Source organism: Scyliorhinus torazame, chromosome 3 (genome assembly GCF_047496885.1).
Source record: "Scyliorhinus torazame isolate Kashiwa2021f chromosome 3, sScyTor2.1, whole genome shotgun sequence".
Taxonomy (NCBI): domain Eukaryota; kingdom Metazoa; phylum Chordata; class Chondrichthyes; order Carcharhiniformes; family Scyliorhinidae; genus Scyliorhinus; species Scyliorhinus torazame.
The window spans coordinates 314438371-314582549 of NC_092709.1; the positions used below are offsets into that span (position 1 = coordinate 314438371).

Genomic DNA, 144179 nt, shown 5'->3' on the forward strand with positions numbered 1-144179 from the left:
TGTAAATATTGCACACACATTCTCAGATGCACTCAGTCCACACCAATATTTATTACCATGTAGGCACATATCCTTGTGAAAAGGGAGGATGTCATGATATCCATATTAACATATCATGGTGCAATCACACACACACTGATGGACAGGTAGATGGACCAACCAGCACACACACAACATCACAGCCAATCACCAGTGAGAGCACACGCACTCTAAAACAGGGAACACCACAGTTCCCGCTCACTCTAACAGGAGATAGCTCAGAGCACAGAGCTCACAGCGGGCCACTCAGACATACACCATGTGCTGAGTGCCTCACTAAGATAGTGCTAGGGCTGGGTCCACAGGTTAGCTGGTGAAGTACGAACCACAGCCAGAAGTTAATAGTTATTATTGTACAGAATAATAAAATAGAGTTATACCATCTATGCAATCGTGTTGGTTCGTTTGTGTATCGGAACACCCAACACGACACTAAGCAAAGGGGTGAGTAGGCAAGATGGAGATTTGAGGTTGCTATCAGGTCAGCCATGATCTTATTAAAGGGTGGAGCATGCTCGAAAGGCCAAATGGCCTACTCCTGCTCTTTGCTCGTATGGCCTTGGCCTCAAGGCTACATTTGCCAATTTGATTTTTCCAATCTATGAAGATTGAAGTCACCGAGTAGTTGTACGTTTATTAACAGCCCCCTTTATTTCTTGATTTATACTCTAATCCTACAGTGTCTTCACGGTGGAAGACACCAGTGGGATGCCAGAGCTCCAGGAGAATCGGGGGGCAGAGGTGAGTGCAGTGACCATTACTAAGGAGAAGGTTCTGGGGAAACTGAAAGGTCTGAAGGTGAATAAATCACCTGGACCTGATGGACTGCCCCAGGGTTCTAAAAAAGATAGCTGAGGAGATTGTGGAGGCATTGGTGATGATCCTTCAGGAATCACTGGAGGCAGGAAGGGTCCCAGAGGACTGGAAAGTAGCGAATGTAACACTGCTGTTTAAGAAGGGAGGGAGGCAGAAGAAATTATAGGCCAGTCAGCCTGACTTTGGTCATTGGTAAGATTTTAGTGTTCATTATTACAGATGAGATCGCAGAGTACTTGGAAGTGCATGATAAAATAGGACTGAGTCAGCACGGCTTTGTCAAGGGGAGGTCATGTCTGACAAATCTGTTAGAGTTCTTTGAGGAAGTAACAAGGAAGTTAGACAAAAGAGAACCAGTGGACGTGATTTATTTAGATTTCCAGAAGGCCTTTGACAAGGTGCCACATAGGAGACTGCGTCCATGGTATTAAGGGTAAGATCCTGGCATGGATAGAGGATTGGCTGACTGGCAGAAGGCAGAGAGTGGGGATAAAGGGGTCTTTTTCAGGATGGCAGCCAGTGACTAGTGGTGTGCCTCAGGGGTCTGTGCTGGGACCACAACTTTTCGCAATATATATTAATGATCTGGAAGAAGGAACTGAAGGCACTGTTGCTAAGTTTGCAGATGATACGAAGATCTGTAGAGGGACAGGCGAGCTGCAGAAGGACTTGGACATGCTTGTTAAGTAATGGGTTAAGAGACATTGCAATTAGTTGTCTCATTTATGTTAAGTATCCATTAATTGACACTAATATGTAAAGGGGCTTCAGGTGGCCTCTGTCAAGTGATGTATAGTGAGAGATTTGTGCAAAGGCTGTTGGAAGGAAATAAATGTGTTTGTGAAAAAGGAACAAAACTTTAGACTCTTCATATCACAGCAACTAAACGTTTAACAATTAGTAGCAGAGGATGGTTGCTGTGTAAATGTGATGGGTTGAAAGATACAATTTTTCCAGATCAAACCAAGGAGTGAGTGAGAAACAAAAAAGGGATATATGGCTGAACCGAGGATAAAGATGGCTGGATATGACTATCCTCCCTTATTTTCTGAAAGGGAATCGTACGACCAATGGAGAAGTGCAGTAGTTATGTGGACTAAGGTAACTGCTTTGGGAAAGAGAAAACAAGGTATGGCATTGGCTCTTTCTCTACCATATGGCAGTAAAATCCGAAACAAAGTGCTTTCTGAGCTGGAATTGGAAGAGTTAGGCTCAGAAGAAGGTCTGGAGACTTTATTACATTATATGGATAAGATTTATAAGAAAGATGACTTGTTACGTGCGTATGAAGCATGGTCGTATTTTGATAAGTTCCGGAAAATGGAGGATATCTCAATGGAAGACTATATAATGGAATTTGGCAGACTATATAAAAGGCTACAGAAACACAACCTGGAATTTCCACAGTCTGTGTTGGCCTTTAAATTACTTGACTGTGCGAGAGTGAGCAACATGGATAGGCTTCTGGTTTTGACAGGAGCTCAGTTTACTGATAAGGATACCTTATTTGAACAGATGACAAAAGCTTTACAAACGTTTCTGGGGAAACATTCGATTCCGATGGCTCTGATGACCCAAATAGGTCAGCCTGCAATAAGGCAGAATATGGAAGATACACTACTAACAGGATGGCGAAATCGTATGGCTACAAACAGGGCTCAAGACTTTAGAAGGCGACCGAGACAAGGAAACTATGAAGACAGAAACCCAGTTAGAACCTACAATAGGAAGGTGAACCCTAGAAATGCACGGGGCATGATAAATCGATGTTTTTGATGTGACTCTCAATACCATTATGCTTTCAACTGTCCAACTCGTGATGATAGAGTGTTTGAAGCGACACATGACACGGAAGAGTCAGAAGAGGAAAAAGATAGTGACCAGAAAGAAGGCATTGTCCGATTGATAAGCAGTTTTACGCCGGTAATGAGGGTGTTGGTTGCAGAATCCTTCAACTGTGCTGTATTGGACAATGGCTGCACATCTACTGTGTGTGGAATTGACTGGTTAAAATATTACCTGGACTCTTTGAATGCTGAAAATCGTAACAATGTTAAGGAATTTGATAGTTCCACATGTTTCAGGTTTGGGGATGATAATACTCTGAAGTCGCTGAAAAGAGTGGTGATCCCTTGCAATATTGCCGGAGTGAATCATTTCATTAGCGTGGATGTTGTATCAAGTGAGATACCTTTGCTTCTGGGCAGACCGTCGATGAAGAAAGTACACATGAAACTGGATATGGAACAGGATAAGGCAACAGTTTTTGGAAAGACGGTAGACTTACAATTTACACAGTCGGGACACTATTGTATTCCATTACTGACAAATAATATTTCAAGTAGAGTGGTTAAGGATGTGTTAATGGCAGTTGAAAATGGGACTTTAGCTGATAAAAAGCTTGTGGTATTAAAATTGCATAGGCAATTTGCACATCCGTCTCCTTGGAGGCTGAACAATTTATTAAAGGATGCAGGGGTAAGGGATGACGACTATACTAAACTGATAGAACAGGTTAGTGACCGCTGTGAAGTTTGTAGGAAGTACAGAAGGACACCAGCACGACTGATAGTAACCCTACCTTTGGCCAGGGATTTTAACGACCTTGTGGCCATGGACCTTAAGATCTGGGATAAAGCAAATAATATATTTATTTTGCATTTTGTAGATTTAGCAACCAGATTTAGTCAATCAGCGATTGTACGAAGTAAAGAAAAGAGTAATTCTGGATCAAATCGTGGAAAGATGGATAGGGACAGTAATGGGTCCACCGGCAAAATTCCTTACGGATAATGGGGGAGAATTCGCTAATGATGAGTTTAGGGAAATGTGTGAAAACATAAATATCAGAGTTATGAATACAGCTGCAGAAAGCCCATTTAGTAATGGTGTCTGTGAAAGAAATCATGCTGTCATCGATGACATGCTTCGGAAAATTTTGGCAGATCGACCAAATTGCAGGCTAAATTCAGCTTTAGCATGGGCAGTACATGCAAAGAATTCATTGCAGATGGTTGGGGGCTATAGTCCTTATCAATTAGTGTTTGGTACAAATCCTAAAATTCCGTCCATTTTGGATGACCAGCCTCCAGCTTGGGAGGGGACTACAATTAGCTCTGGTTTTGCTGAACATTTAAATGCATTACATAGCAGTAGAAAAGCTTTTTTGGAAGCAGAAGTCTCTGAAAGAATTCGCAGAGCTTTAAGACATAATGTACGGCCATCAGATGCCGTTTTTCAGCAAGGAGGCATGGTATACTATAAGAGAGACTATTCTAATGAATGGAAAGGCCCAGGGAAGATCATAGGCATAGATGGCAAAACAATTATTTTGCAACATGGTAATCAAACTGTTAGGGTACATTCATCAAGGATAATGGGTACAGATTACAAATTTTCAAATTTAGACAGAGTAGACAGACATGACGAGGAACCACAGTCACCTGGTACACATGTGTTACAGAACTATGAGGACCAATTAACTGATATAGACAGGGTTTCTGTGGAGGAACACAACACTTCTGATGAATTAGGACAGGCCATTTTTCCGAAAGGGCAACTGCCAAACGTTGGTAAAAAAGTGGCATACTTGCCTGAAGGGTCTAGTCAATGGAAGGATGCAACTGTTATTAGTAGAGCAGGGAAGGCCACTGGAAAGTATAAACATTGGTTAAATATACAGCATTCAGGGGAAGAAGCCAAGACAATGGATTGGGAAAACGAAGTTCAAAAATGGAGGGCACAGAAACGCAGTGCCAGTTCAGATAGTTACATCGGATAGTGAACAGCTCCGCAGGAAAAGGCTGAGAACTATTGAAAGGACATCCCACAGCAGAAGGGAAAGATCAAGCAGTAACAGTACAGAACGAGATACCGGGCGGGAGAGGGGACGTAGTTTATCAAGATCTCGGGACATGAGTAAGACTACAAATACTAATAGGAGTAGAAGCCCACATGCACGTGAAATTTTGGTGCTTCAAATAAATTAGATGAAAAAGTTATCAAATAAGCTAAACAGCAAGAATTGCATAGTTGGAGTGAATTTGGGGTATACACGGAAGTACCGGATAGGGGACAAAGAGCTCTATCCCACAGATGGATTTGCACAGAAAAAGTTCTTCCGGATGGAACTTATAAGGCAAAGGCCAGGCTTGTGGCAAGGGGATTTGAACAAAACTTAGAAGATCAGGATTTAAGGGTAGATTCACCTACAGCAGAAAAGGTTATTTTAAAGATCTTGGCTCTATTAGCCACAAAGGCATGGGAATGCATATCTATAGATATAAAAGCTGCCTTTTTGCAGGGTCATCAGCTCCAAAGAGACATTTTCCTCCGTCCTCCTAAAGAAGCAGCTAATACAGAAGGGGTACTCTGGAAGTTGAACAAATGTGTATATGGATTAAATGATGCATCTAGAGTCTGGTATTTTTCGGTAAGGTCAGTTTTGTTAAAGTTAGGCTGTTGCCAGTTGAAAGCAGATCCTGCAATGTTTTACTGGCACTATAAAGGAAATCTTTCTGGCATTTTTATGATGCATGTCGATGATTTTTTGTGGGGTGGGACTAGTGATTTTGAAGCTATTGTAATCTCTGGTTTGAGGAAAGAATTCAGGGTTGGAAGTTAGGCTTCTGGTGCATTTAAATATATTGGACTGGAAATTGGGCAGACTAAGTTAGGGGCAACTTTACGCCAGCAATCTTATTTGGAAAGCATCAGCCCAATAGCAATTAGTCGTGGCCGAGTTTCACAAAAAGAAGCAATAGTTTCAAAGATGGAAAAAGAGCAACTGCGAAGTTTAATTGGGCAACTGAACTGGTTAGGTAGACAGACTAGACCGGACGTGAATTTTGATGTCTTAGAGTTGAGTACAAAAATGAATGATCCCAAAGTGGAAGACATAATAAGAGCAAATAAAACGTTGGCCAAACTAAAAATGCAGGAGTGTGTTTTGAAGTTCCCAGTTTTAGGTGACCTTAGGCACTTGAAACTCGTAGTTTATAGTGATGCGTCCTACGCAAATTTATGTGATGGGGTTTCAAGCGCAGGAGGTTTTATAATTTTCCTTTTGGGGAACAATGGTAAATGTTGCCCGTTTGTGTGGGAAACAAAGAAAATAAGGAGAGTGGTAAAAAGCACTTTGGCTGCTGAGACTTTAAGCCTTGTAGAGGCGGTGGATATGGCCTTTTATACAAGTATGATATTGACAGAAATTTTGGGATTTGGGTAATATACCTATTGACTGTCACATTGACAATAAATCCCTGTGAGAAAATGTGCTCTCTACAAAAAGTGTCAATGAAAAGAGGTTACAGATAGACATTGCAAGTTTGAAGCAGATGTTGGACAGAGGGGAAATAACAAAAATTAAATGGGTCGACAGGAGCTATCAACTGTCAGACTGTTTTACGAAAAGAGGGGCGGGTTCACAGAAACTTTTGGATATTGTTAATGAAGGGCGCTTGTTTCTGTGACTGTTTTTATTTCTTTCTCGTCCCCCCATAAAAGGTGGGGAAATCATGTGTGTGTTTTTGAGTTTCTTGAAATTTCGTTTTCACCTAATTATTATTTTTTCTCCAAGGTAGGGGAGACTGTTAAGTAATGGGTTAAGAGACATTGCAATTGGTTGTCTCATTTATGTTAAGTATCCATTAATTGACACTGATATGTAAAGGGGCTTCAGGTGGCCTCTCTCAGGTGATGTATAGTGAGAGATTTGTGCAAAGGCTGTTGGAAGGAAATAAATGTGTGTTTGTGAAAAAGGAACAGAACTTTAGACTCTTCATATCACAGCAACTAAAACGCCTAACAATGCTAGGAGAGTGGGCAAAGAAGTGGCAGATGGAATACAATGTTGCAAAGTGTGAGGCTATGCACTTTGGAAGGAGAAATTGAGGCATAGACTATTTTCTAAATGGGGAGATGCTTAGGAAATCAGAAGCACAAAGGGACTTGAGAGTCCTTGTTCACGATTCTCTTAAGGTTAACGTGCAGGTTCAGTCGGCAGTTAGGAAGGTAAATGCAATAGTAGCATTCATGTCAAGAGGGCTAGAATACAAGACCAGGGATGTACTTCTGAGGCTATATAAGGCTCTGGTCAGCCCCCATTGGCAGTATTGGGAGCTGTTTTGGGCTCCATATCTAAGGAAGTATGTGCTGGCCTTGGAAAAAGTCCAGAGGAGGTTCACAAGAATGATCCCTGAAATGAAGAACTTGTCGTATGAGGAACGATTGAGGACTCTGGGTCTGTACTCGTTGGAGTTTAGAAGGATGAGGGGGGGGATTTTATTGAAATTTACAGGATACTGCGATACCTGGATAGAGTGGACGTGGAGAGGATGTTTCCACTTGTAGGAAAAACTGGAAGCAGAGAACATAATCTCAGACTGAAGGGACAATCCTTTAAAACAGAGAATAGGAGGAATCTCTTCAGCCAGAGGGTGGTGAATCTGTTGAACTCTTTGCCGCAGAAGGCGGTGGAGGCCAAATCACTGAGTGTCTTTAAGACAGAGATAGATAGGTTCTTGATCAATACGGGGATCAGGGGTTATGGGGAGAAGGCAGGAGAATGGGAATGAGAAAAATATCAGCCATGTTTGAATGGCGGAGCAGACTCGATGGGCCGAGTGGCTTAATTCTGCTCCTATGTCTTATGGTCTTATGGTGTAGCTGCTGTGAGGAGACCTAGAGTCTATTTCTGCTAGTGACTTCTGTGAATTGCTATTTCCTATTGCCACTCAAATTAATTTTACATCTTTTTTAAAAAATGTATTTTATTACAAACATGTATCAAAACAGGTTACAGCGAACAAACACCCTGGGAAACATGCTTCCCTACAATCAACTATACAGTCTGTACAGATTTTTCCTCTTTTTCACCCCCTCCCTCCTCCCCTGCGACCAACAGCCCCTCAAACACGGTCACAAACATACCCCACCTTTCCTCAACCCCCCCAGAAAGCGCCTTAACTCATACTTTATCTTCCCTAATCGCAGAGAGTCGTACAGGTCACCCAACCAAGCCACTACCCCCAGTGGCGATGCCGACCGCCACTCCGGCAAAATCCGCCGCCGTGCAGTCAGAGAGGTGAAGGCCAAGACATCGGCCTTCCTCCTCTCCATAAGCTCTGGCTTCTCTGAAATATCGCCACCAAAGGGTCCGGATTTACCTCTTCCTCCACTATCCTGGCTAAGACTGCGAACACTCCCGCCCAGAATCTTCCCAATTTTTCGCAACCCCAAAACATGTGCGCGTGATTCGCTGGCCCCCGCCCACACCTCTCACACTCATCTGCTACCCCCTGAAAGAACCCACACATTCTCACCTGATTCATATGCACCCTGTGCACCACCTTAAACTGAATCAGGCTCATCCTTGCACAAGAAGAGGTCTCGTTTACTCTACGCAGTGCCTCACTCCATGCTCCCCAATTAATTTTACATCTTGATAATTTCCCACTACTGTACTAATTTCATCCTTTGTTAATACAGCTGTTCCATTTCCTTTTTGATGCCTTTCTGTCTGAAATGTCAAGTAACCCTGAATATTCAATTCCGAGCCTTGGTCACCTGGCAACCATGTCGCTGTAATGTCTGTCAGATCATACCCACTTGTCTCCATTTGTGAATCAATATATCGATCTTATTAAGAAGCCTGAATGCATTGAGATAAAGTCTTTAATTTGATCTTTCCCCCCCCCCCCCCATTATTCCCTACTCTGGCCCAATTTGCTGTTGGCAACAATATAGAAAAATCAAGGGACAAAAGGAGGAAGGAACTTAATATAATTGATGAGCAATCAATTACTCTCGAGACAAGGTGAGTCATAACTAATAGGCTTTAATCTGCTAGAACTGTTCCCCAGCAGCTTCGATACAGAAAGTGAAGGCTGCTGGGACGGCATCAGTTCTTATACTCCGCCTCTCAGGGCGGAGCTATGTACATCAGCCAATGGTAGACTCCTGGGTCTAGCCAATGGTCATCCACCTCTCAGGTACCGCAATACCTGGTATTACCACATTCACCCCCTGTTAAAAAAGAGCCCGGCGGGGTGATGTCCAGCGTCAATGTCACCTTTCGCATGGTAGGACCAGGTATGGAGGTGCCGTGATGTCAAGGGTAATAGCAAAGTGTTCATGGTGCAGCAATCAGTCGATCGGGTGGCCTGGTCGTCCTTCCGGAGCGTCTGGGCTTCGGCGGTGATCCTGATGGGGGTCCCAGCGGTTGCGACTCCGGGAACGTGGTGTGGTCCTCCCAAGCAGCTTTGTCACCCTTAGGCGGCGCTGTTGGGGTGAAAAGTGGGCAGGGGGGAGGGCGCTTGTAGGGGCATCGGTGCTTGTTCGGGCCTAGGCAGGGGCAGCGGGAGTACTGACCCTCAGGTCAGGTGTTGCGGGGAGGGTGGGGGTGGGGGCAATGGTGCGGGTGTGCGTGGGGCTCCGGCGGGCGCCAGGTCCCGAAGGGAGACCGTGTCTTGGCGGCCATCAGGGAACGCTACATAGGTGTACTGGGGGTTGGCGTGAGGCAGGTGGACCCTCTCGACCAACGGGTCCGACTTGTACGCCCTCACATGTTTCCGAAGCAGGATGGGTCCGGGTGTCGCTAGCCAGGTTGGGAGCGAGGTCCCGGAGGAAGACTTCCTGGGGAAAACAAGGAGACGTTCATGAGGTGTCTGATTTGTGGTAGTATAGAGCAGCGACCGGATGGAGTGTAGGGCCACCGGGAGGACTTCCTGCCAGCAGGAGACTGAGAGATTCCTGGACCTTAGGGCCAGCAAGATGGTCTTCCAGACCGTTCCGTTCTCCCTCTCTACCTGCCCATTTCCCTGGGGTTGTAACTGGTCGTCCTGCTCGAGGCGATGCCTTTACTGAGCAGGAATTGACGCAGTTCATCACTCATAAAGGAGGACCCCCTATCACTGTGAATGTATGCGGGGAAACCGAACAGTGTAAAGATACCCTGGAGGGCCTTGATGACGGTGGTTGTGGTCATGTGTGGACAGGGGATGGCGAATGGGAACCGGGAGTACTCGTCAATCATGTTCAGGAAGTACGTGTTGCGGTCGGTGGAGGGGAGGGGGCCTTTGAAATCCATGCTGAGGTGTTCAAAGGGACGGGAAGCCTTTATCAGATGCGCCCTCTCTGGCCGGTAGAAGTGCGGTTTGCACTCCGCGCAGATTTGGCAGTCCCTGGTGACTGTCCTGACCTCCTCGATGGAGTAGGGCAGGTTGCGGGTCTTGATAAAATGAAAGAAACGAGTGACCCCCGGGTGGCAGAGGTCCTCGTGGAGGGATCGGAGGCGGTCCACTTGTGCGGTGGCACAAGTGCCGTGGGACAGGGCATCAGGAGGCTCGTTCAGCTTCCCGGAACGGTACAAGATCTCGTAATTGTAGGTGGAGAGTTCGATCCTCCACCGCAAGATCTTGTCGTTCTTAATCTTGCCCCGCTGTGCATTATCGAACATGAAGGCAACCGACCGTTGGTCCGTGAGGAGAGTGAATCTCCTGCCGGACAGGTAATGCCTCCAGTGTCGCACAGCTTCAATATGGCCTGGGCCTCTTTTTCGACCGAGGAGTGGCGAATTCCGGAAGCATGGAGAGTGTGAGAGAAGAAAGCCACAGCCCTGCCCGCCTGATTGAGGGTGGCCGCCAGAGCTACGTCGGACGCATCGCTCTCGACCTGGAAGGGGAGGGACTCGTCGATGGCGCACATCATGGTTTTAGCAATGTCTGCTTTGTTGCGGCTGAAGGCCTGGCGGGCCTCTGTCGACAGGGGGAAGGTTGTGGACTGGATCAGGGGTCGAGCCTTGTCTGCGTAATTGGGGACCCACTGTGCATAATAGCTGAAGAACCCGAGGCAGCGCTTTAGGGCCTTGGGGCAGTGAGGGAGGGGGAACTCCATGAGGGGGCGCATGCGCTCAGGGTCGGGGCCTATAACCCCACTTCGCACTACGTAGCCTAGAATGGCTAGACGGTCGGTGCTAAACACGCATTTATCCTTATTGTAAGTCAGATTAAGGATTTTCGTGGTCTGGAGAAATTTTCAGAGGTTGGTGTCGTGGTCCTGCTGGTCATGGCCGCAGATGGTGACGTTATCAAGATACGGGAACGTTGCGCGTAAGCCGTACCGGTCAACCATTCGGTCCATCTCTCGTTGGAAGACCGAGACCCCGTTCGTGACACCGAAGGGAACCCTTAAAAAGTGATAGAGCCGCCCGTCTGCTTCGAAGGCAATGTACTGGCGGTCACCATTACGGAGGGGTAGCTGGTGGTAGGCGGACTTGAGATCCACCGTGGAGAAAACCTTATATTGCGCAATCCTGTTTACCAGGTCGGCTATACGGGGGAGAGGGTACGCATCCAGCTGCGTAAACCTGTTGATGGTCTGGCTGTAGTCAATGACCATCCTATGTTTCTCCCCGGTCTTTACCACCACTACTTGAGCTCTCCAGGGACTGTTGCTCGCTTCGATGACCCCTTCACTCAGCAGCCTCTGGACCTCCGACCTGATAAAGGTCCGGTTCTGGGCACTGTACTGTCTGCTCCTGGTGGCGACGGGTTTGCAATCCGGGGTGAGGTTCGCAAACAGGGAAGGCAGGTCGACCTTAAGGGTCGCGAGGCCGCAGACAGTAAGGGGGGGTATAGGGCCGCCGAATTTAAAGGTCAGGCTTTGCAGATGGCATTGGAAGTCCAGCCCAAGGAGGGTGGCTGCGCAGAGGTGCGGCAGGACGTACAGACGGAAATTGTGGAATTCCCTGCCTTGGACAGTGAGGTTTGCTTGGCAGAACCCCTCTATCTCCACCGCGTGTGACCCGGAGGCCAGGGAGATCCTTTGGTTTACGGGATGGGTGACAAGAGAACAGCGCCTTACTGTTTCGGGGTGAACAAAGCTTTCCGTGCGCCCAGAGTCGATCAAGCACGACGTCTCGTGGCCGTTGGTGGAGATCGTCGTTGTAGCTTTCGCCAGCGTCCGGGGCCGACTCTGGTCCAGAGTCACCGAGGCCAGCTGCAGGAATGGAGAGTTCTGGTCGGGCAGCGTGTAGTCGGCTGTGCTGGGGGCCTGGGGCCCCATCCAAGATGGCGCAGCCATTGGTCGCACATGGATTCCGGGGATGAAGAAGATGGCGGCAGCGAGGGACAAAATGGCCAGCGTGGTGGCCGGGGGGCAAAATGGCCGTGCCCGCGGGTCGCACGTGGCCTGAGGATAGGGGGGTGGTGGTGAGTGCTGGGCGGCCGGGGCCTGAAAGAGGGGTTGCCGATAGTCGCTGGAGACCGCGGCCACGGCGCGGGCCTGGCAGACCCCGACACAGTGGCCCTTCTTGCCGCACCCTTTGCAGGTGGCGGTGCGGGCCGGGCAGCGCGGGCGGGGATGATTCGCCTGCCCGCAGGAGAAACAGCGTTGTCCGGCGGCGGTAGCGGGCCATCTCGCCGCACAGGCTTGCAGAGTCGGGAAAAGTCTGAGGGGCTGCCACAACGGGGTGCCACGCAGCCCAGGGGGCTGCCGCGCGTTCGGGGGCAAAGGCCAGCGTGTTTTTATAGGCAACGTCCATGGACCCCGCCAGGGCCCGTGCCTCAGTAAGTCCCAGAGTGTCCATTTCTAGGAGCCTTCAGTGGATATCGGGGGAGGTCATACCTGCCACAAAAGCAACCCTGATCAAAAGTTCCCCGAAACTGGCGGGCAGCCACAGTTTCGGCCCAGCACCAGCAGCGCCCGGTAGAAGTCTTCCAATGTTTCCTCGGGGCTTTGCCTCCTAGTCTACAGCAGGTGACGAGCATAGACCTGGTTCACAGGGCGGATATAATGTCCTTCTAGCAGCTCGATCGCGGCAGCATAATTCTCCGCCTCCTCGATCAGAGGGTCGATCCCAGGGCTGACCTTCGAGCGTAGGAGGTGCATCTTTTGTCCTTCCGTGGGGGTGCCGGGGGCCGTGTCGAGGTAGCCCTTAAAGCGCGCCAGCCAATGTTTGAAGATAGCAGCAGAGTTGTTCGTGTGGGGGCTGAGCTGAAGGCACTCCGGTTTGATACGGAGGTCCATCCTTTCAACGGAAGTGGTAGCGGATTAAATTGTTGCGCAATCAATTACTCTCGAGACAAGGTGAGGCATAACTAATAGGCTTTAATCTGCTAGAACTCTTCCCCAGCAGCTTCGATACAGAAAGTGAAGGCTGCTGGGATGGCATTGGTTCTTATACTCCACCTCTCAGGGCAGAGCTATGTACATCAGCCAATGGTAGACTCCTGGGTCTAGCCAATGGGCATCCACCTCTCAGGTACCGCAATATCTGGTATTACCACAATAATCACCAGAGAAAAAGTGACAGGTATACTCCTGAGTCTGACGGCTGACAAGGTCACTGGATCTGAGGCCCTGCATCCTAAGGTCTTAAAAGAAATAGCTGCTGCTGAAATTGAGGATGCATTGGTTGTAATTTCCCAAAATGCTGGATAAGTGGGAACCAATAAATGCTGTGTATTTAGTTTACCAAATGGCATTCAATCAGGTGCTCCGTCGGTTACATACAAGAAAAGAGCTTATGGAATTGGGGTGATAAATTAGAATGGATAGAGGACAGGCTAACTAGAAAGAAGCAGAGAGTTGAATAAATGGGTAATTTACAGGATGACAAACTGTAACCGATGGAGTGCCATAGGGATCAGTGCTGTGGCCCCAACTATTTATGGTCCATTTTGTAACTTTTCTAAAAAGACTGACTGTTTTGCAACCAAATTTGCTGATGATATGAAGATAGATAGGAAGGCAAGTTGTGAGGACAATACAAAGAGTCTGTAAAGGGATATAGAGAAGCTAAGTAAATGGGGGGAAATGGTAGATTTATTGTTATGTGGGAAAATGTGAGGTTTTCCATTTTGGCAGGAAGGACAGAAAGAAATAATTTAACTTGAGAGAGACTGCAGTATACCACAACACAGAGGGACCTGAGCCGTCATTACTAGGAAGATAGGGTATAAGCATAGGGAAGTTTCATTACAACTATACAGGGCTTTAACAAAGACCACATCTAGAATACTGTGCAGTTTTGCACGCCTCACTTAAGGACATACTTGGAATGGAAGCAGTTCAGAGAAACCTCACTAAACTGATTTCTGATAAGGGAAATAGCTTATGAAGAAAAGTTGAGCCAATAATAGATGAATGAGTCACCTCCAGTGAATACCTGCCCCAACTCACAATCACACCCTCCTGTCCTTGACCCTGCTACCTGCCCCAACTCACAATCGCACCCTCCTGTCCTTGACCCTGCTACCTGCCCCAACTCACAATCACACCCTCCTGTCCTTGACCCTGCTACCTGCCCCAACTCACAATCACACCCTCCTGTCCTTGACCCTGGACTAAATCAGAAGTACACTAACCTAAGGGGGTGTGACTGCTTGCTAGGATAAAGTGTCCAGGTACATTTTCCCTTGCTGATGCATTACTAAAATTCAGACTCCAGCTCATCACATTTGAGCTGAAATTCCTCAAACAGCAAATACTTAGTGCAGATGTAGTTATGAATCAGTTCCCACATGCTACAGCGGCAACACATTATCTGCGCTGCCATCTTTATTATATTTTACTTAACTAATTAGGTTTTCAAGTTTTAAAACATTCAATTGTCTATTTATAGTTAAGATATAACTTAATTTCTTAAATGTAGCTATATGCTTTATGTATTTACTGTAACATACCCCACAGACCCAACGTAGCCATGTTTGCTTATACTTTTAAATACATCAAGAAGCATTCACGCACTTACCAGATTCCTTTGTACTCTGGTGAAAACAGCATTCTGGTGAAACTGTTTCGATGTTGTTCTTCTTATTAATTCACTTACTGTTTTACTTACGCAAACTGAAATTTTTAATTTCTTGATTTTCAATTGAAACCAATGCCCTCGTTTAGAGAGAAAATATGGTAAATGCTCACCAAGCTTCGTGTATCTCCTTTACTGTGATGCTACATTTTGAGTAGGATTTTCTGGCCCGTCCCACTGGCGGGACCTTCCAGTCCCGTGGAAGTCAAAGCCCCTGTGGGGGTTCCCTGGTAATGGGGTGGACTTGGGTGGGACTAGAAGACCTTGCTGGCAGCCTATGACTTGCAACATCAGCCAAGGGAAACCCAACCTCAGTGACGGGGATGGTGGGGGGAGCGAAAATTAAGCCTTTGGGGCAGAATTCCCCAACAGGGACTAAGTCCCATGGCGGGGGCAGGAAGGTGGACTGTTTTCGTCTGCGGATGCCAGGGGGAAACCACGCCATATCTTCTGACCTCATCCTTGATAACTAGACTCCGGACAGACAGTGACCCAAGCCAGGAATCAAACCTGGGAACCCTGGCACTGCGAAGCAACAGTGCTACCATGTTGCCCTGCAGAGGGTGAATGCGTCCACGACGTGTGCAAGGCTCAGCCTTATTCAACTCAAAGTAGTTCACAGGGCGCCTATGACAGTGGCTAGGATGAGTAGATTCTTTGAGGGAGTAGAGGATAGGTGTGGACGGTGCGCGGGGAGGCCTGCGAACTATGTCCACATAGAACATAGAACATACAGTGCAGAAAGAGGCCATTCGGGCCCATCGAGTCTGCACCAACCCACTTAAGCCCTCACTTTCACCCTATCCCCGTAACCCAATAACCCCTCCTAACCTTCTTTTTTTGACCACTAAGGGCAATTTATCATGGCCAATCCACCTATCCTGCACGTCTTTGGACTGTGGGAGGAAACCGGAGCACCCGGAGGAAACCCATGCAGACACTGGGAGAACGTGCAGACTCCGCACAGACAGTGACCCAGCGGGGAATCGAACCAGGGACCCTGCCGCTGTGAAGCCGCAGTGCTATCCACTTGTGCTACCGTGCTGCCCCACATGTTCTGGGCATGTCCAAAACTGAAGGAGTTCTATAGGGATTTACGGATGTAATTGGGGGTGAAGGTGGTCCCGAGCCCAGAGGTAGCGATATTTGGAGTGTCAGAAGACCCAGGAGTCCAGGGGACACGAGAGACCGAGGTTTTGGCCTTTGCTTCCCTGATAGCACGGAGACGGATTTTCCTTGGGTGGAGGGATTCGGAGCCACCAGATTTGGGGGTGTGGGTGTGCAACCTGGCAGAATTCCTGAGGTTATAAAAGATTAAGTTTGTCTTGAGAGGGTCGGTCGATAGGTTCGCTCGGAGGTGGAAGCCATTCATTCATTGACTTTTTTCAGGAGGATTTAGGTGTCAGCAGAAGGGTGGGGGGATTCTGTGGGGTAAGGGGTTAAAATGAGGAAGGCAGGATGGGAGGAAGGGAAGGGGAGGGGTATTTGGGTTTTGCTATTTATTATGTTGTACAAGTTTGCTCTTATTTGTGTGTTGGTTGTTTATATAAATGCCTTAATAAAATATTTTTTTTTAAAAAGGAATGTTGAGCTGTATTACTGCCCTCTTTTCAGGCATAGCGATATCATACTGCCTGTTGTGTTATGTAATTTGGAATAACACAAGCTGCCATTTGATGCAGTTTTGAGTAAAAGATACTCCAGACTTTGAAGTGAATTCAATGTGTTTTATTGAGCTATTAGCACAGTTCTCAATGAGTTCGACTTTCTGCTAATCTAAATGTAGTAACTCAGTCTAACTAAACCAGCCTTGCTCTAAGCCAGGTGCTGGGGTGTGATGCTGAGGATACACCCTGTCTCACTCTGTAGATGTTGGTCTGGGGAACGAGGTGGGGTGTGAGTGCCTCATCCCTTTTATAGTTAGATACCACCCCTGAGTGTCCTGACTGCTCATTGGTCGTGTCCTATTCTATGTGTTCATTAGCTGCATGTTTGCATATCATGACACTGCCAAATACCCATCTGCACCTTTAGCTCATTTGCCTTATTAACTAGGCTCCTCTCATTTGACTTTATAACATTACTCAATGAGAAGCTCCTTTGTTGTCAATTTTCTACCCTTTTATTTCTTGACCTTTTCATTTGTGCTTACTAATTGTCTACCTGCTGCTTGTAGTTTTGTTTCAGTTCCCTCCAAATTAAAAAAAATACATATATTTTTATTGGTATTTTCAATTTTTACACAATTACACTTTATGTTTAATATTTATAGTACGTGTGGTTCTTATATACATCTTGGCATCATCAGTCTTGGTGTGCCTCCCCCCCCCCCCCCCTTTCCCAGGTCCCCCTTGGTATCCTCCCTTTTCGTTCAGGGTATACTGTTCCCTGTGTCATGTGAGGGTACCTTTAAGACATGGATGTTTAAGCAATGTACCTTTAAGAAAACAGTGATGTCAGAGAGTGGGTGGAGCTGAGGTCAAGTCAGCCATTTTGCAGTTTGGTTTTGCAGTTGGAAAAAGCAGGTTGTGTGTGTCTGTGTGTGTCCAGAGAGCTGCAGGAAGAAAACAAAGTGCTGGAGCTGAAGTCAACCAAGCTAATATATCTCTACCATGCTACAGAAAAAATATATATCCTTTAACCTCATGTGATACTGTTTAAAGGTGTTAAGTCTCTTGGAAGTTTGAAGGAACATTTTAAGGAATTATTCACTGTTGCAATATTTTCTGAGTTATCTTTGAAGTAAGGGGTGTTAAGAGATCCAATGTTTATTTAAGATGTTAAGTTGGGTTCATGGAATAAACAGTGTTTTGTGTTTAAAAACCCACGTGTCCATAATTGTAATTCCACACCGAGGGAAAAAGCTGTGTGCTAGGAAAAGCAAAAATCCATTAAAGGGAGAGGTTGGTTGAACTCCATGATACATTTTGGGGTTCTGAAAATGCCTCCCCCATAACAATTGGGGGCTCGAGGGGAATAAAAGTCTATCTATTGGATTGGCTTTTGTGAACTTAAAGACAGTGAAGGATTGTTGCTTTTCCGGTGTGGTATTTTAGTTTAAGTGGGGAGAGTATTGTAAACAATGGTTCTTTCAGAGGCTCAGAAGTTTTTGGGGGTGGGGAATGTCACACGTAGTACCTTTCAGACAGAAACAAAAAGCAGACTGTTAGATTTAGCAAGAACATTGCAGTTAACATTACCTGATAAAATGCGAAAAGATGAGATAATTATGTTGGTGGTTAAGCATTTGAAGTTGCCTGAGATAGAGTTTGACACATTGGAAATGGCAAAAATTCAGTTGCAAATTAAACAAATGGAACATGAGAAAGAATTAAAGCAGCTGGAATACGAGAGTGAGAGAGAGGAAAAGGAAAGAGAGAGAGAGGAAAGAGAAAGAGAGAGAGAGGAAAAAGAAAAGGAGAGAGAAGAAAGGAGAAAAGAAAGATTGGCCCTAGCAGAACAAAAAGAAAAAGAAAGTGAGGTACAGATCAGGGAAAAGGATAAAGAGAGGGAGTTTGAACTTCAGAAAATGGCCATGAAACATGAAAGTCAGTTAAAATTGTCAGACGTAAAGGGAAACGTACAGTTGGAGGATAGTGATGAGGATAGTGAGAAAGAGCGTCATTGTCGAAGGCTTGGTGGGAATCTATTTAAATATGTCCAAGTATTGCCAAGGTTTGACGAGAAGGAAGTGAAAGCCTTTTTCATTTCATTTGAGAAGGTAGCTAAACAAATGAAATGGCCACAGGATATGTGGGTATTACTGATTCAAACAAAGCTGGTAGGTAGGGCTAGTGAAGTGCTTGCATCACTACCGGAGGAGGAATCTGGGATGTATGAGGAGGTGAAAAAATCCATCTTAGGTACATATGAACTAGTGCCTGAAGCCTACAGAGAAAGGTTTAGAAATTTAAGGAAAGAATTTGGTCAAACATACATGGGAGTTTGAAAGGCTTAAACAGAGTAATTTTGATACGTGGATAAGGGCTTTGAAAATAGGCCAAACGTATGAAGCTCTCAGCGAAATTATACTTTTGGAGGAGTTTAAAAATTCAATTCCTGATGTAGTGAGAACTCATGTGGAAGAACAGAGGATTAAAACTGCGAGATTAGCAGCGGAAATGGCAGATGATTATGAATTAGTTCATAAATCAAAGCATGGTTTCTGACATCAGTTTCAGCCTGTGAGGGATAGAAACTGGGGACATGAGAAATACTCAAGTGGTAAAGGTAAAGGTGATCTGATGGGAGACAATAAAGAGAGTGTACCTCAGATTAAAAAATAAATCCAGGAGGGTGGAAAAGAAATGAAAAGTTTCAAATGTTTTCACTGTAATAAACTAGGCCATGTAAAATCACAGTGTTGGTGGTTGAAGTAAAGCACTGGGAAGGCTGATGTGGTAAAACAGTGGGGTTTGTTAGAGTGGTAAAGGAAAGCCCAAGGGAAGCGAAGGAGGTGCAAACGATTGTACAGCCTGTTCAAGAAGTAATTGTTAAGAAGGTGCCAGGTGTCTTTAAAGAATTTACTTGTGTGGGTAAAGTTTGCTCGTGTATCAGGAGGAGCAGGTAAAGAAGTCACAATTTTAAGAGATACAGGGGCTAGTCAATCTTTAATGGTAAGAGATGAGGAATTATGTAGTTTTGGAAGAATGTTGCCAGAAAAGGTGGTGATATGTGGAATTCAGGGTGAGAGGAGTAGCGTTCCATTATATAAGGTAAGGTTGGAAAGTCCAGTGAAGAGTGGTGAAGTGGTAGTAGGAGTAATAGATAAACTATCTTGTCCAGGAATACAGTTTATCTTGGGTAATGATATAGCTGGATCACAGGTGGGAGTGATGCGTACTGTGATTGATAAACCAGTGAAAAATCAGTCAACTGAAGTGTTTAAGGACGAATATCCTGGGATTTTTCCGGATTGTGTAGTTACAAGGTCGCAAAGTCACAGGTTAAGACAAGAGGAGAAATCAAAGTGTGAAGATGAAGTTGAAGTGCAATTATCAGAAACGATTTTTGATCAGATGGTTGAAAAAGAACAAGGTGGAGGATGAGGCGGATATTTTTAGCTCAGGAAAATTAGACGAGTTACAACAGAAAGATGTAGAAATAAAACGTATATATCAGAAAGCATATACGGAAGAGGAATCTGAGAGTATACCAGAGTGTTATTACCATAAAAATGATGTCTTGATGAGAAAATAGAGACCTGTACATATACAGGCGGATGAAAAGTGGGCAGAAGTTCATCAAGCAGTATTGCCGGTAGGGTATAGAAAGGAGGTGTTGAGAGTTGCACATGAGGTATCAGTGGGAGGTGATTTGGGAATAAGGAAAATTCAAGCTAAAATCCAGAAACATTTTTATTGGCCTGCACTACATAAAGATGTAGTTAAATTTTGTCAATCATGTCACACATGTCAAGTGATAGGGAAACCTCAAGCAGTGATAAAACCAGCGTCCTTAATACACATTCCAGCATTTGAGGAACCTTTTACAAGGGTCCTGATCAATTGTGTAGAACCGCTTCCTAAAACAAAAAGTGGGAATCAATATCTTTTGACTGTAATGGATGTGTCTACTAGGTTTCCAGAGGCCATTCCAGTACGTAATATTACAGCTAAAAGGATTGTGGCGGAGTTACTTAAATTCTTCACTAGATATGGACTACCCACAGAAATTCAATCGGATCAAGGAACAAATTTTACTTCAAAGTTATTCAAAGAAGTTATGGATAGCTTAGGAATAAAACAATTTAAATCAACTGCGTACCATCCAGAATCGCAGGGAGCGTTAGAAAGGTGGCATCAGACATTAAAGACAATGTTGAGGGCGTATTGTCAAGATTATCCAGAGGATTGGGATAAAGGAATCCCATTCATTCGTATTGTTTGCATTTAGGGATGCACCTAATGAGTCTACCAAATTTAGTCCTTTTGAACTAATTTTTGGTCATGAGGTAAGAGGACCACTTAAATTGATTAAGGAAAAATTGATGGGTGAGAAATTGGAAATTACACTATTGGATTACGTGTCAAATTTTAGGGAAATATTAAATAGAGCAGGTGAATTGGCTAGACAACATTTGAAAGTTGCACAAAATGTGATGAAATGGGTAGCGGACAAGAAATCCAAAGTTTTTGTAGTTTTGCCAGTGGGGATAAAATTTTAGTGTTGTTACCAGTGGCACGGGAGCCTGTAAAAGCTAGGTTTTGTGGACCGTATCAGATTGAAAGGAAATTAAGTGAGGTGAATTATGTGGTAAAAACACCAGATAGAAGGAAGACTCACCGAGTGTGTACTTTGAAAGGGAAGGAGAGAAAAAGGAGGTTTTAATGATTCTAACTCAAAGTGACAAACCAAATCCAGATGACTGTGAATTTGACATACCTCAAATTAAATTGGAAAATGAGGATGTTCTTAAAAATTGGGATGAATTGTTAAATTACCTTCCGGAGGAAAAACGAACTGACCTGAAAGAGTTATTGATATCACATGGACAAGTTTGTAGAGATAACTTGGGAAGTACTAAAATGGCTATACATGATGTAGATGTGGGAAATGCTGTTCCTATCAAACAACATCCATATAGACTTAATCCTTTGAAATTGGCACAGGTTAACAGAGAGATTGAGAGTATGCTGAAGAATGGCATAATTGAAGTGGGTTGCAGCCAATGGAGCATAGTGATGGTACCTAAACCAGACGGTACCCAATGATTGTGTGTGGACTATAGAAAGGTGAATGCAGTTACAAGAACGGACTCTTATCCTGTCCCACCATTGAAGGATTGCATGGAGAAAGTGAGACAATCTGCTTTTATTTCCAACTTCCAGACATGGAAAGAACTTTTAAACCATTCTAAGGCAGCACGGCAGCATTTTGGTTAGCACAATTGCTTCACAGCTCCAGGGTCCCAGGTTCGATTCCCGGCTTGGGTCACTGTCTGTGCGGAGTCTGCACGTTCTCCCCTTGTGTGCAGGGCTTTTCCTCCGGGTGCTCCGGTTTCCTCCCACAGTTCAAAGATGTGCGGGTTAGGTGGATTGGCCATGATTAATTGTCCTTAGTGTCCAAAATTGCCCTTAGTGTTGGGTGGGGTTACTGGGTAATGGGGATAGGGTGGAGGTGTGGGCTTGGGTAGGGTGCTCTTTCCAAGAGCCGGTGCAGACTCGATGGGCCAAATGGCCTCCTTCTGCACTGTAAATTCTATATGGAGTTCTTCGATCGACTTCAGGTGGCGGGTTTGGTGATGAACCTAGCCGAAAGTGAATTTGGAGAAGCCCTAATCACTTTCCTTGCAGAGTTTCCAATACCCTCAAGACGAAGGGAAATAATGCGATCTCCTAGCATAAATGAATTTGATCGAACCATTGTGCAAAGGTGTTGTGGCGTGATTACTCCACTGATGGACTTGCTAAAGAAACCTAAAAAATTTCAATGGACCGCGGACTTTCAACAGGCATTTGACTGCCTGAAAGCTGTGATCACCAATGCTCCTGTATTGGAGAATTGCAAGGGCCTCTGTGGTCAGATTGAACTAAAGCATCTGTTCTAAAGAGAAATGCCGAGGAGTAGAGGAATGGATGGATCATGCAGAGACTTTGTTCAAAGAGACTGTCAATCGAGAAGGTTTTCAGTTGGAGGACGAAGAACCAAGAAAAACGGACTATATTATTATACCTGTTTGCATGTGTTGTTTTTTTTTAATGAAAAGGTATATTTACTGTGTACATTTCTTCGTGGATGGTGCAAAAGTGAAAAATGAAACCATCTTGAAGTTGATGGTTAATTTTTTTTTTCTTGGGGGGAGGTGTTAAGACATGGATGTTTAAGCATTGTACCTTTAAGAAAGCAGTGATGTCAGAGAGTGGGTGGAGCTGAGGTCAGGTCAGCCATTTTGCAGTTTGGTTTTGCAGTTGGAAAAAGCAGGTTGTGTCTGTCTGTGTGTGTCCAGAGAGCTGCAGGAAGAAAGCAAGGTGCTGGAGCTGAAATCAATCAAGCTAATACATCTCTGCCATTCTACAGAAAATATATATATCCTTTAGCCTGATGGGATACTGTTTAAAGGTGTTAAGTCTCTTGGAAGTTTGAAGGAACATTTTAAGGAGTTATTTACTGTTGCAATATTTTCTGAGTTATCTTTGAAGTAAGGGGTGTTAAGAGATCCAATGTTTATTTAAGATGTTAATTTGAGTTCATGGAATAAACAGTGTTTTGTGTTTAAAAACCCACGTGTCCATAATTGTAATCCCACAATTAGGATTGTGGGATTAGCCGCGTGCTTCAAAAGCAACAAATCCATTAAAGGGAGAGGTTGGTTGAACTCCATGATACATTTTGGGGATCTGAAAACGCCTCGCCCATAACACCTGGCTCCTAATTTTCCCTTCCCCCCCCTCATTCCCTTTGTGCTTTGTGCTGAGTCTGCCTTGCGGGTTTTGGGGGTGGGGGCCTTCCGCCCTCCCCCTCCCTCCGTGCTGCTCCCCTCAGTTCCCCCGAGTTCCCTCCTCTCTTCCTTCGTGCGATTCCGGCATGCGATTAGGGAAGCAAAAGCTAGGACGTCGGCCCTCTTTCATTGGCTCTCCCTCTGTGTACCCGATCAGGCGCCGGAATGTGGCGACCAGGGGCTTTTCACAGTAACTTCATTGCAGTGTTAATGTAAGCCTACTTGTGACAATAAAGATTATTTATCATCAGTGTTAATAACTGAATGCCAGTTGGAGAGAGAGTGTACTCAGGGGAATTCCTGCAGACCCTGTTTGACTGGCTAGTAAAACTCAATTTGGAGGGTGATGCATTCTAACAGTAGTTTGGAGTTAACATAGTTCCACCTAAACAACTGCTTCCCGGAATATATAATTATGGACCAGACAGAAAACTATAGTTGATGAGCAGCTTGTAATCCTGCTCTGTGATGAATCCACAAATTGAAGGAAAATTCAAGCCCTAATTAGTACTTACTGAATTAAAGGAGCATGTGCAAAGCTAAAGGGAGCCACGAGTGTCTCATTTTGAGATACAGAGTTTTTATTCATAGCAGTTCCGAAATCGAACAACTCTTTGAACCTTGAGATAAATATCACATATCCTTGTGCTCCTTCAGCCTGTCTGGGAACTCTATGTCATCGATACTGAAGTCATTAAAGTCCTCATGGCAGGTTTTCTGAAGTCCCATGCAGCTCTTCGGTAACTGAAATACATATTTTCATTATAAATACTTACATTTGTAGAAAAGCCAAGCTATTTGAATAAGGCAAGCTGTGGATCGCTTGGTAACACGTATGCCTCGGAGTCAAAACGTGTTTGGTTCAGTGGCTTGAACACAAAGATTTAAATTCACACTTCACAGCGGTGCTTTTCAAACTTTTTTCCCCAGGATCCACTTTTGCCAACCCTTCACCACATATATCACGTTTGCTCACCTTTAATGTGGAAGGGGAGCCTGCTTGGTCCTCATGCACTCACTTGAATCAGGTTTAAAGGAGGAGAGGGCAATGCACATATCAGGTGCGGATTTCAGCCAATTCCTTTGTGTCGTCTTCATGTTTCTGAAAATGAAAAATCCAACGTCACACATGTAGGTCGCTTTGAAGGGCAATAGCAACAAATTTACTCAGCACTGGATACTCCTGGGAGATGCTACACCAGAATGCTGACTGCCTCATGGGCTTTTGGCATGTTTTTAATGTGGTAATACAGGTCAGGTACAGCTGCATAGTCTTTTAATTTGAAGTCAGCTCTAAGTTAATAACTGACTCTGGGGTCTCAACCTCAAAATAAATTTTTCACCCACCACTTCTTTCAAAATCTGAAACTTCGCCTCTCATTTGCCAGTATTTCCTTGCATATAACACACATGGGCTTTACATCCTTATTTGCATTGGTACAATTGACAAAGCCACACCTCAAAATCACCTTTATATTGCTTTGTTAAGTTTCTTCTTTGTACGCTGTTAAAACGAGGTCCTAGTGTTCTGTACAGAGCTAACACTAGCACGGTTCTGTCCTGCCCTGGACTCTCCTGTGCAGGTCTTCCCAGCAGATTCTGTGGTGAGATCCTGTCCATTAGATACACTGCCTATTGAGTCTCTGGCTGCCTCTTACTTTTAAGAAAATCATTCATCTTCACAGTTCACTTGCATTGTTTGCCAGTGGTTGGAAAATGAAAGCAACATTGCTCCGTGATTTGGCACCAAAAGCACATACATGGAGGGCACTTGACTTCAAGTGTGTGTGCAGGGCACATGACCTGCTCTCTGCTGCTACTTCTGGCCAGAAGACTCCATGCAGCCGAATTTATTTTCTTTTAAAAGCTGGTAGCGGCCGTTGGGTGCTTCTCCCACGAACAGGACCACTACGGGAACGGCGTGACCGATCACTCCACGACCCTGCCAACACCCATCCAAGGGCCACCTGTGGCTCACGACCCGCACTTTGAAAAACTCTGCTCTAGAGTATACTTAGGGAAGGATGCAGTCTCGGAGGTGCCATCTTTTGACTGAAATGTTAAGCCGTGGCCCTCTCTGCTCCCTCAGATAGATGTAAAATATTCAGTGGCATTATTTCAAAGAAAAGCAAGGGAGTTATCCCAGAATCCTAGTCAATATTATCCCTCAATCATTATCACCAGAAAACAAAAGTCAGATTATCTGATCATTATCACATTGCTGTTTGCAGAAGCTTGCTATGCACAAATTGGCTCCTCCACAGTGACTACACTTCTAAAGTGCATCTTTAGCTGTACAGCACCCTGGGGGGATCCTAAATTCATGAAAGGTGCTATATAAATGCTAGTTTCTCTTTTGGATCTCAATCAAAAATCTACTTGCTCAAAACTAAAATTCACTGTTCAGTTCTAAATCTGTACATAAAAACTGAATTCCTTGCTGTCACTGAAGAGTCTTGTGATGGGATAAAGCTGCCAACAAGCATTTAGAAACAAAGATATTGCACTCTCATACTGAGTGGGCTCTATTGTTGGGGTTTTTACAAGCAGTACTAGTTGACTAGAATGATATAGCACAAAAGGGAAGTCATCCGGCACATCTTGGCTGTGTTGACTCATTGAAAGAACTATTCAAATAGTTCCACTCATCTGCTCTTTCTCATAACTCTGAAATGTTTCTTCAAATATTTACTCAATTTCCCTTTGAAAATTATTATTGAATCTGCTTCCACAATCCTTTCAGGCAGCGTGTTCCAAATCACAATAACTCGTTGTACCACTCGTGTCACCTCTTATTCTTTTGCCAATGCTCTTCAATTTGTGTCCTCTGGTTACTGACCCTTCCACAGTAAGAACAGCTCTTCCACATTTCTCTCTGGGCTGAAAAATGGCAGATGGAGTTTAACCCTGATAAGTGCGAGGCGATCCATTTTGGGAGAAATAATTTGAATGCGGATTACAGGGTCAACGGCAGGGTTCCGAGGAATGTGGAGGAACAGAGAGATCTTGGGGTTCCCGTAGTGGTCCTGTTCGTGGGAGAAGATCTCTGAAGGTTGCCACTCAAATGGATAGAGCCATTCCCGTACCAGCCTCCCCGAACAGGCGCCGGAATGTGGCGACTAGGGGCTTTTCACAGTAACTTCATTTGAAGCCTACTTGTGACAATTTCATTTCATTTTCATGAAAAGTGTGTTAGAGTTTATTAACAGGGGGCTTGAGTTCAAGAGCCGTGGGGTTATGCTGCAACTGTACAGGACCCTGGTGAGACCACATTTGGAGTATTGTGTGCAGTTCTGGTCACCTCATTATATGAAGGATGTGGAAGCAATGGAAAGGGTGTAAAGGAGATTTACCAGGATGCTGCATGGTTTGCAGGATAGGTTTTACGAGGAAAGGTTGAGGGAGCTAGGGCTTTTCTCTTTGGAGCGGAGGATGAGAGGCAACTTAATAGAGGTTTATAAGATAATGAGGGGGATAGATAGAGTGGACGTTCAGAGACTATTTCCTCGGGTGGATGTAGCTGTTACGAGGGGCCATAACTATAAGATTCAGGGTGGGAGATATAGGAAGGATGTCCGAGGTAGGTTCTTTACTCAGAGAGTGGTTAGGGTGTGGAATGGACTGCCTGCTGTGATAGTGGAGTCGGACACTTTAGGAACTTTCAAGCGGTTATTGGATAGGCACATGGAGCACACCAGAATGACAGGGAGTGGGATAGCTTGATCTTGGGTTTTGGACAATGCTCGGCACAACATTGAGGACCGAAGGGCCTGTTCTGTGCTGTACTGTTCTATGTTCTATGTTAAAACATTTTGAACCCCTCTACCAAATCTCCTTCTAGCCTGCTGTGCTCCAAGGAGAGAAACACTTTAAGCACAGTCTTCCTCTATTTTCATATTTATTTTTCTAAATTTTAAAGAAGGTTATCTTTGCTAAATTAGCAGAGATGAATTTTGGATAAATGGTATCTCATGCCATCATTTCAAAATTGTTTGCGATGCATTAGATAAAGACAGTGTACATTGGTGGTTTATACAATTTGCAAGGGCATAGTGGTATTAGTTGTAACTTTGTTAGCACGCAAAATGGAAATGCAATACCACAAGATGCTTAATGAGAGGAGGAGGCAAGAACAAGTAGTCCATCACCATCTTCTCTGAATGCCATGTGAAGCATGGCCCTTTCATATTGCTTGCATTCATCTCACAGGAGAGTCAAATCATTGGGAGTTGCTCCTCTGACTTTAAATATCTCAACCCCATAAGGAATGGCCCATGAAATTCTTGAGAAGGCACACAGGAGTGTCAGATATAATAATAATACATTTTATTAGTGTCACAAGTAGGCTTGCATTAACACTGCAGTGATGTTACTGTGAAAATCCCCAACAGAGAAGTTTAAAGATGTGTGCCAGCTTCATTGATAAATTGGTCTCACCTTTCTTTCTATGTCCTGTCACAGCAGCACAGTTAATCTTTTTGGAATCAAGTTGTGTTTCCTTTTGTAACTTGTATATTACTTGTTTATTATTAGTTTATTTCAATACAATTACAATACTCCTCCACTCCCCTAAGTGTCTCTTCCCCAACCACGGATAGGCCGGGGTTTTATACAACCAGGGCCCTCTTTGTAAAGGGGAACCCCACCCTCTTAAAGGGGAAGACCTGCCAGTCTTGAAGTGGAAGTTCATATTCCAGGGAGGTCAAGGGAATTCATATAGTCCTGATCCCGGGACATCCATTGGGGTTATAACACTCCCCCCCCCCCCCCCCCCCCCCAACAAGTCCGGAGCAACATCCATATCCAGGGCCTTTCAACCATTTCATCTGTGGATGGTGTTCTGGCGGTGATCTCGCAGTGTCAGGAGGCGTATATCGGACCAGGGAGTGACGCTTACATGATGAACGTCTGGGCGGTGGCGGCAATGTCGGCGTAGCCGCAGGATCCGGCATGGACACCTCCAGCGATGGCAGAATGTCCATCTCGGTTTCCGAGTCGGAGTTAGAATCACAGAATACTACAGTGCAGAACAGGCCCTTCAGCCCATTGAGTATACACTAAGGCATGAAAGGCCCTGACCTGCCTCAACTAATCCCATTTGCCAGCACTTGACTCTTCGCCTTGAATGTTATGGCTTAATACGTCGACGTGGGGAATCTTTGTCCCGGAACGGTGCTCCAACACATCGTCATACGCTGCAAGCAGCAATGACCATCGCTGGATGCGGGTGGAAGCAATGGGGGGAAATCATCCGGATCCTCCTTGAAGAGCCTAGGAGGGGCTTATGGTCCATGAGAATGTGAAGCGATGCCAATAGACATGTTGATAAAATTTCTTGATCCCGAATACGACAGCAAAACCCTCCTTCTCGATCTGGGCATACCACTTCTCTGCGTTGGCCAACGTTTTTGAGGTGAAGGCGATGGGACATCAGATCCGTCAACCATTCCATGGACCAGCATGGCACTGATGCCGTACAGAGCTGCGTGGCAGGTCAACAGAATTGGCCGGGATGGGTCGAAGTGGGTTAGCAGTCATGACGAGGAGAGTTGTTGTTTCACCTCGACGAAAGCCATTTGCTACTCTCGGCCCCACTTTCAGTGTTGCCCCATCTTCAACAGACAGTGGAGGGGGCTAAAGTGTTGGTCAGGTTTGGTAGGAACTTGCCATAGTCGTTTACCATTCTCAGGAACAAACGGAGTTCCATTGGGTCATCTGGTACAGGAGCCTGCCCAATTGCTTGTACCATTTCTTCCACTGGGTGCAAGCCATGATGGTGTGCACGGTGGCTAAGGTATGTTACTTCAGTGGCATTGAATACACATTTGTCCCGGCGGAGGCGGATGCTGGCATCCTCAAAACTCTCCAGCACCTCGGCCAGGTTTTGTAGGTGCTCCTGGTTGGACGAGCCCGTGATCGGAACGCCGTCAAGTTAGACTGCCACGCAGGGCCGGCGTTGCAGGATGTTCTCCATTACTTGCTGGAATATCGCACATATGGAAAAAACACCAAAGGACTGGCAGGTGTACTCATATAGCCCCCTGTGGGTGTTCAGGGTTACAAAGCTTCTGGACCCGGGGACCAGGCCCAACTGGAGGTAAGTGTGACTCATGTCGAGTTTCATAAACGTGTACCCTCCTCGATCTGGGGAACCGAGTAACGGTTCAAACAAGACACATGGTTGACTGTCATTTTATCGTCCAAACAGAAGCAGATTATTGCATCCGGTTTCATCATAGGACGACCGGCGGCGCCCAGTCGGAGAACTGTATCGGGTGGATGATGCCCAAGTTCTCCATCTGGTCCAACTCCGCGTCCACCTTGGATCGTAAGGCGTACGGCACAGGTCAGACGCAGAAGTAGTGCGGTCGAGCCATGGGGTCCACACTTATTCGGCCACGGCTCCTTTTATGGTGCCCAAGCCATTCTGGAATACCGCTGGAAAACTCGTCAGAACTCCCTCAGGTCAATGTAGGTGCATGTGGCATACCCACCACCAATCTAACCGCAGGTGGTATAACCAAACACGTCCCAACAAGCTCTGACCACCACCAGAGGAAGGTTTGCAGACTGTTGACCATACTCGACCAGAACCATTGAAGTTCCTCCATATAAGTCGCCAGCCGTGCACTGGTGTCCTACGCGGTCAGTGATAGAAGGCCAGCCCGAATGCGGCCGAACGTACGGCGACTGACTACCAACACTGCTGCCCCAGTGTCGAGTTCCATGCAGGTTTAGTGTCCATTAATCCGCAGTGAGATCCGGGCGGGCGCTACCCTTGGTGCAATCATGCAGTGTAACTGCTGATAAGTGCCGTCCACATCTTCCATGTAGTAAGCCCTGTCACGTGGGGCGTGGTCGCGCCTAACGGGTGGCGGGCAGGTAGATCCTCATGGGACCTTCTGTGTCTCTGGTTTCTGACCACGCTGGCTGGTGGTCATATTCCTGTTCCTCCTGGTCTGGGGAGAACGTCCGGTGGCGTCCTCTGCCTCTATTACAGTGGTCCGTGTTCCTCTGGTAGGTGCCCGTTGTCGGCGGCCAGCTTCCTCAGGTCTAGTCGAGTGCAGTAGGTACTTGTGATTGTGTTCCAGACTGAGCAATGTCAGTCTCTGGAGTTCCTGGTCTCCTTGTGCGGGACTTTCTCTGGAGATAGCTCTCGCCACCATGTGTTGCAGGTCCAGGTGGGCCTCAACTAGTCATTTCCGTTGCGAGGTCACATCGCGGGGTCCACTCACCAAATGGTCCATGAGTGTCTCATTCAGTGTCACTCCAAATTCCCAAACTCAGCTAGTTTTCGGAGGCGGGCCAGAAAGGCACTCACCGACTCGGCTTGGGCCTGAGCAGCCATGTGGTACTGGAACCGGTGTACAATGAGCGGTGGTTTTGAGTCGAAATGTTTCCCCTCCAGGGTCACCAGGTGAGCAAACGACCAGGAATTTGGGGCATCCAGGTGAGTAAAGCTCTTTGTCACACTGTAGGTGGGGCCTCCACAAGTCGTCAGTAGTTCAGCCGTTTCTCATGCATCGCCAGTAATCATATTTGTTCAAAACAAATAGTCTATGTGTTCAACATATTGCCCCCAACCATCTGTACCTGCATCAAAAGGTTCCGGCGTTCCTATGAGTGGCATTTCGATGGTTAATAGTCGAGCCCGCCGAAGCCTAGGCGAGGTGGGCCAGATGCATAGAACCTATATCGACTGAATCCACTGAATCCTCATCGCCAGAATCCGCATCGCCGAAGTGCTGTCTCATCTGGTTCCACGTTTTAAAGTAGCTACCACCACTGGAATGGACGTGCATTTTGCCTGGGGGGTTGGGAGCGCCTCCGTGCCTAGGGGTTGGAGGGTCATTCCCTTCCAGGAGGACTCCTCCAGCCTCAACTATTCCGTGCGCGGTTACCTTACCCATCCCCTCGCTCTCTCGGCTGTGGCGGCCCAGTGGTAGTATTATTAGTTCGGAAGGGCCAGGCCGCCCATGTTTCTCCTCTGCAGTGTAGTTTTGAAGATTCTTGGATTCTCCCCCCACCCCTGACCAACACAAATGCCATAATCATTTTATCTATTCCTTGGAAAAAACCTTGGGGATGAAGATCGGTATGTATCTAAACAGGAACCTTGGCAGTATGTTCATCTTGACCGTCTGTACCCTCCCTGCCAGGGAGAGCGGGAGTGTATCCCATCTCTGTAGGTCCTTTTTGACTTCCTCCGCCAGATTCCATTTGTGGATCCGTGTCCAGTCATGGGCTATCTGGATCCCCAGGTAACGGAATTTGTTTTGGGCAAGGTTGAATGGTAGACCCTCCAGCTCCGTCCTTCCCTCATTCGGGTTCACTGGGATTATCTTGCTCTTGCCCAGTTTGGGTTTTTAGCCCGAGGAGGCCCTGAACTCTTCCAGAAGCTTCAAGATTATCTTCAAGCCATTCTGTGGGTCCGACATGTAGAGGAGCAGGTCATCCACATAGAGTGAATATCTGCGCTCTCTGCATCCTCGTCGATACCTTTCCAGCCTTTCGTGTCTCGCAGGGCGATCGCAAGGGGTTCGGCGGCATTGAATACACATTTTACATGCTGGAGGCATCCAGTGCAGGTGCACCCACAGTGCTGCCACCCACAGGGAGCGAGTTCTTGGACTTTGACACAGCGAATAGGAAGTGGAGAAAACAAAATTGCGCACGACAAGTGAGCAAAAGGATTTGGCAATGGAAAAAGAGCCTGTCAGGCCTGAGTTAATCCTTGGAAAAAGTCTGCGCTTGACTGAAGAGCTTGTGCACTCAGAGCTCACAGCTCTTACTATAAAGAGAAAGATGCTGGCTGAACTTCCTTCTTATGTGGATGCATGAGGACAACTTCCTGCAGATGCAACAAACCCCAGAGGCGGCTCCCATCCTCTAACGGAAGACTTTTTGTCATTGCAGAATGCCATGTATGTTGTAGTCTGTGGTGATACACCACTGTACTTCCCTAGCATTGTACATAGTTATATAATAGTTGTGTGTGTAACGTGGCCCTGTAATCCTGTGTATGGTACTGTGTATTGTACTGTAGCTCTGTAGAGGTTCGGTCACCTGTATGTAACCTGACCAGGCCACGGAGATCTCCGCCTTGGTCACTCCCCCGGGAGTTAAGTATAAGACCCAGCTACTGAGGCCGGACCCATTTTGTCTGGGGTCGTCTGTGTCGGGTAAGCTTCCTATGTAGTGTATTAAAGCCTTGGTTAAAGTCTCACATGTCTTTGTGGTTCTTGACGCTTAGCGCATCAATTTAATGCACTACAGTTATAATGGAGGCTGCTCTGAAACCCGACAAACTCTCGCTCGACCCCCACGCTCCACGCGCGGATCACCTTTTCAACTGCTGGCTCCGGTGTTTCGAGGCCTACCTGGAAGCATCCTCCGCCTTCGCTTAAACGGACGCTGACCGACTCAACCTCCGGTGCTCACGGCTCGACTACGGGCTTTTCGACCTCATCACGGGAACAACGACCTACACCGATGCCATCGTGAAGCTCAAAAGTCGGTATGCACGAACTGTTAATTCTATTTACGCCCGCCACCGCCTCGCCTCCCGGCACCAGCAGCCGGGTGAACCCCTATCCGTGTTCGTTCGGGACCTCCGTGCCCTCGCGCTCACCTGCAACGCGCCAGCAGTCTCCGCTGAGCAGAACACTGAGGCCCTGGCGCTCGATGCCTTTGTAGCCGGCATCGCTTCCATCCCAATTCGCCAACTCCTACTGGCACAAACTACCCTGACTCTGGACACGGCAGTCACTATGGCAGAGGCCCAACAGGCAGCCTATGACAATAATGCGTCCTACACGCCTGCCCAAACTTCCTATGCGCCTGCCCACGTTCCCTACGTGGCCGCTACCTCCCTGCCGCCCGCCCAGCAACAACCCCTGCAAGTCACGGCCCACCCAGCCACACCAGCAGTAAAAATAATGCCTGGGCCCCAGTGTTACTTTTGTGGCCAGGCAAAACACCCCAGGAAACGCTACCCTGCTAGAGATGCTACCTGTTCAGCCTGTGGCAAGAAAGGCCATTTTGCAAACGTCTGCCGCTCCACCGCTACCTCGGGGTCCAACACCGCGGCCTGCTACTCCTGGGTGCCGCCATCCTCCGTTCCCGGCTCGCTATTCGACATGTGCGACGCATGGGTGCCGCCATCTTTGATTATCCCCGGCCCGGCTTCCTTCACTTCCGGTCCGCCGCACGTCACTTCCGGTCCGCCGCCGATCGTCGCTTCCGGGTCCGCCCCGCCGCCGATCGTCACTTTCGGACCTGCGCAACCTTTCGGACCTTTCGAAATGCTGCAAACAACTGAGATGCAGCCAACGACAGCAACTTGGCCTCCAACAACAGCCTACGACGCCTGGGCGCCGCAACCTTCTTCCACAGGCCGCTCCCCGGATCCGGCACCCTTCTCCAACAGCTCCACCATCGCATCCATCGTCCTCGACCAGGACTGACCGCATCAGCTCGCCAGATCCACCATGGAGGTTCAGGTAAATTGTTTTACTGCTACCTGCCTCTTCAACAGCGACAGCACGGAGAGCTTCCTCCACCCGGACACCGTGCGCCGCTGCTCCCTCAAGGTACTACCCACGCGCAGGCATATTTCCATGGCCTCCAACTCCCAGTCGGCCGAGGTTTCGGGCTACTGCGTCGTCACCCTCTCAGTGAACGGCGCGGTGTTCCAGGATTTCAAATTCATGGTCCTCCCTCACCTCTGCGCCGCCGCGATCCTCGGCCTAGACTTCCAATGCCACCTGCGCAGCCTCACCTTGCATTTTAACGGCCCCCTCCCCCCCCCTCACGGTCTCCAACCCCCAGTTCTTCCATGATCCCCCCCCGCCCCCCCCCCCCCCCCCCCGGGTCCCACCTGTAGTCTCTCCACGCTCAGGATCCCCCCCCCCTTCACTTTTTGCTAATCTCACCCCTGACTGCAAGCCCGTGGCTACTAAAAGTCGGTGTTACAGTTTCGGGGACCGCTAATTCATTCAAGCGGAGATTAAGTGCCTTCTCTCGGAAAAGATCATTGCTCACAGCACCAGCCCCTGGCGAGCCCAAGTGGTGGTAGTCAAGTCTAGCGAGAAACACCGCATGGTCATTGACTACAGTCAGACCATCAACCGGTACACGCTGCTTGATGCGTATCCCCTCCCCCGCATATCTGACATGGTCAACCGGATTGCACAGTACCGGGTGTTCTCCACCATAGACTTGAAATCCGCCTACCACCAGCTCCCTATCCGCCCGGAGGACCGTAACTTCACGGCCTTCGAGGCGGACGGCCGCCTCTACCACTTTCTTAGGGTACCCTTTGGCGTCACCAATGGAGTCTCGGTCTTCCAACGGGAGATGGACCGAATGGTGGACCAGAACAGACTGCGGGCTACCTTCCCGTATCTGGACAACATCACCATCTGCGGCCACAACCAGCAGGACCATGACATCAACCTTACTAAATTCCTCCAAACTGCCAAACGCCTCAATCTCACGTACAACGAGGCAAAATGTGTTTTCGGCACCACCCGCCTCGCCATACTCGGCTACGTGGTGGAGGACGGTGTCCTCGGCCCCGATCCCGACCGTCTGCGCCCCCTTCTCGAACTCCCCATTCCCACCTGCCCCAAAGAACTGAGGCGATGCCTCGGGTTCTTTGCCGACTATGCCCAGTGGGTGCCCGAGTACGCTGACAAGGCCCGACCCCTCCTCCGTTCCCCCTCATTTCCCCTCTCGCCCGAGGCCTGCCAGGCCTTCCACCTCCTAAAAACCGCTATCGCCAAAGCCGCCATGCATGCGGTAGACGAGTCTGCACCATTCCAAGTCGAGAGCGATGCCTCCGACTTTGCCCTGGGTGCCACCCTCAACCAGGCGGGCAGGCCCATCGCCTTCTTTTCCCGCACACTCCATGGCCCCGAGATCCGCCACTCCTCTGTTGAGAAGGAGGCACAGGCCATAGTGGAAGCCGTCCGGCACTGGAGGCACTACCTGGCCGGAAAACCATTTACCCTCGTTACTGACCAACGATCAGTTGCGTTCATGTTCGACAACAAACAACGAGGTAAAATCAAAAATGATAAGATATTACGGTGGAGGATCGAACTCTCAACCTACAATTATAGTATCTTATACCGGCCAGGTAAGCTCAATGACCCTCCTGATGCCCTGTCCCGTAGTACTTGTGCCAACGCACAGGATGACCGACTGCGGGCACTACATAATGACCTCTGTCACCCGGGCGTCAGGCGGTTCTACCACTACACCAAGGGCCACAACCTGCCCTTCTCAGTCGAGGAGGTCAAGGCCATGACTAGGGACTGCCAAGTCTGTGCGGAGTGCAAGCCGCAATTCTACAAGCCAGACAAGGCGCACCTAATCAAGGCTACCTGCCCCTTTGAACGTCTCAGCATTGACTTCAAAGGGCCCCTCCCCACCCACAACCGCAACACGTACTTCCTCAATGTCATCGGTGAGTACTCACGGTTCCCCTTCGCCATTCCCTGCCCCGACACGACCTCCGCCACCGTCATCAAAGCGTTGCACGACCTCTTCACGCTGTTCGGTTATCCCAATTACATTCACAGTGACCGGGGCTCCTCCTTCATGAGTGAGGAGCTGCGTCGGTACCTGCTCGCCAGGGGCGTTGCCTCGAGCAGGACGACCAGTTACAACCCCCGGGGGAACGGACAGGTGGAGAGGGAGAACGCGACAGTTTGGAAGGCCGTGCTGCTAGCCCTCAAGTCCAAAGGCCTACCAGTCTCCCGTTGGCAGGAGGCCTTCCCTGCCGCACTCCACTCCATCCGGTCCCTTTTGTGTCCTGCAACAAATGCTACCCCTCATGAGCGGATGTTTCTCTTCTCCAGGAGATCGGCATCCGTGACATCGCTTCCGTCCTGGCTCCTGTCCCCGGGAGACGTCCTGCTCCGCAAGCACGTGCGGACCTCTAAGGCGGAGTCCCTGGTGGAGAGAGTCCGTCTCCTCCACGCCAACCCACAGTGCGCGTACATAGCGTACCCCGACGGGCGTGAGGAGACAGTCTCCATCAAGGACCTGGCCCCCTCTGGGGCCCCCGCCGCCCCCGCCCCGCAACCTCCACCCCGCTCCCTCTCTGCTCCCGTCGATCCCTCGGCCTGTTACTTCTCCGTGCCAGCCGCTGTCATCCCGCAGTTTCGCCTCGAGCCAGCCGAAGCAGTGGGGGACGTCATGCCGCCTCGCGACCCAGCACCACCGACCGCACGGATACGGCCGGACACTACCTCAGCGCCGCATCTCCAACGTTCAAAGAGATCGACCAAACCCATCGTTCGTCTCGACCTCTGACGACACGGAACCTCCTGATGGACTCTGTTTGTTACTCCCTGTTTGTTCACTGTGTTTGCTACTCCATATTTTCACCCCGGACTTCCTTCTAAACAAGGGGTGAATGTGGTGATACACCACTGTACTTCCCTAGCATTGTACATAGTTATATAATAGTTGTGTGTAACGTGGCCCTGTAATCCTGTGTATGGTACTGTGTATTGTACTGTAGCTCTGTAGAGGTTCGGTCACCTGTATGTAACCTGACCTGGCCACGGAGAGCTCCGCCTTGGCCACTCCCCCGGGAGTAGGTATAAGACCCAGCTACTGAGACCGGACCCATTTTGTCTGGGGTCGTCTGTGTCGGGTAATCTTCCTATGTAGTGTATTAAAGCTTTGGTTAAAGTCTCACATGTCTTTGTGGTTCTTGACGCTTAGTGCATCATAGTTTTACCTTAAATATGACTTCTGGTTCTAGCCTAAGGGTGTGATCTGGTACATAAGTGCCAGGAAGAAGGAAGGATATGTATTGAAGACGGGAGGGTGAGTTTTCTATTTATTTTTTCACAGAATGTGGACATCGCTGGGTCAGCCAGCATTTGTTGCCCATCCTTGAATTCATTCATTCCGTCAATGATCTGTCTTCATATTTCACTGACAACTTGGAAAGCTGTTTGCTTTAGTTGTCTACTTGTTGATGAACTCTGCATTCCTTCACCTGAACAAACTCTATACATTGATGCATCCTCTTTTGACCTTGTAGTATTTTGGAGTAGCAGCATATTTATTATCTATTTGAATCATCGCATATTAGTAGATTTCCACTGCTAACCAGTTGGCCTGTTTGTTGGCATTTTTTTACCCTTTTATCCTAATGCACATTTCTATTTTCACTGTTTTTCAATTTTTCACCTACATTTACATAATTTAATTACACATTACACATTCATATTTTGGTCTTGCAAAACATCTGAAAATGTGGTTTATTTTACTGCGTGCATTACCTTAATTGCAACCTTTCTTGGCATTGGTAAAATCACATATGAACGTCTGTAATAGGAGCAGGGCGAGACCACTCAACCCCTCGAGCCTGCTCCGCCATTCAATCAGATTGTGGCTGGTCTGATTACCCCCTCAACTCCTCACCCACTCTCATTGTACTCCTGTTGGTACATCTCCCAGAATTGTTTTGTTTGCACTGAGTGCTGAATTTGGGTGCATTTGAGTGCTATCGTGAGAGTTTGGTGACTGAGGGAGTTAGGTGAGGAGGGAGCAAGATGCCCCTTTCATTTCATTTCCTACATTTCCGCAAAGAGCGAGAAGGGAGCCGGGAGTTTACAGCGAGTGCAGCTGACTGGGAGCAGAGTCGGAGGGCGGAGGTCCAGTTGGTCCACAGGGCAGCTATATTCTGTAAGGTAAGAGGAGGCTACGGCAGTTGCATGCTCCTCCTGTAGGATGTGGGTGGTGAGGGATACCACTGGTGTCCCTGCTGACTATACCTGCGGGAAGTGCACCCAACTCCAGCTCCTCAGAGACCGTGTAAGGGAACTGGAGCTGGATAAACTTTGGATTATCCGGGAGGCAGAGGGGGTTATAGAGAAGAGTTACAGGGAGGTAACCACACAGGACAAGAGTAGCTGGGTTACAGTCAGGCAAAAGAAAACAAACAGGCAGACAGTGCAGGGATCCCTCGTAGCCGTTTCCTTTCAAGTATACCGTTTTGAATGCTGTTAGGGCGGATGACCTACCGGGGTAAGGCCCTAGCGGCCAGGTCTCTGGCACTGAGTCTGGCTCTGGGGCTCAGAAGGGAAGGGGGGAGAATAGAAAAGCAATAGTATCAGGAGATTCAATGGTTAGGGGAATAGGTAGGAGATTCTGTGGTCACGAGCGAGACTCCCGGAAGGTATGTTGCCTCCCGGGTGCCAGGGCCAGGGATGTCTCGGATCGTGACTTCAGGATCCTTAAGGGGGAGGAGGAGCAGCCAGAAGTCGTGGTGCACATTGGTACCAACGACGTAGGTGGGAAAAGGGGTGTGGAGGTAATAAACGAGTTTACGGAGTTAGACTGGAAGTTAAAAGCCAGGACAGATAGAGTTGTCATCTCTGGTTTGTTGCCGGTGCCACGTGATAGCGAGGCTAGGAATAGGGAGAGAGTGCAGTTGAACACATGGCTGCAGGAATGATGTAGGAGGGAGGGCTTCAGGTATTTGGATAATTGGAGCGCATTCTGGGGAAGGTGGGATCTGTACAAGCAGGACGGGTTGCATCTGAACCAGAGGGGCACCAATATCCTGGGAGGGAGGTTTTCTAGTACTCTTCGGGAGAGTTTAAAATAATTTGGCAGGGGAATGGGAACCGGATTTGTGGTCCAGCAAATAAGGTAGCCGATATTCAGGACGCCAAAGCATGTAGTGAGGCAGTGGGGAAGGGAACACTGACAAAGGAGAGTACTTGCAGGCACGAAGATGGGTTGAAGTGTGTATACTTCAACACAAGAAGCATCAGGAATATGGTGGGTGAACTTAAGGCATGGATCGGTAATTGGGACTACGATGTGGTGGCCATCACGGAAACTTGGATAGAAGAGGGGCAGAAATGGTTGTTGCAGGTCCCTGGTTATAGATGTTTCAATAAGATTAGGGAGGGTGGTAAAAGAGATGGGGGCGGGGGGGGTGACATTGTTAATTAGAGATAGTATAACAGCTGCAGAAAGGCAGTTCGAGGAGTATATGCCTTGAGGTAGTATGGGTTGAAGTCAGAAATAAGAAAGGAGCAGTCACCTTGTTGGGAGTTTTCTATAGGCCCCCCAATAGTAGCAGAGATGTGGAGGAACAGATTGGGAAACAGATTTTGGAAAGGTGCAGAAGTCACAGGGTAGTAGTCATGGGTGACTTCAGCTTCCCAAACATTGAGTGGAAACTCTTTAGATCAAATAGTTTGGATGGGGTGGTGTTTGTGCAGTGTGTCCAGGAAGCTTTTCTAACACAGTATGTAGATTGTCCGAACAGAGGGGAGGCCATATTGGATTTGGTACTTGGTAATGAACCAGGGCAAGCGACAGATTTGTTAGTGGGGGAGCATTTTGGAGATAGTGACCAAAATTCTGTGACTTTCACTTTAGTAATGGAGAGGGATAGGTGCGTGCAACAGGGTAAGGTTTACAATTGGGGGAAGGGTAAATACGATGTTGTCAGACAAGAATTGAAATGCATAAGTTGGGAACATAGGCTGTCAGGGAAGGACACAAGTGAAATGTGGAACTTGTTCAAGGAACAGGTACTACGTGTCCTTGATATGTATGTCCCTGTCAGGCAGGGAAGAGATGGTTGAGTGAGGGAACCATAGTTGACAAGAGAGGTTGAATGTCTTGTTAAGAGGAAGAAGGAGACTTATGTAAGGCTGAGGAAACAAGGTTCAGACAGGGCACTGGAGGGATACAAGATAGCCAGGAGGAAACTGAAGAAAGGGATTAGGAGAGCTAAGAGAGGGCATGAAAAATCTTTGGCGGGTAGGATCAAGGAAAACTCCAAGGCCTTTTACACATATGTGAGAAATATGAGAATGACTAGAGCGAGGGTGGGTCCGATCAAGGACAGTAGCGGGAGATTGTGTATTGAGTCTAAAGAGATAGGAGAGGTCTTGAACAAGTACTTTTCTTCAGTATTTACAAATGAGAGGGGCCATATTGTTGGAGAGGACAGTGTGAAACAGACTGGTAAGCTCGAGGAAATACTTGTTAAGAAGGAAGATGTGTTGGGCATTTTGAAAAACTTGAGGGTAGACAAGTCCCCCGAGCCTGACGGGATATATCCAAGGATTCTATTGGAAGCAAGAGATGAAATTGCAGAGCCGTTGGCAATGATCTTTTCGTCCTCACTGTCAACAGGGATGGTACCAGGGGATTGGAGAGTGGTGAATGTCGTGCCCCTGTTCAAAAAAGGGAATAGGGATAACCCTGGGAATTACAGGCCAGTTAGTCTTACTTCGGTGGTAGGCAAAGTAATGGAAAGGGTACTGAGGGATAGGATTTCTGAGCATCTGGAAAGACACTGTTTGATTAGGGATAGTCAGCACGGATTTGTGAGGGGTAGGTCTTGCCTTACAAGTCTTATTAAATTCTTTGAGGAGGTGACCAAGCATGTGGATGAAGGTAAAGCAGTGGATGTAGTGTACCTGGATTTTAGTAAGGCATTTGATAAGGTCCCCCGTGGTAGGCTTATGCAGAAAGTAAGGAGGCATAGGATAGTGGGAAATTTGGCCAGTTGGATAACGAACTGGCTAACCGATAGAAGTCAGAGAGTGTTGGCAATTGAGCCTTTGGCCATGGCACTAAGGGAGTCCAGGAAATGGAGGAGGTTGGTCCGAGGGGGAGAGGAACATCGGGTGTCGCTGTATGCGGACGACCTGTTGCTGTATGTGGCAGATCCAGTGGAGGGGATGGTGGAGGTCATGCGGATCCTAAGGGAGTTTTGGGACTTCTCGGGCTATAAGCTCAACGTAGGGAAAAGTGAGCTCTTTGTGGTGCATCCAGGGGACCAGGGAAGGGGGATAGACGACCTACCATTGAAGAGGGCGGAAAGGAACTTTCGGTATTTGGGGATCCAGGTGGCTGGGAGCTGGGGGCCCTGCACAAGCTCAATTTGACGCGGTTGGTGGAGCAGATGGAGGAGGATTTCAAAAGATGGGATGTGCTGCCACTCTCGCTAGCGGGCAGGGTACAGTCGATTAAAATGATGGTCCTCCCGAGGTTTCTCTTTGTGTTCCAGTGCCTTCCCATTATGATTCCCAAGGCCTTTTTCAAACGGGTAGGTAGGAGTATCATGGGTTTCGTGTGGGCAAATAAGACCCCGAGGGTAAAGAGGGTGTTTCTGGAGGATAGCAGGGACAGGGAGGGCTGGTGCTGCCGAATCTGTGCGGCTACTATTGGGCAGCCAACGTGGCGATGATCCGTAAGTGGGTAATAGAGGGAGAGGGGGCGGCGTGGAAGAGGTTGGAGATGGCGTCCTGCAGGGGCACGAGCCTGAGGGCGCTGGTGACAGCACCGTTGCTGCTCTCGCCGACACGGTACACCACGTGTCCGGTGGTGGCGGCAACGTTGAAGATCTGGGAGCAGAGGAGACGACATAGAGGCGAGATGGGAGCCTCGGTTTGGTCCCCGATTCGGGAGAACCATCGGTTCGTCCCGGGAGGGATGGATGGGGGGTTTCGGAGCTGGCATTGGGCAGGGATCAGAAGAATGAGGGACCTGTTTATAGATGGGACGTTTGTGAGCCTGGGGGCGCTGGAGGAGAAGTTTGGGCTACCCCCGGGAAATGCGTTCAGGTATATGCAAGTGAGGGCGTTTGTGAGGCGGCAGGTGAGGGAATTCCCGTTGCTCCCGGCACAGAGGATTCAGGACAGGGTGATTTTGGGTGTATGGGTCAGAGAAGGCAAGGTTTCGGCAATCTATCAAGAGATGAAAGAAGGGGAGGAAGTTTCGGTAGAGGAGCTAAAGGGCAAGTGGGAGGAGGAGCTTGGGGAGGAGATTGATGGGTGTCTGTGGGCTGATGCCCTGAGTAGGGTTAACTCCTCTTCCTCTTGCGCCAGGCTCAGCTTAATACAATTTAAGGTTACTCAGAGAGCGCATATGACAGGGGCGAGGTTGAGTAGGTTCTTTGGGATGGAGGACAGATGTGGGAGGTGCTCGGGAAGCCCGGCGAATCACGTCCACATGTTCTGGTCGTGCCCGGCACTGGATGGGTTCTGGAGGGGTTTCACGAGGACTATGTCCAAGGTGGTGAAAGTCCAGGTCAAGCCAAGTTGGTGGCTGGCATTCTTTGGGGTAACGGACGAACCGGGAGTGCAGGAGGCGAAAGAGGCCGGTATCCTGGCCTTTGCGTCCCTGGTAGCCCGGCGGAGGATCTTGCTATTATGGAAAGACGCAAAGTCCCCCAGTGTGGAAGCCTGGATAAATGACATGGCAGGGTTCATTAAGCTGGAGAGGATAAAGTTTGCCTTGAGAGGGTCTCTGCAGGGGTTCTTTAGGCGGTGGCAACAGTTCCTAGACTATCTCGCGGAGCGCTAGGAGGAGGTCAGCAGCAGCAACCCGGTGGGGGGGGGGGGGGGGGGGGGGAGGGGGGGGGTTTCGGCAGGTGGGGGGGGTTTCCCCAAGGGTACTTTTGAATGTCATATGGGGGGGTTAATATATGCGGGAGAAACCCAATATATAAGTAGTTTATTATTTTTGATTGTGGTGTTTGTGTTCTTTCTTCTTTTTGTTATGGGGGGTTTGTTTGTTAAAAGTTTTTGTTGGAAAAATTTGAATAAACATATTTTTAGAAAAAAGAAGTCAGAGAGTGGTGGTGGATGGCAAATATTCAGCCTGGAGTCCAGTTACCAGTGGAGTACCGCAGAGATCAGTTCTGGGTCCTCTGCTGTTTGTGATTTTCATTAATGACTTGGATGAGGGAGTTGAAGGGTGGGTCAGTAAATTTGCAGACGATACGAAGATTGGTGGAGTTGTGGATAGTAAGGAGGGCTGTTGTCGGCTGCAAAGAGACATAGATAGGATGCAGAGCTGGGCTGAGAAGTGGCAGATGGAGTTTAACCCTGAAAAGTGTGAGGTTGTCCATTTTGGAAGGACAAATATGAATGCGGAATACAGGGTTAACGGTAGAGTTCTGGGCAATGTGGAGGAGCAGAGAGATCTTGGGGTCTATGCTCATACAGCTTTGAAAGTTGCCACTCAAGTGGATAGAGCTGTGAAGAAGGCCTATGGTGTGCTAGCGTTCATTAACAGAGGGATTGAATTTAAGAGCCGTGAGGTGATGATGCAGCTGTACAAAACCTTGGTAAGGCCACATTTGGAGTACTGTGTACAGTTCTGGTCGCCTCATTTTAGGAAGGATGTGGAAGCTTTGGAAAAGGTGCAAAGGAGATTTATCCCACCATTTTCATTCCCTCGTGCTCCTGCAAATATAACCAGGAATATTGGGTGGGATTCTGCGGAGGCCGTCTCGCCAGCCGGCAAATGGGGTTTCCCATTGTGGGCAGCCCCACGCCATTGGGAAATCCCCAGTCTGCCGAAGAAACAGAGAATCCCGACAGAGGAGAAACCAGCCCATTATATTTACAAACCTTTCAAACTTAAATTCTATCATATTGTCAGGAAAGCAGAATTGTAGATGAGCTACATTTTTATTGCTAAATATTAGAAATAAGATGTAAATTTATGTGGATCTAAGTGTCTTTTTGAGAGGGGAATTTGAAAACACTCAAGTGACTGTTACAATCCCAGTTGATGTTATAGCTGAACAGGAAGATCCCAGAATGGAACCCTGGCTCCAAAGAGCGTAACATTTTTTTTTATAAGACGTGGAGGAACAGAGTTACAGGATCGCTAATTAGTTTCAACAACAAGAAAAAACATTTATTAAATATTGGAAAATTGGATTATAATACAATACTCCTTTACTTCCTACTTTAGCTTAACAAATACACATATATTTAAAGATTAACATGGATTATAGAGTACACCTTAAACAATAATGGTCTCATTGACACAAAAAGTCCCTTTTAAGCACACATATCTGCTTTCTATACTCCACTCGTAATAACAGGCTTTAATAGGGGCTGGTTTAGCACACTGGGCTAAATCGCTGGCTTTTAAAGCTGACCAAGGCAAGCCAGCAGCATGGTTCAATTCCCGTACCAGCCTCCCCGAACAGGTGCCGGAATGTGGCGACTAGGGGCTTTTCACAGTAACTTCATTGAAGCCTACTTGTGACAATAAGCTATTTTCATTTCATTTCATTTCATGTTGACAGTGGTCAAATACACACACTCTGCTCTGAACCCAAGTTAGTGTCTATGGATTTCCCCTCAGAATCGCCCCAGATGATGATTACATGAGAGTTTCTATACTCCACTCGTAATAACAGGCTTTAAAATCTTCTCTCATAAGAATGCTTTCCCTTAGCAGTTTGTATTCTGAAATCCAGACCAGGGTTTCCAAATTACAGTTTAAACAGAGCTTCCTTTCCACTTTTAATAGTGAATCCAGTCCAGGATTTTACACCAACCCATTTCGGATTTCTTTGTCTTGACTGTTGTACAAACTGCTCATAATTGCTTTAATTCTTGATTCCCAGACTGTACTGTACTAAAATGACATTAAATGAAGTCTGCTGTCCTACTTTAAATCTGATTACTGCATATGTCTCTTTAACACTTTGTTTACCCTTCCTTGAATTCTTCTGAACAATACCTTGGTCTCTGTTCTCTTAGTACGAAGTCTTACAACACCAGGTTAAAGTCCAACAGGTTTGTTTCGATGTCACTAGCTTTCGGAGCGCCGCTCCTTCCTCAGGTGAGGGGTGAGGCTCCTTCCTTCACCTGAGGAAGGAGCAGCGCTACGAAAGCTAGTGACATCGAAACAAACCTGTTGGACTTTAACCTGGTGTTGTAAGACTTCGTACTGTGCTCACCCCAGTCCAACGCCGGCATCTCCACATCTGTTCTCTTAACTCAAGGTGTCTTGAACATTATTTCTGTCCCAATTCCCTGTTTTTCTGCATTATACATTGTTCTTTTGAAAGGTTGCATCTTTGCAACTCCTTTGTCCTGTCCAGCTTCTCCCAACAGAGTTGAGAGACGCTCACTCCTCAGTGTCCTGTCTCCAACTGCCCACAAATTCAGCTAAAACCATAACTTAGAAGCTTCTATACCTTACAAGACCTCCGTTGCTAAGCAACACCCACCGATGCCTCGACCTGATACAACAAGGTCCATGTGGCCACCTGGGTCATGGGGCATTGGACTGCTCAAAATGTGAATTCGACGCCTCGACCTCTCTGGTGATGCCCCGCAGTACACCTCCCAGAGGGTTGCCCACTTTGTAGTGGTCTGCTGTGCCCTCCACAAACTGGCACAGCAGCTGGCCGAGGTGCTGGTGGACATATGGCCATCTCCGAGGATGAGGAGGCACCGGACCAGGAGGGATTGGAGGACCAGCCTGGGGAGGGCCCACATGACAAGTGGGAGGATGGAAGACGGGTGGCAGCAGCAAGTGTCTGACATACCCAGTGGGCCAGGGAGGCCCATATCCTCAGCCACTTCAATTAGGGCTTGGCCTCGTCTGTCATCTCACCCCCTCCCTATCGCTCCCTCCTGCCCCTCTCCCCACCCCCTCCTCCCCTTTCCCCCCCACCCCCACCCCCTTCCCCCCATCCATTCCCCCCCTCCCTGTTTCACCCTCCCAGGGTCTAAGTAACATTACTCAAGGGTGATGGGGCTGAGTCGGCACTGTCGAAGGCTAGGGGGGGTGATGATACCCCACTGAGAGATGAGTATTGGTGATCCTCAATCTATACTGCAGTCTGGCTCCTGCCTGTCTGCTGAGTGCTCGCTCACACCCATCATCTGCACATGATGTGCCTGGGGTGGGAGGAGAAATGCAGGACCACCATGTCCAATGGGTGAGGTGCTCGGGCAGGAGATTGGTAATCAGCCTGCATTGCTCAAGACAGTGCATAAGGCGTCATATTTCTATGGTGCAATGTATTTTAATGCTGTACATATGTGTCCCCAACTGCCCCTACCCCCGATGGTGCCGCCCCACCTTTCCTTTCCCACCCCTCCCAACCCCTCTCCCATCCCTTCCCCGCTTCCCACCCAGTGTCGTCTTGGTGATCCTCGACCTGCTTAACCTTCTGCGCTCTACCGCTATGTCTAGGTGTGACCCCAGGATGCACATGAGAGGTGGAGGCAGCCTGTCGCTTATCACATCCCATGACCTTCGACGCTCCTGGCAAGCGTCCGCCCTGGGTCCTGGGGCCGGATGGTCCTGGGTCACTTGCTGGTGGCACATGCCCCACTGTGCCACGCTGTTCCAGGTCACAACTGGTGTGGACCAACTTCTCCTGCGGGGGCACAGAGGGCGATCGTGAGCTACACGCTTTGTTCATCATGGAGGGTGGAGCTGGGGGGTGGGGAATGTGGTGGGGGGGTGTAAATATCCCTACAGGGCACATGTTTCAGAATGAAGATCAAAATAGAATTAACTAGAGTTGATGTCCAGTAAAATGATTGCCCATGGTAAACCAAATAAAAGTCTTCAGAACACAACCTTCGTTTTCTGTAAATTTGAAAATAAAACCTGTTTGCACATTTTCCCCGTGTCTGTGTGGGTTTCACAAACCAAAACCCGGGGCTGTTTAGCACAGGGCTAAATCGCTGGCTTTGAAAGCAGACCAAGGCAGGCTAGCAGCACGGTTCAATTCCCGTAACAGCCTCCCCAAACAGGCTCCGGAATGTGGTGACTAGGGGCTTTTCACAGTAACTTCATTTGAAGCCTACTTGTGATAATAAGCGATTTTCATTTTCATTCAAATGTGCAGGGTAAGTGAGTTGGCCACGCTAAATTGCCCCTTAATTGGGAAAAAAAATAATTGGGTACTCTAAATTTATTAAAAACAAAACAAAAGGAAAGAAAACCTGTAGTAACTCAAGATCTGGTAGGTAATACCCTAACACGTGGTATTAAGAGACTTCACACAGGAACAGTTACGTAAGCGCACTCATAAGCTGTCTCTGCTAAACTGCAAATCCAGCCTACATCTGAAGATTTGAAGTGTTAAATGCTTTGTTTTTTAAATCTCCTAATATAGCATAAATAACTTTAAAACACTGGTTATAATGTCTATCTCCATGGCAACACCTCAATGAATCACTTCTCATGCAGTATGAATTGTGTTCCCTTTACAATTCCCAATCTTTCAAATTGTCTTGAGTACAAGATGAAAAGCTTTGAAAACATGTCTTTTTTCATCAATATTCAGGTTTTGCACTGCCAAACGACAATTTATAACAGTTTATAGCATGTGTAGTCAGATGCCTGTAGTATTGAATATCATGAAAATGGAAAAATATAAGAGAAGAATTAAGCAACAATACCTAGGTTGTGGCCTAGCTTGAATATTAAACACGTGCCATTTGAAGGAAGAAGGAAAGAGGGAAGGGAATTAGAAATTCTCTAGTTTTCAAGCCTTGGGAAAAATGAGGTGCAGTAGGTGATTGCAGGATTAGGATAATTTTAATATTGGAAGTGGAGATTGTAGGGGTGACAGCTCATGGGCACCTTAAAGAAAAGAAGAGGTGACATTTCAGAAGAACATTGACCAACGTAGTATGGATTAAAAAAACAGAGAAAGACCCTGCAGCTTTAGCTGAGCAACTTTCACCTGCAGCTAATTCATACAATCACAGAATTGTTACAGCGCAGAAGGACGCCATTCGGCCCATCGTGTCTGCACCAGCTCTCCATAGAAGCATCCTGACTTAGTGCCATTCCCTGCCTTTTCCCCATACCCTTGCAAGGCACTTCTATTCCATTAATCACCTAATGCCCTCTTGAACGCCTCGATTGAACCTGCCTCCACCACACTTCCAGGCAGTGCATTCCAGACCCAAACCATACGCAGTGTGAAGAAGTTTTTTCTCACATTTGTTTCTTTGCCCTCTCATTCTAGATCCTTCTATAAGCAGGAATAGTTTCTCCCAATCTACTTTTTCCAGCCACTCATGATTTTGAACATCTCTATCAAATCTCCTCTCAGCTTTCTTCTCAACAAGAAGAACCTCTCCAATCTATCCCGAAGTTACATTTGTGTCAGACAAGTGACCATCTCCTACAAGAGAGGATCTAACCATCGCCCCTGGACGTTCAATGGCATTACCATCGCTGAATCCCCCACAATCAACATCCTGGGGTTTACCATTGATTAGAAACTGAACTGGACTAGCCACATTAATACTGTGGCTACCAGGGCAGATCAAAGGCTAGGAATTCTACAGCACGTTAATCACATCCTGACTCCCCAAATGTCTACTATCTACAAGGCACAAGTCAGGAATGTAATGGAATACTCTCCACTTGCCTGGATGAGTGCAGCTCCAACAACACTCAAGGAGCTCGACACCAACCAGGACAAAGTAGCCCGCTTGATTGCTCCTCCTTCCACAAACATTCAAACCCTCAATCACCCTCGAACAGTGGCAGCCGTATGTACCAGCTGCAAGATGCCCTGCAGTAACTCACCAAGGTTCCTTAGACAGCACCTTCCAAACCCACGACCACTACCATCTAGTAGGACAAAAGCAGCAGATACCTGGGAACCTCACCACCTGGGGGTTCCCCTCCAAGTCACTCACCACCCTGACTTGGAAATATATCGCCGTTTCTTCGCTGTCGCAGGGGCAAAATCCTGGAACTCCCTCCCTAATAGCACAGTGGGTGTACCTACACCTGAAGAAATGAAGCGGTTCAAGAAAGCAACTCACCACCATCTCCTGAAGGACAACTAGGGATGGACAATAAATGCTGGACTAACCAGCGATGTCCACATCACGTAAATGAATAATAAATTTTAAAAATAGAAATAAAACTGAAGTTTCTCATCCCTGGCATGATTCTTGTAAACCTCTTCTGCACTCTCTCCAATACGTTCACATCCTCCCTATAGTGCGGCACCCAGAACTGTACACAGTATTCCATCTGAGACTAACTAGTCTCTTGTATAAGTTGAGCATAACCTCCTTGTTCTTGTGCTCCACGCCCCTATATTAAAGCCCAGAATACTATATGCTTTACTAACTGCTCTCTCCACCTGTCTTTCCATCTTCAATGACCTTTGCACATAAACACCCTGGTCCCTCTGCTCCTGAACCCCTTTTAAAATTTTACCCCTTATTTTATATTATCTCTCCATGCTCTTCTTTGCATCACCGTGTGTGTTGTCTGCAACTATCATTTCCTGTAATAAAATGTAGAATACATCTAGAACCCTTCACACAATAGAGGTAACAGCTCCAGCAACCGGTGCTAAAAGGCTGAATAGGATGTGGTTAGGTGGCTAGCTTTAATTAAATATGACAAAAATCAGAAGCATTAAAGAAATCAGCGAGGCAAAAAACACATGAATAATAAAGGCACAGCAAAGCAAACCAAAGAAGAGATATAATAGGAGACATTGAATACTTGTAGAATAGGTCAAACACTTAGGCCTCCAAATATGACTTCCACCCTCAGCCAGTTCTTTTTTGCTCTGACGTGAAATTTCCTGATCATTTCCAACTGTTCCATCTCTTTCTTGACTATTTGTTTTCTTTCTCCTTCCCACTTTCTATCCTTCTCATGTTCAAAAGGATGATGGGAATAAGGTTTGGTTCTATGGCTAGTTTGTAATCATCACTAATTCTGCTGCCTGTCCTGCAGTTTTAACTTTTTGTTCCTCGATATGCATCCTAATAACCCAAGTAAGTGAATCTCTAAATTCTTCTCAGATAATAACCTTTCTAAAGGCTTCACATGTTCTCTCTATCGTTAATGCCATAACCAATAGTTAAAACCATTTTGCTTCACACTCTCAAATTCAATCTGAATTTTGCCTGGCCTTTTTCTTGTGTTTTGAAATTTCTGCATGAATGAAATGAAAATGGCTTATTGTCACAAGTAGGCTTCAAATGAAGTTACTGTGAAAAGCCCCTAGTCGCCACATTCCGGTGCCTGTTCGGGGAGGCTGTTACGGGAATCGAACCTTACTGCTGGCCTGCCTTGGTCTGTTTTCAAAGCCAGCGATTTAGCCCTGTGCTAAACAGCCCCTGTTTCAATGTATGCCTTAGGAACCAACTGAGATGCACAAAAGATAGCTTTACTCCATCATAATCTACAGATACCTCTTCCGACAATGATGCATACACCTCACTAGCTCTACTAACCAGTCAACTTTTTAAAAGTAATGTCCAAATTTCTTTGGACATTTCATCTGTTTTACTACCTTTTCAAAAAAAATAAAGAATGCTTCCACATCCTCGTCCTCAAATTTTGGAAGAGCTTTAATTTAAACATTTCTCCATTAGGTTCATGCCTAGAACTATACCCTTCCTCAACCTTCCCTAATGTGTATCTACTTTAACTTTCAGCATTTTAATTTTAAATTCTCTCTTTCTTCTTTTCACTTTCTGCCATTGCTAATCTTTCCACTTCTACATGAAATTTTCTCATTTCAATTTCATTTTGAAAAGTTCTCTCTTTCCCCCTTTCCTTTTCCTGCATTTCAAGTTTTTTCATTTTTCTCTTTCTTTGCCCTGCATTTCTAACTGTTTCATTTGTAATTGAATTTTAGATAATTACATTTCCTCACTTTAAGAAATACTTGATCTACCTGACAACTCCTGTAATTTTAAATGTTTTGTTATGCTTTCAATAATCTCTGTTTTCCTTATTCCTGCAGATAATCCTAATTCCAGTTTATCTGCCAATTCAGTTAACTGACTGTTGGTTACTTTCTGTAAACCAGTCAAAATTATATCTTCCATCTTTAAGAAAGTCTTAGTAATTTCCAATGTCATTTTGTTTGTTGTTTTTTTAAATAATTTTTATTCAAAATTTTTCACAGATTATCACAGCAGAAAAATAGACCCCCCCCCCCTTTTACACAAATAATAAAACAACAAGAACAAAAGTGCATAAATAAACAAATAATCGTTAAACAGTAAATAATAGTGCATCCCCTACCGGACACAAACTAAACCCCCCCACCCCGGGTTGCTGCTGCTGCTGACCTACTCCTAACGCTCCGCCAGGAAGTCGAGGAATGGCTGCCACCGCCTGAAGAACCCTTGCACAGATCCCCTTAAGGCAAATTTCACCTTCTCCAATTTAATAAACCCTGCCATGTCGTTAATCCAGGATTCCACGCTTGGGGGCCTTGCATCCTTCCACTGAAGCAGAATCATTCGCCGGACTACCTGGGACGCAAAGGCCAGAATACCGGCCTCTTTCGCCTCCTGCACTCCCGGCTCGTCCGACACCCCAAATATTGCAAGCCTCCAGCTAGGCCTAACCCTGGAATTCACAACCCTTGGCACCCTCCTCGCTAGGCCCTCCAGAACTCCAGAACTCCTCCAACGCTGGACACGTCCAGAACATGTGGGTGTGGTTTGCTGGGCTCCCCGAACACCTTGCACATCTGTCCTCACTCACAAAAAACCAGCTTAGCCTTGCCCCGGTCATGTGTGCCCTGTGCAGCACCTTAAATTGTATCAAGCTGAGCCTCGCGCAAGAGGAGGAAGAGTGTGGGTGGATGCCCTACCCTCGTCGATCTCCTCCCCCAGCTCCTCCTCCCATTTACCTTTTAACTCCTCCGCCGAGGCCTCCTCCTCCTCCTGCATCACCTGATAAGTTGCCAAGATCCTACCCTCTCCAACCCACCCCCCCGAAAGCACCCTGTCCTGGACCCTGCGCGCCGGCAGCAACGGAAACTCCACCACCTGTCGCCTAACGAACGCCCTTACCTGCATATATCTGAAAGCATTTCCAGGGGGGAGCCCAAATTTCTCCTCCAGCTCCCCAAGGCTCGCAAACCTCCCGTCTATGAACAGGTCCCCCATCCTCCTAATACCTGCCCTGTGCCAACTCAGGAACCCCCCATCCATTTTCCCCGGGACAAACCGATGGTTCTCCCATATCGGGGACCACACTGAAGCCCCCACCTCCCCTGTGGTGTCTCCATTGTCCCCAGATTTTGAGAGTCGCCGCTACCACCGGGCTCGTGGTGTACCTCGTTGGAGGAAGCGGCAGTGGTGCCGTCACCAGCGCCCCCAGGCTCGTGCCCACACAGGATGCCATCTCCAGCCTCTTCACGCCACCCTCTCCCCCTCCATTACCCACTGACGTATCATCGCCACGTTGGCAGCCCAATAGTACCCACATAAGTTTGGCAATGCTAACCCCCCCGTCCCTGCTCCGCTCCAAGAACACCCTTGTCACCCTCGGGGTCTTCTTCGCCCATACAAACCCCATAATACTCCTGTTAACCCGCTTAAAGAAGGCCTTAGGGATCAGGATGGGGAGGCACTGAAACAAAAACAAAAACCTCGGGAGCACCGTCATTTTAACCGACTGCACCCTACCTGCCAGGGAGAGTGACAGCACATCCCACCTTTTGAACTCCTCCTCCATTTGCTCCACTAACCTCGTTAAGTTGAGCTTATGCAGGGCCCCCCAGCTCCTAGCCACCTGAACCCCCAGGAATCTAAAACTTCTTTCTGCCCTTTTTAGCGGAAGCGCACCAATCCCCCTTTCCTGGTCTCCCGGGTGCACCACGAACAGCTCGCTCTCCCCCATGTTGAGCTTATACCTGGAGAAATCCCCAAACTCCCTAAGGATCCACATCACCTCCAGCAATCCCCCCACCGGCTCCGCCACATACAATAGTAGATCTTCCGCAAACAACAATACCCGGTGTTCCTCCCCCCAAAACCCTGCACCAACCCCCTCCAGTTCCTAGACTCTCTCAAAGCCATGGTCAGGGTCTCAATCGCCAGCGCAAAGAGCAGGGGGGATAGAGGTTACCCCTGCCTCGTCCCTCGGTATAGCCGGAAATATTCTGACCTCCTCCTGTTCGGTGCCACACTCGCCACCGGGGCCTCGTATAGCAACCTCACCCAGCTGACGAACCCCTCCCCGAACCAAAACCTCCTCAACACCTCCCACAGGCACCCCCACTCCACCCTATCAAAGGCCTTCTCCGCGTCCATAGTCGCCACTATCTCCGCCTCCCCCTCCACCGCCGGCATCATAAACACATTCAGGAGCCTATGTACATTGGTATTCAATTGCCTCCCTTTCACAAAACCCGTCTGATCCTCGTGTATGACCCCCGGAACACAGTCCTCAATCCTCATGGCCAATACCTTTGTGAGCAGTTTTGCATCCACATTAAGGAGTGAAATCGGCGAATCTGCACTGTACAGGGTCCTTGTCCCGCTTCAGAATTACGGAAATCGTCAGGGGCAGGACCACCCCCTCCCTCCCATGCCTCGTTGAAAGTCCTTACCAGCAACGGGCCCAACAGGTCCACGTACTTCCTGTAGAATACCACCAGGAACCCACCTGGCCCCGGTGCCTTCCCCGCCTGCACACTCCCCAGTCCCTTGACCAGTTCCTCCAACCCAACCGGCGCCCCCAGCTTCGCCACCTGCCCCTCCTCTACCCTCGGGAACCTCAGCCGGTCCAGAAAGCGACCCATCCCCCCCTCCTCCGATGGGGCTCAAACCGATACAGTCCCTCGTAAAAGTCCCTGAAAACCCCATTAATACCCAGCGCACTTCGCACCGTGCTTCCCCCCTCCATCCCTAACTCCCCGATCTCCCTTGCTGCCTCCCGCTTCCGAAGCTGGTGTGCCAGCATCTGGCTAACCTTCTCTCTGTACTCGTACACCACCCCTTGCGCTTTCCTCCACTGCACCTCTGCCTTCCTGGTGGTCAACTGGTCGAACTCGGCCTGGAGGCTTCGTCGCTCCTTGAGTAGTCCCTCCTCGGGGGCCTCTGAATACCTCCTCTCCACCCTTACCATCTCCCCCACTAGCCTCTCTCTCCTCTCCTTCCCCTCTCTGTGGGCACTAATGGAGATCAACTCACCCCTGATCACCGCCTTCAGCTCCTAAGTTCATCTGCCTTACCCGTAATACTTCTTGCATTAAAACATATGCACTTCAGGCCACCAGACCCGCTGTGTTCCGCAACTTCTCCCTGTCTGCTCTGCCTCAGAGCCACACTGTCCCTATTCCCTAGTTCTCCCTCAATGCTCTCACCTTCTGGCCTATTGCTCCCGTGCCCACCTCCCTGCCATACTAGTTTAAACCCTCCCGTGTGACACTAGCAAACCTCGCGGCCAGGATATTTATGCCTCTCCAGTTTAGATGCAACCCGTCCTTCTTATATAGGTCTCACCTGCCCCAGAGGAGCTCCCAGTGGTCCAGATAACGGAGACCCTCCCTCCTACACCAGCTGTGTAGCCACATGTTTAGCTGCTCTATCTTCCTATTTCCAGCCTCACTGGCACGTGGCACAGGGAGTTATCCCGAGATTACAACCCTAGAGGTCCTGTCTTTTAACTTTCTGCCTAGCTCCCTGAGCTCCTGCTGCAGGACCTCATGCCCCTTCCTGCCTATGTTGTTAGTACCAATATGTACAACAACCTCTGCCTGTTTGCCCTCCCCCTTCAGGGTGCCCTCTACCCGTTCGGAGACATCCTGGACCCTGGCACCAGGGAGGCAACATACCATCCTGGAGTCTCTTTCACGTCCACAGAAGCACCTATCTGTGCCCCTGACTATAGAGTCCCCTATTATTATTGCTCTTCTGCGCGTTGACCCTCGCTTCTGAACATCAGAGCCAGCCGTGGTGCCACTGCTCTGGCTGCTACTGTTTTCCCCTGATAGGCTATCCCCCCGACAGTATCCAAAAGGGTATACCTGTTCAAGAGGGGGACAACCACAGGGGATTCCTGCACTGACTGCCTGCCCTTTCTGGTGGTCACCCATTTCTCTGCATGCACCTTGGGTGTGACCACATTTATATAACTGCTATCTATGATGCTTTCCACCACCTGCATGCTCCTAAGTGCATCCAATTGCTGCTCCAACCGAACCATGCGGTCTGTGAGGAGATCCAGTTGGGTGCACTTTCTGCAGATTAAGTCATCCGGGAAGCTGGAAGCCTCCCGGACCTGCCACATCTCACAGTCAGAGCACTGCACCCCTCTAACTGACATTGCGTCAATTAATTCGTAAATTAAAGTTAAAAGTTTTTTTTTTAAATTTTAAGTTACTGTTAACTATCTGATTCCTAGCACTAGATTTCTACTATAAATGTGAAAACTAAATATAGTACTCTCCGATCTCTGGCTTAGATACCCCTCTAAATTATAATTAAGTAATTATGTTTAATTAGTTACCAATGCTTAATTTTTTAAATTTAGTGTAGATTCCCAACCAGCCACTCAGGTCACAGCTTTTCTGTGATGTCACTTCAGTTTCCCCCCCCCCACACACACAATTTGAAAAGGTAATAAAAGTAAAAATGACTTTTACCAAGACCACTCGCACCCCCTGCAGCTTACCACTCACCATCACAAACCTACCTCCATTGTCTGCCTCGATGCTCAATGCCTCAAACGACATCCACTTCCCCACCAAAATCGCCACCCCCAGAATGGAACACCTGCCCTACCCACTCCTTTCTTAGCCTTACCTGATCTGCCACCCGCAGATGCGTTTCCTGCCTTCAGCCCCTTCAGGTGCGCGAACACACGGGCCCCTTTGACTGGCCCGTTCAGGCCTCTTACATTCCAGGTTATCAGCCGAATCAGGGGGCTGCCACCCCCTCCGCCCCCCCCCCCCACCCTGATTAGCCATAACCCTTTCTAGGCCAGCCACATGCCCGCGCCCCCCACACTTCCCGTTCCCCCAGCGGCAGACCCCCGCGCCGACCTCCTCTACAGACTCCAGCTCCCCCTTGCCAATGTCATTTTGGATTCTAACATATACAATATACATCAGAGTAACTCCAATTCCTCTGTCCAGCACCTCAGTACCTCACTTACTCTTTCTTAAGGATTCATAGATCCCACCATTTAGCAATAAATCCCAGACTAAGTTTTACTATTCAACATCTAGTAACTTGCTTTTCATGTTGCAAAATATTTCAACAAATTATTACTAAACAGCATTCAATAACCCTTTCTCCATGCTTTGAAATCCTGTAAGAGCCCCCACTTTTGTTCGGTCGCTGTTGATGTTATTATATTTTAAATTTTTCCAATTAAGGGCCAATTTAGCATGGCCAATCCACGAAACTCGCACATCTTTGGACTATGGGAGGAAACCGGACCAACCGGAGTAAACCCACGCAGACACGGGGAGAACGTACAAACTCCATACAGTCACCAGAGGCCGGAACTGAACCCGGTTCCTGGCGCTGTGAGGCAGCAGTGCTAACCGCTCTGATTTCGCTTGTGAAGACAGTTATATGATGACAACTGTATTGCAACAGACCGTTGATCGGTTGATCTTAACACACTTTTGAAAACCACTGCGGAGAAATACTTTCACATATGAGAGAGGAAAAGTGGAACATTTGACTGAGGATTTGAGCTGTCCAAAGCATAAACTTGAAGAAACTAACTTGGCAAAGGTTGATCTTCAGCTAAAGCTCAGTGAACTTCAGAAGTATTTATGAAGTATCGTGGAAAATGCCTTGAACAAGGAAGGGAGTTACTGATAAATCAGGATAGTTGGTTGAGTGCAGAATTTAAAAGCAAAGCTAACGAATCGTTGGAACTTCATCTTGAAAAGAACAAGGATTCTAAAAGAGATATCTGCAGAGATAGTGGAAGTGCTGGCTATGATTTTCCAAAATTCCTTAGATTCAGGAAAAATATCATCAGATTGAAAGTTGGCAAATGTTACACCATAGAATCATAGAAGTTTACAGCATGGAAACAGGCCCTTCGGCCCAACCAGTCCATGCCGCCCAGTTTTTACCATTAAGCTAGTCCCAGTTGCCCGCACTTGGCCCATAACCCTCTATACCCATCTTACCCATGTAACTATCTAAATGCTTTTTAAAAGACACAATTGTACCCGCCTCTACTACTACCTCTGGCAGCACATTCCAGACACTCACTACCCTCTGAGTGAAGAAATTGCCCCTCTGGGCCCTTCTGAATCTCTCCCCTCTCACCTTAAACCTATGCCCTCTAGTTTTAGACTCCCCTACCTTTGGGAAAAGATGTTGACTATCTACCTTATCTATGCCCCTCATTATTTTATAGACCTCTATAAGATCACCCCTAAGCCTCCTACGCTCCAGGGAAAAAAGTCCCAGTCTATCCAGCCTCTCCTTATAACTCAAACCATCAAGTCCCGGTAACATCCTAGTAAATCTTTTCTGCACTCTTTCTAGTTTAATAATATCCTTTCTATAATAGGGTGACCAGAACTGCACACAGTATTCCAAGTGTGGCCGTACCAATGTCTTGTACAACTTCAACAAGACGTCCCAACTCCTGTATTCAATGTTATGACCAATGAAACCAAGCATGCCGAATGCCTTCTTCACCACCCTGTCCACCTGTGACTCCACCTTCAAGGAGCTATGAACCTGTACTCCTAGATCTCTTTGTTCTATAACTCTCCCCAACGCCATACCATTAACTGAGTAGGTCCTGGCCTGATTCGATCTGCCAAAATGCATCACCTCACATTTATCTAAATTAAACTCCATCTATCATTCGTCGGCCCACTGGCCTAATTGATCAAGATCCCGTTGCAATCCTAGATAACCTTCTTCACTATCCATTTCATTTCAAAAAAGGAAGGAGACTAGTTAGCCTTAACATCAGTTGTTGGGAAAATGCTGAAATTCATTATTGAGGAAGTGCTTATATGATTAGAAGAAGTCAATGTGGTTTTGCTAAAGGAAAATTCTGTTTGACGAATTCATTGAGTTTTTTCAGGATGAAATAAGTAGGGTAGAAAAAGGAATCAATAGATATTGTGTAGCGGGATGTTCAAAAAGCATTCAATAAGGTATCATACAAAAGTTAATAAGCAAGATAAGGGCTTATTAAGTTGGGAAAATGTACTAACATGTTCTCCCTGTGTCTGCGTGGGTTTCCTCCGGGTGCTCCGGTTTCCTCCCACAAGTCCCGAAAGACATGCTGTTAGGTCATTTGGACATTTTGAATTCTCCCTCTGTGTACCCGAACAGGTGCCGGAATGTGGTGACTAGGGGCTTTTCACAGTAACTTCATTGCACTGTTAATGTAAGCCTACTTGTGACAATAAAGATTATTATTATTATAAATAACCCGTTTTCAAATTGATAGGCAGTGAATAATGGAGAGCCGCAAGGATCAGTGTTGGGGCCTCAGGTATATACAATCAATATCAATCACTTAGATCAAGAAGTAGAGAGGAATCTATCAAAATTTGCTGATGATACCAGCTAGGTGGAAAGGTAAGTTATGGGGAGGACACAGAGATGTTGCAAAAAGATACAGACAGTTTAGGTGAGTGGACAACAAGATAGCAGATGGAGTATAATACAGGGAAGTGTGAAGTTATTAATTTTGATCATAAGAATGAAAAAACAGATTTTTTTAAAAAGGTGATAAACTTGGAAGTGTTGATGTTCAAGGAGCCTTGCCGTGCTGGTACAAGGAACACAGAACTTTAGCATGCAGGTGCAGCAGCAATTAGGAAGGTAAATGCTATGTTGTACTTTATTGCAAGGGGATTGGAATACAGGAATAAAGAAATCCTTCTACAATTGTACAGAGTGATAGATTAAGGAATTATGGATTTGTTAATGTTTTTAGGTGCTAATTGAATGCATAGCTAAAGAGTGAAATTATTAAAAATGTCTTGACTGTGAGAATACAATCATTGTTTCAGATAATTAATCAACTATCAAACTTTGGTGCCATGTTTGCAGAAATTCAAAACTGTTTCATATAGAGAATAAGATCATTGTTCTTCAGTATATTCAGTAATGCAAATGTATCAAAGCCAAACCAAAGCAAAAGCAAGCATCTTTATAGGGTTGGCACATGTGGTGGGTGCACGTAGACATTTAATTAATTTGATAGACATTAATGAATCTTAAGTAATGACCAATGCCTGGATAACAAATCTTCATTCACCTGAGGAAGGAGCAGCGCTCCGAAAGCTAGTGACATCAAAACAAACCTGTTGGACTTTAACCTGGTGTTGTAAAACTTCTTACCATGTTCTAAGTGACAGACAGTTATTTGAATAAATCAGGAAGCCTCCGCTGAGAATTAGAAACCAATGAGAGTAAATAAGGGGTGATGCCATAGATACGGATTCCCTTAAAAGTAAGACCTTGTGGGCAAGGTTTCGTTCTTGAATTCCTGCCTTACGAAGTTTTGATTTAGGTCTTATGAAAGTGAATAATTAGCAATAAAGTTGTATTTTTAGACACCTCCAATCAACCGGACCATGGACTCTTATTTGAAGATAAAATAAGAGATCTTATCGCAGAATTTTGGTGAAACGGCATCTGGAATAATGTGTACAGTTTAGGTCCCCACATATAAGAAAGGATAAACTTGTATTGGAGGTGGTACAGTGATGGTTCTCGAAGTTGGTCCCTGGGATGAAGGGATTGTCCTATGATGAGAGGCTATGTAAAGTGGGCCTATATTCTCTGGAGTTTGGAAGAATGAAAGACAATCTCATTGAAACCTTCAAAATTCTGAAGAGGCCTAAGAGGATGGACGCTGAGAGATTGTTTCCGCTGATCAGGAAATCTAGAACACAGAGACACAGCTTCAGGGTAAGGAGGTCAATCATTTGGGACTGGGATGAGGAGAAATTACTTCACTCAAAGACTTGTAAATCTCTGGCATTCTCTAACCCAGAGAGGTGTGGATGCTCCTTCGTTGAATACATTTAAGGTTCAGATAGACAGATTTTTGGTCTATCATACAATTAAGAAATACGGGGAGTGGGTGGGAAAATGGTGTTGAAGCCCAAGATCAGCCATGATTGTATTTAAAAAAAAAAAAAAATTTTTATTAAAGTTTTCACAAAATACCAACAACAAAATGTAAAAGGAACCCAATAGAATTAAATACCAAACAAAACAAAACAACCCCGTACCCCCCTCCCCCTATACATAAATAATAACTTAGTACCCCGAATTAACACATAGCAAATATATACACCCCCTCAGATACCCCAGTATAGACAAACAAAAATAAAATAGAACCCCCCCCCCCCACCACCACCCCCAGGCTGCTGCTGCTGACCATTGTCTACCGTTCTGCCAGGAAGTCTAAGAACGGATGCCACCGCCTGAAAAACCCTTGCACCAATCCCCTTAAGGCAAAAATCACCCTCTCCAATTTAATAAACCCCGCCGTATCGTTGGTCCAGGATTCCACGCTTGGGGCCTTGCATCTTTCCACTGAAGGAGAATCCTTCGCCGGGCTACCAGGGACGCAAAGGCCAGAATACCGGCCTCTTTCGCCTGCTGCACTCCCGGCTCCTCTGCAACCCCAAGTATTGCGAGCCCCCAGCCCGATTTGACCCTGGATCCTACCACCCTCGACACCGTTCTCGCTACGCCCTTCCAAAATTCCTCGAGCGCTGGGCATGCCCAGAACATATGGGTGTGGTTTGCTGGGCTCCCTGAGCACCTAACACACCTGTCCTCACCCCAAAAAAACCGGCTCATCCTTGTCCCGGTCATGTGTGCCCTGTGTAGCACCTTAAACTGTATGAGGCTGAGCCTCGCGCACGAAGAGGAAGAGTTCACCCTCCCTAGAGCATCTGCCCACATCCCCTCCTCGATCTCCTCCCCCAACTCCTCCTCCCACTTACCTTTCAGCTCCTCCACCAAGGCCTCCACCTCCTCCTGCATCACCTGGTATGTTGTCAAGATCTTCCCCTATCCAACCCACACCCCCGAGAGCACCCTATCCTGTACCGTGCGTGGCGGCAGCAGCGGGAATTCCACCACTTGCCGCCTGGCAAACACCCTTACCTGTAGATACCTAAAGGTGTTTCCCGGCGGGAGCCTGTACTTCTCCTCCAGCTCACCTACGCTCGCGAACCTCCCATCCACAAACAGGTCCCCCAACCTTCTTATCCCTGCCCTGTGCCACCCCGAACAACTTCCACCTATTCTCCCTGGGACAAACTAGTGGTTCCCCCGTATCGGGGTCCACACCGAGGCCCCACTTCCCACCTGTGCCGCCTCCATTGTCCCCAAATTTTGAGGGTAGCCGCCACCACCAGGCTTGTGGTATACCTCATTGAAGGGAGCGGCAACGCCGCCGTTGCCAGCGCCTCCAGACTCGTACCCTCACAAGACGCCGTCTCCAGCCTCTTCCATGCCGCCCCCTCCCCCTCCATCACCCACTTGCTCACCATCACCGCATTGGCGGCCCAGTAGTGCCCGCAGAGGTAACCATGATTGTATTGAATGACAGAGCAAGCTTGATGAGTTGTGTGGTAGACTTCTGTTCCTGTTTCTTGTGTTCTTTAGTCTTCGATAAATGCACAGGCTGAAGGCCATAAGAAGAGAGCATTGTTTTTGGGCTCCATAACCCCAGGGCAGGGATTCAAACCTGCATCTCTCATGGTTTCCACGATCCAGGAGGAAGCATTGAACCATTCTCTTGCTAAGACCAGCCAACAGAAATGCTATGCGTGGCACGGCAGCAGATGTCTGAGATCACTTGTTGAGATCTTTTAAAATAGCAGCAAACACAACAACAGGTGGCTTTAGAAACCTGCACATATTACTGGAAGGAATCTCGAACAAGTTTTACAGGCAACTGCAATGGAGAATATCCCACCCTTCTTTCCAATGTAGGTGAAACTACAAAGTAAGCAGCAAATATACTTATTTTGAGCACAGGTTAATTGTTTTCTCAGAAATGTTATTGCATTAAATTTGTTGCAAAAGACCATACTGCCGCTGCTTTTTACATCATAACCAGAGTGTCATTCTTAGTAGACAGGCAGTAATAGCAAAACCACAACCCGCTTTACCAAAATCAAGATAAGGACTATGTGGAACATGCAGGAAAGATCAGATCAATCTTGATCTTTTGATCTTGTAGAATGGTGCAGCAGCCATAACGGGCCTTATGGCCTATTCCAACTCTTTTTTTCTTATGTTCAGTAATTACACTTCAAAAGTAAATTCATTGTAAATGCCTTGAGGCTTTCTGAGATCATGAAAGGTGTTATAATTACTTTGTTATAATTCCTTTTAGTTGAATTACTTATAAATTCCTTTATATTTTCTTTTCTCTTTTGATGCATTTGCTAATGTAAGTGTGGTCAGAACCCTGCAGCTGCCGGCGCATGTTCTTACTTAGATACAATCTTCTCAATCTTAATATATGCGACTCATGATTTCCTCAATAACTAACACATGCAAGCCAGTTTTGAAACCTAATGAAAACCTAAACTTTCATAAAAACAAAGCATATGAACCAAAATGTTTAAGTTCAGCAAAATAATATAGTAAATGATGTGTTATGTGCTCTGGGATAACACAGGCTGCAACTGGATGTAGCTTTAACCAAAAGATACTCCAGACCTTGAAGTTAGTTCAATCTGATTCATTGAACCAGTAGCACAGTTAGCACAGTTCTCTATGAGTTCAACTCTCTGCTAACCTAAGTGTGGTTACTCTGTCTGACTGAACCAGACTAGCTCTTAGCCACGTGCTAGAGGTGTGATACTGTAAATACACCTTGACTCACTCTGTAGATATTCATCAGTGGAAGGAGGCGGAGTGTGAGTCCCTTGTGCCTTTTATAGTGAGATACCACCCCGAGTGTCCTGCCTGCTCATTGGTCATGTCCTGTTCTCTGTGTTCATTAGCTGCCTATCTGTATATCATTATCTGCATGTCTGCATATCATGACAGTAAATAGAATGGGATAGGAGGGTCCAAAATTGAAAGGAAAGAATTGAAAAGAGAGAATTGGTGAGATGCATGACAGGATGAGCTAAATTAAACTTTCTTTAAATTTTTTCCTCAAGATTAACAATAGCAAATAATAGGCGAAAATGAGAAATCTGTCAACAATTTAACCATGAATGGTTTAACCAGATAATAATTAATGGTGAAATAATATTTTAAATTTAAAATATTCAAGACCATGGGCTGGATTCTCCGTTTCTGAGGCTAAGTGCTCGCACCAACGGAAAATCCGTGGGGCTCCATGATGGGGAAATCGGCGCGAATCCCTCATCATTCCGGTATCAGCGAGAGGCTAGCACCGGTGCCGCGTGGAACATCAGTGGAATGTGTGGTGAATGGCCAGAGAATCGCCGTGTCCCGGGCCGCACATGCGCAGGGCTGACAAGCGGCAGCTGCGTATGCCTATGCCCCCACCGGTTGCATTGGGAAACATGGCACCAGCGTACCCGCCCATCCTGACACCACGGCCCACCCCCTGGCCACCCCCCACCACTACCGCCAGCTCCAGCAGAAGCCCCCCAGGCCAGCGGCACGGATCCCGGTCGAGTGTGGCGGCGCTGGACACTATCCGCAGCTGGCACGGCAGGTTCCCAACCATTGGGACCACACGTGGCCCGTGCCATCGGGAACTCGGCCCATCAGGGGCGGAGCATTGCGGATGGGCTGGTTGATGACGCACCAACAGCGTTGCGGATGCGCACGTCCTAATAATGCCAATTTGGAGGGGGCGGAGCACCACCAACCGGTGCCTGCCCCGATTCCAGCGTCGGAAGCATTTCTCCGCCTGATCGCCGATCCCAATTTCGGCATCGAGCGACGGTGAATTCTGCCCATTTGTCTAGAGAGAGGAAAGTTACACCATAATTCTGATGTATACTCTCAAATTGACCTATTAATGGCAGATATACTTACACTGATACAGGACTTGTGTGTGTGCTCAGACTAATCTGGCATTGGTGTATATTCTTACACTGAAATCTGCACTGGTATATTCTCACTTTCAACTGATATTCCTACACTTTCTCCTGCTGTTTTAAATCTGGAATGTATTTTTACACTGATTTAATGCTGATATACAAACATAGAAACATACATAGAAAATAGAAGCAGGAGGAGGCCATTCGGCCCTTCAAGCCTGCTCCGCTATTCATTGATCACGGCTAATCATCAATCTCAATACCTTGATCACACCTTCCCCCCCAGCTAAAAATACTTAAGAATATTTTGGTGGATTAATTGTGCAATTCCAAAGTTAGTAAGGGGTGGAGAGGTGCAACCTGATTGAGATGCATGGGGTCTAACCCACCCTTGTCCATGTATTCTTCAGATGTGCTATTTGTTTCTCTAAAACTGAGAGCCAGTGTTCCCATTGGGATTGACCACACACTTTCCATATCCAGGGGTGAGCTTCGAGGTTTGTCTGCAGATTTGTTGGATAGGCCTTCAGAAATTATGAAGATTGCAAACTGACATTTCCCAGTTCTACTGGGGGAATGCAGGCGCGTTTCTGATCACAAACATATTGATAGAATCATCAAGATTTACAGTAGAGAGGGACGCCACTTGATCATATCAGTGCTAGATGGAAAAACTGTGCAGCCTAAATTAACTTTCCAGTTTTGGCCCACAACCTCTTTGGTTACAAACCATCAAGGCATGTTCCAATGCTTTTCCAACCTTCTCCAAATGCGTTACCTCACACTTCTCTGGATTGAATTCCATTTCCCACTTTCTGCCCATAACTCCAGCTCATTAAAATCTTCCTACGCCCATAACTTTCTTTGTCACATTAAGTTGTCCTCATGAAGCTGTTCCATCAATGTTCATAAAGATTTGGTGGTGCCAGGTACATAAAAGATCCCTGTTTTATAACCTTCAATCTAGTTCTAGTTGTGCGAGACTCCTTGGGGATGAGCGACCATAATATGATAGAATTTTTCATCAGGCTGAAGAATGACGTAGTTGATTCTGAGACTAGGGTCCTGAATCTTAATGAAGGAAACTACGATATACGAGGTGTAAGTTGGCTATGATCAATTGGGAAACTTTACTTAAAGGGATGACAGTGGATAGGCAATGGCAAACATTCAAAGAGTGCATGGGCGAACTGTAACAATTGTTTATTCCTGTCTGGCACAAAAGTAAAATGGGAAAGGTGGCCAATCCATGACTTTCAAGGAAAATTAGAGATATATTCAATCCAAGGAAGAGGCATACAAATTGGCCAAGAAAAACAACAGGTCTGAGAATTGGGAGCAGTCTAGAATTCAGCAAAGAAGGACCAAGGGATTGATTAAGAAGGGGAAAATAGAGTATGAGAGTAAGGGAACATTAAAAACTGACTGCAGAAGTTTCTATATGTGCGCAAAGAGAAAAAGATTGGTGAAGACAAATGTACGTCACTTACAGTTAGAAACAGGGGAATGTATAATAGGGGACAAAGAAATGGCTGAGCAACTAAATGCATACTTTGGTTCCATCTTCACAAATCAGGATGCAGGGTTTCGTACGAGGGAGGAACTGAAGGAGATCAATATTAGTAGAAAAATGGTGTTGGGGAAATTGATGGGATTGAAGACGAATAAATCCCCAAGGCCCAATAATCTACACCCCAGATTACTTAAGGAAGTGGCTCTAGAAATAGTGGGTGCATTGGTGGTCATCTTCCAGGATTCTATAGACTCTGGAACAGCTCCTGCAGATTGGAGGTTGGCGAATGTAACTCCACTATTTAAAAAGGGAGGTAGAGAGAAAACAGGGGATTATGGACCAGTAAGCCTGACGTCAGTCATGGGGAAAATTCTAGAATCCATTATCAAAGATTTTACAGAAGAGCACTTAGAAAATAGTGGCAGAATCAGTGAGAGTCAGCTTGGATTTATGAAGGAGAAGTCATGCTTGTCAAATCTACTGGAATTCTTCGAGGATGTAAGTGGTAGGATTGATGAGGGGGAGCCAGTGGATGTGGTTTATTTAGACTTTCAGAAGGCTTTTGACAATTTCCCTCATAATAGTCTAGCATATAAAATTAAATCGCATGGGATTAGGGATAGTGTATTGAGATGGATAGAAAACTGGTTGGCAGACAGGAAACAAAAAGTAGGAATTAACGGGCCTTTTTCAAATTGGCAGGCGGTGACTTGTGGGGTATCGCAGGGATCGATGCTAGGACCCCAGCAATTCACAATGCATATTAATGATTTAAATGATGTTAGGTAATTTGGACATTCTAAATTCTCCCTCAGTGTACCCGAACAGGCGCCGGAGTGTGGCGACTAGGGGATTTTCATAGTAACGTCATTGCAGTGTTAATATAAGCCTACTTGTGACAATAATAAAGATTATTATTATTAAATGAGGGAACAAAATGTAATACCTCCAAATATGCAGATGACACCAAGTTGTGTGGGAGGGTGAGTTGTGAGGAGGATGCAGAGATCCTTTAATGTGAGTTGGTCAGGTTGAGTGACTGGGGAAATGAATGGCAGATGCAGCTATTATGGAGAAATGCAAAGTTATCCACTTTGGCAGAGAAGGAAGACTATTATCCGAATGGTCATAAATTAGGAGAGGGTAATGTGAAAGGAGACTTGGATGTCCTTATGCATCAGTCACTGAAGGTAAGCACGCAGATACAGCAGGCAGTAAATAAGGCAAATGGTATGTTGGCCTTCATTGCGAGAGGATTCGAGTACAGGGCAGGGATGACTTGCTGCAATTATAAGGGTCTTGGTGAGGCCACACCTGGAATATTGTGTGCAGTTTTGGTCTCCTTATCTGAGGAAGGGTGCTCTTGGCTACAGAGGGAGTGCAGCAAAGGTTTACCAGACTTATTCCTGGGATGGCAGGAAAGGCGTATGAGGAGAGATTTAATCAGTTTGGATTGTATTCGCTGGAGTTCAGAAGAATGAGGTGGGATTTCATAGAAACCTATGAGTGTAGCACGGTGGCACAGTGGTTATCACTGCTGCTTCACAGTGCCAGGGACCCAGGTTCAATTCTGGCCTCAGGTGACTGACTGTCTGTGTGGAGGTTGCACAATCTCCATGTGTTTGCATGGGATTCCTCCGGGTTCTCCGGTTCCTCCCACAGTCCAAAGATGTGCAGGTTAGGTTTGGCCGTGATGAATTGCCCCTTAGTGTCCAAAAGGTTAGGTGGGGTTACTGGGTTACAGGATAGGGTGGGGGCCTGACCCTAGGTAGGGTGCTCTTTCAGAGGGTCGGTGCTAAGTTGATGGCTGAATTCTGCAAGGTAGGGATTCTATATAAAAGTCAAACAGGACTAGACAGGGTAGATGCAGGAAGGATGTTCCCGATGGTGGGTGTGTCCAAAACCCCAGCGGTCACAGTCTGAGGATACGGGGTAGACTATTTAGGACAGAGATGAGAAGAAGTTTCTTCACCCAGAAAGTGGTGAGCCTGTGGACATCATTACCACAGGAAGTAGTTGAGGCCAAAACATTGTTATGTTTTCAAGAAGCAATTAGATATAGCACTTAGGGCGAAGGGGATTAAAGGATGTGGGGGGAAAGCGGGATTAGGATATTGAACTGGATGATCAGCCATGATTCATCCCAAGGAGGAGGAAACATGCTAAAGGGAGGACAAGGCATCCATGGCTGACGAGGGATGTCAAGGACAGCATAAAAGCTGAAGAAAAAGCATACAAAGTGGCAAGTATTAGTGGGAAGCCAGAGGATTGGGAATCCTTTAAAAGCGAGCAGAGGACAACAAAAAAGCAATAAGGGGGGAGAAGATGAAGTACGAGTGCAAGCTAGCCAGTAATATAAAGGAAGATAGGAAGAGATTTTTTTTCAATATATAAATGGTAAGAGAGAGGCAGAAATAGACATTGGACCACTGGAAAATGTGTTTGAACATAGAACATAGAACATTACAGCGCAGTACAGGCCCTTCGGCCCTCGATGTTACGCCGACCTGTGAAACCAATCTAAAGCCCATCTACACTATTCCCTTATCATCCATATGTCTATCCAATGACCATTTGAATGCCATTAGTGTTGGCGAGTCCACTACTGTTGCAGGCAGGGCATTCCACGTCCTTACTACTCTCTGAGTAAAGAACCTACCTCTGACATCTGTCTTATATCTATCTCCCCTCAATTTAAAGCTATGTCCCCTCATGCTAGACATCACCATCCGAGGAAAAATGCTTTCACTGTCCACCCTATCCAATCCTCTGATCATCTTATATGCCTCAATTAAGTCACCTCTTAACCTTCTTCTCTCTAACGAAAATAGCCTCAAGTCCCTCAGCCTTTCCTCATAAGATCTTCCCTCCATACCAGGCAACATTCTGGTAAATCTCCTCTGCACCCTTTCCAATGTTTCCACATCCTTCCTGTAATGCGGCGACCAGACTTGCATGCAATACTCCAAATGCGGCCACACCAGAGTTTTGTACAGCTGCAACATGACCTCATGGCTCCGAAACTCAATCCCTCTACCAATAAAAGCTAACATACCGTACGCCTTCCTAACAACCCTCTCAACCTGGGTGCCAACTTTCAGGGATCTATGTACATGGACACCGAGATCTCTCTGCTCATCCACACTGCCAAGAATCTTACCATTAGCCCAGTACTCTGTCTTCCTGTTATTCCTTCCAAAATGAATCACCTCACACTTTTCTGCATTAAACTCCATTTGCCACCTCTCAGCCCAGCGCTGCAGCTTATCTATGTCCCTCTGTAACTTATAACATCCTTCCGCACTGTCCTCAACTCCACCGAATTTAGTGTCATCTGCAAATTTACTCACTCATCCTTCTACACCCTCCTCCAGGTCATTTATAAAAATGACAAACAGCAGTGGCCCCAAAACAGATCCTTGTGGTACTAGTAACTGGACTCCAGTCTGAACATTTCCCATCAACCACCACCCTTTGTCTTCTTCCAGCTAGCCAATTTTTGATCCAAACTGCTAAATCACCCTGAAACCCATGCCTATGTATTTTCTGCATAGCCTACCGTGGGGAACCTTATCAAACACTGAAATCCATATACACCACATCAACTGCTTTACCCTCATCCACCTGTTTGGTCACCTTCTCAAAGAATTCAATAAGGTTTGTGAGGCACGACCTACCCTTCACAAAACCGTGTTGACTATCTCTAATCAAAGTATTCCTTTCCAGATGATTATACATCCTATCTCTTCTAAACCTTTCCAAAATTTTGTTCACAACAGAAGTAAGGCTCACTGGTCTATAGTTACCGGGGTTGTCTCTACTTCCCTTCTTGAACAAGGGGACAACATTTGCTATCCTCCAGTCTTCTGGCACTATTCCTGTAGACAAAGATGACTTAAAGATCAAAGCCAAACGCTCAGCAATCTCCTCCCTAGCTTCCCAGAGAATCCTGGGATAAATCCCATCTGGCCCAGGGGACTTATCTATTTTCACACTTTCCACAATTGCTAACACCTCCTCCTTATGAACCTCAAGCCCGTCTAGTCTAGTAGCCTGAATCTCAGTATTCTCCTCAACAACATTGTCTTTTTCCTGTGTGAATACTGACGAAAAATATTCATTTAGCACCTCTCCTATCTCCTCGGACTCCAAGCACAACTTCCTACTACTGTCCTTGACTGGCCCTACTCTTACCCTAGTCATCCTTTTATTCCTGACATATCTATCGAAAGCTTTAGGGTTACCCTTGATTCTATCTGCCAAAGACTTCTCATGTCCCCTCCTGGCTCTTCTTAGCTCTCTCTTTAGGTCCTTCCTAGCTAAATTATAACTCTCGAGCGCCCTAACTGAACCTTCATGTCTCATCTTTACATAAGCCTCCTTCTTCCTCTTGACCACGGTTCCCTTGCTCGACCACTTCCTCCCTGCCTGACAGGCACATACGTATCAAGGACACGCAGTAGCTGTTCCTTGAACAAGCTCCACATTTTCATTGTGCCCATCCCCTGCAGTTTTCCTCTCCACCCGATGCATCCTAAGTCTTGCCTCATCGCATCATAATTGCCTTTCCCCCAGATATAACTCTTGCCCTGCGGTATATACCTATCCCTTTCCATCACTAAAGTAAACGTGATAGTTGTCACTATCACCAAAGTGCTCACCTACCTCCAAATCTAACACCTGTCCTGGTTCATTACCAGTACCAAATCCAATATGGCATTGCCTCTTTGCACATGGACGTATGCAAATTTCCCCTGTAACAGCCAATCAGCAGCTCTGCTCTACTGCCCTCTGCTGGATGCTTGTCTTCACTTGAACAGCTAGGGTCTCTTGCTCAGGTACATCTTCAAGTTAGGGTGAGCACACGGACGTATGCAAATTTCCCCTGCAACGGCCAATCTGCAGCTCCACTGTACTGCCCTCTGCTGGATGCATGGCTTCACTTGAACAGTTAGGGTCTCTTGCTCAGGTGCACCTTCAAGTTAGGGTGAGCACACTGACGTATGCAAATTTCCCCCGCAACAGCCAATCAGCAGCTCCGCTCTACTGCCCTCTGCTGGATGCTTGACTTCACTTGAACAGCTAGGGTCTCTTGCTCAGGTACACCTTCAAGCTAGGGTGAGCACACTGACATATGCAAATTCCCCCCGCAACAGCCAATCAGCAGCTCTGTTCTACTGCCCTCTGCTGGATGCTTGTCTTCATTTGAACAGTGAGGGTCTCTTGCTCAGGTATACCTTCAGGTTAGGGTGAGCACACGGACATATGCAAATTTCCCCCGCAACAGCCAATCAGCAGCTCCACTCTACTGCCCTCTGCTGGATGCTTGTTTTCACTTGAACAGCTCGGGTCTCTTGCTCAGGTACACCTTCAAGTTAGGGTGAGCACATGGACGTATGAAAATTTCCCCCGCAACAGCCAATCAGCATCTCTGCTCTACTGCCCTCTGCTGGATTTAAGCAGTTATGATTAGCTGTAACACAGCTTTGGACTTTGTCCGCCTGTTGGGAAGAATTGGCTAAGGTTTTTGTGATCCACTTCACTCAATTCAGTGGATCAAAGGGGTGAGTGCAGAGTGAGAAAGATGGCTAATGAGGGAAGATGGGAAAAGAGGACAATAGCTAACTGTGAGGCACGATGGGAAAAAAGGACAGTGGAACGTTAAAGAGGCTAACAGAGAAAGCTGCAGTTCTCTGCAAAATGGATTTTGTGGGAATGGACAGAACGACAGCTTACAACAAAACATTTTGCTGATAACACTTTGTTTTGGAACAGCAAGAACAAGGCACTCTCAAGGATGAATGATCCTATAAACCCCAAGCTAAAACATTATAAAATAGCAGGTACTTCTGAGATTCAAGGGCGATGGCTCTGGGATCAACATTAGCAGGACAAGACCTGAGTTTGAAAGCTCACAACGGACACCCTCCAGAGTGGACCTGGCCAAGTTCTCTCTAAGTGGGTAGTATATTTTAGTTCAAGCTGTGAGTCTTGAAACTTATGCAACTGTTTAAAAAAACACACAGCTAAAGTCTAAGTTGAATAATAAAAGCTGTGTTTAAAGGTAATTCAAATTGGCCAGTGAGTATTAAATATATCTGCTTTCATCAGTTGATGCTCCACATTGGCACCAACACTCTCTATCAGCACCGTGGGTGTTTAGCACAGGGCTAAATCGCTGGCTTTGAAAGCAGACCAAAGCAAGCCAGCAGTACGGTTCAATTCCTGTAACAGCCTCCCTGAACAGGTGCCGGAATGTGGCGACTAGGGGCTTTTCACAGTAACTTCATTTGAAGCCTACTTGTGACAATAAGCGATTTTCATTTCATTTTCATTTCATCTACTCATCATCGGACACGTCATCAGAAGCCCCAGCCAAATGAACTACCACAGGCAGTCATTGTATGGTTCCACAGCTTCCACAAGAAGGAACTGGCTCTGAGATTGGCCAAGGAACATCAGGACTGCAAATGGTAAGGTCACATCATCAAGATCTACCAGGATGTTGTGATTGTTGAGGGTGGACAGGGGTATTTAAGATTAAGCAAAGATAAAGATAGATAGTTTTTTGAAGAATAAAGGGATTAAGGGTTATGGTGTTCGGGCCGGAAAGTGGAGCTGAGTCCACAAAAGATCAGCCATGATCTCATTGAATGGCGGAGCAGGCTCGAGGGGCCAGATGGCCTACTCCTGCTCCTAGATCTTATGTTCTTATGTTTTTATGATGTTGGAGCTGAATTGACAAGGAAGCAGGTGGCTTTCAACAAGGCCAAAGCCATCCTGTGTAAGAGTGGAATTCAGTTTGGGGTGGTGTACCTGGCGAGGCTTCGGGTAACCTATGATTCGAAGGACCATTACTTTGATGCATTGGAGGAGACAATGCCTTTGTTAAAAGAACATGAACTCACTTAGAGTTAATTGTGTGTTCTTGAGAGGTTTGTGATTGTTGAGGGTGGAAAAGGGTATTTGGGGTGCCTTGTATATGTGGTGGTATTTTTCTGTTCTTGGGTGGGATGATTGTTTCACATGCTGGATGTTTTGAGGGACGTTGGTCTATGTATTATTGTTGTTATGGGAAATATACAGCTCCTGGTGGGAATATGATTTTCGAAGGAGTTTTGTTTTACTCCGTGTCCTCGGGACGGGCAGCAGTTTTTTCTTTCCCGCTCTGCAGCAGTAAAGTCAGCTAGCTAACAAGAGCGAGGTGGAGGGAGTATCTGCAGCTTAGTGTACCAGTTTAGTTTGGGATAATAAGCTTAGTGTTGGGGGTTGTGGATAGGTGGGAGGGAGTATCCTTCGTTTTCATGTTACTGATATAAAAATTTGGGAGTGGTATTGTTTGGGAGGACATTGGGGGGAAATGGGGGGTCGGGTTAGTTTGCTGACGGTGACTACAAATTTTTCATTGTTTTGTCTTTGTTATAACCCACATGAGACCTACAGGGATGGACCAATTGGCCTCCCCATGAGCCTTGTTTAATATGTCCACCGCTGAGGTGTGGAGACTCATATGTGGAGTAAATGGACTCTAGCATAAAAAACAGCCTCGATGAGAGCTGAGCGAGGACTTGAGGTGCATTGTGTATATAGTTTACTTTGCAATAAAAAAGTTTTTCTTACACATCCTGGTCGTACTCCTCTATGACCACTAAATTGGCAACAAGGATAAAAGAGGAGCGACAGTCGGCCCTACTAACTGTGGAAGAACGGTCATCTCCTACCACATTATCAGAATAGGATTTGCACTGATTTCAAAATGCCACTCTGTGGGAGGTTTGATGTATTCAATGCTGGTGTGGGGGATTGGACACATATCGCAGAGCATATGCACTACCTTTTCAGGGTTAACACTATAAGTGGTGCTGGGTGACAGACAGTAATATTCTTGACTGCTTGTGGAACCCTTATCTTCAGCATGATAAAAAGCCTCACGTACCTCACAGCCCCGGACTCCATGGCTTTTTAAGAGCTGGTAGCTCTAGTGGCAAACAATTATGACCCCAAGCCATCGGTCATCGTGCAACGTTACCAGATAGACATAGATGAGAGGACCTGAAGTGAGTCTTTTGCCAAGTTCTTAATGCTCTAAGAGGAAACTAGCTGAATTTTGAGTTCCTGGCCCTTCCCTTCCTGAGATGCTGCAAGACCGTTTAGTTTGCGGTGTTAATAATATGGTAACCCAACAGAAATTACTGGCCAAGCCATTATTAGTCCTTCAGAAGGCCATAGATATTTCACTCTCAAGAAAAAGTGTAGAGAAGGGAGAACAGGAAATCCAAGGGATGGAAGTGAATAGTGTGCGACGTATTCCACCCCAGTGTTCAGCGCCCCCCCAGATTAGGAACCCCCGATCCCCGCCTTGGGGTGAACACCACCAAGGCCAGGGCCACGGATCTAGGACTACATTGTCTAGGCCGGATACATACCCGGATTCCGTAGAGGGAGACCCAGACGATGTGGGGCGTGTGGCCAGAGAAATAGCAGGGAGCAAAAGCCACAGGGCAGCCAGCAAACCCGCCACCCCACCCGAGGTAGGCATCAATCCAGGGCCCGTACTTTCCATTTGGAACAGCCCGATGATGAATGCACGCAGCTGAACTGCATTGCAGCAGCCAAAGTTGCCCTAATTCGGATCACCGTTCAAGTAAACGGTCACCCTGTCCGAATGGAACTGGACACGGGAGCCACAGTCTCGTCATAGGTAGACAAACATTTGAAAAAGTTCAGTCAGGGGTACAATAGTTGACTTTACGTGATATGGAGGCAAGACTGGCAACTTACACGGGAGGGGAACCACTTACCATAGCAGGGGCCACGATGACCCCAGGGATTTACAGGCAACAATCTGCAAGTCTGCCATTGATTGTGGTAAAAGGTCAAGGTCCTAGTCTGTTAGGCCGCGATTGGCTGCAACGTCTACGTCTAGATTGGCAACGGGTTGTTCAGATGAGTACTGGAGGCCTCCAGGAGGTGTTGGGGAAATAACCCGGAATTTTTCAAACTGGGGTGGGGAAAATCAAGGGAGCCATGGCAAAAATTGATGTCAGCCCTGAAGCAGAGCCGAAATACTTTGCCCATGGAAAACATTCTGTGGGGTCTGCCACGTGTGGCGGTTTGTTTGGATGACGTATTGTTCATCGGTACGACAGAGCGAGAACACTTGAGCAACTTAAACAAGGCACTCTGCCGCTTTTCAGAATCGGGAATCCACCTCAAAAGAGAGATGTGCGTTTTCCTCGCCAGGGAGGTAATTAACTCAAGCTACCGAGTAGATCGGATGGACTACACCCGGTGGAAGACAAGGCGCGAGCAAATCAACAGGCCTCCAGGCCGGAGAACTCCATCGAGCTAAGCTCATTTTTGAGGCTCGTGAATTATTACGGAAAATTCACCCCTGGGCTCGCAACTTTGTTTGCCCCCCCCCCCCGCACTCCTATTAAAGAGGAAACAGCCATTGGCAGGGAGAGCGCCACAGGAAGAGGCAAAAAGGCTAAACCATCTCCGGCCTGCTGGCGTACTATAATCCCGCCAAACCTCTGGTAATCACGTGCGATGCCTCACTGTACTGCATTGATGCCATGTTGTCACACATATGGATGACGACAGTAGAGAGCGGTGATCGCATTTACCTCCAGGACACTGGCCGCAGCAGAGAGGAACAAGGCACAAATCGATAAAGAAGGATTGGCTGTCGTTTTTGCAGTCAAAACATTCCATCAGTACGTGTATGGACGTTGATTTACAATAGTGACGGACCACAAACTGGCATTGGGACTCTTCAAGCGGGATAAGGCTATTCCACCCACTGCTCAGTCCATATCCAGAAATGGGCCTTTTTGTTGGCGGCGTATGAACACCACCGGACACACAGATTATGAACGGAGATGCACTGAGTAGACTTCCGCTGCTGACACGACACCCAACTCCCCCCAGAGCTGATGAAGTGGTAGCCACATTGAACTTCATGAATACATTGCTGGTCACGGAGGCCCAAAAATGTGCGTGGACAAAAACAGATCCTTTATTGTCCAAAGTCCTCCATATTGTGCTTTACGTTGGTCAACACCGGTGACTGCGCAACGTGTTAAAGGCTTTTTCAACAAAAATAGCAGAGTTCATCGTTGAAGACAGCACCTTTTATGGGGCACTCGTGTCTTCATCCCATGGTTATGGTTGGGGTGTGTGAAGATTGTGTTGGGGGTGGAACTGCTTATTGTACCATGTTTATGTCGTTGTTATTGTTATTCTTATAAAAACTTGCAAATACCCTAATAAAAATATTTTTGAAAAGAAAATGCTCGCCCAAAGCTACATCTGGTGTCCAGGTCGGGATGCGGGAATAGAGCGGCGTTTACCAGGAGCAGCAGAAACCCTCGCCCACCACGCTCTTCACCGATGGATGTGCCTTCATGCTGACTTTGCCGTCCTTTCCAGGGTTCTATGTTTTTATTTGTTGTGGGTGCCCATTCGAAGAGGCTGGAGGTCCACAGGATGTCAGCTCCTACTTCAAAGGCGAGGATAGAAAATCTGCGACTCTCAATCAGTACATCGGTATCCCAAAGGTGTTGGTCACCGACAACAGCGTGCCTTTTGCTAGCGAAGAGTTGGGGGTTTCATGAAGGCAAATGGGATGTGGCACACCCGGCTTCAAATGGGCTGACCGAAAGGGCAGTGCAAACGTTCAAAAGAGGCTTGAAGAAGCAAACCTCGGGATCTCTCGACACACGACTGGCCAGATTTTAATTTTGTTACCACCCCACATACCATGACCAACGTAGTGCCAGCAGAACATTTAATGGGCCGAAGACTCCGGATGGACCCGCCTCACCACTCTCTGGGTGAATAAATTTCTCCTCATCTCAGGCCTAAAAGGTTTACCCAGTATTCTCAGATTGTAACCCCTGCTTCTGGTTACCCCCACCATCAGGAACATCCTTCTTGCATCTAATCTGTCTAGTCCTGTTATAATTTTATAAGTTTCTATGAGATTCCCCCCACATTCTTCTGAATTCCAGTGAATACAATCCTAAACAACTCAATCTCTCCTCATATGTCAGTCCTGCCATCCCAGCAATCAGTCTGGTAAACCTTCTCTGCACTCTCTCCAGAGCAAGAACATCCTTCCTCACATAAGGAGACCAAAACTGACCACAATACTCAAGGTGTGGCCTCATCAAGGCCCTGTATAATTGCAGGAAGACATCCCAGCTGCTGTACTTGAATACTACCGCTATGAAGGCCAACATACCATTTGCCTTCTTTACCGCCTGCTGCACTCAGGGCTTTTCACTGTAACTTCATTTGAAGCCTACTTGTGACAATAAGCGATTTTCGTTTTCATTTCACTTGCATGCTTACCTTCATTGACTTGCGTACAAGGATACCCAGGTCTCCTTGCACATTCCCCTCTCTCAATTTATAGCCACTCAGCCAAACTTTCCCTTTTTTGCCTTATACCAACCTGTGTGCTCATATCCAGGAAGGTGAGGGATTCTGAAGGCAAGAGTGCTGTATTCAGCAGTCCCACGTTTTTCCTTTATCGGAACATATTTGATCTGAATTCTCACAATTTCCTTCTTGCCTACCTCTCATTTGTCTCACACTGATTTATCTTCAGGTCATTTTTTCCGGTCCACATTGGCTAAATCAGTCTCAGCTTAGTAAAATTGGCCTTTCCACAATTCGGTGCTCTTCTTCCTGCTCAATCTTTGTCTTTTTTTCTGCTGAATCACAGTGAACAATGATTCCATTCTTTAAATCCAGAAATGCCATTTTCTCCTTTTGGGCTTGCTGTGAGCTGGCTAAACAAGTTCTCCGGAAAGCATTTTAAGTATTCTGCACCCTCTATACTTTTTGCACTGATTCTAATTGAGTTGATTTTGGGATTTAATTGAAATCCTCTACTATTACTGCCCTATTGTTTTTACGCTTTTGGTTAAGAAAATCTGAGACATGAAATGAAATGAAAATCGCTTATTGTCACAAGTAGGCTTCAAATGAAGTTACTGTGAAAAGCCCCTAGTCGCCACATTCCGGCACCTGTTCAGGCAGGCTGGTACGGGAATTGAACCATGCTGCTGGCCTGCCTTGGTCTGCTTTAAAAGCCAGCGATTTAACCCAGTGTGCTAAACCAGCCCCTAACCATTGAAATAGAAACCTAAAAAACCTACAATGCAGAAGGAGGTCATTTGGCCTGTTAAGCCTGCACCAATCCTCCAAAAGAGGACTTTACCTATGCCCACACCCCACCCTATCCCCATAACCCATTGATTCCGGTATCAGCGAGGGGCTAGCACGGGTACCGCGTGGAACATCAACTTGGGGTGCTGTCCTGTTATAAGCCTTGTGATGGAGCCCTCAATTCCCCAATCAAAGTTCATAGTACTCTCTTCCTCTTTTCCTGACAGAATTCTATCAGTGCCTGTCTCTGCACAGATCGTTTCTGCACGGTTCTTATCAACTTATTTACGTGCTGCTCACTGTTCTGGGTGCCGTTCCCATTCTGGACGAGGTTCAGCCATTTCTCAGAACTTAGTTCATCAACACAGTCATTGACAATTTTGGAGGTCCGGTGCCAATCTAGGCGGAGAGGAAGAGAAGGGAGTGTCTCTCCCTTAATCTTTGTAAGCTCCTTGCCAGATATCTTTGTTGCTAACATCCCGCCCGGTCTCTCCTCGTCTACACACTCGAGGTTTGCTAAACACCTCTCAAGGCTGATTATTGGAGCTTGCTTTTGCTTATTAACCGGTAGTCACTCTAATCTTTTACTCTAACAATTTTGTCAGTAGTTCGAACATGCCCAATCGGCTACCCAGTCCTTTATTTTTTTGCTCCTTTCACCCACTTAATCCTGACCATCACATGTGGCTACTGCCACCTTAATTCAGTCTCACTCTGGTGATTGAAATATGTAACTCTGGACTGGACCAACAGCATAAGTTAGGTATGTCCCACCTGGGGTGCCAATATGTTGGTGCCCAACATGGGGTATCAACTGATGAAAGCAGACATAGTGAATACTCACTGGAATAGATTTGATTATTGTCACAAAGAACATTGAACATAGAACATAGAACATTACAGCTCAGTACAGGCCCTTCGGCCCTCGATGTTGCACCGACCTGTGAAACTACTCTAAAGTCCATCTACACTATTCCCTTATCATCCATATGTCTATCCAATGACCATTTGAATGCCCTTAGTGTTGGCGAGTCCACTACTGTTGCAGGCAGGGCATTCCACGCCCTTACTACTCTCTGAGTAAAGAATCTACCTCTGACATCTGTCCTATATCGATCTACCCTCGATTTAAAGCTATGTCCCCTCATGCTAGACATCATCATCCGAGGAAAAAGGCTCTCACTGTCCACCCTATCCAATCCTCTGATCATCTTGTATGCCTCAATTAAGTCACCTCTTATCCTTCTTCTCTCTAACGAAAACAGCCTCAAGTCCCTCAGCCTTTCCTCATAAGATCTTCCCTCCATACCAGGCAACATTCTGGTAAATCTCCTCTGCACCCTTTCCAATGCTTCCACATCCTTCTTATAATGCGGTGACCAGAATTGCATGCAATACTCCAAATGCGGCCGCACCAGAGTTTTGTACAGCTGCAGCATGACCTCATGGCTCCGAAACTCAATCCCTCTACCAATAAAAACTAACACACCGTACGCCTTCTTAACAACCCTCTCAACCTGGGTGGCAACTTTCAGGGATCTATGTACATGGACACCGAGATCTCTCTGCTCATCCACACTGCCAAGAATCTTACCATTAGCCCAGTACTCTGTCTTCCTGTTAGTCCTTCCAAAATGAATCACCTCACACTTTTCTGCATTAAACTCCATTTGCCACCTCTCAGCCCAGCGCTGCAGCTTAACTATGTCCCTCTGTAACTTGTAACATGCTTCCGCACTGTCCACGACTCCACCGACTTTAGTGTCATCTGCAAATTTACTTACCCATCCTTCTACGCTCTCCTCCAGGTCATTTATAAAAATGACAAACAGCAGTGGCCCCAAAACAGATCCTTGTGGTACACCACTAGTAACTGGACTCCAGTCTGAACATTTCCCATCAACCACCACCACTTTGTCTTCTTCCAGCTAGCCAATTTCTGATCCAAACTGCTAAATCACCCTGAATCCCTAGCCTCCGTATTTTCTGCAGTAGCCTACCGTGGGGAACCTTATCAAACGCTTTACTGAAATCCATATACACCACATCAACTGCTTTACCCTCATCCACCTGTTTGGTCACCTTCTCAAAGAACTCAATAAGGTTTGTAAGGCACGACCTACCCTTCACAAAACCGTGTTGACTATCTCTAATCAAATTATTTCTTTCCAGATGATTATACATCCTATCTCTTATAAACCTTTCCAAGATTTTGCTCACAACAGAAGTAAGGCTCACTGGTCTATAGTTACCGGGGTTGTCTCTACTTCCCTTCTTGAACAAGGGGACAACATTTGCTATCCTCCAGTCTTCTGGCACTATTCCTGTAGACAACGGTGACTTAAAGATCAAAGCCAAAGGCTCAGCAATCTCCTCCCTAACTTCCCAGAGAATCCTAGGATAAATCCCATCCAGCCCAGGGGACTTATCTATTTTCACACTTTCCAGAATTGCTAACACCTCCTTACTTATGAACCTCAAGCCCTTCTAGTCTAGTAGCCTGAATCTCAGTATTCTCCTCAACAACATTGTCTTTTTCCTGTGTGAATACTGACGCAAAATATTCATTTCGCACCTCTCCTATCTCCTCGGACTCCACACACAACTTCCCGCTACTGTCCTTGATTGGCCCTACTCTTACCCTAGTCATCCTTTTATTCCTGACATATCTATAGAAAGCTTTAGGGTTATCCTTGATCCTACCTGCCAAAGACTTCTCATGTCCCCTCCTGGCTCTTCTTAGCTCTCTCTTTAGGTCCTTCCTAGCTAACTTGTAATTCTCGAGCGCCCTAACTGAACCTTCATGTCTCATCTTTACATAAGCCTCCTTCTTCCTCTTGACAAGTGTTTCGACTGCTTTAGTAAACCACGGTTCCCTTGCTCGACCACTTCCTCCCGCCTGACCGGTACATACTTATCAAGGACACGCAGTAGCTGTTCCTTGAACAAGCTCCACATTTCCATTGTGCCCATCCCCTGCAGTTTTCCTCTCCATCCGATGCATCCTAAGTCTTGCCTCATCGCATCATAATTGCCTTTCCCCCAGATATAACTCTTGCCCTGCGGTATATACCTAACCCTTTCCATCACTAAAGTAAATGTAATCGAATTGTGGTCACTATCACCAAAGTGCTCACCTACCTCCAAATCTAACACCTGTCCTGGTTCATTACCCAGAACCAAATCCAATATGGCCTCGCCTCTCATTGGCCTATCTACATACTGTGTCAGGAAACCCTCCTGCACACATTGGACAAAAACGGACCCATCAAATGTACTCGAACTATAGCGTTTCCAGTCAATATTTGGAAAGTTAAAGTCCCCCATAAAAACTACCCTGTTGCTTTCGCTCCTATCCAGAAGCATCTTTGCAATCCTTTCCTCTACATCTCTGAAACTTTTCGGAGGCCTATAGAAAACCCCTAACAGGGTGACCTCTCCTTTCCTGTTTCTAACCTCAGGCCATACTACCTCGGTAGACGAGTCCTCATCAAACGTCCTTTCTGCCACCGTAATACTGTCTTTGACTAACAATGCCACCCCTCCCCTCTTTTACCACCTTCCCTGAGCTTACTGAAATATCTAAACCCCGGCACCTGCAACAACCATTCCTGTCCCTGCTCTATCCATGCCTCCGAAATGGCCACAACATCGAAGTCCCATGTACCAACCCATGCCGCAAGTTCACCCACCTTATTCCGGATGCTCCTGGCATTGAAGAAGACACACTTTAAACCACCTTCCTGCCTGCCGGTACACTCCTGCAACTTTGAAACCTTACTCATGACCTCACTACTCTCAACCTCCTGTATACTGGAGCTACAATTCAGGTTCCCAAGCCCCTGCTGAACTAGTTTAAACCCTCCCGAAGAGCATTTGCAAATTTCCCCCCCAGGATATTGGTACCCCTCTGGTCCAGGTGTAGACCATCCCGTTTGTAGAGGTCCCACCAACCCCAGAATGAGCCCCAATTATCCAGAGATCTGAAACCCTCCCTCCTGCACCATCCCTGTAGCCACATGTTCAACTCCTCTCTCTCCCTATTCCTCGTCTCGCTAGCACGTGGCACGGATAACAACCCAGAGATAATAACTTTGTTTGTCCTAGATCTAAGTTTCCACCCTAGCTCCCTGAATTCCTGCCTTACATCCCTATCCCTTTTCCTACCTATGTCGTTGGTACCTATGTGGACCACAACTTGGGGCTGCTCCCCCTCCCCTTTAAGGATCCCGAAAACACGATCCGAGACATCACGATCACTGTACCGAGGTACAGTGTAAAGTATTTTTTTTGTGAGCATCTCAAACAGATCATTTAGTACATGAAAACAAAATAAAATAAAAATAAAAATACATAATATGGCAACACAAGGCACACAATTGACACCGGCATCGGGTGAAGCATACAGGAGTGTAGGATTAATCAGGTCAGTCCATAAGAGGGTCATTTAGGAATCTGGTAACAGCGGGGAAGAAGCTGTTTTTGAATCTATTTGTGAGACCGCAAGAAACTTCAGAGAGTCGTGAACACCGCCCAGTCCATCACACAAACCTGCCTCCCATTCGACTCGATCTACACCTCCCGCTGCCTGGGGAAAGCGGGCAGCATAATCAAAGACGCCTCCCACCCAGCTCACTCACTCTTCCAACTTTGTCTATCGAGCAAGAGATACAAAAGTCTGAGAACACGCACGAACAGATTCAAAAACAGCTTATTCTCTGCTGTCGCCAGACTCCTAAACGACCCTCTTATGGACTGACCTGATTAATACTATGCTTCATCCGATGCCGGTGTCTATGTATTTACATTGTGTGCCTTGTATTGACCTAGTTTGTATTTTCTTTTCATGTACTAAATGATCTGTTTCAGTTGCATGCAGAAAAATACTTTTCACTGTATCTCGGCACGCGTGACAATAAACAAATCCAATCCAATCCAATTCCCGAGTCTCTCTGGTCCGTCGTCATGAAAGTGAGTCTTGCTGGCAGCTTCCTTCCTTCTTCTCTGGTCAGTCTTCTGGATGGTCCAGGTTACCTCCAATGCCAAGACTTGGCTCCTGAGGGGTCTTGGGCTTCTACCTTTATCCCCCTCCCTTTGCGACTTTTTGGAAGCTTCTCTGGCTTTCTGCCAATGAGATCTCGGGAGGGGGTCCCGCTACCAATGAATTTGATGATGACCACGTCACAGGACACTGGGGCCCACAAATGTGACAGATGTTAACTTTCTGTGTTAGTTGTGTAAAGAGAGGTCCAAGCACATGGACTGCATGAAACATAGAAACTGAGAGTAGGAGGAGGGTATTTGGCCCTTCAAGTCTGCTCCGCCAGTCATTATGATAAGACCATAAGACCATAAGACATAGGAGCAGAATTAGGCCACTTGGCCCATCAAGTCTGCTCCTCCATTCAATCATGGCTGATATTTTCTCATCCCCATTCTCCTGCCCTTCTCCCCACAACCCCTGATCCCCTTATTAATCAAGAATCTATCTATCTCTGTCTTAAAGACATTCAGTGAATTGGCCTCCACAGCCTTCTGCAGCAAAGAGTTCCACAGATTCACCACCCTCTGGCTGAAGAAATTCCTCCTATTCTCTGTTTTCAAAGATCGCCCCTTTAATCTGAGATTGTGTCCTCTGGTTCTAGTTTTTCCGACAAGTGGAAGCATCCTCTCCACGTCCACTCTATCCAGGCCTCGCAGTATCTTGTGCGTTTCAATAATATCCCCTCTCATCCTTCTAAACTCCAACGAGTGCAGACCCAGGGTCCTCAAATGTTCCTCTTACGACAAGTTCTCCATTCCAGGGATCATTCTTGTGAACCTCCTCTGGACCCTTTCCAAGGCCAGCACATCTTTCCTTAGATATTGGGCCCAAACTGCTCACAATACTCCAAATGGGGTCTGACCAGAGCCTTATAAAGCCTCAGAAGTACATCCCTGGTCTTGTGTTCTAGCACTCTTGACATGAATGCTAACATTGCATTTGCCTTCTTAACTGTTGACTGAACCTGCACATTAACCTTAAGAGAATCGTGAACAAGGACTCCCAAGTCTTTTTGTGCTTCTGATTTCCGAAGCATTGCCCCATTTAGAAAATAGTCTATGCCTCCATTTCTCCTTCCAAAGTGCATAACCTCACACTTTTCCACATTGTATTTCATTTGCCACTTGTCCACTCTCCTAGCTTGTCCAAGTCTTTCTGCTTCCTCAATACTATCTGTCCCTCTACAGATCGTTGTATCATCTGCAAACTTAGCAACAGTGCCTTCAGTACCTACTTCCAAATCAGTAATGTATATTGTAAAACGTTGTGGTCCCAGCACAGACCCCTGAGGCACACCAATATTCACCGGCTGACACCCTGAAAAAGACCACTTTATCCCCACTCTTTGCCTTGTGCCAGTCAGCCAATCCTCTATCCATGCCAGGATCTTACCCTTAACACCATGGGCTTTTAACTTAGTTAGCAGTCTCCTATGCAGCACCTTCTCAAAGGCCTCTGGAAATCTAAAGAAATAACGTCCACTGATTCTCCTTTGTCTAACTTCCTTGTTATCTCCTCAAAGAACTCTAACAGATTTGTTAGAAACGACCTCCCTTTGACAAAGCCATACTAACTCAGTCCTATTTTATCATGCACTTGAGTCCACAAAACATTGTATGTTTTCAAGAAGCAATTAGATATAGCACTTAGGGCGAAGGGGATTAAAGGATGTGGGGGGAAAGCGGGATTAGGATATTGAACTGGATGATCAGCCATGACTCATCCCAAGGAGGAGGAAACATGCTAAGGGGAGGACAAGGCATCCATGGCTTGAGTCCACAAAAGATCAGCCATGATCTCATTGAATGGCGGAGCAGGCTCGAGGGGCCAGATGGCCTACTCCTGCTCCTAGTTCTTATGTTCTTATGTACTTCCAAGTGCTTCGCTATCTCATCTTTAATAACAGACTCTAAAATCTTACCAGTGACCGAAGTCAGGCTAACTGGCCTATAATTTCCCATCTTCTGCCTCCCTCCCTTCTTAAACAGTGGTGTTACATTAGCCACTTTCCAGTCCTCTGGGACCCTTCCTGCCTCCAGTGATTCCTGAAAGATCATCACTAATGCCTCCACAATTTCCTCAGCTATCTCTTTTAGGACCCTGGGGTGTAGTCCATCCAGTCCAGGTGACTTATCCACCTTCAGATCTTTCAGTTTCCCCAGAACCGTCTCCTTAGTAATGGTCACTGCACTCACTTCTGCCCCCTGGTTCTCCTGGAGCTCTGGCATCCCACTGGTGTCTTCCACCGTGAAGCCTGATGCAAAATAACTATTCAGTTTGTCTGCCATTTCTTTGTTTCCTATTATTACTTCTCCAGCCACCTTTTCTAGTGGTCCAGTGTCTATTTTTGCCGCCCTCTTACCTTTTATATATTGAAAAAATCTCTTCCTATCTTCCTTTATATTACTGGCTAGCTTGCACTCGTACTTCATCTTCTCCCCCCTTATTGCTTTTTTAGTTGTCCTCTGCTCGCTTTTAAAGGATTCCCAATCCTCTGGCTTCCCACTAATACTCGCCAGTTTGTATGCTTTTTCTTTAGCTTTTATGCTGTCCTTGACATCCCTCATCAGCCATGGATGCCTTGTCCTCCCCTTAGCATGTTTCCTCCTCCTTGGGATGAGTCATGGCTGATCATCCAGTTCAATATCCTCATCCCGCTTTCCCCCCACATCCTTTAATCCCCTTCGCCCTAAGTGCTATATCTAATTGCTTCTTGAAAACATACAATGTTTTGGCCTCAACTACTTCCTGTGGTAATGATGTCCACAGGCTCACCACTTTCTGGGTGAAGAAACTTCTTCTCATCTCTGTCCTAAATAGTCTACCCCGTATCCTCAGACTGTGACCCCAGGGGTTCTGGACACACCCACCATCGGGAACATCCTTCCTGCATTTACCCTATCTAGTCCTGTTTGACTTTTATATAGAATCCCTACCGTGCAGAATTCAGCCATCAAGTTAGCACCGACCCTCAGAAAGAGCACCCTACCTAGGGTCAGGCCCCCACCCTATCCTGTAACCCAGTAACCCCACCTAACCTTTTGGACTCTAAGGGGAAATTCATCATGGCCAATCCACCTAACCTAACCTTTGGACTGTAGGAGGAACCGGAGAACCCGGAGGAAACCCATGCAAACACATGGAGATCGTGCAACCTCCACACAGACAGTCAGTCACTTGAGGCCAGAATTGAACCTGGGTCCCTGGCACTGTGAAGCAGCAGTGATAACCACTGTGCCACCGTGCCGCCCCATAGGTTTCTATGAAATTCCCCCTCATTCTTCTGAACTCCAGCGAATACAATCCAAACTGATTAAATCTCTCCTCATACACCTTTCCTGCCATCCCAGGAATCAGTCTGGTAAACCTTTACTGCACTCCCTCTGTAGCCAAGGAGACCAAAACTGCACACTATATTCCAGGTATGGCCTCACCAAGTCCCTGTATAATTGCAGCAAGACATCCCTGCCCTGTACTCGAATCCTCTCGCAATGAAGGCCAACATACCATTTGCCTTCTTTACTGCCTGCTGCATCTGCGTGCTTACCTTCAGTGACTGATGCATAAGGACATCCAAGTCTCGTTACACATTCCCTCTCCCAATTTTTGACCATTCGGATAATAATCTTCCTTCTCGTTTTTGCTGCTAAAGTGGATAACTTTGCATTTCTTCATAGTATGCTGCATCTGCCATTTATTTCCCCAGTCACTCAAACTGGCCAACTCACATTAAAGGATCTCTGCATCCTCCTCACAGCTCACCCTCCCACACAACTTGGTGTCATCTGCAAATTTGGAGATATTACATTTTGTTCCCTCATTTAATAATAATAATAATCTATTATTGTCACAAGTAGGCTTACATTAACACTGCAATGAAGTTACTATGAAAATCCCCTAGCCGCCACACTTCGGTGCCTGTTCGTGTACACTGAGGGAGAATTTAGAATGTCCAAATTACCTAACATCATTTAAATCATTAATATGTATTGTGAATTGCTGGGGTCCTAGCACCGATCCCTGTGGTACCCCACAAGTCAACTCCTGCGGATTTGAAAAAGGCCCGTTAATTCCTACTTTTTGTTTCCTGTCTGCAAACCAGTTTTCTATCCATCTCAATACACTACCCCTAATCCCATGCGCTTTAATTTTACATGCTAGTCTTTTATGAGGGACATTGTCAAAAGCCTACTGAAAGTCTAAATAAACCACATCCACTGCCTCCCCCTCATCAACCCTTCCACTTACATCCTCGAAGAATTCCAATACATTTGTCAAGCATGATTTCTCCTTCATAAATCCAAGCTGACTCAGACTGATCCTGCCACTATTTTCTAAGTGCTCTTCTGTAAAATCTTTGATAATGGATTCTAGAATTTTTCCCACTACTGACGTCAGGTTTGCTGGTCCATAATCCCCTGTTTTCTCTCTACCTCCCTTTTTAAATAGTGGAGTTATATTAGCCAACCTCCAATCAGCAGGAACTGTTCCAGTGTCTATAGAATCCTGGAAGATGACCACCAATGCACCCACTATTTCTAGAGCCACTTCCTTAAGTAATCTGGGGTGTAGATTATTGGGCCTTGGGGATTTATTCGTCTTCAATCCCATCAATTTCTCCAACACCATTTTTCTACTAATATTGATCTCCTTCAGTTCCTCCCTCTCATGAAACCCTGCATCCTCATTTGTGAAGATAGAACCAAAGTATACATTTAGTTGCTCAGCCATTTCTTTGTCCCCTATTACACATTCCCCTGTTTCTAACTGTAAGTGACCTACATTTGTCTTCACCAATCTTTTTCTCTTCGCTTACATATAGAAACTTCTGCAGTCAGTTTTTATGTTCCCTTACTCTCATACTCTATTTTCCCCTTCTTAATCAATCCTTTGGTCCTTCCTTGCTGAATTCTAGACTGCTCGCAAGTCTCAGTCCTGTTGTTTTTCTTGGCCAACTTGTATGCCTCTTCCTTGGATTGAATATATCTCTAATTTTCCTTGAAAATCATGGATTGGCCACCTTTCCCATTTTACTTTTGTGCCAGACAGGAATAAACAATTGTTACAGTTCGCCCATGCGCTCTTTGAATGTTTGCCATCGCCTATCCACTGTCATCCCTTTAAGTAAAGTTTCCCAATTGATCATAGCCAACTTACACCTCGTATATCGTAGTTTCCTTCATTAAGATTCAGGACCCTAGTATCAGAATCAACTACGTCATTCTCCATCCTGATGAAAAATTCTATCATATTATGGTTGCTCATCCCCAAGGAGTCTCGCACAACGAGAACTAGATTGAAGATTATAAAACAGGGATCTTTTATTCACCTGGCACCAAATCTTATATGAACATTGATGGAGCAGCTTCATGAGGACAACTTAATGTGACAAAGAAAGTTATGGGCGTAGGAAGATTTTAATGAGCTGGAGTTATGGGCAGAAAGTGGGAAATGGAATTCAATCCAGAGAAGTGTGAGGTAACGCATTTGGAGAAGGTTGGAAAAGCATTGGAACATGCCTTGATGGTTTGTAACCAAAGAGGTTGTGGACCAAAACTGGAAAGTTAATTTAGGCTGCACAATTTTTCCATCTAGCACTGATATGATCAAGTGGCGTCCCTCTCTACTGTAAATCTTGATGATTCTATCAATATGTTTATGATCAGAAACGCGCCTGCATTCCCCCAGTAGAACTGGGAAATGTCAGTTTGCAATCTTCATAATTTCTGAAGGCCTATCCAACAAATCTGCAGACAAACCTCGAAGCTCACCCCTGGATATGGAAAGTGTGTGGTCAATCCCAATGGGAACACTGGCTCTCAGTTTTAGAGAAACAAATAGCACATCTGAAGAATACATGGACAAGGGTGGGTTAGACCCCATGCATCTCAATCAGGTTGCACCGCTCCACCCCTTACTAACTTTGGAATTGCACAATTAATCCACCAAAATATTCTTAAGTATTTTTAGCTGGGGGGGAAGGTGTGATCAAGGTATTGAGATTGATGATTAGCCGTGATCAATGAATGGCGGAGCAGGCTTGAAGGGCCGAATGGCCTCCTCCTGCTTCTATTTTCTATGTATGTTTCTATGTTTGTATATCAGCATTAAATCAGTGTAAAAATACATTCCAGATTTAAAACAGCAGGAGAAAGTGTAGGAATATCAGTTGAAAGTGAGAATATACCAGTGCAGATTTCAGTGTAAGAATATACACCAATGCCAGATTAGTCTGAGCACACACACAAGTCCTGTATCAGTGTAAGTATATCTGCCATTAATAGGTCAATTTGAGAGTATACATCAGAATTATGGTGTAACTTTCCTCTCTCTAGACAAATGGGCGGAATTCTCCGTCGCTCGATGCTGAAATTGGGGTCAGCGATCAGGCGGAGAAATGCTTCCGACGCCGGAATTGGAGCAGGCGCCGGTTGGTGGTGCTCCGCCCCTGATGGGCCGAGTTCCCGATGGCACGGGCCACATGTGGTCCCAATGGTTGGGAACCTGCCGTGCCAGCTGCGGATAGTGTCCAGTGCCGCCACACTCGACGAGGATCCCTGCCGCTGGCCTGGGGGGCTTCTGCTGGGGCTGGCGGTAGTGGTGGGGGGTGGCCAGGGGGTGGGCCGTGCTGTCAAGATGGGCGGGTACGTGGTCCAGCGTGGCTGGTGCCATGTTTCCCGATGCAACCGGTGGGGGCATATGCGTACGCAGCTGCCGCTTGTCAGCCCTGCGCATGTGCGGCCCGGGACACGGCGATTCTTCGGCCATTCACCCTGCAATCCACTGAGGTTCCAGAGCAAGAACATCCTTCCTCAGATAAGGAGACCACAACTGACCACAATACTCAAGGTGTGGCCTCATCAAGGCCCTGTATAATTGCAGGAAGACATCCCAGCTGCTGTACTTGAATACTACCGCTATGAAGGCCAACATACCATTTGCCTTCTTTACCGCCTGCTGCACTCAGGGCTTTTCACTGTAACTTCATTTGAAGCCTACTTGTGACAATAAGCGATTTTCTTTTTCGTTTCACTTGCATGCTTAACTTCATTGACTTGCGTACAAGGATACCCAGGTCTCCTTGCACATTCCCCTCTCTCAATTTATAGCCACTCAGCCAAACTTTCCTTTTTTTGCCTTATACCAACCTGTGTGCTCATATCCAGGAAGGTGAGGGATTCTGAAGACAAGAGTGCTGGATTCAGCAGTCCCACGTTTTTCCTTTATCGGAACATATTTGATCTGAATTCTCACAATTTCCTTCTTGCCTACCTCTCATTTGTCTCACACTGATTTATCTTCAGGTCATTTTTTCCGGTCCACATTGGCTAAATCAGTCTCAGCTTAGTAAAATTGGCCTTTCCACAATTCGGAGCTCTTCTTCCTGCTCAATCTTTGTCTTTTTTTCTGCTGAATCACAGTGAACAATGATTCCATTCTTTAAATCCAGAAATGCCATTTTCTCCTTTTGGGCTTGCTGTGAGCTGGCTAAACAAGTTCTCCGGAAAGCATTTTAAGTATTCTGCACCCTCTATACTTTTTGCACTGATTCTAATTGAGTTGATTTTGGGATTTAATTGAAATCCTCTACTATTACTGCCCTATTGTTTTTACGCTTTTGGTTAAGAAAATCTGAGACATGAAATGAAATGAAAATCGCTTATTGTCACAAGTAGGCTTCAAATGAAGTTACTGTGAAAAGCCCCTAGTCGCCACATTCCGGCACCTGTTCAGGCAGGCTGGTACGGGAATTGAACCGTGCTGCTGGCCTGCCTTGGTCTGCTTTAAAAGCCAGCGATTTAACCCAGTGTGCTAAACCAGCCCCTAACCATTGAAATAGAAACCTAAAAAACCTACAATGCAGAAGGAGGTCATTTGGCCTGTTAAGCCTGCACCAATCCTCCAAAAGAGGACTTTACCTATGCCCACACCCCACCCTATTCCCATAACCCATATTCCCGTCTAACCTTTTGGACACTAAGGTGCAATCCACCTAACCTGCACATCTTTGGACTGTGGGAGGAAATTGGAGCACCCAGACGAAACCCACGTAGACACAGAGAGAAAGTGCAAACTCCACACAGTCACCCAAGGTCGGAATTGAATGTAATTAAGCATGTAATTAAAAAGGCAAATGGAATGTTAGAGCTTATTGTAAAAGCACTGGAGTAGAAAAGTAGAGAAGTGTTGCAATCATATAGGGTGTTGGTAAAACCACATCTTCAGTATTGTGTCCAGTTTTGGTCTCGTTATTTGAGGAAGGATGTGGTGCATTGGAGGCAGTTCAGAGGAGGTTCACCAGATTGATTCTGGGGATGAAACGGTTGGCGTATGAGGAGAGATTAAACATTTTGATCTTATACTCGCTGAAGTTTATAAGGATGAGAGGGGATTTGATTAAGGTGTATAAATACTAAATGGGATTGATAAAGTAAATGTAGACCAAATGGTCCCCCTTGTAATAATAATAATCTTTATTAGTGTCAGAAGTAGGCTTACATTAACACTGCAATGAATTTACTGCGAAAATCCCCTAGTAGTCACACTCTGGCACCTGTTCGGGTACACTGAGGGAGAATTCAGAATGTCCAATTCACCCAACATGCACGTCTTTAGGGACATGTGGGAGGAAACCGGAGCACCCGGAGGAAACCCACGCAGACACGGGGAGAACGTGGAGACTCCACACAGACAGTGACCCAATCCGGGAGTCAAACACTGGTCCCTGAAGCTGTGAAGTAACTGTGCTAACCTGTGAGGAAATCTAGAACGAAAGGTCATGGATACAGGTTGAGAGGCGGTAGATTTAGAACTCAGATGAGGAAGGTGGTGAATTAGTGGAACTCGCTGACCTATAGTGCAGTGGAATCTGAGTCATTAAATGCTTTCAACACAGAGATAGATATATTTCTGAAAAAACAGATAAAGGGATATGGGGAGCAAGTAGGGAGGTAGATTTGAGACCAGGAAGAGATCAGCCATGATCTGATTGAATGGTGGAGCAGGCTCGAAGGGCTGAATTGCCTACTTCTGCTCCTAATTCGTCTGTTCCTATGTAACCCAGGTCCCTGGTGCTCTGAGGCAGCAGTGTTAACCACTGTGCCACCGTACCACCCAACATGGCAGTGAGATTGGATCATAGCTTCATTTTGCTTCCTGGTTATTGGTTACTTCTCGATGCTAATGGACTGGCTAGAGCCAAAACTAAATACTTGCACTGATACTCTAACCTAAATGCATAAAGTGATTCTACTGAAATGGATTTATGACTTTTTCTCCCTTATTTGATGCGCTTCAGAGAACAAACAGGTTTTGCAGCACTCACAGGTCAGGGTGACCTTGTAACAATCACTTGGAGTAGAACCTGCCAGGACGAACACAGCTGAAAATGCATTGGGGAAAATGGCTGCAACTTAGTGAATGATTCAGTGATGTACCTGTTCCTTGGCCATCTCAGTATAAAAACAGGAAAGTCACAGAACCACAGCATCAGAAAATAGTACAGCATCGAAAGGAGCCCATTGAATCTGCCCCGGCTCTTCCAAAATGCAGTCTTGTTATTCCCACCACTTTTCCCATAACCCTGCAATTTTCCTCCCTCAGGTTTTCTTTCAATTCATTCTCAGGATGAGGGGGTCCCTGGCAATGGCAGCCTTTATTGGCACTGAGAAGGCGGTGGCTCGAACTGCTGGAGTCCATGCACTGGTGGTACTCCCAAAGTGTAGACAGAGAACTCCAGGATTTTGAAGCAGCGACGATGATGGAATGGCAGGATGGCCTGTATGTTCCGGGATAGTGGCAATCAAAGTCGGACTGCCACTCGGCTCCTACTTGCTCACCTGGCAGTGAAGCCGCTCCTTCTGCGCCGAGATTCTGACTCATGCTGGGTGACAACAGTGTAGTGCAGCAGGTTCCCAAAGCCTTGTGTGAAAGGCAGCTCAGCTAGAGGTAAGGAAGCCATTTTAGGGCACTTAAACGGTTGGTTTAAAGGCCCAGCAACTTTGAGAAGTCATGGAGAAGCTAAGTGGGCAGGATTTGGGGGCGGGGGGGGGGGGGGGGGGGGGGGGGAATCAGGGGGTCAGTGGGTTTGGGAGGGTGTCGGATGGACAGAGGGAGTTGGTCAATTTGGGGGTCTCAGTTGATCGGGGGTGATCAGTGGCTGGTGGTCACTGAGGCGGCTGAACAGTTGGTAATGAATTCCACAGGCTCACCACTCTGTGTGTGAAGAAGTGCCTCCTTATCTCTGTCCGAAATGGTTACTCTGAATCCTCAGGCTGTGACCCCTGGTTCTGGAACACACCCATCATTGGTAACGTCTTCCCTGCATCTACGCTGTCTAGTCCTGTTAGAATTTTATAAGTCTCTATGAGATCCCCCCCTCATTCTTCTGAACTCCAGCGAGAACAATCCCAACCTAGCCAATCTCTCCTCATATGACAGTCCCGCCATCCCTGGAATCAGTCTGATAAACCTTTGCTGCACTCCCTTGAGAGAAAGAACATCCTTCCTCAGAGGGGGAGACCAAAACTGCACACAATACTCCAAATGTGCCCTCACCAAGGCCCTGTACAATTGCAGCAACACATCCCTGCTTCTATACTCGAAACCTCTTGCAATGAAGGCCAACATACCATTAGCCTTCTTTACTGCCTGCTGCACCAGCATGCTTACCTTCAGCGACTGGTGCACAAGGACACCCAGGTCCCGCTGCACACTCCCCTCTCCCAATTTACAATCATTCAGGTAGTAATCTGCCTTCCTGATTTTGCTTCCAAAGTGAATAACCTCGCACTTATCCAAATTATACTGCATCTGCCATTGATTTGCCCACTCGCCCAACCTGTAAAGATCTTGTTGTAGGATCCCTGCATCCTCGTCACAATTCACCCTCCCATCTAATTTTATATTGTTGAAGAAATCTGCAAACTTTGAGATGTTACATTTTGTTCCCTCATCCAGATCATTAATATATATTGTGAATAGCTGGGGTCCCAGCACTGATCACTGACCCCACTAGTTACTGCCTGCCAATTTGAAAAGGACCCATTAATCCCTACTCTTTGTTTCCTCTCTGCCAACCAGTTTTCTATCCACCTCAATACATTTCCCCGATCCCATGCGCTTTAATCTTGCATAATAATCTCGTATGCAGGACTTTGTCAAATGCCTTCTGAAAGTCCAAATATACCACATCGACTGGCTCCCGCTTGTCAACTGTATTGGTTACCTTTTCAAAGAATTCCAACAGATTTGTCAAGCATGCTTTCCCCTTCATAAATCCATGCTGACTCTGACTGATCCTGCCATGGCTTTCTAAATGTTCCGCTATAAAGTCCTTGATAATGGATTCAAGCATTTTTCCCACTACTGATGCTAGGCTTACACCTCCGGGACTGCAGCGGTTCAGGCAGCTCACCGCCACCTTCTCAAGGGCAACTACAGAAAGGGCACTAAATGCTGACCTGGCCAGCGAAGACCACATCCCTTGAATAAATAAGGAAGAAATCCTGGACATTTAGGAGCTTATGACTCAGACATTTCATCAACCATTTGATTACGAAAAAGCGAAATACTGCAGATGCTGGAAATACTCTGTTTCTCTCCACAGAAGCTGCCCGACGTGCTGAGTTTATCCAGCATTTTGTATTGGATCAAGAAGTTCCTTCTGCTATTTGCCCTGAGATTACTTTTCATTAGTTTAGGCAGGGACGCAAAATTGCTTCTCAATCATTCCAGCTGATGTCTACCCTGTACAATGGTCACAAATGCTGTGGCTACAAGAGCAGGCCAGAGGCTGGGAATTCTGCAGTGAGTAACTCACCTCCTGATTCCCCAATGCCTTGCCACCATCTACAAAGCACAAGTCCAGAGGTCGATGAATACACTCCACTTTCCTGGGTGAGTGCAGCTTCAAAGACATTCAAGAAGCTCATAGAAACATAGAAAATAGGAGCAGGAGGAGGCCATTCAGCCCTTCGAGCCTGCTCTGCAATTCATTATGATCATGGCTGATCATCCAACTCAATAGCCTAATCCTTCCTTCCCCTCATATATTTTCACCCCTAATGATAGACCTAACTGCTTCTTGAAAACATACAGAGTGGGATTCTCTGGTCTGCCAGCTGCATTTCCCTCGGCGGCGCCTCCAGTGGGATTCTCCTTCCTGCCACCTGCCAATGGGATTTCCCATTGTGGCCGCCCCACGCAGCCGGGAAACACGTGGGCATGGGTTCACTGCCGGCGCAATGGAGAATCCCACCAGCGGAGAATCCCACTGACAATGTTTTGGCCTCAACTACTTCCAGTGGTAATGATGTTCACAGGCTCACCACTCCCTGCGTGAAGAAATGTCTCTTCATCTCTGTCCTAAATGGTCTACCCTGCGATCTCATACTGTGACCCCTGGTTCTGGACACCCCCACCATTGGGAACATCCTTCCTGCATCTACCCTTCCTGGTCCTGTTAGAATGTTCTAGGTTTCTATGAGATCCCCCCTCATTCTTCTGAATTCCAGCGAATACATCATCCAGAAAAAGCATCTGGTTTGATTGAGTCGTTTCTCACGTCCACTTTCCTACCCTTTCTCTGTAACCCTTGATTCCTTTACTGTCCTTCCATCTTCAATGGCCTTTGCACATAAACAGCCAGGTCCCTCTGCTCCTGAACCCCTTTTAGAATTTTACCCCTTATTTTAAATGATCTCTCCATGTTCTTCTTTGCAACTATCATTTCCTGTAATAAAATGTAGAATACATCTAGAACCCTTCACACAATAGAGGTAACAGCTCCAGCAACCAGTGCTAAAAGGCTGAATAGGATGTGGTTAGGCGGCTAGCTTTAATTAAATATGACAAAAATCAGAAGCATTAAAGAAATCAGCGAGGCAAAAAACACATGAATAATAAAGGCACAGCAAAGCAAACCATATAATAGGAGACATTGAAAACTTGTAGAATAGGTCCAAAATGAACACGAAATTCTGCATTCACATGTTAAATACTGTTTGCCCTGAAAAATCAACAGCACAGGGGAACACAAAACACAACCTGTTAACCTCCAGTATTCAGTCTTCACTAAATGACTCCAACACCAGCATCATTGCTGCTTCCCTCCCAACAGATACCAATGGAAACAGATCAATCTGCAAAGAAAATAGAGAAGATACTCAGACTGTGATCTAACTACTTCAGAGGAAAGTCCTTTGAAGTCTAAACTGCCCTCTTCACAGTTTACAATACTTCCAAGTTTTGTATCATCCGCAAACTTTGAAATTGTCCTCTGCACATCAAGATCATAGAATCATAGAATCCCTATTCGGTCCATTGGATCTGCACCGACCTTTCAAAAAACCACTCTACCTAGGCCAAATCCTCCACCCTATTCCTGCTAACCACCCTACAGGGGGCCAGCACGGCACTGGAGCGACACTCGCCGCTCCAGCTGCTGATCCCGCCGTCAACTGGATGCCGCAGGGCCCGCGCATGCGCAGTGGGACCGGCGCCAACGCGCACATGCGCAGTGGCCCCCTTCTCCGCGCCGGCCTCGACGCAACATGGCGTAGGGCTAAAGGGGCCGGCGCGGAAGAAAGGAGGCCACCAGCCCGAAAGGCTGGCCTGCTGATCGGTGGGCCCCGATCGCGGCCAGGCCACAACGGAGGCCGCCTGGGGCCGGACCCCCTCTCCCCCCCACAGGTCGCCCCGGACCCTTCCACGCCGAGGTCCCGCCGGGTAAGACCACACATGGACGGCGGCGCCGGCGGGACTCGGGTTTGGTGTTACGGCCGCTCAGCCCATCCCTGGCCGAGAATCGGCGGGGGGGGGGCCGTGTAGAGCGGCCCCCAACCGGCGCTGCGCCGACTACGCCCGTGCCAATGGCGGCGATTTGCGGAGAATCGCGTCCCTGCGTCGGGGCAGCGTGGTGTGATTCGCGCCGGTCGCGCCGATTCTCCGGCCCGGCCCCGAGCTGAGAAAAACCCGCCCACTATTTCTGCAGCAATTCGGAACATGCTAATGCGCCAGCAGTCTGCCCAGGTGAATCCAGAGCAATTTTCATTCCCACCGGCGTCGGATTCACTGGGGACAAAATTGGCACTGGAGAGCTTGACAAGCTGGAGCTGCTAATCACTCCCCACATGTTCTCATTCCAGCCATGAAAATGGCCCAGAAAAGAGCAGCACCACGCTTCACCCACTCAAGTGCAATACAATGATGGATGCGGTGGAGGAGAGGCGGGATACCCCAGGGTGCAACATCATGGCCCGACATATCCCCCACACTACCAGTACCACCAAGCCAGGGGATCAATCCGGGTTCAGCGATGAATGCAGGAGGGCACGCCTGGAGGAGCACCAGACATACCTTAATAACTAATGCATCCACATCATCAGGCTTAATATCAAATAGCATTTTGGACTTAGAGATAGATTTTTATACCTTAGAAGTTGTTTGGGCTGGATGGGTGGCTGCAATATTAATGGTTAATCCTGTCACATCTACTGTCACATCATAACTAAATCTTCGTTATTAAGATCTTGGGTGATTGATGCGACCATCAATTCAGACGAAACCAGGAGTAGAAGTAAACTGTGGCTTTAATCAACTAGAACAGTGCCTGCCTGCGACTGATCTGTTAGTGGGAGCCGCCTACAAGGCGACTGCTCTTTATACCTCCCCTCAAGGAGTGGAGCCAGGGGCGGAGCCCACACTGGCCCCAACATGCTACATCATGGGTAATACATTACAATGGTCCATAGGTGGAGCCCACATGGGCAACAGCGTAATACAGATTGTTACAGCAATACATTCACCACATTCACCCCCTGTTAAAAAATGAAGTTCGGCGGGGGTGAAGGGTTCATATGTTCAGCCTGTCTGGCACACGGATTGTGCGCTGTGATCGCCGAAGCTCTAGTATCGCAGCTGGCCCGGGCATCGAACTCAGCCATGCTGGCATTGGTAGTGAAGTTGCCGGTGCGGGCACAGACGGGAACGCCGGGAGCGTGTCTTCTGGGGCTTCATTCCTGTGGGTCGGTGAAGGGGGAATGGCGGGCGGGAGGGGGTGCGGGTGCCATGTAGGGGTGGGGGCGCTGGTCAGCATAGGTTGGGCAGGGTAAGATGGGGTGGCGGTGGTAGTGGAACCTGCGGGTGCCAGGTCCCGGAGTGTGACCGTACCCTGTCGGCCGTCGGGGTGTTCGATGTATGCGTACTGGGGGTTGGAGTGTAGGAGCTGGTCCCTCTCGATCAGGGTGTCGGACGTATGGCTCCTGACGTGTTTGCGGAGCAGGACGGGCCCCGGTGTCTTCAGCCAGGACGGAAGCGAGGCCCCGGAGCTGGATTTCCTGGGGAAAACGAATAGCCGCTCATGAGGTGTCTCGCTTGTGGCTGTGCAAAGTAGGGACCTAATAGAGTGGAATGCGTCGGGGAGGACCTCCTGCCAGTGAGAAACTGGGAGATTCCTGGACTGCAGTGTCAGTAGGACGGTCTTCTAGACCGTCGCGTTCTCCCTCTCCACCTGCCCGTTTACCCTGGGGTTATAACTGGTAGTCCTGCTCGAGGCGATGCCCTTACAGAGCAGGTACTGACGCAGTTTGTCGCTCATGAACGACGAGCCCCGGTCACTGTGAACGTACGTGGGGAAACCAAACAAGGTGAAGACACTATGTAGGGCTTTAATGACGCTGGCCACGGTCATGTCGGGGCAAGGAATTGCAAACGGGAAGCGGGAGAACTCGTCGATGATGTTGAGCAAATATGTGTTGCGGTTGATGGAGGGGAGGGGCCCTTTGAAATCGATACTGAGGCGTTCAAGGGGCCAGGGTGCCTTTACCAGGTGGGCCTTATCCGGTCGATAGAAGTGCGGTTTACAGTCCGCACAGATTTGGCAGTCCCTGGTCATGGCTCTGACCTCCTCGGTGGAGTAGGGCAGGTTGCGGGCTTTGATGTAGTGGAGAAGCCAGGTGACCCCCCGGGTGGCAGAGGTCAACATAGTCGATCATCTTGCGCGCTGGCGCATGTGCTGTGGGACAGGGCATCTGGGGGTTCGTTGAGCTTCCCAGGACGATATACTATATCGTAATTATAGGTGGAGAGTTCGATCCTCCACCTCAAGATCTTATCATTCTTGATCTTGCCCCGCAGTGTATTATCGAACATGAAGGCTACCGATCATTAGTCGGTGACGAGGGTAAACCTCCTACCAGCGAGGTAGTACCTCCAGTGCCGCACGGCTTCCACAATGGCTTCCCCTTCCTTTTCGACTGAGAAGTGTCGAATTTTGGAGGTGGTGAGGGTTCGTGAAAAAAACACTACAGGCCTGCCTGCCTGATTGAGGGTAGCGGCGAGGACAACCTCTGATGCGTCGCTCTCCACCTGGAAGGGGACGGACTCGTCCACCGTGTGCATCGCGGCTTTGGCGATATCCGCGTTGATGCAGCTGAAGGCCTGGCGGGCCTTGATTAGTGGGCGGGCTTTGTCCACAAATTTGGGGACCCACTGGGCGTAATATGAAAAGAACCCAAGGCACCATTTCAGGGCCTTGGGGCAGTGGGGAAGGGGGAGTTGCAGGAGGGGGCGCATACAGTCGGGGTCGGGTCCTCGAACCCCGTTTTCCACGACGTAGCCTGGGATGGCTAGTCTGGTTGTGCGGAAAACGCATTTCTCCTTGTTGAGGTTAAGGGTTCGGGCGGTTTGGAGAAATCTCTGGAGGTTGGCACCGTGGTCCTGCTGATCATGGTCGCAGATGGTGACGTTGTCAGTATGAAAATGTGGCCCGCAGCCCGTACTGGTCCAACATTCGGTCCATCGTTCTTTGGAAGACCGAGACCCTGTTCATGACGCCAAAGGGAACTCGGAGCAAGTGGAGGTGGCGGCCGTCTGCCTCAAAGGCCGTGTAGTGGCGATCCCCCGGGTGGATTGGGAGCTGGTGGTACGCAGACTTCAGATCCACCGTGGAGAACACCCGGTAGTGCGCAATCTGATTAATCATGTCTGCGATCCAGGGAAGGGGGTACGCATCGAGGTGCGTGTACCGGTTTATGGTTTGGCTGTAATCTACAACCATCCATTCTTTTCCCCAGTCCTGACGACCACCACCTGGGCTCTCCAGGGGCTATTGCTGGCCTCAATGATTCCCTCCCGCAAGAGCTGATAAAAGTCCTACCCTGGATACTGTACCGCCTGCTTCTGGTGGCGACTGGTTTGCAGTCGGCGGTGAGATTTGCGAAGAGCAGGGGAGGGTCGACCTTTAGGGTCGCGAGGCTACATACGGTGAGTGGGGGTAGGGGCCCGCCGAACTTCAGGGTTAGACTCCTGAGGTTACATTGGAAATCCAGTCCCAATAGGAGGGGAGCGCAGAGGTCGGGGAGTACATATAATTTAAAACTGACTTACTCAGCGCCCTGTATTGCGAGGGTTGCGGTCGTGCACCCCTGGACCTGCATCGAGTGCGACCCGGAAACAAGGGAGATGGTTTGTTGCGCCGGGAAGATTGGGAGCAAGCAGCGTCTTACCATGTCTGGATGAATGAAGCTCTCTGTGCACCCGGAGTCGAAAAGGCAGGGTGTTTCGTGTCATCATAGAGCTCCGGAGGTGTTTGGGTGGCGACTGGTCAAGGGTGACCGCGCTGAGTTGCGGGTAGCCGGTGTGGTCGGAGGTGCTGGGGCTGTTCCAAGATGGCTGCCCCCCTTGGTCGCACGTGTTGGCCGGCGTTGCAGATGGCGGCACCCGTCGGTCGCACGTGTCGCGCGGTGAGGAAAATGGCGTCCAAGATGGTGGCCCCCATGAATCGCACGTGGCGGCCACATGGGCGAGGATGGCCATGATGGTGGCCCCCGTGAGTCGCACACGCTGTGCGGGCTGGAAGATGGCTGCCCCCACGGACAACACGAGGCCGATGACGTGTCCGGGGGTGGCAGAGCCGGCAGACACACTGCCACACTGCGGGATCTGCGGGCCTGTGAGTCTGAGGGTCGAGTCTGCGATTTAGAGTTTTTGGACCTGGCCAGGTAAACTTTAGCAAAATGTCCTTTTCTCCCGCAGTCGCTGCAGTTCGCTTTCCGGGCTGGGCAGCGCTGCCGGTGGTGTTGAGGCTGGCCGCAGAAATAACAGGGTAGCCCCCCCCCCCATGGTGGGCGGGCAGCCGCAAGGCACAGGCCTGGGGTATTCTTTGGTCGGGGGTCCATGAGGGGGTCGCGTGATCGGACGGGAATGCGTTAAGGCTTTAGAACGCTATTTCCAGCGAGGAGGCTAATTTTACCGTCTCTTCCAGGTCTAGGGCACATTTTTCGAGTAGGCGCTGTCCCACATAGTTGGACCTGACTCCAGCCACTAGGTGTCCCGGATGGTGAGGTCCATATGTTGAGTGGCTGTAATGGCTTCGTAATTGCAGCTTCGTGCAAGGACTTTGAGGTCGGGTAAGTACTCTTCCAGCGATTCCTCGGGACGCTTGCGGCGAGTGGTGAGGAGATGCCGCCCGTATACCTTGTTCACGGGCCTTACTTGGAGGCGCTCTAGCATCGCGAGGGCGTCTGCGTAGGTGGAGGCTTCCTCGAATTGAACAGAGATTCGATGGCTCACCCATGCGTGGAGGAGACTCAGCTTTTGTTCGTCGGTGACGGAAGGCGAGGAGGAGGCGGCAAGGTAGGCCTTGAAACAGCGGAGCCAGTGCAAAAAAATCTCTTTCGCCTCCGCGGCCTGTGGATCGAGTTCCAGTCGGTCAGGTTTGAGGGCCGATTCCATAGTTGTAGTTGATTCAATTGATGCGACCATCAATTCACACGAAACGAGGAGTAGGAGTAAACTGTGGCTTTAATCAACTAGAACAGTGCCTGCCTGCGACTGATCTGTTAGTGGGAGCCGCCTACAGGGCGACTGCTCTTTATACCTCCCCTCAAGGGGTGGAGCCAGGGGCGGAGCCCACACAGGCCCCAACATGCTACATCATAGGTAATACCTTACAATGGTCCATAGGTGGAGCCCACATGGACAACAGTGTAATACAGCTATGCACATGGTGAGTTGTTACAGCAATGCATTCACCACAGTGATGTTTCATCATTAACAAAGAAGGATTGGGTGAATATCATGAACCTTTCATACTCTAACTTGCCCATTGTGAAACATTTAGGTGAGAAGTCTAATGTATAATCATGGGTGTACCTGTGTTTGTGTGTGCGTGTGTCCTTTGTGTGTATTTGCTTCTCAGTCCGTGCATTCACACATGTCAGAATAATGCAAAAGAAAAGAACATCTCAAAAATCAAGGAGATTTGATTGAATTATAATAATGAGGAGCTGAACACTACCAAGCAACTCAGCAGCAGCCATATGACCCCTTTAACCTGGGCAGAATTCTACAATCTCCGCCCGTGGGTTTGCAGGTCTGTGAGATTCCCTGGATGTTCTTCCCTCTGCCCTCCTTCCCGCCCGGGTTTTAGATTTCCAAAAGTTCCAAAGTAATTGCAAGAAGCTGCTGACAGCCACTGGCCTGAAGGTTGAAAAGGAGGAAGCCACAAATTTGACATTTTCTCCACTGAAGCTCAGGTACAAAATAAAGCATTTAACAGTAGAGGGGAAGTAGGTCACAAGTAAATCTTCTGCTTTATGCGTGCCTGTGGTCAGTTACTCGGAGCAGGTAAGTAAGAATAGCAATGCAGAGAGTATCCACATTCCACCAACATTTATATAGGTAGCTTGTCTCACTTCCTGCAAATAAAACCTGTGGCTATGGGTCGCTGCATAAGCCCCGGTTATGCCAGTCTTTTTGTGGGTTCCAAAAGTGGAATGTGGATACTCTCTGCATTGCTATTCTTACTTACCTGCTCCGAGTTACGGACCACAGGCACGCATAAAGCAGAAGATTTACTTGTGACCTTCTTGGCAATGTGGAGGAGCAGAGAGATCTTGGGGTCTATGTTCATACATCTTTGAAAGTTGCCACTCAAGTGGATAGAGCTGTGAAGAAGGCCTATGGTGTGCTCGCATTCATTAACAGAGGGATTGAATTTAAGAGCCGTGAGGTGATGATGCAGCTGTACAAAACTTTGGTAAGACCACATTTGGAGTACTGTGTACAGTTCTGGTCACCTCATTTTAGGAAGGATGTGGAAGCTTTGGAAAAGGTGCAAAGAAGATTTACCAGGATGTTACCTGGAATGGAGAGTAGGCCTTACGAGGAAAGGTTGAGGGTGCTAGGCCTGTTCTCATTTAACAGAGAAGGATGAGGGGCGACTTGATAGAAGTTTATAAGATGATCAGGGGAATAGATAGAGTAGACAGTCAGAGACTTTTTCCCCGGGTGGAACAAACCATTACAAGGGGACATAAATTTAAGGTGAAAGGTGGAAGATATAGGAGGGATATCAGAGGTAGGTTCTTTACCCAGAGAGTAGTGGGGGCATGGAATGCACTGCCTGTGGAAGTAGTTGAGTCGGAAACATTAGGGACCTTCAAGCAGCTATTGGATAGGTACATGGATTACGGTAAAATGATATAGTGTAGATTTATTTGTTCTTAAGGGCAGCACGGTAGCATTGTGGATAGCACAATTGCTTCACAGCTACAGGGTCCCAGGTTCGGTTCCGGCTTGGGTCACTGTCTGTGCGGAGTCTGCACGTCCTCCCCGTGTCTGCGTGGGTTTCCTCCGGGTGCTCCGGTTTCCTCCCACAGTCCAAAGATGTGCAGGGTAGGTGGATTGGCCATGATAAATTGCCCTTCGTGTCCAAAATTGCCCTTGGTGTTGGGTGGAGGTGTTGAGTTTGGGTAGGGTGCTCTTTCCAAGAGCCAGTGCAGACTCAGGGGGCCGAATGGCCTCCTTCTGCACTGTAAATTCAATGATAATCTATGATTAATCTACGACAAAGGTTCGGCACAACATCGTGGGTCGAAGGGCCTGTTCTGTGCTGTATTTTCTATTTTCTATTTTCTGGCACACTGCAGCGAAATGTCCCTTCTTGCCACAGGCCTTGAAGAGCGCGCTCCGCGCCGGGCAACGCTGCCGGGGTTGTTTTGTCTGTCCGCAGAAGTAGCACTTGATTCCCCCGGGGTTGGTTGGATGCCGCGCGGCGCAGGTGTGGGGTTGGCTGAGGGCGGTCGCTGATGGGGTGGTCGCTGGCGGGGTCCACGATGCACAGGTGGGGTGGGCCGTGCGGTCGGGGGCATAAGCCTGTACGTTGCGTGAGGCGACCATGAGCGAGAGCGCTAGTTTATTGGTCGCCGCCAGGTCAAGCGTGGCCCCTTCTAAGAGGCGCTGGCAGATGTAGTCAGACCCAATGCCCGTAACGAACGTGTCTCTCATTAGCAGGTTTGAATGTTCAGTGGCCGAAACAGCCTGGCAGTCACAGTCTCTCACCAGGGCGAGCAGGGCACGCCAGAAATCTTCCACAGACTCACCGGGAAGTTGGTGCCGCGTGGATAGGAGGTGCCTGACGTAGATCTTGTTGGTCTGCTGAGCATAATTCTCCTTCAGTAGCGCCATGGCCTCTGCGTAGGTAGGCGCGTCCTAGACAAGGGGAAAAACGTTGGAGCTCAGCCGCATGTACAGAATCTGGAGCTTCTGTGCTTCTGAGATTGGATCTGTCGCAGACCCGATGTATGCTTCAAAGCAAGCTAGCCAATGTTGGACGTCCTTTTTGGCATTGTCTGCTTGAGGATGCAGCTGCAGGTGATCCGGATTGATGCGGAGATCCATCTCTGAAAAACTCAGTGTAATAAATTGATGCACTATCAATTACGATGAGACGAGAGTACAATGTAATCGAGGATTTATTACACAGAGATTGTGTGGCCTCCTACAGCAGCTGACGAAATGGCTGCTGTTCGGAGAGCACACACATTTATACTCCGCCTACTGGGCAGAGCCAGCAGGCAGGGATCTACCCCCGTACCTGTAGTACAGGGGCCTTACCTTAATATCCATATATACAATATAATACAACAGTGGTGACTACCACAATAAGGAAGTAGCCCTCGAAATAGCAGAGGGGTGACAGTGGTATGGTGGTATTGTCACTGGACTAGTGATCCAGAGACCAGGGCAGTGCTATGGGGATATAGGCATATGGTGGAATTTGAATTTGATTAAAATCTGGAATTAAGGGTCTACTATTGTCGATTGTTGTAAAAATCCATCATGTTCACTAATGTCCTTTAGGGAAGGAAATCTGTCATCCTTACCTGGTCTGGCCTACATATGACAATGTGGTTGATTCTTAAATGCCCGTGCATTCCTTAAATGCAACAAATGCGGGCCCAGCCAGTAACGCCCACATTCCATGAACAAATAAAGAAAAATAGATCCATTGGTGGTCATTTTCCGAGATGATTTGGACTCTGGAATGGTTCCTGCAGATTGGAGGGTAGCGAATGTAACCCCGCTATTCAAAAAGGGAGATAGGGAGAAAACAGGGAAAGATAGATCAGTGAGCCCAACGTCGGTAGTACGGAAGTTGCTGGAGACAATTATTAAGGATTTCATAGCAAAGCATTTGGAAAGCAGTGATGTAATCAGACAAAGTCAGCATGGATTGATGAAAGGAAAATCATGCTTGACAAATCTCCCAGAATTCTTGGAAGACGTACCTAGTAGAGTTGACCAGGGAGAACGGGTGAATGTAGTTTATTTAGACTTTCAGAAGGCTTTCGACAAGGTCTCACGTAGCAGATTAATATGAAAAGTTAAAGCGAATGGGATTGAGAGTAGTGCCTTGCGATGGATAGAAAACTGGTTAGCAGACAGGAAGCAAAAAGCTGGAATAAGTGGGTATTTTTCCGATTGGTAGGCAGTAACTAATGGGGTACCATAGGGGTATGTGCTCGGACACCAGCTCTTCACGTTATATATTAATGATTTGGATGAGTGAACTAAATGTATTATCTCCAAATTTGCAGATGATACAAAGTTAGGTGGGAGGGTGAGCTGTGAGGAGGATGCAGAGATGCTTCAACGGGATTTTGACAGGCTGAGTGAGTGGACACGTGCATGGCAGATGCAGTATAATGTGGTTAAATGTGAAGTTATCCACTTCGGTAGCAGAAATAGGAAGGCAGATTATTATTTGAATGGATGTAAATTGAGAGAGGTGGATACTCAGGAAGACATTGGTGTTCTGATGCATGTTGCTGAAAGTAAGCACGCAGTTACAGCAGGTAAAGAAGGCAAGTGGTCTGTTGGCCTTCATAGCAAGAGGCTTTGAATATAGGAATAGAGATGTTTTACTGCAATTGTATGGGGCATTGGTGAGGCTACACCTGGAGTATTGTGTGCAGTTTTGGTGTCCTTATCTGAGGAAGGATGTTCTTGCTATGGAGGGAGTGCCACAGGTTTACAAGGCTGATTCCTGGGATGGCGGGACTGTCATATGAGGAGAGACTAAAAAAGTTTAGAAGAGTGAGAGGGGATCTCATAGAAACGTATAAAATTCTAACAGGATTAGACCGGGGAGGTTCAGAAAAAATGTTCCTGTTGGTGGGGGTGTCCAGAACTAAGGGTCATAGTTTGAGGACAGGTTTTTGGGACTAAGGTGAGGAGAAATTTCTTCACCCAGAGAATGGTGAATCTGTGGAATTCACTACCACAGAAAGTAGTTGAGGCCGAAACTGAGGAATTAGATTTAGTTCTTGGGGCTAAAGGAATCAAGGGATATGGGGGAAGGTGGGATCAGAGTATTGAACTTGATGATCAGCCATGATCATAATGAATGGTGGAGCAGAATGCTAGGATCCCAAAGAAGGTCTTACAAAAAACAAAATCAAGGGGAGGGCTAGCCCTCCCAAACCTACAATTCTACCACTGGGCGGCGACGGCCGAGCGAATAAGGGGATGGATCAAGGAGCCAGAAGCGAGTGGGTGTGCACGGTAGAAGTCTCCTGTAAGGGGACCTCCCTCCGAGCCTTCGCCACGGCGGCACTCCCATCCCCACACAAAAAACACTCCAGCAGCCCGGTGGTGATAGCCACCCTCCAGTCCTGGAACCAACTACGGCAGCAATTTGGCCTGACCAAAATGTCGGACAAAGCTCTCATCTGTAACAACCATAGGTTCACGCCAGCACTGACTGACGCCACCTTCAAAAGGTGGAGACAGGACGAGGTGACACTGACAGTCAGGGACATGTACACCGACGGCAGGGTCGCGACACTGGACGAACTGACGGAGAAATTCCAGCTGGCCAGGGGGAATGAGCTCAGGTACCTGTAGCTCAGAAACTTCCTATGAAAGGAGACAAGGACTTACTCACAACCGCCTGGACTACTGGAAGAGTTACTGGACACAAGCATATCAGAGAGAGGAAACTGTAGCAACATGTACGATCGACTGGTAGAAAGGGCCGACACCGTACTGGACGCAACAAGAATGAAATGGGAGGAGAACCTGGGGATCGAGATAGGGTGGGGACTCTGGAGCGAAGCACTGCATAGGGTCAACTCCACCTCCACGTGCGCACGGCTCAGCCTGACGCAACTAAAAGTGGTACATAGAGCCCACTTAACAAGAACCCGTATGAGTAGGTTCTTCCCGGAGGTGGAGGATAGATGTGAACGGTGCCAAGGAGGCCCGGCCAACCACGCCCACATGTTCTGGTCCTGCCCCAGACTTGTGGAGTACTGGACTGCCTTCTTCGAGGCAATGTCCAAAGTGGTGGGGGTGAGGGTGGAGCCATGCCCGAAAGTGGCGGTCTTCGGGGTATCAGACCAGCCAGATCTATTCCTGGGGAGAGGGGCGGATGCCCTTGCCTTCGCCTCCCTGATCGCCCGCCGGAGAATCCTGTTCGACTGGCGGTCAGCAGCCCACCCAAAGCTGCAGACTGGCTGTCCGACCTCTCGGAATCTCTCCAAATGGAGAAAATCAAATTCGCCACCCGAGGGTCAGACGACGGCTTCCACAGAACGTGGGAGCCATTCACCCAATTGTTCCGGGACTTGTTTGTGGCCAACAAACAAGCAGAAGAATAGTCAGGTAGCCAAGAAACAGGGGAAAGCAGCCAAAGCATGAGAGGGAGAGATAGACCGGGGGGGGGGGGGGGACAACTCAGTATAAGAGGAAGGAAAGGCGAACCACAGGAGGGGGGGGGGGGGAAGGAGGGAAGAGAGAGGGAACAATAGAGGAGAGCCAGGGAGGTGGGGGGGGGGGGGGGGCAGGGAAACGTTAACCAACCTGACATCCACAGGAACAGAGAAAAAGGAGAATACAGGCAGAAGACAGGAGGACCGGCTGAAGCGGCAGCGTGCACGAGAAGACAACGGCGGCAAAATTCAACCGGGGGAAGCGAGGGGCAACACCGGCACCAGACCCACTCGAGGATTGCCCTCCGGAATTGCCTCGCCGGCACAAACAGATGCCTACTTATATCAAACGGCAAATATACTCTGTTCAAAAATCGAATAAAAAACATTTATATTAAAAAATGAATGGTGGAGCAGGCTCGAAGGGCCGAATAGCCTCCTCCTGCTTCTAATTTCTCTGTATGCTTCTATGTATGAATCTGCGTGTGATCACATACAATCCGTGCTAACTCCTTTGTGCTAACTCCTTCCCACTGGACCAAGGGCCTACTCTGTTGAGATCGTGCGGCAGTTGGTGTACAATAATCTCCCTGTTATGACACCTCCTCGGAGGCCACAGACTATCCATTATCCGGTTCACCGTGACAACCACTGAGTATGAACTCCCCCGGTAAAATGGGGCAGTATTTCCCCTTAACAATGGGGAACCTCACTGTCTAAAAACCCTGGCCTGGGTGCAGGTCAGGGTGAGTGACTGTGATGAACGGTTACTGCCTTATCATCATGTAAGGTGATGTCCCCTTTAAGACCGGGCTTGGAACCCTGGGGACTCCGCCTCTGGCTCCGCCCATCTGGGAGCCATACATAAAGGGCTGCCTCATGGTCTGTGTAGCAGTCAGCTCTCGTCTCTAGCTGTAGTATAGTTATTAGTCTAATAAAGCCTTCTTTACAGTTTAATCTCTAAGCGTCATTATTGAGGGTACCTCAGTTTATTAGACTAAAGTACATTCAGGATGGACGCAGGCCTAAAACCAGAGAAGCTCAATCTGGAAGCACGAACGCCGGAGGCAAAGGAAATTTTTAAATACTGGCTGCGGTGCTTCGAGGTCTACCTGGACTCCGCAGAGACTCCCATCCTGGGGCCACGCAAGCTGCGTCTACTCCACGCCCGGGTGAGTCACAGAATCTCTGCCACGCTCGAAAAGGCGACGACTTATGATGCAGCGATTGAGTTGCTCCGCAAGCGGTTTGTCAAACCCGTCAATGAGGTGCACGCCCGGCATCTGCTCTCTACCTGCCGGCAGCGCTCGGGGGAATCGCTCGACGAGTTTGTTGAAAAACTCACCGCGCTTGCCAGGGACTGTGACCATCAGGTTGTGACAGGGGAAGTCCATAGGAACCTGCACATCAGAGATGCTTTTGTGTCCGGCATCCGCGCGACCTACATCCGGCAGCGGCTGCTCGAAAACGGTGCAGAAGACCTCCAAGAGACGCTAACGCTCGCCTCCTCGCTGGAGGTGGCCCGACATAACTTGGGTACGTACCCCGCAGACTCTGCCAGCCCCCCCCGGACTTCCTCAGACTCAACCGTATTACAGGGCTGCACCAAGCGGCGACCCGCTCACCATGGGGGCACACCATGCTACTTCTGCGGGCAGGGCCAGCACCCACGCCCACGCTGCCCAGCCCGCTCCATGATCTGCAGCAACTGCGGGAAGAAAGGGCACTTTGCGAGGGTCTGCCTGGCCAGACCCAGGGGCCAGAAAAACAAAGAACAGCCGGCCCGAAAATCAGGCTCTCAGGCCCGCAGGCCTCGCAATGCTGCTGCGCACCGACCCGACACGCCCTCTTCTGACGCATCATCAGCCTCGTGCGAATCATGGGAGCAGCCATCTTGTCGGCGGCCGTCTTCCCGACCCGACACGCGCAGCCAGCGGCGGCGGCCATTTTACGAGTCCGATTCGGCTGACGCCTCCGACTACCCGCGACTGGGTGCGATCACCCTCGATCAAACTCGGCCAAAACACCTGCAGAACTCCATGATGCAGGCCCAGGTCAACGGGCACGACACTGCATGCCTCTTCGACTCCGAGAGCATGGAGAGCTTTATCCACCCTGAAACGGTAAAGCGTTGCTCCCTACGCACCCATCCCGCATCCCAAACCATAGCCCTCGCATCTGGGTCCCACTCGGTACAAATCACGGGGTACTGTATTGCGGATCTCTCGCTCCAGGGTGCCAAATACACCCGTTTCAAATTTTATATCCTCCCTCACCTCTGTGCCCCCCTGCTGCTCGGACTGGATTTCCAGTGCAGCCACCGAAGCCTGACACTGAAGTTCGGCGGACCCTTGCCCCCCCTCACGGTGTGCTGCCTTGCGACACTGAAAGTCGCAACCCCCTCGATATTCGCTAACCTCACTCCTGACTGTAAGCCCGTCGCCACCAGGAGCCGGCGCTACAGTGCCCAAGATATGGCTTTTATCAAGTCAGAGGTGCAGCGTTTACTGGGAGAGGGGGTCATCGAGGCTAGCAACAGCCCTTGGAGAGCGCAAGTGGTGGTAGTCCGGTCCGGGGAGAAGAAACGGATGGTCGTGGATTATAGCCAGACCATAAACCGATTCACGCAGCTTGATGCGTACCCCTTCCTCACATCGCGGAAATGGTAAAACGGATCGCCCAATACCGAGTCTTTTCCACGGTCACCCTCAAATCTGCCTACCACCAGCTCCCCACCCGACCAAAAGACCGCCCCTATACTGCCTTCGAAGCAGCCGGCCGGCTCTTCCACTTCCTCAGGGTCCCCTTTGGTGTCACAAATGTGGTCCCCATCTTTCAAAGGGCGATGGACCAAATGGTGGACCAGTACGGTTTGCGGGCTATATACCCATACTTGGATAATATCACCATCTGCGGCCATGATCAGCAGGACCATGACGCTATCCTCAAAAATTTCCTCCAGACCGCCCGAGCCCTTAACCTGACCTATAACGAGGGCAAATGCGTTTTCCACACCACCCGGCTGGCCATCCTTGGCTATGTCGTGGAAGACGGGGTCCTAGGTCCCGACCCCGATCGCATGCGCCCCCTTAAGGAACTCCCTCTCCCCCGCAGCCTCAAGGCCCTCAAACGGTGCTTGGGGCTTTTCTCCTATTACGCCCAGTGGGTCCCCAAGTATGCGGACAAAGCCCGGCCACTCCTAAAGACCACCACTTTTCCCCTCTCGGCTGAGGCTCAATTGGCCTTCAACTGCATCAAGGCCAACATCATCAAGGCCGCCATGCACGCGGTGGACGAAACCATCCTTTTCCAGGTAGAGAGCGATGCATCAGACATCGCCCTGGCTGCTACCCTCAATCAAGGAGGCAGACCAGTAGCGTTCTTCTCCCGAACCCTCACCGCCTCCGAGGTTCGACACTCTGCAGTCGAAAAGGAGGCACAAGCCATTGTGGAGGCTGTGCGGCGCTGGAGACACTATCTCGCCGGTAGGAGGTTTACCCTCGTCACCGACCAACGGTCGGTCGCCTATATGTTCGATAACACGCAACGGGGCAAAATAAAAAACGATAAAATTTTGAGGTGGAGGATCGAACTCTCCACCTACTCGTATGATATCAAGTATCGTCCAGGGGAGCTCAACGAGCCCCCAGATGCCCTGTCCCGCGGCACATGCGCCAACGGGCAGGAGGACCGCCTACAATGACCTCTGCCACCCGGGGGTTACCCGGCTCGTCCATTTCATCAAGTCCCGCAACCTACCTTACTCAACCAAGGAGGTCAAGGCCATGGTCAGGACCTGCCAAGTCTGTGCGGAGTGCAAACCGCACTTCTATCGGCCAGACAAGGTTCGGCTCGTGAAGGCCTCGGGCCCCTTTGAGCGACTGAGCGTGGACTTCAAGGGGCCCCTCCCATCCACCAACCGTTATGCCTATTCCCTCACCGTGATCGATGAGTTCTCCCGTTTCCCATTCGCCATTCCCTGCACCGACATGACCTCAGCCACGGTGATTAAGGCACTGCACAGCATCTTCACCCTGTTCGGTTTCCCTGCTTATATCCACAGCGACCGGGGTACATCGTTCATGAGCGATGAACTGCGTCAGTATCTGCTCAGCAAAGGCATCGCCTCGAGCAGAACGACCAGTTATAACCCACGGGGAAACGGGCATGTGGGGAGGGAGAACGCGACCGTGTGGAAGGCTGTCCTTCTGGCCCTGCGGTCGAGAAATCTCCCAACCACCCGCTGGCAGGAGGTCCTACCCGATGCCCTACACTCCATTAGGTCACTCCTCTGCACGGCCACGAATGAGACCCCTCATGACCAATTGTTTCTCTTCCCCAGGAAGTCTACCTCCGGGGTCTCGCTTCCACCTTGGCTGATGGCTCCGGGACCTGTTCGTCTCTGGAGGCACACGAGGAGCCATAAAACGGGCCCCCTAGTTGAAAAGGTCCGACTGCTCCACGCCAACCCCAGTTACGCCTACGTGGAGTACTCCGACAGCAGGCAAGATACGGTTTCCCTCCGGGATCCCGGCACCGGCTGGACCTCCACCACAGACGCCCCTTCCCGCGCCGCGCCCCTGCAGGACCCGTCGCCCCCTATAACACACCCCCTTCCGGCCCTACCACCCATTGGTGAGCTCCTACCATGCGCCCCCCCTTGCGCCCCCCTTTTACACACCCCGCCGGCGCCGGCTCCGCTACCCCCGGCCCTGCCTAGTTCCTCTGCCCCGACCCGGACCGAAGCTCCGACCGCTGTGCTCTCAACCGGGACGTCCGTGCCCGCCACACCACCACCCGAATTGAGGAAGTCGAGGAGGACTATCCGGCCACCGAGACGGATGGACCTATGATGGCACTTCACCCCCGCCGGACTAATTTTTAAACAGGGGGTGAATGTGATGAACGCTTACTGCCTTATCATCATGTAAGGTGATGTCCCCTTTAAGACCGGGCTTGGAACCCTGGGGACTCCGCCCATCTGGCCGCCATACATAAAGGGCTGCCTCATGGTCTGAGTAGCAGTCAGCTCTCGTCTCTAGCTGTAGCATAGTTATTAGTCTAATAAAGCCTTCTTTACAGTTTAATCTCTATGCGTCATTATTGAGGGTACCTCAGTGACCCTTTGGGACGAGGACAGTTAATTGTGTTAGTTGTTTGTACCTAAGTAAATCAAACTTCATTTCATCCTACCGTGTGTTCCTGTGTGTCTGTTCGTCAGGCACGGCATCTTCCTAAGGAGTTAATTGTAGCACAATCTTAAACCAACCCACACAGGTGGGGCTTAAGGTCATTTGAAGTGGAAAGTAAACATTGTGCATGTTGCGGTCAGATCCAGTGTCTAATAATTGTCCTAATTGGTATTTTATTCGTGGTACGTTTCATTCTATTACTAGCCTGAAGAAATTCAAAATTGAAATGCACTGTTTATGTATTGGATTGGCAGCTGTGATAAAATTGGGTCACATACCGAGCCAAATAACACGGCATTGAAATTCCTGTGTGCCTGTGGCAGTTCATTGATGGTCATGTTTTCATCACAGTTTAAATAAATCCATTAACCCATTCCTTTCAGAAAATGTCTGAGCATCATGTGAGACCATCATGGTTTACCCACCAGACGCAAATGGCTGTGATCTTGGCCGGGATTCTCCGACTCCCCGCGTGTCGGAGAATCCCCAGGGGGAGGCGCGAATCCTGCCCCGCCGCCCCGCTACCGGCTGCCCGATTCTCCGGCGCCATTTTTCGGGCGGCGGTGGGATTCCCGCTACGGAGATTCTCCGGGCCCCGATGGGTCGAGCGGCCGTCCAGTTTTGGCCAGTCCCGCCGGCGTGAATTAATCACCTCACGCATGGCCGACCTAGCAAATGAGTGTTTGGGAGCGGTCCTCGGGGGTGGGGGGGGGGGGGACGGGGGACACCTACCGACCTGCGGGCGGGCTTGTCCTGTGAGGGGTCTTCTTTCCTCCGCGCCGGGCCCTGTAGGGCTCCGCCATATTGCCCAGGGGCCGGCGCGGAGTAGAGAACCCCAGAGCACGTGCAGAAATACGCTGGTCGGTCCGTGCATGCACGAGATCACGCCAGCCGTTCCGCGCAGGCACGAACACGCGCCTGACCTTTGCCACCGATTGCAGCGGCGCCAACCCCTCTGGCGTCCACCTAGCCCCCGAAAGTGAGGAATTCTCGGAACTTTCGATGGCTAGGTGGACGCCAGAGGAGTTGGCGCCGCTTTTCCCACCGGCGTGGGGACTTAGTCCCCAGAAGGGAGAATCCCGCCTCTTATTTCTGGGCCCAGCTTGCTCTGGAGAATGCTGTAGTTTACAAAGTGTGCTGACTAGACGGAGTTTCTGATGAACAGGGCACACTATCCTGCCTTTAGCCCCATCAGAAGAGCTGTGACATGCCAGGTTTGCAGTGGTGCCCGCCATGTTACCTTCAATCTGATGAAAGGTGCCTCTCGACATTTGAGATTCTGGGTGGAGAATTAGATTAAGCAGGGATCACGATGCGGAATTGGCACCTGCCTGTTCAAAGCAAAGCAAACTTTGTGCTGCCTTCTGAACAGCCCAGTGCTAAGTGAGCAGCAGTGTACCTCAACGGGGGATCCAAGTACGTTGAAGGCTAAAACCACCACAGCTGGCCTGCATTGCTCAAAGGCAGCCTGCACTTCTGCGAGGAGTAGATAAGGATGAAGGTTGACAGAGAGCGTGTTCCAAGGTTTTGCAATCAAGCAGAACCAGAAAGAAGAATCACAGAATGTTTAACGGTGCAGAAGGAGGCCATTTGGCCCATTGTGGCTGCACCAGCTCTCTGGTTCCATTTCGTATTCCGCTTTCAGTCTTTTGTCCGCTGCTGCCCTCACCGTTGCTGGGTTTGTTCTTTCTCCAGGGTGTTCATTTTCACAAACTCTCCAGCCGCCGCCGGGCAGCAAAAGTAATGTTCTTTTCCTTTATAGGTTAAAGGAACATGCCGAACTTCACCCCGCTCTTATAGAGTGCCGATTTTGCCTGATTAAATTCGGCCCACTTCAGGACTTTTTCCCGGTAATGGTATCGGTGCAGCTTCGCAATGATCGCTCTCGGCTGCTTTCCCGTTTTGAGTTTTGGTTTGAGCGACCTGTGTGCTCTGTCGAGTTCTGGGGGGCTTGGGAAGCTGTCCCTCCCGACAAGGTTACCCAGCATTTGGGCGATGTAGTCCGTTGGGTCCCTTCCCTCAACACCCTCTGCCAGTCCCACGATACGGGCATTCTGTTTTACTGGTCCTCGACCTTCCCCTTCAAGTTCCCTTGAGCCGCCACCAACCTCTTCACTTCGGCCTCCAGAGCCACGATCCTGTCGCTCTGGTCGATTGACGTCTTTTCCAGGTCCAGGATCGTCTCTTCCTGGGCTTTTACCTTCCATCCCAGGCCGTCTGTCGTGAGCTGGAAGGCGGCCATCGCTTCCGTCACTACCTCTTTCACCACTACCTGGATCTCCATTTTAATCGCCTCCCTCATGGCGGTCAGCTCCTTTTTTAGGAATGTCTTCCATCCATCCCCCGGTGTGGTGGGGGGGGGGGGTGTCGCTGCCTGTTTTTGTTCCACCGTCCGAGTCGTCGGTCGCCCCCCTCTCTGGGTTCACCGGGGCCTCCGCCTCACCTCGTGTGTCGTCCGCTGGTCCATCCACTCATTGCTCCTGCCCTTTTCTGCCATTTCTGCCTTCTCGCCGGCCCTGTGAACCAATGTTTGCCAGCATTTTCCCTTCTACTTCGTCACTGTTAATATCTTCTTGGTTTGAGGAGTTTTGGGTGGCTTTTTGAGCCACAAATACTAGAAAATTCGCTATTTTGGGTCCGAGTGGGAGGAGAGCCACCTGATGTGTGTCCGCTTAGCGCATGACCGCCACCAGAAGTCGTTCGATGGGAACACTTTCACTTTATGATGAGAGAACTTTAATTTATAGATACTGACTGAATGGTTAAAGGGTTTAAAGGCTGTAGATGGGAAAAGCAGCCAATTGACCCCCCATCCCATGAAAGACCCCTGACCAGAGCTCCTCCAGCCCAGCACAACCCCACTGACCCCCACCTCCCATTAAGGATCCCCCGGCACCCTGGAGGCAATTGTAGGGAGGGTACTCACTCCCTTGCCACTCCTGGGACTGCAAACCGGCAAGTCCCCATTTCTCAGGACTTGCACCAGTTGATGCCAGCGGACTTCCCAGCTGGGGGCAGCTGGAGCATTCCAGAAGTCAGGTGAATCAGGCGTCCTGCTCGCCAATCACATGCAAAACAGCTCTAATGAGCTATTTTATGTTCCCGCTGGGCTTGGGTGGGAACGTCGTCAGGGTCGGCAAGGCGGGCAGGGAAACCTGCAACGGGTTGCACGACCAGCGTGAAACACCTTTTTGGCACAACGCCCGCTTCAGTGGGCCATTGGGATTCCCTCCGCTGGGGAGCAGCCCCAGAGAATCCCGACCATTGATGAACACACGGGTGGTGGAGGTGCAGCGCTCAGATCGGCATCTGCAGGCACCAGAGGCACCACGATCGGAGAGGCAGGAGGAGCAAAATGAACCTTCTAAGAAATCAAAGAGTGAAGATGAAGTTGAAGTACAATTATCAGAAATTATTTTTGATCAGATGGTTGAAAAAGAACAAGAACAGGTGGAGGATGAGGTGGATATTTTTAGTTCAGGAAAATTGGCGGAGTTACAACAGAAAGATGTAGAAATAAAACGGATGTATCAGAAAGCATATACGGAAGAGGAATCTGAGTGTATACCAGAGTGTTATTACCGTAAAAGTGATGTCTTGATGAGAAAATGGAGACCTTTACATATGCAGGCGGACGTAAAGTGGGCAGACGTTCATCAAGTAGTATTGCTGGTAGGGTATAGAAAGGAGGTGTTGCGAGTTGCACATGGAGGTACCAGTGGGAGGTCATTTGGAAATAAGGAAAACTCAAGCTAAAATACAAACACATTTTTATTGGCCTGGACTACATAAAGGTGTAGTTAAATTTTGTCAATCATGTCACACATGTCAAGTGATAGGGAAACCTCAAGCAATGATAAAACCAGCGCCCTTAATACCCATTCTAGCATTTGAGGAACCTTTTACAAGGGTCCTAATTGATTGCGTGGGACCGCTTCCTAAAACGAAAAGTGGGAATCAATTTCTTTTGACGATAATGGATGTGTCTATTAGGTTTCCAGAGGCCATTCCAGTACATAATATTACAACTAAAAAGATTGTGGAGGAGTTACTTAAATTCTTTACTAGATATGGACTACCCACAGAAATACAATCGGATCAAGGATCAAATTTTACCTCCAGGTTATTCAACAAAGTTATGGATAGCTGAGGAATAGAACAATTTAAATCAACTGCATACCATCCAGAATCGCAGGGAGCGTTAGAAAGGTGGCATCAGACATTAAAGACAATGTTGAGGGCGTATTGTCAAGATTATCCAGAGGATTGGGATAAAGGAATTCCATTCGTACTGTTTGCAATTAGGGATGCACCTAATGAGTCAACCAAATTTAGTCCTTTTGAACTAAGTTTTGGTCATGAGGTAAGAGGACCACTTAAATTGATTAAGGAAAAATTGGTGAGTGAGAAATCGGAAATTACATTATTGGATTACATGTAAAATTTTAGGAAACAATTAAATGGTGCAGGTGAATTGGCTAGACAACATTTAAAGATTGCACAAAATGTGATGAAACGAGTAGCAGACAAGAAATCCAAAGTTCATAGTTTTTCCAGTGGAGATAAAGTTTTAGTGTTTTACCAGTGGTAGGTGGACCTTTAAAAGCTAGGTTTTGTGGACCGTATCAGATTGAAAGGAAATTAAGTGAGGTGAATTATGTGGTAAAAACACCAGCTAGAAGGAAGACTCACCTAGTGTGTCATGTGAATATGCTTAAAAGGTACTTTGAAAGGGAAGGAGAGGAAAAGGAGGAGGTTTTAATGATTCTAACTCAAAGTGACGAACCAAATGCAGATGATTGTGAATTTGTCATACCTCAAATTAAATTGGAAAATGAGTATGAACTTAAAAATTGGGATAAATTGTTGAGTTACATTGAAAAACAAATTGACCTGAAAGAGTTATTGATATCATGTGGGCAAATTTGTGGCGATAAATTGGGAAATACTAAAATGGCTTGTAGCCATGTAAAATGGCTGCGTTCCGATTAATCAGGCCAAAACCCGGTTTAAAATGGCTAACCCGAAAGACTGCTGGGAAAAGCAGCCAAGAAGACACAAGCAAGCAGCTGCAGACAGGTTTGCAGCTTCAGCTCTGGGAACGTAGCCCAGATCGATACTCAGGGCTATCAACAGCCCATCAACCCAGGTATCCGCAGTTTCATTCAGGACTGTTTACACCTAATCAACTCAGACATCCACCGTTAAATCGGCTATCCCCGGGAACAATTGCAACATATTAGCAATTGAATACCGGGCCAGACCTGTCGGCGCCTGCAGTGGCCGAAACAAAGACAGGTGAGCGACCACCCCCCGATCGAGGAATCGCCTCACCATTGGACACATCGACCCCAGAGACTGGGGACAGAATCCAATCACTTGGGACTCAGGGTCAAGGGCCGCCCCGGGAGGCGGGAAGCCCCTGGGCCCTATAAAAGTAAAGGTCCAAGTTCAGATCGCTCTCTCTCTCATCTTCGCCTGCTCGAGACCTTCACAAGACCAGCCACCGGCCACTGTAAGTTTGAATCCAGCGATCGCTATCCGGTAGAGACACCTAGCCACCGACCTGTAGCAGCCTTTTGAATCCCGCGGGCCAGATTTGATTGGACAAGCCATTCGTTTCCCTGACCCGGTGGGCTCTTCCTAAGTTAAGTATTGGCCAGTAGTGATAGGTTTATTGTATAGAAAGTAGTATTAGGGTATTAATATTGCTTGTTGTATATAATAAATGACCGTTGTTTTAATCCTTACTAAGCGGTGTGCTGTGTTATTAATCATAACCTAAACTTGAACCACGTGGCAGTATCATAAATATACCTGGCGACTCATGAGCAAAGGTGACCTAAACAGAGCAAATAGACTAAAGCTAGAAAGAGCAACATAATTGGCGACTCCGCCGGGACCCGACATAGAAGTGGAAAACCACTCCGGGAGAACCCCAACATTTTGAATAAGAATCCAATCGGAAACAAAACAAAAAAAAAAAAAACCACAAGTGTTCAAGCGGTTCTGGTTAATAATTCACAATTCGGAAGTGTGTATATGCATGCGTAACTAACAGGGTTATAAGGCAAAACTGATAGACTTTTTGTTGCGTCAAAACTATCGGCAGTTGGTATTTCGGAAATTAGCGCAAGCCGTACCCGTATCTACCACATCACCTTGACCCCCTGTTCCAAATTTGAACGTAACAAGCAGATAAGAGGGAGCCATGCAGGCAATGCAACGCCTCATGAACCCCGAAGATTTTGCTGTTGCACCAGTCAGCAGCGTAGGAGCGGGACAGTGTCCCGTTTGGGAGGTGGAAATCCGCAAAATTCTGCAGGGCAAAGGATGGCCCGTGTGGAAGGATTTCTGCAATAACGACGACTCAGGTCCTGGAAGTATAGGGCATACTTGGTGGGAGAACCTGAGTGAGATTCACAGAAAGAGTTTAGCAAAAGCGCGCAAGCCGATGGCAATTGTGTCCTGTCTGGCACAATTGCGAGGCACAGAGGAGGTTGTCAGGACGCTCCGCAAAGAAGTAGAGGGCATACATCGGATGAGTAAAACCGATATATGTGAAATTGAGAAAGAGAACCAGGAATTGAAAGGGAAATTAGCAGCAAAAGACGAAGAGGTGGCTGACGCCAAACGGGGTCACCAATCTTGTCTGGCGCACTTGAGTAGTTTCCAGTCACAGTATGAGAAGGCTTATCAGGACCTGCAGCGTGCAGTCCTGGTAAAGAAAGAAACAGAAAACCAGTTAGAGAAGCTCCAGAAACAATGCAGTGATCTCAAGGCAGCCTTGAGAGCGCTCCACGCCACAACCACGGAACAAAGGCAGAGTACTTTAGACCATGCTAAGTGCCGAAAGCAGATTGCAGACTTGAAAGCACTGCTTTCTGTCCAAAAGGGATTCCAAGAAACCTTTGGGGAAAGTTTAGAACAGGAAGACGGCCCTGATTGGGAAGAATTGCAAGAGACAGCGCAGAGATATGTTCAGGGAGCATGTGCGCAGAGAAAACCCCAAAGGAGGAAAGCACCCCCACCCCCCACACAACAGATAACACAGGCTCCCATGAACCCTGTAACAACCCACCGCAGACGAGGCGGAGGTCTTATATTCCACCCCCCTCACAGTGACCCAATTACGGGACGCGTGTGCCAAAATCACACCGTTCCTCCCCGCTTCAGACCCACATCATTTCTTCGCCACCGTCAAACACCAGGCGACCATGTACGGCCTGGATGAGAAAGAGCAGGTAAAGCTCACGGTCCTCAGCTTAGACCCATCGGTCGCAGCAGCCCTTCCCGACCCACAGAATGTAGGAGGAGGCACCCTTGCAGAAATGCATACCGCGATCCTGGATGCGATCGGGTACAACCAGGGCGACCCCGTAGACGGTCAGAATAAATGCAGACAGAAAAAGTCTGAACACCCCACAGCGTTCGCAGGACGCTTGTGGATTCATTTTGAAGCCGTTTTCGGCAACGTAGATCGCGCCCATTTGTCCGCAAACAATATGGCCACGTGGACCCGCACCCTTATCTCCCATGCCGCAGAAGCAGGACAGAATGCCTGTAGCAATTATGACCACTCGGAGGAGGCTCATAATGTGAAGTGGGTGGTCAAGAGATTGTCCCGCGTTTGGGAACAAGCGGCTCACAGTAAATCAGCCACTAGAACACCCGAGGAAAACCAAGCTGCCGCAGACGTGCAGGCAGTAAGAACCACTCTTCACAACCCCGCCTGGGTAAACGAGGGAAAGAACAGCCCCCCAGCCAAACCGCAAGAGTGCTACAATTGCGGCCAATTGGGACATTTTGCTAGGGAATGCAAAGGCCCTAAGAAACCACAGAGTGCCCAACCGACAGGCACTCTCAATAAGAAAAAGGCAGAGCCCGTAGCGACCGAGAACTGAGGTGTCCACATGATGATTTAAAGGGGACACTTGGTGAAAAGTGTTGTCCTTTCTGATGGAACTTGCAGAATGTTTTACGTTGTCTGTCTGTTTGTTAAATGTTTATGTTGTCTGTCCGTTTGTTAAATGTTGTTCGTCCTACAGGAGAATTTTCTCACCGCCCCACACCCATTCACCTGAACTTTTTAACTTTTCCCGCTGACACCCACCACCGCCACACGCCCATTCTGCCGATACCTCTGAGGACTTGCCTCAGACACCCACCAGACCAGACTCCTGATCGTAGCTACTCTTCTGATTGGATGGTAGAATCAGAACAGTAACCCCACCATGATGACTACATTTTTGTCCGTTCTTTGGTTGCTCAGGCAGTGGAGAAACGGCGTGAGACCCGCCCTGCCTGGGGACCCCCCCGTTGGTCAAAAACGCTCGGGTAGGGAAGATACGGTATTGGTAGCCGTCCTACCCGGGGACTCCACCCAAATCGTACCCGTCGCGGCCCACACGCACCTCATTCGAACTTTACTTTCAAAAACCGTTTTATTTTATTTAGGCAACCTTTGGGTTGCTGCCACATGCTATTTACATCCTAGAACATTTGGATGATAAAGTTAGCACTGGTCCACCATTGGGAAGTGTGCCGTGTCCAAACATTTGTTTTGAAAAAAAAATGGAGGGAGAGTCACATGCTGTGACTAATTATAAGGGTTTAATTGGCCCCAAGAAGGACAGACACACTAACATACCAGATATTAAACCGAAGTATTTACACACACTACGCTTGTCTTACAGAACTCCAGAAGCTCCAAGTCCGGAGAAAACCAGCAAAAACAGGAAAAGGAAAGAAAGAAGACAGCCATGAGGACTCCTTTCTTCGTGCTCAACATATTTATGATGGACTTTTTGTTGCGCGGGAACACGAACCCCATTACTCCAAACCCCCCTGCCGTTAACGCTTCACTGCCCCGTAGTACCGAGGGCCCAGTCACCAACCACGCTGCATTATCCTGGTGTGCCAAGTTCATAACTTGGTACTCCCTATCATACATCATTGAGGCACTGTTGGCATTGGCTATACTCAGTTGTGTAGTACAGACCATGCGCCTCCGCAAGTGGAAAAGGAGAGCGTACCGCGCTCGAACCCCGGTATATCGGACCTGATCCCCGATATTCGGCTATGACCAGACCCCAGACCGCCGCGACCTATAAAGAATAAAGAGTATTCACGTGCATTATTCCTGTAAATAAAGAGATATACGGAACGTTTCATTAAAAAAAAATGTATGATCCTGAGCTTGACTGCCAAGCCAGGAAAGAGTATATTAAATGTTGTGATTGTTGTTGTATGTTTTAGGAAGATAGGATAATGCAATGTTTAGGAGTATAGAGTGTTTAGGTAAAATTAGAGGTTCCCAGTTTATTTTTTATATAGATACATGCCCCTACCTGAAATAGCGCCCTCAAGAATTGTTTAGGTAAATTTTTGTGCATAGCTAGGGTCAGAGTAGTGGCCATGGGGGAGGTGCCCCCCCCCCCCCCCCCCCGGCCCCCCCAGTCGGGAAACGAAGAGGACAAAATTTATGTGATCCTTCACGCTTCGCGTTAGGATCACAAGGCGGGAATGTAGCCATGTAAAATGGCTGCGTTCCGATTAATCTGGCCAAAACCCAGTTTAAAATGGCTAACCCGAAAGACTGCTGGGAAAAGCAGCCAAGAAGACACAAGCAGGCAGCTGCAGACAGGTTTACAGCTTCAGCTCTGGGAACGTAGCCCAGATCGATACTCAGGGCTATCAACAGCCCATCAACCCAGGTATCCGCAGTTTCATTCAGGACTGTTTACACCTAATCAACTCAGACATCCACAGTTAAATCGGCTATCCTCGGGAACAATTGCAACATATTAGCAATTGAATACCGGGCCAGACCTGTCGGCGCCTGCAGTGGCCGAAACAAAGACAGGTGAGCGACCACCCCCCGATCGAGGAATCACCTCACCATTGGACACGTCGACCCCAGAGACTGGGGACAGAATCCAATCACTTGGGACTCAGGGTCAAGGGCCGCCCCGGGAGGCGGGAAGCCCCTGGGCCCTATAAAAGTAAAGGTCCAAGTTCAGATCTCTCTCTCTCTCATCTTCGCCTGCTCGAGACCTTCACAAGACCAGCCACCGGCCACTGTAAGTGTGAATCCAACGATCGCTATCCGGTAGAGACACCTAGCCACCGACCTGTAGCAGCCTTTTGAATCCCGCGGGCCAGATTTGATTGGACAAGCCATTCGTTTCCCTGACCTGGTGGGCTCTTCCTAAGTTAAGTATTGGCCAGTAGTGATAGGTTTGTTATATAGAAAGTAGTATTAGGGTATTAATATTGCTTGTTGTATATAATAAATGACCGTTGTTTTAATCCTTACTAAGCGGTGTGCTGTGTTATTAATCATAACCTAAACTTGAACCACGTGGCGGTATCATAAAGATACCTGGTGACTCATGAGCAAAGGTGACCTAAACAGAGCAAATAGACTAAAGCTAGAAAGAGCAACAGGCTATACATGAAGTAGATGTGGGAAATGCTGTTCCAATCAAACAACATCCAGATAGATTTAACCCTTTAAAATTGGCACAGGTTAACAAAGAGATTGAGAGTATGCTTAAAAATGGCATAATTGGAGTGGGTTGCAGCCAATGGAGCTCACCCATAGTGATGGTACCTAAACCAGACGGTACCCAATGGTTGTGTGTGGACTATAGAAAGGTTATTGCAGGTACAAGAACGGACTCTTATCCTATCCCATGTATGGAGTATTGCATTGAGAAAGTGGGACAATCAGCTTTTATTTCCAAACTGGATTTACATAAAGGTTACTGGCAGGTACCTTTATCCTAAATGCCGAAGGAGATTTCAGCTTTTGTGACTCCAGATGGTATGTACCAATTCAAAGTTATGCCATTTGGCATGAAAAATGCACCAGCCACATTTCTACGGTTAACTAACAAAGTTGTTTCAGAATTACTCAATTGTGCGGTATACATTGACGATCTGGTAATTTTCAGCCAGACATGGACAGGACATTTGAAACATCTGATGGAGTTATTCGATCGACTTGAGGAGGCGGGTTTGGTGATAAACCTAGCCAAAAGTGAATTTGGAAAAGCCCAAGTCACTTTCCTTGGCCATACAATCGGTCAGGGTCAAATGGTCACATGGGATGTAAAACCAACAGTTATTGAGGAGTTTTCAATACCCTCAAAACGAAGGGAAATAATACGATTTCTTGGCATGAGTGGATTTGATCGAACATTTGTGCAGAAGTTTAGTAGCGTGATTGCTCCACTGATGGACTTGCTGAAGAAACGTCAAAACGTTCAGTGGACAGCAGAGTTTCAACAGGCATTTGACTGCCTGAAAACTGTGATAACCAATGCTCCTGTGTTGGAGAATTGCAATGGACTCTGTGATCAGATTGAACTAAAGTATCTGATTTTAAAGTGAAATGCCGAGGCATAGAGAGATGGACGGATCGTGCAAGGACCTTCTTGTTCAAAGAGCCTGTCAATCAAGAAGGATTTCAGTTGGAGGAAGAAAAATGAAAAAAAATGGACTATATTATTATACCTGTTTGCGTGTGTTGTTTTTTGAAACAAAAAAGTATATTTACTGTGTGCATTTCTTAAAGGATAGTGAAAAGGTGAAAAATGAACCATCTTGAAGTTGATGGTTTATTTTTTTTCTTGAGGGGAGGTGTCATGTGAGAGTACCTTTAAGAAATGGGTGTTTAAGAAATGTACCTTTAAGAAATATGTGTATATCAGTGATGTCAGAGTGTGGCTGGAGCTGGGCTGTCTGTCAGCTTTTTACTTTTGTTTTAGGCTGTTTGCTGCAGGGCGTGTTTTAGTTTAGTTTTCAGTGTTGGAGCTGAAGCCAGACAGAGCAGGTGCACTGTATATCTCTCTGCCACGAAAAGATTATCTCTTGATCATTTGGTGAATTCAGAATTATAAACGTTCTCAGTCGTGAATGTAAACCAAACGTACTTCTGTTAAAAGGTGTTTCTTGGGTCTTCTGAATGTTGTTTGGGAAGTTATTAAGGATTACTTAGTGCTGTATTCTTTTGGGGTTGTATTTGAATTGATGGTTGCTAAGATGTTCACTGTATGTTTTTAAAAGGTTAACTTGAGTTCATAGAATAAACATTGTTTTGCTTTAAAAAATACTTTTCCATTTCTGCTCGACCACACCTGTAGAGTGGGCCATGTGCTCCCCATACCACAATCTATTAAAGGTTGTGGGTCAGGTGAACTCCATGATACACTTTGGGGTTCTCTAAACCCTGGCCCATAACAGAATGGATGGGGCTCCATAAGTGGGACTGAACAAAGCTGGTGGAGGAGGCCAGGGAAGATCTTAAGAGATGGGATACACTGCACTTAACATTGGCGGAGAGGGTCCAAGTGGTGAAAATGAATATTCTGCCGAGGTTCTTGTTTATCTTTCAGGCTTTCCCGATCTTTATACCAAAGGCCTTTTTTCGGAAAGTGGACACAATCATCTCTGACTTTGTATGGGTGGGGAAGGTGCTGAGGTTGGGGAGGACTCTGCTACAGAGGCAGCAGGGGGGGGTTGGCATTGCCAAACTTGTTTCATTATTATTGGGTGGCGAATGTGGACAAGGTGCGACGGTGGTGGGAAGGAGAAAGGGTAGAGTGGGTTAGGATGGAGGAGGAATCTTGCAAGGGGTCTAGTTTGAGGGCTATGGTGACGGCAGCATTGCCAATGGTTCCGGGTAGGTATTCAGGGAGCCCGGTGTGCAGTTCACGGTGAAGATATGGAATCAGCTGAGGAGGCATTTTAGGATGGAAGGGATGTTGGTGCTAACGTCGCAGTGCAAGAATCATGGGTTTGAGCCAGGGGGGATTGATAGTGTGTACAGGAGGTGGAGGGAAGTGGGGCTGGTCAAGGTGAGGGATCTGTATTTGGAGGAAGGGTTCGGCACTCTGGAGGAGCTAAGGGAGAGGATAAAGCTGCCGAGGGGGAGTGATTTCAGGTATCTGCAGTTCGGGACTTTGCGCGAAAGATCTGGAGGGGGTTCCCTAGATTGCCGAGATACACAATGCTGGAACGACTGCTGCTTCCAGATGTGGAAGGGGAGGGAAGAATTGGGGATATATACAAGTGACTGGGTGAGCAGGGAGGTGAGCGGGTGGTGAAGATCAAGGAGAAATGGGAAGCAGAGTTGGGAGTGGAGATCAATTGGGGAGTGTGGAGTGAGGCACTGCGAAGGGTAAACGGGACCTCCTCATGTGCAAGGATGAGCTGATACAGTTTAAGGTGGTGCACAGGGTGCACAGGACTCGGGCGAGAATGAGTGGGTTCTTTCAGGGGATAGCAGATGAGTGTGAGAGGTGTGAATGGGGGCCAGCGAATCACTTGCACATTTTTTGGAGTTGCAAAAATTGGGAAGATTCTGGGCGGGTGTGTTCGCGGTCTTAGCCAGGATAGTGGAAGAGAAGGTGGACCCAGACCCTTTGGTGGCGATATTTGGGGTTTCAGAGAAGCCGGAGCTCATGGAGAGGAGGAAGGCCGATGTCTTGGCCTTCGCCTCTGAGGTACCCTCAATAATGATGCTTAGAGATTAAACTGTAAAGAAGGCTTTATTAGGCTAATAACTATGCTACAGATTTGGACGAGAGCTGACTGCTATACAGACCATGAGGCAGGCCTTTATGTATGGCTCCCAGATGGGCGGAGCCAGAGGCGGAGTCCCCAGGGTTCCAAGCCTGGTCTTAAAGGGGACATCACCTTACATGATGATAAGGCAGTAACCGTTCATCACAGCCTCTCTGATTGCAAAGCGGGACATTTTACTGGAATGGCGGTCGGCAATGCCACCGGGGATAGGTTGGGTGACCTGTACAACGTCCTGTGGTTAGAGAAGATAAAGTATGTGTTAAGGGGCTTGTCATAATATACACCAGTATATCATGGTGCAGATACACACACACTGATGGACACACAGCAAGACCAATCAACACACACACCGCAGCCAATCACCAGTTAGAGCACACTCACTATAAAGTTGGCAGGAGAAAGGGATGGGGGAGGGTGAAAAAGGGGAAAACTTTGTACAGACTGTATAGTTGATTGCTGGGAAGTATGTTTCCCGGGGTGCTTATTTGCTGCAACCTGCTTTGATACATGTTTGTAATAAAATACATTTAAAAAAAATAATGCTTTCCGTTCCTGATGGCAATGTCTTTTGTAAGCCTCTTCTGTAGAATTTCTCTTGTGATCACAGCCTTCTTGTGGTTGCCAAATTACATTGCTCAAGTTAATTACTACTTCCTCCACTAGCTCTACTACTTGTTTTACAAGACGTTGGTCTCAAACGATTGCAACACTTTAATCTGCTGAGTCTCGGCTGTGTGACTGGGTGGGGGGTGGGAGAACTACCACTGTACAAACAGCTCCATTGTTCCTTTGTTAAAAACAGCGATGCTCGTGATTGCCCTTTGATTTTTGAAGCTCCTTGCACCATGAATGCATTCGGACAATCCATGATATTATTAAAATCGGGCACTGACATACATTCCCTGGCACTGACTAAATTCAACAGGGGCTCCTAGACTCAGCAACTCTCCTATTCTGTTTTCACAGGTGACGGATGTATAAACCTACCAGTGGGTGCACGCTGGGGCAGCCGTGCAGGTAGCTATGCACAATGCGGAACATTGTTTATAATGTAACTAGTGCAGAGGGTTTTTACCGTCCTATTCCTGGCCAAGGTTTGCTGGCACGTCCAGATGTAGCATTCAGAAAGGCATTAAAAACGAAAGCATACTGCCAATGCCTTGAGTGGCAAAGTATTGGTCCAGATGAGTTGTATCCCAGGCTGCTGTGGGAGGCAAGGGAGGAAATTACAGGGGCTCTGATCCAAATTTTTAATTCCTCTCTGGACAGAGGATTGGAGGATGGCTAATGTGGTTCCACTTGTCAAGAAGGGTGGGCGAGATAAACCAGGAAATTACAGACCAGTGAGTCTCACGTCAGGGGTTGGGAAGCTATTGGAGTAAATTGTGAAGGACAGAATCAATCTCTACATGGGGAGGCAAGGTTTTTTTTATTCCTTTATCAGAGTTACAAAGCCAGAGCTTAGAGTGTGGACAGGGACAAACCCTTAATCCAGCTCCTTGTCTGCTCCAAAAACCAATTCAAATTGAATCCAATTCATGGTCCCCACAAGAGAGACATACCAGATCCAGGCATTACACCTGACCTCACACTCAATCTTAGCCAAAAGGCTGAGAATCGATGGAGACGCAAGGTTTGATAAGGGACAGTCTGCTTGGCTTTGTCAAAAGGAGGTCATGCTGAACAAATTTGATTGACTTTTTCGAGGTGGTGATCAGGTATGTAGATGATGTTAGTTTCTGGTTGCTGTTGTGTAAAGAGTCAAGAGTTCTGTTCCATTCCCAAACACCTTTATTTTTCTTGAATACACTCTGTACAAAACTCTATCACCACACAACACAAGTGCCACCTGCAACCCCTTTACATATCAGTGTCAATTATTGGATACTTAACATCAACTTGACATGTAATGAGAATGTCTCTTAACCCATTCCTAACAGATGTTGTAATTTATATGGATTTCAGCAAAGCCTTTGACAAGGCTCCATATGGGAGACGGATAAGGCAAAAGCTCATGGGATGCAGGGTAACGTAGATAGTTGGATCCAAAATTAGCTTAGTGATAGGAGACAGAGGATAGTGGTAGAAGGCTGTTGGTGTGGTTGGAGGCCGGTGTCCAGTGGCAAACATCCACACACAGGTCAATCCACATTGTTACAGATGCCCTATGCACCCGGGCATCGGACTACATTACCTTCAACCTGGACCAGGCTCACCAGGACGCCCGGCCTAAGGAAGTCATTTATCTTCTTTGGGCATTGCGAGCTGGTCCTCCTGGTGATGTGGCATCACTGACTGTCTCCGCCACCTCCTCCCAGGCGCTGTTCAGGAGGGCAGACATAAGTCTCCGCCGCTGGGGAAGAGGGTGTCTCTCCTCTCCTCAATGGTATTGAGTAGTCAGTCCACTTCTGACTCCCAAAATTGGGGGGGGGGGGGGCAGGTCTTCGCTGAACCATCTTTTTGGCTGAAATGGTAGTGTGTGGTGAGTGGAGTGCTTATAAGCAGCTCCAGCTTGTCAGGCTCTAACGTGAATGCCGACCCCAACGGGTCAGCCACCAGCGGGGATGGGAATTGCTTGCAAATCACGTTCGCAGAATACTGGCCCATTTACATATCCTGAACTTTGTTCCAACAGCGCCCCCAATGGGGAACGTGAATTGCACACGATTCAGATCTACCGGGAACACCTAGGGCTGAATTCTCCGCTTCATGATGCCGGAAGCAAGATTCGCGATTGGGCGGAAAATCGGCCCAAATTGAAACAATTTGTTTTGCGCCTGGCACCGAATCTCCATCCTCTGGTACCTCGCTGGCAGCAAACTTGAAGTTTGTGCCCTGCGCCAGCGGGTCCATGCAAAACTGTCATTTGCCTGGAGTTTATTGGCTGGTTGGATACTTAGTGCTCTGCCCCTATTAGGTAGCAGTCACCAGGTGCGAATTGGTGCAATTATTTACAAGCGGGGCCTGGGTACCATGGCTGTTGAAGGGGAGCACGAAGGTAAGAAACGGCCTGGGCAGCACAGTAGCATTGTGGTTAGTACAATTGCTTCACAGCTCCAGGTCCCAGGTTCGATTTCCGGCTTGGGTCACTGGCTGTGCAGTCGAAGGCTTCAGCTAAGCAGGTAGATCGTGCACCACCTGTGCCAGATGGAGGTGCACCTGGCAGGGCAGGGGATGAGAGGAGCACTGAGACTTGGACACGTCCTTCAGTGAGTGGGACACATCCCTCACTGCCCCTGCAATGTCCCCCATTGCCTCGATCATATGCCTCTGTTACTGTGTCATGTCCCTCTGCTATTGTGTCATGTCCCTCTGTGACTGGCTCAGGTCAGTTAGCACCCAGCCAATGCTCTTGGCCATGACCCTTTGTGACTGGGCCAGTCTCTGGAACACCCCAGCAATGTCCATGTGGGCCTGGGAGATGTCTGCCTGTAACTGGGCTCCCCATGTTCTGAGCCTCAGCCATTGACCGCACAATGTGCCCCAAGCCTTGGACGTCTTGACCCATGGCTTGACCTCTTGCCCCAGGCCTTCCACTGCAGATGCCACCCGTTCAGTTTTGGCCTGGATATTGCACATTGTCAGCAATATCTCCTGCACCTGAAGACACCTCTAGCTGGACCTGCAGGCAACAGAAAGCTGCTGACACACCCTCCTGTAAGGTAAGGTAAAGTCACCATAGTCCCAGATCACCATAGGTTGCTTTCCCCTTTAAGGGGAAAAGCTGACTGATGAAGGTTTAACCTGAGGATCACCACACATCAGGCGAGGGGCAAGGTTAAGAAGGCGGGGCCTTCATGAATAACCTCAGCCGGTAGGGGAATTGAAGCCATGCTGCCAATGCCATGGTGACTCACCTGAGCTGCCCTGAATAGACCATTTATCTTTTTGCGACACTGAGTTCCAGTCCTCCTCGTGAGGTTGGCAGCACTGATCGCCTTTCCCAGCTCCTCCCAGGTGCTGTTGACTACAGCTGGCTTGAGTCTGCGGCCCACACTGGGGAAGAGGGTGTCCCTCCTCTCCTTCAGCAGAGTGCTGGCCCATCTGCATGTCCTGACTCGCTTACCAAATAGCACCCCCAACAGAAACGTGAACCGCACGCTACTCAGTCCTGGCGAGAACACTTCCATCTCCCAAACGGAGAATCCCAGCCAATTTTCGTTGTAATTTTGGTGGGCTGAAGCAATGAATTTCATGATCCTATTAAACAGTCCATACTGCATTGAACTGTTTCATCCCAAGTGTGGATAGGATACATGAAGCTTTGGAATAGCAGGAGGCAAAAACTAGCTGTGGATTTGGATTTGGCCGGCATTATTCAGGCATTACATTCTGGGACAATAATTCCTATAATGTATGATGGTTAACAGGTGTGGAGCTGGGAGAGGTGGGAGGGGATTTGTTCTTTTTATCTGTGCAGAGATAGACAGGTTCATCATAGATTATCATAGAATTTACAGTGCAGAAGGAGGCCATTCGGCCCATCGAGTCTGCACCGGCTCTTGGAAAGAGCACCCTACCCAAGGCCAATACCTCCACCCTATCCCCATAATCCAGTAACCCCACCCAACACTAAGGGCATTTTTGGACACTAAGGGCAATTTATCATGGCCAATCCACCTAACCTGCACATCTTTGGACTGTGGGAGGAAACCGGAGCACCCGAAGGAAACCCACGCACTCACGGGGAGGATGTGGAGATTCCGTACAGGCAGTGACCCAAGCCGGAAGTCGAACCTGGGACCCTTGAGCTGTGAAGCAATGGTGCTAACCACTATGCTACCGTGCTGCCCTCAGGTAGGGAAGCACTGCACAATGGTTGAAAGTGGGCCCTGTCTGACCTGTATTCCCATAGTGTTTATGGTCCATTGCCTATGTCCTCTTCCACAATGGAGCAGTGAGGTTGGTGTGGGATGGATGATAGACATTGGCAGGGGTGCAGGCACCATTTGATCACAAGGAAGTAAACAGAAATCTTTAAATTGGGTGTAGATTCCCAATAATGTACTCTTCATGCAGCAGTCAACCGCAGAAAGTCTCTACATCATGAGGGTCCATAGGGGGTAGAGGCCATGGCAGGGGGCTTGGAGGCAAGAGAGTGTGGCTTTCAATGACCCCTCTTCCACCCGATGCAGGGAATCGCTCCCGGAAGGCAAACCGGACTGGGTGGCCTTCAGGAGGCATGGGGGCTGTTCCCATTTAATCCCAGAGACATCGCTTAATTGCTCGGAGATAATGGGAATCAGCTCATTAATGAGCGTAATTAACATCCTGCCACCAGGGGCCAGGATTCCCTCCCCCATCAGTCCCTCCCTTCAACTTAATTGGAGAAGGTTTCCTTGTTGTATGCAGATTGACACAGGGTTGTCATGGATTCCACTGCGAAGGGCTGGATTAAATTCTTCCCATTATTCTGTTCCACTTCCCAAATCTGCCAGGTGATCTTTCTGCTCTTATTAGGGCACAAACATCTATTTATATCAGCGATCAAAGTCTATCCTAGTTTGGGAAGTATGCATAACTATATTGTCCTCAAGTCTCCATGATGCCTATCCATTAGAGGTCACAAATACACTGGGCACAATCTATTGGCCACGTCGTGCTGGGCACGAATCTGAGTGAGCCGGTTAGATTGTGGGAGGGCCCAAAATCAGGATCTGTTCCAGGCACCAATCGGTTTCCGATCTAACCGGCCCATTCCTGTTGTCGAGATTCAGATCCCGCCGTGGTGTGGCGAGAAATTAACGGGAAAGACTGCCCATCAACAAGTCTCCCGTGATCTGACCGTCTCCTCAGCGAGTGGTCACGCAGGCGACCTTTAGCACACCTATTTAAAAACATGAAGCTAGCACAATGGCTGCTGTGGGGATCGGAGGAGGTGAGCTGCCATCTTGGAAATCGGGAATCGGCTGCGCCAATGCTCAGGGGAGGCCCCTGGGGGCAGGGGAGGGAACAGGCCCAGTCGGATGGGTCGGCCGCCATCGGTGGTGGTGGGGGGTGGGGGGGGGGGGGGGGCGCCTGGGGCGCCTGAGGCGCCCTCAGATCCGACATGCCACCCTCCGGATCGTCTATACCCATACCAGGAGCAACTTCACCTTCTGCCCGTCTGTCCCCAGGGACAGGCAATTGGCATTGTTGGTTTTGCCAGCACTTGTCGCAGGTGAGTGTTATTGCCTGGCATCCTGGTCAGACTGTGAGGCCTGGATACTTAGCGTGAATACTGGAGGCTTCAACACCACAGAGGCAGCAGCCAACAAACAAACAGGGGCCTGTGCTGTGGCCCGGGGGGGGGGGGGCTGCCAGGCGGGGTCCGCCGGCACGACCGGCTTATTGGATGGCACCCTGCGAGATGGCAGAGAATGTAAGAGTGGGGGAAGCTCGGGGGATTCGAGGCGTTCCGGGGTGGAAACCATCACTGATTGTCGGTCTCTCACCCTCTCTTTCAGATGTGACATGATGGATGATAATGTTGACCCCCTCAGCAGCTGCCCTGGCGGTGGTGTTTGCAGTCCAGCCAGCCAGACGTCAGAGAAGGCGGCGGCAGCAGCGCCGACAGGGGTGCAAGGTGGTAGCCCATGCGCAGGGCTCTCGCCCCACACCCTGAGAAGCCGCCCGCCCCTCAGACCAGGGAGGGACAGTTGCCCTGTTTGCCCGGGCATCAGACTATATAAACTTTGACCTGGACAAAGCCCATCAAGATGCCCAGGTCCAGCAGGTAATAGATGGCACGCATGTCGCCATGTGCACGGGGTGGCCCGGGAGCGCCCTTCTTCATGCCCAAAGACTTGGACAGCCTTCAGTTAACAGATCCTTGTTTTTCTAATCAGCAGTTTGAAGCTCATTAACTTGAAATGTTGTTTTTATCACCTTTTTCCTTAATTATCTTGCTTGTTGTTCACATTTTGGTTCAGGTGAAGAATCTAAACTGAGAATATTAACTTGCCTTTTCTTTTAATAGATGCTGACAGGCTTATCCGTAATTACTGGAACCTTTTGCTTTTGTTTCAAAGTTCCAGTATTAACATCTATTTTTATCTCTTTGTTCCAATAACAAAACTAACAGAGTGGGCCATCTGGGCACTTATAATTGGAACCTTCCCCTTTCAAATTGTGAGAGATTAATTTTATTTAGATTGAATTGAGCAATATCTCTTTCTTTCATGTGTGGCTGAGCAGATTTTAACTCCCAGGTTTAAAACCTCCAACACTGACTCCCACCCAAAGCTGGGACTATTTATGGGGAATGGATAGAGTTAACGGGCACGATCTAACCAGACCCGTTCTAAGTGTGGTAGCGAGCGGGGAATGCCAGGAGTTTCCCTACAGCCGACCCAGCGAGGCCGTCACCGGTATCTAACGTTAATTGGTCCACTTAACCAGGTTGCAGGGGCTTCACGCCGCAAATAATTGTCCCGCCAGCTGATTCGCTGGGGCTGTGTCCGGCAGCTCCCGCTGACGAGGGGCAGGTGCACTGATACCGATCCTGCAGAGCAAACCCCACCCAGCTCACAGCCGTGCAACCGAGGAGTCCACACCCAGGATTCGGGGATGCTGATCTGGCCAGACTGCTGGACGCAGTGGAGTCCAATTGGGATGCCCTGCCCCCAAGGGACTTAGAGGGTCAGCCAACAGTGCCACCCAACAGCACCGTGCCATTACAACAGTGACTAACTACACTTTGAAAAGAAGTTCATTACCTTTAAAGCTCTTTGGGATGTGCGGCGGTCACAAAAAGAAGAATATAAATGCAAGTCTCTTTTGCTTTGGCAGCAGGGTGATGCAGTGGTTAGCACTGATGCATCACGGCGCCGAGGACCCAGGTTCGATCCCGGCACTGGGTAACTGTCCGTGTGGAGTTTGCACATTCTCCCCGTGTCTGTGTGGGTCTCACCCACCCCACAACCCAAAAGGATGTGCAGGGTAGGTGGATTGACCAGGCTAAATTGCCCCTTATGGGGAAAAAAAGAATTGGGTACTCTAACTTTATTTTTTTAAGCGCCTCTTTTGCTTTTGATAAAATCCTGATCTTTCACACCGGAGGAACACAGTGGCCAGGGTCGTCTGCGCTCCCCCGCGGAGGGTTAACCAGCGGCGGAGGCGGCTCGACATTGGCCGTCGGGCGGGATCTTCCGGTCCCGCCATCGTCAGTGTGCGTTTGCGGCGCTCGTCCGCCGCGCTGCCGGGGAACCCACCACGGAGCTGAGGGAGACGGCTTCGGCTGGACCAGACGGTGCCACCTACGGAAAGGGCTGCAAAACCCCTGCCAGTGAATTTAGCAGCTCCACAGAACACATCTCAAACGCTTTTGTTGTTCGGGGAGCAGGAGGAGTCGGTGCAAACTGCGTGATTTTTGGATTTTCCTGGAAAGTGAACAACTATCTGAAAGTGGCATTGAGGAACTTGAACCTTGGACTCAGATTAAAAGTCAGTTTCGTACCTACTGAGGTATCAAGGTCCCAGCACCAGGGAAATAAAAGCACAGGTCAAACAACAACAACACCAGCCTGGAACACTGAAGATATTTTTAGATCAGGCTGTCGGTTCGATGAACATATAATCGAGGATTCACTCAGTTCAAATTGCCCCGTGTCAGATACTTCTGTTTTAGGGTCCACGCAAACCAGTTAGGACACTTTTGAACACCAAAGTAACGATTTTTAAAAAAATAACAAAATAAAATGCTTCAGTTGGTAGATTTAAATAGAAAGACCTACGAGTAGGAGGTGTAACACTGGAGTCCAATGGGGTTAATCTCAAAGGAAGTCCTGAGGTCAGCCTCATTAGCAATCTGCTCCCCCAGAATGGGTTTGTTATCAGGCCCCAGTACACATTGCTGCAAAACTCGAAGGATGTTCAATTGAAAGGGAAGTTTTATGGGTGCACCTGTGGTTACATTGCCAAATGATTTGTGAATAGGAAAGGCTACCAATCATTCTAAAAAATAAATTCAGAGCAGTGTTTTTCAAACCTTTTTTTATCGGGACCCCTTTTTACCAACCGGCCAACCTTCGTGACCCATGCCAGCTGACCTTCGCGCGGCCTTCGCGACCCACGCCGGCCGACCTTCGCGACCCACTCCAGCCAACCTTCGCGACCCACGCCAGCCGACCTTCTAATTTTAATAATCTTTATTGTCACAAGTAGGCTTACATTAACAATGCACTGAAGTTACCTAGTCGCCACATTCCAGCGCCTGTTCGGGTACACGGAGGGAGAATTCAGAATGTCCAATTCACTGAACATCACTTCTTTCGGGACTTGTGGGAGGAAACTGATATGCCATCAATAAACACACGACGATTGGTGAACGTAACTGAGGCTTTAATACACTAAACAGAAGGCCTCCTGGCCTCAGATCCCGAACTGGATCAGAGGCGGAGACCAGCCACCTTTATACCGGCTCAAGGGGAGGCGGAGCCATCGGCAGTAGTTTACCACCTTACAAAACCCCTGTTTACCACCTTACACATAATACAGTGGATATTACCACAATACATGTATTATACATTACAGTGGTTTACCACATTCACCCCCTGTTAAAAAAAAAAGAGTCCAAAGGAGGTGAAGTGGGCTTAAAGATCAAGTCTGTTGGGGGCCTTGACCTTCCGCCGTGATCGCCTCAGTCCCGGCTGTGGTGTGGGCACCGGTGTCGAGACCTGCGCATCCGGGAGCGTGTTGTCCTCTTCTTCACCCAGTTGTTGAGTCGGTCAAGGGGGGGGGGGGGGGGGGGGGTTTATGGTCGCCGGTGGGCATGCGGGCGCCAGGTCTTGAGGTGGGTGGGTGGAGGCGGGGGGAGACGGTGTAGGGTCGGGGGTGGTGGTGATGGTCGCTGGTGAACCTGTAGGTGCCAAATCCCGGAAGGAGACTGTGTCCTGTCGCCCATCCTGATGTGCCACTGATATACCATCAATTATGACACGACAGAGAGATCAAGTGAATGAAGGTTTTAATACGCAAAGAACTTAGCTAGCCACAGACTTCAGTACAAACTGAGCGCCACCCACTGGACGCAACATTATATACAGCCCTGGGGAGCCGGAGCCAGAGGCGGAGTCCACTGGGGTGGGGGAATGTCCGTTGCCGCAGGGGTTGTAGCTGGTCGTCCTGCTGGAGGCGATGCCCTTGCTGAGCAGGAACTGACGCAACTCATCGCTCATGAAGGAGGAACCCCGGTCGCTATGGATGTAGGTGGGGAACCCGAACAGGGTGAAAAGACTGTGCAGGGCCTTGTTGACGGTGGCGGAGGTCATGTCAGGGCATGGATGGCAAAGGGGAATCTTGAGTATTCGTCAACAATGTTGAGGAAGTACATGTTATGATCAGTGGAGGGGAGGGGCCCTTTGAAATCGACGCTGAGGCGCTCAAAGGGGCGAGAGGCCTTCACCAGGTGCGCTCTGACTGGCCGATAGAAGTGCAGTTTGCACTCCGCGCAGACCTGGCAGTCCCTGGTCACGGTCCTGACCTCCTCGATGGAGTAAGGCAGGTTGCGAGCCTTTATAAATTTTTTTAAACGGGTGACTCCCGGGTGGCAGAGGTCGTTGTGGAGGGCCTGGAGTCGATCTATTTGTGTGCTGGCACATGTACCGTGGGATAGAGCATCTGGGTCTCATTGAGCTTCCCAGGTCAATACAAGATATCATAGTTGTAGGTGGAGAGCTCGATCATCCACCTCAGAATCTTGTCATTCTTGATCTTGCCCCGCTGTGTGTTATTGAACATGAAGGCAACCGACCGTTGGTCAGTGAGGAGAGTGAATCGCCTGCCGGCCAGGTAATGCCTCCAATGTCACACAGCTTCTACGGTGGCTTGGGCTTCCTTTTCGAGGGAGGAGTGTCGAATTTCGGAGACATGGAGGGTACGGGAGAAGAAAGCCACGGGCCATCCTGCCTGGCTGAGGGTAGCGGCCAGAGAAAGGTCCGACGCATCGCTCTCCACCTGGAACGGGATGGACTCGTCCACAGAGTGCATCACGGCTTTGGCAATATCTGCCTTGATGCAGTTGAAGGCCAGGCGGGCCTCAGCCGTCAGGGGAAAAATGGTGGATTTAATAAGTGGGCGGGCCTTGTCCGCATAATTGGGGACCCATGGGGCATAGTAGGAGAAGAACCCCAGGCGTCTCTTCAGGGCCTTGGGGCAGTGGGGTAGGGGGAGTTCCATGAGGGGCCGCATGCGGTCGGGGTCGAGCCCTAGGACTCCGTTTTCCACAACGTAGCCGAGGATGACCAGGCGGGTTGAGTGGAAAACGCATTTTTCCTTATTGTAAGTGAGGTTCAGGAATTTGGCGGTGTGGAGAAAGTGCCGGAGGTTTTCATCATGGTCCTGCTGGTCATGGCCGCAGATGGTGACATTGTCTAAGTACGGGAACATGGCCCGCAGCCCATACTGGTCAACCATTCGGTCCATTTCTCGTTGGAAGACCGAGACCCCATTGATGACGCCGAAGGGAACCCTGAGGAAGTGGTGGAGGCGGCCATCTGCCTCGAAGGCAGTGTATTGGCGGTCCTCCAGACAGATAGGGAGCTGGTGGTACGCGGACTTCAAGTCAACTGCGGAGAAGACTCGATACTGCGCAATCTGATTGACCATGTCATATATGCGGGGGAGGGGGTGCGCATCGAACTGTGTGTACCGGTTGATGGTCTGACTGTAGTCGATGACCATCCGGTGCTTCTCCCCAGTCTTGATGACCACCACTTGGGCTCTCGAGAGGCTGTTACTAGCCTCAGCGATCCCCTCTCGTAGGAGTCGCTGGACCTCCGACCTGATAAAGGTCCTATCCCGAGCACTGTATCGCCTGCTCCTAGTACCGACGGGCTTACAGTCCGGGGTGAGGTTGCGAAGAGCCAGGGTGGGATAACCTTAAGGGTCGTGAGGCTACAGATGGTGAGGGGGGCAGGGGTCCGCCGAACTTTAAATTAAGGCTTTGGAGGTGGCACTGGAAGTCGAGCCCCAGTAATAGGGCAGCGCAGAGATGGGGGAGGACATAGAATTTGAAGTTAGTGTACTCTACGCCTTGTACAGTAAGGGTCGCGACACAGTACCCCCGGATTGCTCCTGAATGTGATCCGGAAGCCAGGGAGATTTTCTGGGTCGCGGGTAAAATTGGGAGGGAGCAGCGCCTTACCGTATCTGGGTGTACGAAGCTGTCTGTGCTCCCGGAGTCGAAAAGACAGGCCGTCTCGTACCCATTGATCCGGACGGTCATCGTCAATTTTGTGAGGTGATGAGGCCGGGACTGGTCGAGTGTGATGGAGGCGAGCGTCGGAAGGCGGTTGGCAGTTCGGTGGGATGTAGCGGCGGCCAGCGTACGACCGGGTGAGCCGGCTCCCGGGAGGCTGTGGAGTGGTCCCAAGATGGCGGCCCCCCGTGGGTCGCGCGTGGCAGGTGGCATCGAAGATGGCGGCCCCCATGGGTCGCACGTGGCGGGTGAGGTACAGATTGACGTTGAAGTTGGCGGCCCCCATGGGTCGCACTTGCGGCCGAAATCGAAGATGGCGGTGAAGATGGCAGTGCCCACGGGTCGCACATGGCGGGTGGCGCAGCAGCTGGGGGTGGCCCCGACAGGCAGCAGGCAGCGCTGCTGGGCTTAGAAGCTTTAGGGAGAGATCGGGCCTGGCAGGTTTTTGCAAAGTGGCCTTTCCTCCCACACCCTTTGCAAGTCGCGGTCCATACAGGGCAACGTTGTCTAGGATGATTACCCTGGCCGCAAAAGTAGCACTTCTGACTTCCGGTGTTGGCGGGCTGCTGCGCGGCACAGGCTTGTGCCGCACTCGGGTCGGGTGATGGCGGCGCCCACGAGGACCACGAGGGTGCAGCGCGGTCGGAGGTGTAGGCCTCCATGTTCTGGTAGGCCACCTCCAGCGAGTTGGAGAGCTGCACTGTCTCTGGGAGGCCGAGTGTACCCCCTTTTAGGAATCGCTGGCAGATATAGTTTGACCTCATGCCTGCGACATAAGCTTTCCTGACCAGTAGCTCCGCATGTTGGGTAGCTGATACTGCCGGGCAGTCACAGTTCCAGCAGAGTACCCGCAAGGTACGTAGGAATTCTGCTAGTGATTCCCCAGGGCGCTGTCGTCTTGTGGCAAGAAGGTGCCTAGCATACACCTCGTTCACAGACTTAACATGTTACGCTCCCATTCTTAAATATAATAACTACTTCAGCTATCTGCCAGTTCTCTGACAATACACTTTCTCTTACAAGTTATTGAAGATAAGTAATAATGCCTCTGCCTTCTCGGGTCTAGATTTTTTTCTTAAATACATGGATGGAATCCATCCAGACCAGGAGCCATATCCTCTGTGAGTTTGTTTCACTTATTCAATACTTCCCCTTTTTATTTAAATGCACTTAACTCATTGCTGATCTCATCATTCAGTGTCACATCTGCTGGTTCTGTCTCCCTGGTAAACACTAAAGCATAATATCTATTTAGTATTCCTGCCATCTCTCTATCATTATCTAAAGTCTAACCCTTGACTATCCCTCAATGGTTCTCTTCCCATCGCAGCCGTCCTTTCTTATTAACTGCTTTGTTAACCTATCCAGTCACCTTCAAAGATTTCTGCACCAGCCCCCTTCTCTTCTTGCATCTTTCCAGCTGGCAATGTGTCTCCTCACTCTTCTTCCCGAAATGCATCACCTCACACTTTGCTGCACTGAATTTCATCTCCCATGTGGTCACCATTCTACCAGCCTGTTTATGTCCACTAGAAGTCTGTTACTATCCCCTCATTGCTTATGCCACATCCAGGTTTCACATCATCTACAAATTTCAAAATGGCACCCGTTGTGTATCTCCCACACATCCTTTCCCCCCCCCCCCCCCACCCCACCACAAGTCCAACACATTAATGTCTACCAAGAATGGCAGTAGTCTTGTTTTGAACCTTCATGGTGTAATTCCATCCCATGTGATCCCAATCAATCATGAAACTGCTTTCTCCTCGCCTGTGGTGTGGTGATCCTCAGGTTAAATTACCACCGGTCAGCTCTCCCCCTCAATGGAGAAAGCAGCCTCCGGTCATCTGGGAATATGGTGACTTTACTTTAAACGGATTCCGACACTGCGTCCAAGAACTGTGCACGGTGCTTCTGCTGTGCACGTCCTCAACTACCTCCAATCGCACCTTCCTGGTGAAACATGCAGCTTTCTTCCTTCCATCTCTGAGGAAATTACCTCATCCTCCACCTCCTCCGCTTCCTCCTCCTCCTCAAAGCACCCAGCAGTAATTGCAGCCAGGCATCATTGCCACTGAGTGCCGCCCTGTCTCTATATTCACAAGTCATCCCAACACTCCCAATTTCTATTCACGACTCATCTCCTTCGCTGCAGCCGTGATCACCAGATGCTGCCCAGCTTGGAGAGACAAACACCAGAGGTTAAGACTAGTTCACACAATTGAGTTATTGTTGCACACTTCAGCCCACAGAGTTGCTTTGTGGGTTTCAATAACATCTTGTCTGCTCAGATGCTGCCTTCAGATTAAAATCAGGAACATGATTGAGAGTCAGGAAATACTTCTTTGACCAGCAAGGCAAATGGAGCGTTGGTGAGTTGCTAAAAACTACAACAGGGACAGCAAAGTACCTTTAGCAATTAGGTCCATATTGAAGGCAACAGGCCTTCCTGGTTTTGATTGGTTGATATTTATTGTCCCATGTACCGAAGTACAGTGAAAAGTATTTTTCTGCGGTAAAGGGAACGTACACAGTACGTACATAGTAGACAAAAGAATAATCAACAGAGTACATTACATAGAACAATACAGCGCAGTACAGGCCCTTCGGCCCACGATGTTGCACCGAAACAAAAGCCATCTAACCTACACTATACCATTATCATCCATATGTTTATCCAATAAACTTTTAAATGCCCTCAATGTTGGCGAGTTCACTACTGTAGCAGGTAGGGCATTCCACGGCCTCACTACTCTTTGCGTAAAGAACCTACCCCTGACCTCTGTCCTATATCTATTACCCCTCAGTTTAAGGCTATGTCCCCTCGTGCTAGCCATTTCCATCCGCGGGAGAAGGCTCTCACTGTCCACCCTATCTAACCCTCTGATCATTTTGTATGCCTCTATTAAGTCTCCTCTTAACCTTCTTCTCTCTAACGAAAACAACCTCAAGTCCATCAGCCTTTCCTCATAAGATTTTCCCTCCATACCAGGCAACATCCTCGTAAATCTCCTCTGCACCCGTTCCAAAGCCTCCACGTCCTTCCTATAATGCGGTGACCAGAACTGTACGCAATACTCCAAATGCGGCCGTACCAGAGTTCTGTACAGCTGCAACATGACCTCCTGACTCCGGAACTCAATCCCTCTACCAATAAAGGCCAACACTCCATAGGCCTTCTTCACCACCCTATCAACCTGGGTGGCAACTTTCAGGGATCTATGTATATGGACACCTAGATCCCTCTGCTCATCCACACTTTCAAGAACTTTTCCATTAGCCAAATATTCCACATTCCTGTTTTTCCTTCCAAAGTGAATCATCTCACACTTCTCTACATTAAACTCCATTTGCCACCTCTCAGCCCAGCACTGCAGCTTATCTATATCCCTCTGTAACCTGCTACTTCCTTCCACACTATCGACAACACCACCGACTTTAGTATTGTCTGCAAATTTACTCACCCACCCTTCTGCGCCTTCCTCTAGGTCATTGATAAAAATGACAAACAGCAATGGCCCCAGAACAGATCCTTGTGGTACTCCACTTGTGACAGAACTCCATTCTGAACATTTCCCATCACCCACCACCCTCTGTCTTCTTTCAGCTAGCCAATTTCTGATCCACATCTCTAAATCACCCTCAATCCCCAGCCTCCGTATTTTCTGCAATAGCCTACCGTGGGGAACCTTATCAAACGCTTTGCTGAAATCCATATACACCACATCAACTGCTCTACCCTCGTCTACCTGTTCAGTCACCTTCTCAAAGAACTCGATAAGGTTTGTGAGGCATGACCTACCCTTCACAAAGCCATGCTGACTATCCCTGATCATATTATTCCTATCTAGATGATTATAAATCTTGTCTCTTATAATCCCCTCCAAGACTTTGGACCCACTACAGACGTGAGGCTCACCGGTCTATAGCTGCCGGGGTTGTCTCTGCTCCCCTTTTTGAACAAAGGGACCACATTTGCTATCCTCCAGTCCTCTGGCACTATTCCTGTATCCAATGATGACATAAAAATCAAAGCCAATGGTCCAGCAATCTCTTCCCTGGCCTCCCAGAGAATCCTAGGATAAATCCCATCAGGTCCCGGGGACTTATCTATTTTCAGCCTGTCCAGAATTGCCAACACCTCTTCCCTACGTACCTCAATGCCATCTAATCTATTTACCTGGAGCTCAGCATTCTCCTCCACAACATTGTCTTTTTCCTGAGTGAATACTGACGAAAAATATTCATTTAGTATCTCGCCTATCTCTTCAGACTCTACACACAACTTCCCATCCCTGTCCTTGACTGGACCTACTCTATCCCTAGTCATTCGCTTATTCCTGACATACCTATAGAAAGCTTTTGGGTTTTCCTTGATCCTTCCTGCCAAATACTTCTCATGTCCCCTCCTTGCTCGTCTTAGCTCTCTCTTTAGATCCTTCCTCGCTACCTTGTAACTATCCATCGCCCCAGCTGAAACTTCACACCTCATCTTCACATAGGCCTCCTTCTTCCTCTTAACAAGAGATTCCACTTCTTTGGTAAACCACGGTTCCCTCGCTCGGCACCTTCCTCCCTGCCTGACCGGTACATACTTATCAAGAACACGCAGTAGCTGATCCTTGAACAAGCTCCACTTATCCACTGTGTCCAACACTTGCAGCCTACTTCTCCACCTTATCCCCCCCAAGTCACGTCTAATGGCATCATAATTTCCCTTCCCCCAGCTATAACTCTTGCCCTGCGGTGTATACTTATCCCTTTCCATCCTTAACGTAAACGTCACCGAATTGTGGTCACTGTCCCCAAAGTGCTCACCTACCTCCAAATCCAACACCTGGCCTGGTTCATTACCCAAAACCAAATCCAATGTGGCCTCACCTCTTGTTGGCCTGTCAACAAACTGTGTCAGGAAACCCTCCTGCACACACTGTACAAAAAACGACCCATCTAATGTACTCGAACTATATCTTTTCCAGTCAATATTTGGAAAGTTAAAGTCTCCCATAATAACTACCCTGTTATTTTCGCTCTTATCCAGCATCATCCTCGCCATCCTTTCCTCTACATCCCTAGAACTATTTGGAGGCCTATAGAAGACTCCCAACAGTGTGACCTCTCCTTTCATGTTTCTAACCTCAGCCCATACTACCTCGGAAGATGAGTCCCCATCTAGCATCCTCTCCGCCACCGTAATACTGCTCTTGACTAGCAGCGCCACACCTCCCCCTCTTTTGCCTCCTTCTCTGAGCTTACTAAAACACCTAAACCCCGGAACCTGCAACATCCATTCCTGTCCCTGCTCTATCCACGTCTCCGAAATGGCCACAACATCGAAGTCCCAGGTACCAACCCATGCTGCCAGTTCCCCTACCTTATTTCGTATACTCCTGGCATTGAAGTAGACACACTTCAAACCACCTACCTGAACACTGGCCCCCTCCTGCGACGACAAATCTGAGCTCCTGACCTCTGTACTCTCATTCTCCCTTACCCTAAAACTACAATCCAGGTTCCCATGCCCCTGCTGCATTAGTTTAAACCCCCCCAAAGAGCACTAACAAATCTCCCCCCCAGGATATTTGTGCCCCGCAGGTTCAGATGTAGACCATCCTGTCTGTAGAGGTCCCACCTTCCCCAGAAAGAGCCCCAGTTATCCAGAAATCTGAATCCCTCCCGCCTGCACCATCCCTGTAGCCACGTGTTTAATTGCTCTCTCTCCCTATTCCTCATCTCACTATCACGTGGCACGGGCAACAACCCAGAGATAACAACTCTGTTTGTTCTAGTTCTGAGCTTCCAT

The 144179-nt window shown here is 48.1% G+C and overlaps 1 long non-coding RNA gene across 3 annotated transcripts; it reads right to left on the reverse strand.

Annotated features, from left to right (window-relative positions):
• Window positions 1-23654: 23654 nt before the first annotated feature.
• Window positions 23655-112698, reverse strand: LOC140409624 (uncharacterized). 3 transcript variants are annotated; one of them, XR_011940440.1, is made up of 4 exons: window positions 112607-112648; window positions 95463-95557; window positions 24082-24207; window positions 23655-23849 (listed from the first exon to the last, which is right to left on the reverse strand). It is a non-coding gene; the product is annotated as an uncharacterized lncRNA (long non-coding RNA). The 3 variants fall into 3 exon arrangements; XR_011940441.1 differs by lacking the exon at window positions 95463-95557 and having other exon boundaries at window positions 112607-112698; XR_011940442.1 differs by lacking the exons at window positions 95463-95557; window positions 112607-112648 and adding an exon at window positions 76777-76852.
• Between the last annotated feature and the right edge of the window lie 31481 nt (window positions 112699-144179).